This window comes from Salvelinus fontinalis, chromosome 6 (assembly GCF_029448725.1).
Source record: "Salvelinus fontinalis isolate EN_2023a chromosome 6, ASM2944872v1, whole genome shotgun sequence".
Lineage (NCBI taxonomy): Eukaryota > Metazoa > Chordata > Actinopteri > Salmoniformes > Salmonidae > Salvelinus > Salvelinus fontinalis.
The window spans coordinates 77484721-77628899 of NC_074670.1; the positions used below are offsets into that span (position 1 = coordinate 77484721).

At 42.0% G+C, this 144179-nt stretch overlaps 1 protein-coding gene across 5 annotated transcripts; it reads right to left on the reverse strand.

The window, feature by feature from the left end:
- Positions 1–2234: 2234 nt before the first annotated feature.
- LOC129858487 (glycine receptor subunit alphaZ1) lies at positions 2235–98640 on the reverse strand. 5 transcript variants are annotated; one of them, XM_055927750.1, is made up of 12 exons: positions 97652–98640; positions 87845–87868; positions 87077–87201; positions 76398–76424; positions 75782–75820; positions 49004–49071; positions 38360–38583; positions 34445–34527; positions 33715–33852; positions 26366–26580; positions 23179–23325; positions 2235–6843 (listed from the first exon to the last, which is right to left on the reverse strand). In XM_055927750.1, the coding sequence occupies exons 1-12, from the start codon at positions 97720–97722 to the stop codon at positions 6550–6552; spliced, it is 1455 nt and encodes a 484-aa protein (XP_055783725.1). In that variant the 5' UTR covers positions 97723–98640; the 3' UTR covers positions 2235–6549. The 5 variants fall into 5 exon arrangements, with proteins under 5 accessions (XP_055783725.1, XP_055783727.1, XP_055783726.1 ...); XM_055927752.1 differs by lacking the exon at positions 76398–76424; XM_055927751.1 differs by lacking the exon at positions 87845–87868 and having other exon boundaries at positions 97652–98639.
- Between the last annotated feature and the right edge of the window lie 45539 nt (positions 98641–144179).

Genomic DNA, 144179 nt, shown 5'->3' on the forward strand with positions numbered 1-144179 from the left:
GAATGCATACTGTCTGTGTTCAGAATGCATACTGTCTGTGTTCATATAGCATACTGTCTGTGTTCAGAATGCATACTGTCTGTGTTCAGAATGCATACTGTCTGTGTTCAGACTGCATACTGTCTGTGTTCAGACTGCATACTGTCTGTGTTCAGACTGCATACTGTCTGTGTTCAGACTGCATACTGTCTGTGTTCAGACTGCATACTGTCTGTGTTCAGACTGCATACTGTCTGTGTTCAGACTGCATACTGTCTGTGTTCAGACTGCATACTGTCTGTGTTCAGAATGCATACTGCCTGTGTTCAGAATGCATACTGTCTGTGTTCATATAGCATACTTTCTGTGTTCAGAATGCATACTGCCTGTGTTCAGAATGCATACTGTCTGTGTTCATATAGCATACTGTCTGTGTTCAGACTGCATACTGTCTGTGTTCAGAATGCATACTGTCTGTGTTCAGAATGCATACTGTCTGTGCTCAGAATGCATACTGTCTGTGTTCAGAATGCATACTGCCTGTGTTCAGAATGCATACTGTCTGTGTTCATATAGCATACTGTCTGTGTTCAGAATGAATAGGTCTCCCTCTCTCTTGGTTCCCTCTCTCTAGGTTTCCTCTTTAGGATCTCCCACTCTACGGTCTCCCTCTCTGGGGTCTCCCTCACTAGGTTCCCTCTCTCTAGGGTCTCCCTCACCAGGGTCTCCCTCTCTGGGGTCTCCCTCTCTAGTTTACCCTCTCTAGGGTCTCCCTCTCTGGGGTCTCCCTCTCTAGTTTCCCCTCTCAAGGGTTTCCCTCACTAGGGTCTCCCACTCTATGGTCTCCCTCTCTGGGGTCTCCCTCACTAGGTTCCCTCTCTCTAGGGTCTCCCTCACTAGGTTCCCTCTTTCTAGGTTCCCTCTCTAGGGTCTCCCTCTATAGGTTCTCCCACTCTACGGTCTCCCTCTCTGGGGCCTCCCTCTCTAGGTTCCCTCTCTCTAGGGTCTCTCTCTTTTGGGTCTCCCTCTCTAGGTTCCCTCTCTCTAGGGTCTCTCTCTTTCGGGTCTCCCTCTCTCTAGGGTCTCCCTCTCGAGGATCTCCCTCTCTAGGTTCCCTCTCTCTAGGTTCTCCCTCTCTATGGTCTCCCTCTATAAGTCAGAAAACACTATGTCTTACATTCCATACACATCTGTAGGTCTACAGTATATTGGGCTCCTTGACTGATGAATTCATTAATATATAAGCCTTCATTTCTCAGAACAAGAATAGACTGCCGAGTTTCAGAAGAAAATGATTTGTTTCTGGCCATTTTGAGCCTGTAATCAAACCCACAAATGCTGATGCTCCAGATACTGAACTAGTCTAAACAAGGCCAGTTCTATTGCTTATTTAATCAGAACAACAGTTTTCAGCTGTGCTAACATAATTGCAAAAGGTTTTTCTAATGATCAATTAACCTTTTATAATGATAAACTTGGATTAGCTAACACAACGTGCCATTGGAACACAGGAGTGATGGTTTCTGATAATGGGCCTCTGTCGCCTATGTAGATATTCCATAAAAACCGTAGTGTATATATATATATATAAATAAATAAAAATAGTGCTCTGTGCCTTTTTTACTCCTGTATGAGCGGACCAAAATTGTCGTTAGCAGTGCTGGGGGAAAAAATCTCTCAGCTTCTTGTCATTTTTGCTAGATATCTGGCCTTCCAGAATCACAACAGCACACGGACCTTTGCCGCATTGAAGCGTGTGCATAATTTTCGTGATGTTGTAAACTAATCCGTCTATACTTGTAAACAAAATATGTTTTTCGGTGGATTCTTGATGTTTGGTTTACTGTTTGAACAGTTGCTGAGATTACATTTGGTTATCAATGAAAAATAGGCCGCTTTGATGAATAGCCTATATAGCCTATAGATCAGATCAAGGAACAAAGTGACAACACTGCCCCACGGCTGCGGAAGGAACGCCGGAGGAGCCGCTCCTTTTGTGGCGAAAGACGACATTGAAACACTGCTACTGTACCTTCCATCTCCGTTGTGTGCGAATTTACCACTGAATCTTAGGAATATGACCTTACAAATGGTAATAATGACAATTTGTATTTAATTTTTAAAATGAGTACCATTTATGTAACATGTTTTTTAAAGTCAATTATAGCAAGCCTAATTCAATCATAAAGTGAAGAGAAAAATAATTGTCTCCTCAAGGGCTTTTTGCTAGTTAGCGATAGAATGAATACAACAACCTACGGACAGCATTTATTGTTTGACATTTTTTATACTTTTTATGATTATACACAGATCCTTGAGCTTTGTAACAGAAAGCAATAGTCCAACTCTTGACAATTCTTTCAAAAAAAGGTAAAGAGATTTTTGTTCAGAAAACCTTTAATTGTAATTAGAATTACTTATAATGACATATTTCAATAAATATTTAGTTATATACATTTACAGCAGAAATTGTACATTCCTTTTTTTTCTTCAAATTGCTAACATTTTTGTACAAGCCCAAAATATCTGCCATTGTAATTATATGCATGCAAAATATTCAGTGTTTTCACATTTGAATAAAAAAAAAAAGAGGATTTGCTGAACTTTTTTCCTTCTTCTGAAGTGCACTCTTGGATTATTATCATAACTGTAATTAGCAAATTAAGATGTGCACTTTGTGCCAATACACAATATTTAAGCAAGTAAAACTAAATTAAGGCCATTCCAACTTGTGCTAAAAATGAATAGAAATACATAAATAGAAACATTTCCATTTTTGTGTACAGTTCAGTTCATGACTGGTTATTTCTGTCCATCTCTATCACTGGGTGGTGAGTGCGTCACCACAACCAGGGCATCTGATATATTAAAAATACAATAAACAGAATCAAACAGCTGTTGTTATCAGCAATTACTAACAAATCATAACATGCTAGTTGAATTTCATACTTTTAAAATGTTCATATTGCACTGTCCTATATGCCAAATATTATATGAACGTCCTTCATTGTCAATAATATTTGACATTATGATAGGTCAGGTTGATATGAAGGGTAGGAAGTCCTATCTGTTCAATGGAGTTTTCCCCATCAGTAAACATTCCTACCACTTCCATACTTTGAACATTGATCTGCTGAGCAATTAAGTTAAACATACAATTCTTGTTCTAGAATGTGTCAGTGTTCTAGAATACGTTAGACCTTGTTGAAGTTGTCTAGTCAGAGCAGTAAGTGTCATTTCCATCTTGAATAACATAATAAACAAAGTAAGCCTTGTCCGAGCCCCTGCCCCTTGTCCCGTAGGGCAGGAGCCTATCAGGGTCAGGGTCAATTCCAGAAATTCAATTCCAATTCAATTCTTTCTGACTATTCATTTCTCATGTATTCAATTCGAATTCCAGGTCGATTCTGAATTGACTTAAAATTCAATTCAAATTGGAATTGACCCCAACCCTGGAGCCTATCTCCTGTTTCTGTAGCATGAGGCAGCTTGATGTACAAGTACACGCCCTGGACAGGTCGCTAGTAATAATGCACCTTAATAAGCAATTGGTTACAATAAATCCATATAGCATTTTCCCAAGTGCAGTGATCCTTCACATGGTCAGGGCACAGAGTTCAATCCATAACTATTGAATGGATGAGTGAATATCATGGTGATTGAGTGGAGGTATATGATATGACTAGTTCCTAGTTTGTTGCATATTCAACACTGGATAGCAGTTTATTTAATGGATATTTTTGGTTGAGGAAGTCAAAACCGAGGAAAGATTCATGGTCAAATTCTGTACTGAAATATTACAGCCAACAAATAAATATTGTATCTATCAACAAATCATTCAGCAATTTCAAAACATTGATTACTGTGCTGATATTTTAAATGGCCAATCTGTTTTAACCCCATTCTAACAATGAACTTTTATAAATGCATAGTGTTGGGTAAAGCATAACATTATAAATTAACATAAGTATGCCCCATGTAGAAAAGTTAATTTGCTGGGATAAAACAACACTACTACAAAAACATAGACCTTCAAATCAATTTACCCATGGACTGTGTCTGTTAGAAAACACACATATGTTTTGACAAATACTGCCTCAACTGGAAGGTAATATGAATTACTGGAAGATAATATGAATTGAAGAAATAGTTGACCGAAATGTAAAATATTGTTATAATCTCAAAGTCCATCAAGCCTCAAACATCAAACTACCTCAAACTATCATTAACACATTCGAAAATCTATGACCTGTTAAAGTAACGGATTACACTTTTCAAGAAAAAAAACAAAAAAAAAACAGGGATGAAGAAGCAGAAAAAGTTTCATATCAAAATATATAATATTGTTAATTGAATAGCATTATATTACCACAAAAAAAGAAATGGAAGCACGTTATCCACACACGGGGAAGTCAATGGAAAGAACTGAATCAATTTAAGTTACGACAACTAAACCTAAACAATATCCTGAACCAGTCCATAATATCTGTTGCCAAGGTGTTCTGGCATCTTTCCCCTTATGACATCATATTCAAAACCAAACCAGGAAGGCAATGATCATAGGTTAACAAAATACTTATTTGGTTTGGAATAAAAACCCAAGTAGAGGAAAATAACATTTGGCATTAAAGTTAAATGCAAAAACTCACTCGACAAGTTTTTATTTCAACTGTGTCCGAGTCTCCCATCCATGACGATGTGTCGCAGGCCATACTTCCTGTGCTAGCAGTAGTGTAGTCTTTATTTCTGGGGCTTGGTGACAGCACTTTTGGCTAGGTAAACAATGTACCAGAGGTGGGGCTACAGAGAGCAGAAAGTCTTAAATATGCAATATGAAAAGCCACTGTAGCTTGGCCCATTTGTAGTTGAATGTAAATGTGTGGAGAATGATGGGCCTAGGAGGAGGGTGAATAGTTTACATTATGCTTGGGGGTGTAGATATGAAGGCCCTGTGTATGTTTGTATGTATGTCCACCATTGGAAATATGAACACTGTGATCTGTGATGTCTTAAATTAAAAGACTTGATGACACACAAGTTCAAACAGATTCATGATAATGTTTTGTAAATGGTAAAGCTAATTAAAAAATAATTGCATATATTAATTATTGCATAGAAAAGCCTGGTGAGAAGTAATGGATTTCAGTATCTTAAATCAAGCCACTGACTAGTTGAATAAATGTATTAATCAATCAATTTCACAGTATACTGTAGTATTGTGAACTATAACATGTACTGCATTATACACCAATGAGAACATTGTGTTAATCATTGTTGTTAATGTATCAAACTATTTTCCATGATTTTGAGTGAATATCTTTTAGGCATATTTAGTAAAGGATGATAATAATGCATATGTTTTTTAGCTACATTATTAATGTGTGTAAATATATTAATGGTAATAATTGTTAAGGTACAGTAGGTGTTTTCTTGTATTAATCTTAACTCACTACATTTTTGTCCGTCGCCTGCTGGGTATCTTACCGTAACTGAGTAATACGCTATGAAAGGAACTAAACAAATGTTAACAGTAGAGCTTCAATTAAATGATCAGGAAGAATCAGGATTTTTTTTTTTTTTAAGAAGATTTTCCAGTGTAGATTCACTTTTAATGAATCATATTTTGATTTAAGAACCAAATCCTTATAAAAAGCACATGGATAAATGAATGAATGAATGCAATAATGAGGATATGTGAATGATGGCAAATGTCCCTTTAGAATTTAGAGTTCCCAAGAAGAGCTTGAGCTGATTACAGCAACATGATATATACTTGACACGTAAATTAAAAACGATATGCAATTGAGAAATAAAGTTAAGGACAGATAGAGGAACACGTTGACCACAGCGGTTAGAAACAATAGAATACTATTTTCACTCCCCCACTCATCAAGTTTCCTTCAAATAGTTGATAGCAGCATCAACCACATGAAATCTCAGTTTTTTGTTGAGGGCTCAGGGAGCGTTGATAAGTGCTTGCAAAACACATTGAAGCTAATTGAGATATATAGGACACACGATCCTTGCATCACTTTATTAACGGAAACACTAAATCGTCTTAGTATCCTTTTAAAATCCATCCCTCGTGTTCCATCCAGACATCTGCCTTTTCGAAGAAATAACAGTTTTTAAATATATGATAGATATATAGTATATTACAGTGCTGTATGTTTCCCCAACTTTCTTCTTCTTCTTTATAATGCAGTGTCTGTCTTCTTTGAGTTGCGAAAATAAAAGCAACACTTCTTAGAATAATTTTCTTTTTAAATTCTCAGTTATCATAAATTCCCAAGTTCTCGGATGTATCGGTAAAAGTCTTAACATTTACTTCTTTATCGTTTTGTAAATATATTGCCACATTCATATATCATGCATTTTACTGCATTGCTATTGCACTGGTCCGGATTATTCAGGTTGAAAAGAGGGGGGAAAATAAAATAAAATAACAAATATTGATAAGTTACCTTTGCCAAGGCGATAGCCACCAAAAGCAAGTGAGCAAGTGAAGAGCGAGGAGTATTGGTTTTGGGAGAAGGATGGTGTGGTATTGAACTCTCTCTCTTCCCTTGCTTACGTCATCCGGTGTACATCCGTGCTTCGGATGATCTTGTATACGAGCCAGTAGAAAATATTAAAAATGAGGAAGACTAGCGGGAAAGCCACGCGAGAGACCGTGTCGATCCTCTTGGCGCGGCCGATGAAGAGCTTGCGCATCTCTTCCACCGTTTTCTCCTGAGGGCCGGCAGTGGCGGTCGGGGCGTTGTTGTTGTTCCCTTTGATGGCCATGCCGTCTTTGGCCTGCAGGCAGGCAGGGCCCATGCCATAGGCGGTGAAGCTGAACCGGCCCTCACCGCCCTCATCCTCCTGTAACACAGCCGAATATTCATTCTGTTAGGAATCAAAAAACCCATTACACATTTGATATCCAGGCCTGCTCTCTCTCTGTATATCTCTTAAAGGCCCACACCTTAAGTCATAAAAACACATGTTGAAAATCATAGTGGGCCGTTAAGGAAAAGGCTCTTAACAGACTTAAATTATAGTGGGTCTTCAAGGAAAAGGCTCTTAACTGGCTTAAATCATAGTGGGTCTTCAAGGAAAAGGCTCTTAACAGACTTAAATTATAGTGGGTCTTCAAGGAAAAGGCTTAAATCTTAGTGGGTCTTCAAGGAAAAGGCTCTTAACTGGCTTAAATTATAGTGGGTCTTCAAGGAAAAGGCTCTTAACTGGTTTAAATCATAGTGGGTCTTCAAGGAAAAGGCTCTTAACTGGCTTAAATTATAGTGGGTCTTCAAGGAAAAGGCTCTTAATAACAGACTTAAATTATAGTGGGCCGTTAAGGAAAAGGCTCTTAACAGACTTATATTATAGTGGGCCGTTAAAGGAAAAGGCTCTTAACAGACTTAAATCATAGTGGGTCTTCAAGGAAAAGACTCTTAACAGACTTAAATCATAGTGGGCCTTTAAGGAAAAGGCTCTTAACAGATTTCGTGAATTGAAAACACATATAATGGCTGTCAAAATCACAGTGGGCCTTTAAGTATTGCAGAGACATATTAATTAACATATTGAGGCACATGTGGTTGAGCCTTAAATATCAAAGTCCCTCATGATCCAGATACTATCTCACTGACCATTGATATGCATTGTGATAAATATGGATTGCATGGGTCGACGATTCACATTTTAGCTATGACATCACTCAAGGTTATGATGCAAGGTTTGCACATGTTGTAAAGGACACGTTATCTCGATATCATACGTACGTAAATTGCATTTTCCTATTGACTGCAATTTCATTACAGGTAGCTGGCTAACACAATCCCTGCCCCCACAATACCTCATCACACACAAACAATCAGGGTCCCTTATCTGTCTTTGCTCGGTGTGAAAAATGTAAATGTCCTTCTGTCCTTGTCTAAAATACAAGCCTTAGTTTTCTTGGTTCCATTTGTAGACTCCATGTCCTCCTTCTGTCCTTGTCTAAAATACAAGCCTTAGTTTTCTTGGTTCCATTTGTAGACTCTATGTCCTCCTTCTGTCCTTGTCTAAAATACAAGCCTTAGTTTTCTAGGTTCCATTTGTAGACTCCATGTCCTCCTTCTGTCCTTGTCTAAAATACAAGCCTTAGTTTTCTTGGTTCCATTTGTAGACTCTATGTCCTCCTTCTGTCCTTGTCTAAAATACAAGCCTTAGTTTTCTAGGTTCCATTTGTAGACTCCATGTCCTCCTTCTGTCCTTGTCTTTATCCCTCCCCATTTATAACTGTTCATGTGTGTTGGGCTGAATGGATGAATACACACGCACGCACGCACGCGCACACACACACACACACACACACACACACACACACACACACACACACACACAAGGGTAGGCGGGTCTTCTCCTTTCTCCCCCATTTTGGATCGTCTCCTCCACTCCATTAACAGTGACTGAGATATCTAATGCTGGCTACGTTGCTCCACTGTTTTCCTGTAACAGTGACTGAGACATCTAATGCTGGCTGTGTTGCTCCACTGTTTTCCTGTAACAGTGACTGAGATATCTAATGCTGGCTACGTTGCTCCACTGTTTTCCTGTAACAGTGACTGAGACATCTAATGCTAGCTATGTTGCTCCACTGTTTTCCTGTAACAGTGACTGAGATATCTAATGCTAGCTACGTTGCTCCACTGTTTTCCTGTAACAGTGACTGAGACATCTAATGCTAGCTACGTTGCTCCACTGTTTTCCTGTAACAGTGACTGAGATATCTAATGCTAGCTACGTTGCTCCACTGTTTTCCTGTAACAGTGACTGAGACATCTAATGCTAGCTATGTTGCTCCACTATTGTCCTGTAACAGTGACTGAGATATCTAATGCTGGCTACGTTGCTCCACTGTTTTCCTGTAACAGTGACTGAGATATCTAAGGCTGGCTACGTTGCTCCACTGTTTTCCTGTAACAGTGACTGAGATATCTAATGCTAGCTACGTTGCTCCACTGTTTTCCTGTAACAGTGACTGAGACATCTAATGCTAGCTACGTTGCTCCACTGTTTTCCTGTAACAGTGACTGAGATATCTAATGCTAGCTACGTTGCTCCACTGTTTTCCTGTAACAGTGACTGAGACATCTAATGCTGGCTGTGTTGCTCCACTGTTTTCCTGTAACAGTGACTGAGATATCTAATGCTGGCTACGTTGCTCCACTATTGTCCTGTAACAGTGACTGAGACATCTAATGCTGGCTACGTTGCTCCACTGTTTTCCTGTAACAGTGACTGAGATATCTAATGCTGGCTACGTTGCTCCACTGTTTTCCTGTAACAGTGACTGAGATATCTAATGCTAGCTACGTTGCTCCACTGTTTTCCTGTAACAGTGACTGAGACATCTAATGCTGGCTACGTTGCTCCACTGTTTTCCTGTAACAGTGACTGAGATATCTAATGCTGGCTACGTTGCTCCACTATTGTCCTGTAACAGTGACTGAGACATCTAATGCTGGCTACGTTGCTCCACTATTGTCCTGTAACAGTGACTGAGACATCTAATGCTGGCTGTGTTGCTCCACTATTGTCCTGTAACAGTGACTGAGATATCTAATGCTGGCTGTGTTGCTCCACTATTGTCCTGTAACAGTGACTGAGATATCTAATGCTGGCTACGTTGCTCCACTGTTTTCCTGTAACAGTGACTGAGATATCTAATGCTGGCTACGTTGCTCCACTGTTTTCCTGTAACAGTGACTGAGATATCTAATGCTGGCTACGTTGCTCCACTGTTTTCCTGTAACAGTGACTGAGATATCTAATGCTAGCTACGTTGCTCCACTGTTTTCCTGTAACAGTGACTGAGATATCTAATGCTGGCTACGTTGCTCCACTGTTTTCCTGTAACAGTGACTGAGATATCTAATGCTGGCTGTGTTGTGCGTCAACCTTCCCTTGTCCTTCAGTGGCGCTGGCCCACCATTTGTAAGTATTCACTCCTCCTGCCGTATGATTAATGTGTTGGCTGGGGGACGTGACGTGGAGCAGTAAAGAGGGATGGCGGAGGATGGCGTCCCAAAATGGCATCCTATTCCCTACATAGTGCACTACTTTCGACTTAGGCCTATGGTCAAAAGTAGTGTACGATGTAGGGAATAGGATGCCATTTTAGCCCGCCCCAGCCCAGGCTGTCTGATTCATTACCCGGCCCCCTAATTCAACATTCCACCATTAAAGCAGTAAGCTGGGCAGAGACTCTTATTGTACAAAGGGGAGATAAATAGTGAGAGAGAGGAATGGTGCCCTTTGGGTTTGTGGTGGTGAGGGAAACAATGTATGGCTTGGAACAAAAGCAGTATCAGGCTCTCTCCTCCTCTCTCCTCCTCCCTCCTCCTCCTCCTCTCTCCTCCTCCCTCCTCCTCCTCCTCTCTCCTCCTCTCTCCTCCTCTCTCCTCTCTCCTCCTCCTCTCTCCTGCTCCCTCCTCCTCTCTCCTCCTCTCTCCTCCTCCCTCCTCCTCCCTCCCTCCCTCACTCATTCTCCTCCTTTTGCATTTGCAAGTCAGAGAGAGAATCCACAAACAAATCCAATTTTGATAAACTCCCATATCTACTGGGTGAAATACCACAGTGAGCCATCACAGCAGCAAGATATGTGACCTGTTGCCACAAGAAAAGGGCAACCAGTGAAGAACAAACACCATTGTATATACAACCAATATTTATGTTTATTTATTTTCCCTTTTGTACTATTGGCACATCGTTATAACACTATACATAACCATAATATGACATTTGAAATGTCTCTCTTCTTTTCCAACTTCTGTGAGTGTAATGTTTACTGTCAAATTTTCCTTGTTTATTCCACTTTTGTTTATTATCTATTTGACTTGCTATGGCAATGTAAACATATGTTTCCCATGCCAATAAAGCCCTTTGAATTGAGATTGAATTGAAAGAGAGGTGACCGGTTGGTTGGTTGTTTGGTGTCTAGTGAGACACAGAGAGAAGAACGTCTTGACTCCTCGATCCATCACATTGTTTCCTCATGATAGATGCCTGTATATCTCTTAGTGTGTGGTGATGTGATTAATGGCTGAGATTAAAGAGAACCGTAAAGCCAACTAGTTGGAGGCTCCATCTTATGTTCTTTCTAAACATTTGCCTTTGCGTGGGTCGCGGTGTCATGCAGCCTTGGAAAAAGGAAAATGCTGATTTGCACAAAGTCGTTTTGGGAAGTGTCACGACTGACTATCATCAACTTCTCCTCGAAGGAGTTGGTGTCTTGCCGTTCATTTTATGATTTCCCAAAGCAATTTAGCCCCAATGCCAATACACGACCCTTTCCCAGTCATTCCAATCGGATTCTCATTCCTTTTTTAATATCGTGCTATCATGCTTTTATATTGAGGATTGGTATATTCATTATTAAAGGATCAGGTAATCTGAGGAGAATGTTGAAGTAGTAGTACTGATAAGGGCTGGTTTCTCGGACGCAAAGTCAAATAAAACAAATACCTTGACTGACTTCTTTGAACATTATATTTTGCTTCACAGTTGAAACACAACTAAATTGTCTCTCTCATCGGTTCTCGCTTTAGAACAGCATAAATTCTGGATTTTAGACATTGTTAATATAAAACTGTTTAAAACTATATTTCACAGTTGCAACCAAATAGTGTCGCATAGTGTTCCCATCATCTCTACTACCAGTACTGCACTAGTTGTTACTTAAAAATGACATCAAACATGATTTTAGACTATGTTTATTGAAAACTGTTTAAAAAGCCACAGTGTCTCATATTATCGATCAGTTCTGCGTTGTCGAAACTGCCTGAATACATGACTTTAGGCCATGTTCATGTAAAACTGTTTAGAAATATAAGTCACAGTTGAAACACAACAAAATAGTCCCTTATCATCTCTCTCACTAGTGCTCTATGGGTTTTTGCTTCAGAATGGCAGAAATTCTGGATTTTAGACATTGTTAATGTAAAACTGTTTACAAATATTCTTCACAGTTGAAACACAAGTAAATTATAACATCTTTATACTACGTAATATATTTTGTACTGTGAAAATATTGTACAGAAGTTCAATAACTTGTCTTTGTTCTATGTATTATTTTTTGTATGTATTATCTTTTACTTCGCAAAGAAACAATGAGTTCACATAATTTATCTCCTTCATGTCCTGCAGACACTGGCTGAGAGTAGCTTCCTGTCGCTTGCCACTTATTTACCTAGCTAATCCAGTCTCTTATCAGGCCTAATGAGCTGATTATCCTGGATCAATCAGGAAGTCTGGTCCTAATAAGGCCCTGTCATCGTTAGCCAGTGGAACACTGTATCTGCAGGGGTCACATCATGTCCCCTAGTTATTAATATATCTCAGTTTGGACTGAAGGGGAAAAGGATAGCTGACAGAAAGGAGCTATCCACTTAGCTGAGACGTTTCTGGACGCTAATATTTTAGACTAGAGTTTAGTTTTTTGGGTTGTTTTTAGTGACTGCCTGGCGTGGAGGCATTGGCTGACTAGCATCACAAATGAGCCACAGACAAATGTCTTCCTTATTCGACCATGGGAAAAAAATGGAATTACAGTATGTAACAGAATGGAAGACATTTTGTGCACTAACAATTAGATATCTTACAAATACAATTTGTACCACTGAACAAAAATATAAACGCAACATGTAAAGTGTTGGTCCCATATGTCATGAGCGGAAAATAAAAGATCCCAGAAATGTTCCATACACACAAAAAGCTTATTTCTCTCAAATGTTGTGCACAAATTTGTTTACTTTCCTGTTAGTGAGCATTTCTCCTTCACCAAGATTATCCATTTACCTGACAGGTGTGGCATATCAAGAAGCTGATTAAACAGCATGATCATTACACAGGTGCACCTTCTGCAGGGGACAATAAAAGGCCCATCTAAAATGAGCAGTTTTGTCACACAACACAATGTCACAGATGTCTCAAGTTTTGAGGGAGCGTGCCATTAACATGCTGACTGCAAGAATGTCCACCAGAGTGTTAAATTCTCTACCATAAGCCGCCTCCAACATTGTTTTCTAGAATTTGGCATTTTGTCCAACTGGACTAAAACCCACAGACCACGTGTAACCACGCCAGCCCAGGACCACCACACCCGGCTTCTTCGGACAGCTGATAGAACTGAGGAGTATTTCTGTCTGTAATAAAGCCATTTTGTGGGGGAAAACTAATTCTGATTGGCTGGGCCTGGCTCCCAAGTGGGTGGGCCTGGCTCCCAAGTGGGTTGGCCTATGTCCTCCCAAGCCCCCCCCAGGGCTGCGCCCCCTGCCCAGTCATGTGGAATCCATAGATTAGGGCCTACTGAATTTATTTCAATTGACTGATTTCCTTTTATGAACTGTAACTCAGTAAAGTCTTTGAAATTGTTGCATGTTGTGTTGATATTTTTTTGTTCAGTGTATAAATGTTACGAATGTATTACGCTTAAGATCCTGGAGTGCATCTTTAATGCATGGGCTATATGGCTGTTGTTATTGTGGTTGGGTATAGGCTACAGACATGTCTCTATGGCTAATTAAATCATGTATTATTATGAATTCTGTAACTGCTATAATTCCATTGATATTCTTTATACAATCCTTAAAGGAGACACCATTGATATCTTGTATTCTGCAGTTGGGTCAAGTTTTAATCAAGTCAATATTTATTCATGTTTATTCGGTAAGGCCTTTCTTACAGTCTCGAGAGGAGCTTGTCAAATTACATGCAGTTTGCTATTATTTTATTCAATGCTGGTGGATAATATTGGTTGGCTGCAGTTGGGCAAGTGATTTCATTATTTAGTTTACTCCTAAGACCTTTCTCTCTTTCTTTCAGTCTCGAGAGGATCTTGTCGGGTACATGTGTGTGTGTGTGTGTGTGTGTGTGCGTGTGCGTGTGCGTGTGTGTGTGTGTCGAGGGAGTGGGTTGCTGCTGGAAAGTCAGTCTATACTTCAAGGCAACAGATGAATAGTCTGCCTGTTGCTATTGATCTGCCGTCTACAGTTACACCATCTGGCCAGGAGGGGGAGACCTCAATCTGTCACCTTCATATAGAGGTACGCACACATACATAAACATCCACCCACACACACACACACACACACACACACACACACACACACACACACACACACACACACACACACACACACACACACACACACACACACACACACACACACACACACACACACACACACACACACACACACACACACACACACAGAGGAAAGGCTGCAGCGTTCGTTTGTAGATTTCACCCTCATTGTCTTTCTAATCAGCGACCATCAGTTTTCAACCAGGTCAGGTAGCAGCTGATGGGCACTCTCTAGGTTATCAGTGACAATCATCGACCAATTAAACACCAACGGAGAAACAACAAGATTTCCACTGCAGCTGTTGAAGATTGGTCCTGGAGCTGCGTGTGTGTGTGCTATGTATCCCGATGCTCAGCCAGAACCAGAGAGAACCAGAGAGGTTGTTTAATTGTGTCAAGGGTAGAAGTGACAGGTTCCTCACTGCAGAGAGAGCAGAGGAGCAGTCCTCTGGGTTGACCTGGCTGAATGATAGCCTTTAGAAGGCTGACCTGGCTGAATGATAGCCTTTAGAAGGCTGACCTGGCTGAATGATAGCCTTTAGAAGGGTGACCTGGCTGAATGATAGCCTTTAGAAGGCTGACCTGGCTGAATGATAGCCTTTAGAAGGATGAACTGGCTGAATGATAGCCTTTAGAAGGATGAACTGGCTGAATGATAGCCTTTAGAAGGATGAACTGGCTGAATGATAGCCTTTAGATGGCTGACCTGGCTGAATGATAGCCTTTAGAAGGATGACCTGGCTGAATGATAGCCTTTAGAAGGATGAACTGGCTGAATGATAGCCTTTAGAAGGCTGACCTGGCTGAATGACATCCTTTAGAAGAGTGACCTGGCTGAATGATGCCTTTAGAAGGCTGACCTGGCTGAATGATAGCCTTTAGAAGGATGAACTGGCTGAATGATAGCCTTTAGATGGCTGACCTGGCTGAATGATAGCCTTTAGAAGGTTGAACTGGCTGAATGATAGCCTTTAGAAGGCTGACCTGGCTGAATGATAGCCTTTAGAAGGATGAACTGGCTGAATGATAGCCTTTAGAAGGCTGACCTGGCTGAATGATATCCTTTAGAAGAGTGACCTGGCTGAATGATAGCCTTTAGAAGGCTGACCTGGCTGAATGATAGCCTTTAGAAGGCTGACCTGGCTGAATGATAGCCTTTAGAAGGCTGACCTGGCTGAATGATAGCCTTTAGAAGGCTGAACACACACACTGAACTGGTAATGGTAAAGTCCTACAACATGTCTTTCTGTAGATCAGGATGGTGTCACACCCTGGCCTTAGTATTCTTTGTTTTCTTTATTATTTTAGTTAGGTCAGGGTGTGACATGGGGAATGTTTGTGTTTTGTTGGTTTTGGGTGTTTTTATGGTAAAGGGGTTGTTGGGTATAGTATATGGGTTTGTGTGGAGTACATGTGTCTAGTGTTGTCTATGTATGTTTAGTTGTCTAGGAGAGTCTATGGTTGCCTGAATGAGTTCCCAATTAGAGACAGCTGATTTCGGTTGTCTCTGATTGGGAGCCTTATTTAGGGTAGCCATAGGCTCTCATTGGTTGTGAGTAATTGTCTATGTCAGAACGTTTGTAGCCTGTGTGTGTAAGTGCACAACGTTATTTAGCTTCACGATCATTTGTTGTTTTGTTTGTTTGTAATAGTGTTTTTTCGTTTCATGTTCATCTTCGTTCGTTTAATTAAAAGAAGATGGCTTATTTTCCAAATGCTGCGTTTTGGTCCGTCAATCCTCCACACGATCGAGACAGAATTACTCACCATTATAGGACCAAGCGGCATGGAAAGCGGCAACAGGACCTACCTACACAGGATTCATGGACATGGGAGGAGATACTGGATGGTAAGGGGCCGTGGGCTCAACCGGGAGAATATCGCCTTCCTCGTGAAGAGCTGGAGGCAGCTAAAGCCGAGAGGAGGCGATATGAGGAGGCAGCACGGAGACAAGGCTGGAAACCCGTGAGTACAACCCAAAAATTTCTTGGGGGGGGCCTTAAAGGGAGTGTGGCGAAGTCAGGTAGGAAACCTGCGCCTACTCCCTGTACTTACCGTGGAGAGCGAGAGTACGGGCAGACACCGTGTTACGCAGTAGAGCGCACGGTGTCTCCTGTACACGTGCATAGCCCGGTTCGGTACATTTCAGCTCCACGTATCGGCCGGGCTAGACTGAGCGTTGAGCCGTATGTCATGAAGCCGGCCCAACGCATCTGGTCACCAGTGCGTCTCCTCGGGCCGGCGTACATGGCACCAGCCTTACGCATGGTGTCCCCGGTTCGCCTACATAGGCCGGTGCGGGTTATTCCACCTCCCCGCACTGGTCAGGCGACGGGGAGCATACAACCAGGTAAGGTTGGGCAGGCTCGGCGTTCAAGGGAGCCAGTACGCCTGCACGGTCCGGTATTTCCGGCGCCACCTCCCCGCCCCAACCCAGTACCACCAGTGCCTCCTCCACGCACTAGCTATATGGTGCGTGTCTCCAGCCCTTTACCACCAGTGTCTAAACCACGCACCAAGCCTCCTGTGTGTCCCCAGAGTCCTGTGCGTCCTGTTGCTGCTCCCCGCACTAGCCCTGAGATGCGTGTCCCCAGCCCGGTGCTACCAGTCCCGGCACCACGCACCAGGCCTACAGTGCGCCTCAGCCGGCAGGAGTCTGCCGTCTGCACAGCGATGACTGAACTGCCCGTCTGCCAAGCGCCATCTGAGCCATCCGTCTCCCCAGCGCCATCTGAGCCATCCGTCTCCCCAGCACCATCTGAGCCATCCGTCTGCAATGAGCCTGCAAAGCTGCCCGTCTGCCATGAGCCTGCAAAGCCGCCCGTCTGCCATGAGCCCACTGAGCCGTCCGCCAGACAGGAGCCGCTAGAGCCGTCCGCCAGACAGGAGCCGCTAGAGCCGTCCGCCAGACAGGAGCCGCTAGAGCCGTCCGCCAGACAGGAGCCGCTAGAGCCGTCCGCCAGACAGGAGCCGCTAGAGCCGTCCGCCAGACAGGAGCCGCTAGAGCCGTCCGCCAGACAGGAGCCGCTAGAGCCGTCCGCCAGACAGGAGCCGCTAGAGCCGTCCGCCAGACAGGAGCCGCTAGAGCCGTCCGCCAGACAGGAGCGCTAGAGCCGTCCGCCAGACAGGAGCCGCTAGAGCCGTCCGTCAGACAGGATCCGCCAGAGCCGCCAACCAGACAGGATCTGCCAGAGCCGCCAATCAGACAGGAGCAGCCAGATCAGTCAGCCAGCCATGAGCAGCCAGATCAGTCAGCCAGCCATGAGCAGCCAGATCCGTCAGCCAGCCATGAGCAGCCAGATCCGTCAGCCAGCCATGAGCAGCCAGATCCGTCAGCTAGCCATGAGCAGCCAGATCCGTCAGCTAGCCATGAGCAGCCAGATCCGTCAGCTAGCCATGAGCAGCCAGATCCGTCAGCTAGCCATGAGCAGCCAGATCCGTCAGCTAGCCATGAGCAGCCAGATCCGTCAGCTAGCCATGAGCAGCCAGATCCGTCAGTTAGCCATGAGCAGCCAGATCCGTCAGTTAGCCATGAGCAGCCAGATCCGTCAGCTAGCCATGAGCAGCCAGATCCGTCAGCTAGCCATGAGCAGCCAGATCCGTCAGCTAGCCATGAGCAGCCAGATCCGTCAGCTAGCCATGAGCAGCCAGATCCGTCAGCTAGCCATGAGCAGCCAGATCCGTCAGCTAGCCATGAGCAGCCAGATCCGTCAGCCAGCCATGAGCAGCCAGATCCGTCAGCCAGCCATGAGCAGCCAGATCCGTCAGCCAGCCATGAGCAGCCAGATCCGTCAGCCAGCCATGAGCAGCCAGATCCGTCAGCCAGCCATGAGCAGCCAGATCCGTCAGCCAGCCATGGGCCGTCCCTCAGTCCGGAGCTGCAGTCCCTCAGTCCGGAGCTGCCATTCCTCAGTCCGGAGCTGCCATTCCTCAGTCCGGAGCTGCCCCTTACCCTGGTGCTGCCCCTTACCCTGGTGCTGCCCCTGACCCTGATACTGCCCCTGACCCTGATACTGCCCCTGACCCTAGTACTGCCCCTGACCCTGGTACTGCCCCTTACCCTGGTACTGCCCCTTAGTCCGGAGCTGCCCCTTAGTCCGGAACTGCCCCTTAATGCAATGGGGTTAATGTGGAGGGGGGTCATTTGGAGGAAGCCTAGGAGGTGGTTGGGGACTGTGGTGACGTGGGGACCACGACCGGAGCCGGAGCCGCCACCGTGGATGGAAGCCCACCCAGACCCTCCCCTAGACTGTGTAATGGTGCGCCCGGAGTTCGCACCTTAAGGGGGGGGTTATGTCACACCCTGGCCTTAGTATTCTTTGTTTTCTTTATTATTTTAGTTAGGTCAGGGTGTGACATGGGGAATGTTTGTGTTTTGTTGGTTTTGGGTGTTTTTATGGTAAAGGGGTTGTTGGGTATAGTATATGGGTTTGTGTGGAGTACATGTGTCTAGTGTTGTCTATGTATGTTTAGTTGTCTAGGAGAGTCTATGGTTGCCTGAATGAGTTCCCAATTAGAGACAGCTGATTTCGGTTGTCTCTGATTGGGAGCCTTATTTAGGGTAGCCATAGGCTCTCATTGGTTGTGAGTAATTGTCTATGTCAGAACGTTTGTAGCCTGTGTGTGTAAGTGCACAACGTTATTTAGCTTCACGATCATTTGTTGTTTTGTTTGTTTGTAATAGTGTTTTTTCGTTTCATGTTCATCTTCGTTCGTTTAATTAAAAGAAGATGGCTTATTTTCCAAATGCTGCGTTTTGGTCCGTCAATCCTCCACATGATCGTGACAGATGGTAAAGTCATACAACATCAATCTAGTTATTTTACATAGCAGCTAGCCTGTCATCTGATAAAACTTCAAAAACTCTCAATATCATTCAGAGCTGTAAGTAAATGCAGGATATATCCTTTCATAATGGGCTTATAATCATCAACACTTGATAATATTATTAATTTCAATACTATAGGCCTAACACCGCTCAAACACGGATTTATACTCATTTTCACAGGATATTTGGTTAATAATTACATAAAAAAATGTTAAAATAATAACATAATATGATAATATAGTTAACTGCAATACTACACTATATAATAATACTAAATAGTAATTTGGCGGGTGCTTATATTTGTCCTATTTTATGATACTATTGTTAACGGCAATACTATATAGGCCTAACACCACTCAAACAAGTATTTGTCAGCATTTTCTATAAAACGCAGCAGAATAATGCTTGACTTGCATTTCACATACTAGACTACATGATGACATCACCAAACCGGAATCTCCAGAACTCATACCATGTAAAAGACTGGATGAAGATCTGAGTCATTCATGACAAACTCCAGGACTACCAGCTATCATCTCTTGTAGAGATGGGAGCACTAAACACTGTATGGTACTCAGCAGTATCTCTACTTGCACATCATCATCTGCACATCTATCACTCCAGTGTTTAATTGCTAAATTGTAATTATTTCACCACTATTGGCCTATTTATTGCCTTACCTCTCTAATATTACTTCATTTGCACACACTGTATATATATTTTTCTATTGTGTAATTGACTGTACATGTATTTATCCCATGTGTAACTCTGTGTTGTTGTTTTTGTAGCACTGCTTTGCTTTATCTTGGCCACGTCGCAGTTGTAAATGAGAACTTGTTCTCAACTAGCCTACCTGGTTAAATAAAGGTGAAATAAAAAAATCCTAATAAATAGCACACTACTATTGACCAGAGCCCTATGGCACCCTATTCCCTGTATAGTGCACTACTTTTGACCAGAGCCCTATGGCACCCTATTCCCTGTATAGTGCACTACTTTTGACCAGAGCCCTATGGCACCCTATTCCCTGTATAGTGCACTACTTTTGACCAGAGCCCTATGGTTGCCATTAGGGATGTGGCCAGCTTCTCGATTTACCTGAGAGAGACTAGTGCTCCAAGGAACAGTAGACTAATCTACCCTCACCTAGTACATACCCTCCTTTCAGGGATTATTGATTATAGCAATAGTATTGAGGATTTATTTAGAGTTTTTTTTATTCTCTCTCTGGATCCATATTCCCTTGGAAGTAGTCAGTGGCTGTAGCCTCCTGCCTGCCTGTCCGCCCGGTCAAGGCGCACGGAATGACAAGGAGTTTATGGAATGTTTATGTCTAACTCCTTGAAGGGTTTCTGTGTTTTCTCAACCCCCTCCTCCTCTTTCTCTTCCTCCTCCTCCCCTCCTCCCCTCTCTCCTCCTCCTCCCCTCCTCCTCCCCCTCCCCCTCCTCCCTCCTCCTCAGACCTATTCTATTAGCTTCAAGGCTGACAGGTTTACTTCTAAATAAATTACATGGTCTTGGATTTGATCAATTCATCTGGACAGATAAAATTGATTGATTAAACAGTAAAAAAAAAAATCTAACATCTGAATTCCTCCGCCTAGCTGCCCCTCAGAGAAATGAGATGAGTGATGCAGAGAAAGAGTCCCCTAGCTGGATCTGAGTTTTAGGATGAGGGAACAACACTCTCTGTGGTAGAAAGATACTACTAAATGAGTCATACTTTTATAGCTCTATTTGATATTCAGTCTTCAAGACATCAATAACACAAACACTATCAGACAAACAACAGCTACAGAGTTTGTTTGGATCTGACATCTTATTAAAAGCAAAAAAAACAGAGTGTAGCGATGAGGTTTTCAATTTCAATCTACTTGTTTTATAGCCTGATCCCAGATCTGTTTGTGCTGTCTTGCCAACTACTTTGGTCAATGTGCACTAAAAACTAGGTATGCCAATGACAACAGGAGTTGGCTACACAACAACAGATCTGGGATCAGGCTATAAAACAAGTTCCTGACTACTTGTTTAACTGACTTTAATACAAGGATAACAGGCACCGCCCATTGGGAATGTTGTATTGCAGTGGCCTTTAAACCCTACCGTTACAACCTGGTGTCCTCCTGGGCCTGTTAGACGATAGACCACGTTAAGGCATGTGGGAAAAAATTCCATTGTTGTGAATCTGATACACCCCCCTTGGCATTTTTCCTATTTTATTGCTTTACAACTTGGAATTAAAATGGATTTTTGGGGGAATTCTATCATTTGATTTACACAACATGCCTACCACTTTGAAGATGCAAAATATTTTTTACTGTGAAACAAACAAGAAATAAGACAAAAAACCCTGAAAACTTGAGTGTGCACAAATATTCACCCCCCAAAAGTCAATACTTTGTAGAGCAACCTTTGCAGCAATTACAGCTGCAAGTCTCTTGGGGTATGTCTCTATAAGCTTGGCACATCTAGCCACTGGGATTTTTGCCCATTCTTCAAGACAAAACTGCTCCAGCTCCTTCAAGTTGGATGGCTTCCGCTGGTGTACAGTAATCTTTAAGTCATACCACAGATTCTCAATTGGATTGAGGTCTGGGCTTTGACTAGGCCATTCCAAGACATTTCAATGTTTCCCCTTAAACCACTCGAGTGTTGCTTTAGCAGTGTGCTTAGCGTCATTGTCCTGCTGGAAGGTGCCAGTCTCAAATCCGTCCCAGTCTCAAATCTCTGGAAGACTGAAACAGGTTTCCCACAAGAATTTCCCTGTATTTAGCACCATCCATCATTCCTTAAATTCTGACCAGTTTCCCAGTCCCTGCCGATGAAAAACATCCCACAGCATGATGCTGCCACCACCATGCTTCACTGTGGGGATGGTATTCTCGGGGTAATGAGGGATGTTGGGTTTGCGCCAGACATAGCGTTTTCCTTAATGGCCAAAAAGCTCAATTTTAGTCTCATCTGACCAGAGTACCCTCTTCCATATGTTTGGGGAGTCTCCCACATGCCTTTTGGTGAACACCAAATGTGGTTGCTTATTTTTTTCTCTAAGCAATGGCTTTTTCTGGCCACTCTTCCGTAAAGCCCAGCTCTGTGGAATGTAAAGTGGTCCTATGGACAGCTCCTCCAATCTCTGCTGTGGAGCTTTGCAGCTCCTTCAGGGTTATCTTTGGTCTCTTTGTTGCCTCTCTGATTAATGCCCTCCTTGCCTGGTCTGTGAGTTTTGGTGGGCGGCCCTCTCTTGGCAGGTTTGTTGTGGTGCCATATTCTTTCAATTTTTTAATAATGGATTTAATGGTGCTCCGTGGGATGTTCAAAGTTTCTGATATTTTTTAGAACCCAACCCTGATCTGTACTTCTCCACAACTTTGTCCCTGACCTGTTTGGAGAGCTCCTTGATCTTCATGGTTCATGGTTCAACACTTGTTTGGTGTTGCCCTTTGCTTAGTGGTGTTTCAGACTCTGGGGCCTTTCAGAACAGGTGTATTTATACTGAGATCATGTGACAGATCATGTGACACTTAGATTGCACACAGGTGGACGTTATTTAACTAATTATGTGACGTCTGAAGGTAATTGGTTGCACCAGATCTTATTTAGGGACTTCATAGCAAAGGGGTGAATACATATGCACGTACCCCTTTTCCATTTAAAAAAAAAAGAAGACTTTTTTGAAACAAGTAATTTTTTCCCATTTCACTTCACCAATTTGGACTATTTTGTGTATGTCCATTACATGAAATCCAAATAAAAATCCATTTAAATTACAGGTTGTAATGCAACAAAATAGGAAAAACGCCAAGCGGGATGAATACTTTTGCAAGGCACTGTAGGGCATGTGGGAATAAATCTATTGTTGTGAATCTGATACACAGCTCATTCTTCTGTTTGGTCTGTGTCCATGGATGTGTCGCAAATGGCACGCTATATAGTGCACTACATTTGAGCCTATTCTCTATGGGCTCTGGTCAAAATTAGTGCACTATAAAGGGACTAGGGTGCCATTTGGGACAAACACTAATGACTTTAATCATTCTCAATACTCCCTCAGCATTAAATATGTACTGTTGTGTACTTGTAGAGAATATAAGAAAACAAAAAGTGTCATATTTAACTGAGGCTGGCTCTCTTGCTGGTTGGGGCAGTTCAGAGGAGGGGGTTGAGGTGATGGGAAGGGTTCCTGTGAAAAGTCTTAGTCTAATCTATGATTGGATAATAAACATTTGATCACAATAATTTTAAAAAGCAGTTTATTGACCTTCATGTGTCTCCTTCTCCTCCTGAAGCGCAGCAGTTCCTTGTGTTGCCGAGCGATGAAGTTCACAGCAGCGTACTCGAGCAGGGCCGAGAAGACAAACAGGAGGCACACGGCCATCCAGATGTCAATGGCTTTCACATACGACACCTGTGATTGGGCAGGAGGACACGATGGTAAGCAGGAGGAGGACAACAACAACTGATCTTGGAGTCAAAGATAATGTACAGTACCATGTCCATTGGGAAAGTATTCAGACCCCTAGGCGTTTTTCCACATTTTGTTACATTACAGCCTTATTCTAAAATGAATTAAATTGTTTCCCCCCTCATCAATCTACACACAATACTCCATAATGACAAAGCAAAAACCGGTTTGACAAATTTTTGCAAAACTGAAATATCACATTTACTTAAGTATTCAGACCCTTTACTTAATACTTTGTTGAAGCACCATTGGCAGCGATTACAGCCTTGAGTCTTCTTGGTCTACTGTATGACGCTACAAGTTTGTCACACCTGTATTTGGGGAGTTTCACCCATTCATCCCTGCAGATCCTCTCAAGCTCTGTCAGGTTGGATGGGGAGCATCGCTGCACAGCCATTTTCAGGTCTCTCAAGAAATGTTCAATCGGGTTCAAGTCTGGGCTCTGGCTGGGCCACTCAAGGACATCCAGAGACTTGTCCCGAAGCCACTCCTGCGTTGTCTTGGCTGTGTGCTTAGGGTCGTTGTCCTGTTGGAAGGTGAACCTTCGCCCCAGTCTGAAGTCCTGAGCGCTCTGGAGCAGGTTTTCATCAATAATCTCTCTGTACTTCTCTCTGTTCATCTTTCCCTCAATCCTGACTAGTCTGCCAGTCCCTGATGCTGAAAAACATCCCCACATCATGATGCTGCCACCACCATGCTTCACCATAGGGATGGTGACAGTTTTCCTCCAGAAGTGACACTTGGCATTCAGGCCAAACAGTTCAATCTTAGTTTCATCAGACCAGAGAATCTTGTTTCTCATTGTTTGAGAGTCCTTTAGGTGCCTTTTGGCAAACTCCAAGTGGGCTGTCATGTTCCTTTTACTGATGAGTGGCTTTCGTCTGGCCACTCTACCATAAAGACCTGATTGGTGGAGTGGTGGTTCCAAACTTCTTCCATTTAAGGATGATGGAGGCCACTGTGTTATCCGGGAACCTTCAATGCTGCAGACAGTTTTTGGTACCCTTCCCCAGATCTGTGCCTCAACACAATCCTGTCTCGGAGATCTATGGACAATCCTGTCTCAGAGATCTATGGACAATTCCTTTGACCTCATGGCTTGGTTTTTGCTCTGACATGCACTGTCAACTGTAAGACCTTATATAGACAGGTGTGTGCCTTTCCAATCAATTGAATTTACCACAGGTGGACTCCAATCAAGTTGTAGAAACTTCTCAAGAATGATCAATGGAAACAGGATGCACCCTGTGCTCAATTTCGAGTCTCATGGCAAAGGGTCTGAATTCTTATGTAAATGAGGAATTTCTGTGTTTCATTTTTAATACATTAGCAAAAATGTCTAAAAACCTGTTTTTGTTTTGTCATTATGGGGTATTGTGTGTTGACTGATGAGGACTTTAAAAAAATGAACTATTTTAGAATAAGGCTGTAAGCTGTAAGGAAAAAGTCAAGGGGTCTAACTACTTTCTAAAGACACTGTATCTGTATCTAATAATCCTATGATCCTTGATTCATTAATTTGATGTCTGCTACAAAGACAACATTTAACTTCAAACTCTAAGAACTGTCCAGTACACTGTAGTCTGTACGGTCAATTGGATTGGCAGGACTCTGCTCTGCCTGAGCAGTGACAGAGAGAGATTTTTGGAAACCACATCTTTGACCTGGAAATGGGGCTAAAGCCAGACTGGGTTGGCTTGTCAGTTCAGCTGAAGCTCACTGTATTTGACAAGTCAGTGACCAAGTGGCCCTGGAATGCAGTTTAGGTGGCATTACAGAATGCATGGTTCACAAGACATTGTTCAAATGATGAGGCACCAGCAGCCAGAGACAGACAGAGGCAGACTACTGTTTGACTGTTTCCTGGTGTCGTTGGATTGTGGGATTTCTAGTTTTCCACACTAGATCAGATATTTTGATGTGTTTTTTAGTTTTACAGTACTTGATCCATTAAAATTCTTCATTCTTCATCTCTTTGTATTGAAAGTAGAGCGCTACAACAGGGGGATAGAAAATAATGACAGCAAAAAGTAACTTTTCCATGGTGGCTAGATTTGTTGAGTAAAGACAGAGTAAAATGTGACTGAATGTTGTTGTCATTCAAAATGGCCCTCTATCTCCTCCTTCCCTCCCTGTCACCAATGCACCAAGTCAGTGAGGCGTGGAAGAGGGAGAGCAGTCTGTGCTGTGTGCACCTACGCTCAGCTGTGTTGTGTGATCATTATTGTGACAGCTGAACTGCATACAAATCATGGTTCACTTGTTCAGTTTTCCAGAGAACATGAATCACCTAAATGTCAACAAACAAAATGGGAGGATACTTTTCCAGGACATAATTATAAAATCATAGTCCCTCATGCAAAGTCCCTCTTTCTTTTTAATCTGAAAATCCCTTTTTTCTCATGTTGAGTTAGTTTGACCATCTAGGACAATAGAGAGTGTGTGGTTTGTAGTTCATCTAGGACAATAGACAGTGTGTGGTTTGTAGTTCATCTAGGACAATAGACAGTGTGTGGTTTGTAGTTCATCTAGGACAATAGACAGTGTGTGGTTTGTTGTTCATCTAGGACAATAGACAGTGTGGTTTGTTGTTCATCTAGAACAATCCTCACCTTGGGGAGGGAGGCTCAGGAACCGGAGTTCTGGGTTAGGGAGTTTGTCTCACCTTGGGGAGGGAGGCTCAGGAGCCGGAGCTCTGGGTTAGGGAGTTTGTCTCACCTTGGGGAGGGAGGCTCAGGAGCCGGAGCTCTGGGTTAGGGAGTTTGTCTCACCTTGGGGAGGGAGGCTCAGGAGCCGGAGCTCTGGGTTAGGGAGTTTGTCTCACCTTGGGGAGGGAGGCTCAGGAGCCGGAGCTCTGGGTTAGGGAGTTTGTCTCACCTTGGGGAGGGAGGCTCAGGAGCCGGAGCTCTGGGTTAGGGAGTTTGTCTCACCTTGGGGAGGGAGGCTCAGGAGCCGGAGCTCTGGGTTAGGGAGTTTGTCTCACCTTGGGGAGGGAGGCTCGGGAGCCGGAGGACTGGGTGGTCATAGTGAGCACGGTGGTAATGCCCAGTCCCACTCTGGCAGGTGCAGCGTCCATGTTGATCCAGAAGGACACCCAGGACAAAATGACAATCAAAAGGCTGGGGATGTACATCTGAATCAGGTAATAGCCCATCTGCCTCTCCAGATGGAAACGAGCCTCGATACAAGTGAACTTTCCTGCACAGACAGAGGATAAAGCAGGGGTTCAGTATTATACAGAGGACACAGACAGAGGATAAACCGGGCGTTCAGTATTATACAGAGGACACAGACAGAGGACAAAGCAGGGGTGCAGAATTATACAGAGGACACAGACAGAGGAGAAAGCAGGGGTGCAGTATTAAGGTGTGACACAAGATTAAAGATAGTTAAATAGGCAATACAGTCTATACTATGATATATTCTAATATTATTACTACAATACAGTCTATATAAAGTCGTGGCCAAAAGTTTTGAGAATGACACAAATATTAATTGCTGCCTCAGTTTGTATGATGGCAATTTGCATATACTCCAGAATGTTATGAAGAGTGATCAGATGAATTGCAATTAATTGCAAAGTCCCTCTTTGCCATGCAAATGAACTGAATCCCCAAAAAACATTTCCACTGCATTTCAGCCCTGCCACAAAAGGACCAGCTGACATCATGTCAGTGATTCTCTCGTTAACACAGGTGTGAGTGTTGACGAGGACAAGGCTGGAGATCACTCTGTCATGCTGATTGAGTTCGAATAACAGACTGGAAGCTTCAAAGGGAGGGTGGTGCTTGGAATCATTGTTCTTCCTCTGTCAAGCAAGGTTACCTGCAAGGAAACACGTGCCGTCATCATTGCTTTGCACAAAAAGGGCTTCACAGGCAAGGATATTGCTGCCAGTAAGACCTAAATCAACCATTTATCGGATCATCAAGAACTTCAAGGAGAGCGGTTCAATTGTTGTGAAGATGGCTTCAGGGCGCCCAAGAAAGTCCAGCAAGAGCCAGGACCGTTTCCTAAAGTTGATTCAGCTGCGGGATCGGGGCACCACCAGTACAGAGCTTGCTCAGGAATGGCAGCAGGCAGGTGTGAGTGCATCTGCACGCACAGTGAGGCGAAGACTTTTGGAGGATGGCCTCGTGTCAAGAAGGGCAGCAAAGAAGTGTCACGTTCTGACCTTAGTTCTTTTGTTATTTCTTTGTTTTAGTATGGTCAGGGCGTGAGTTGGGTGGGTTATCTATGTTCGTTTTTCTATGTTGTTTTTTTTCGTTTGGCCTGGTATGATTCTCAATCAGAGGCAGGTGTCGTTAGTTCTCTCTGATTGAGATTCATACTTAGGTAGCCTTTTTCCACCTGGGTTTCGTGGGTGGTTATTTTCCGTGTCAGCGTTTGTCCCACACGGAACTGTTTTGGTTTGTATTTTTCATATCGTTTATTGTTTTGTTTCTGTGTTCGTTTGTATCATTAAAATATATTATGGACACATACCCCGCTGCGCATTGGTCCGACATTTCTTACTCCTCGTCAGAGGAGGACGAAGAAAGCCGTTACAAGAAGCCACTTCTCTCCAGGAAAAACATCAGGGACAGACTGATATTCTGCAAAAGGTACAGAGATTGGACTGCTGAGGACTGGGGTAAAATAATTTTCTCTGATGAATCCCCTTTCCGATTGTTTGGGGCATCTGGAAAAAAGCTTGTCCGGAGAAGACAAGGTGAGCGCTACCATCAGTCCTGTGTCATGCCAACAGTAAAGCATCCTGAGATCATTCATGTGTGGGGTTGCTTCTCAGCCAAGGGAGTGGGCTCACTCACAATTTTGCCTAAGAACACATCCATGAATAAAGAATGGTACCAACACATCCTCCGAGAGCAACTTCTCCCAACCATTCAGGAACAGTTTGGTGACGAACAATGCCTTTTCCAGCATGATGGAGCACCTTGCCATAAGGCAAAAGTGATAACTAAGTGCCTCGGGGAACAAAACATCGATATTTTGGGTCCATGGCCAGGAAACTCCCCAGACCTTAATCACATTGAGAACTTGTGGTCAATCCTCAAGAGGCGGGTGGACAAACAAAACCCCACAAATTCTGACAAACTCCAAGCATTTATTATGCAAGAATGGGCTGCCATCAGTCAGGATGTGGCCCAGAAGTTAATTGACACTGAAGCAGCAAAATTTGTGGAAATGAATATTTGTGGCATTCTCAAAACTTTTGGCCGCGACTGTACTATGATATAATATATTATAATATTATTACTACAATACAGTCTATTTACTATGATATAATATAATATTATTACTACAATACAGTCTATATACTATGATATAATATAATATTATTACTACAATACAGTCTATATACTATGATTATAATATAATATTATTACTACAATACAGTCTATATACTATGATATAATATAATATATTATAATATTATTACCACAATACAGTCTATATACTATTACTACAATACAGTCTATATACTATGATATAATATAATATATTATAATATTATTACTACAATACAGTCTATATCCTATGATATAATATAATATTATTACTACAATACAGTCTATATACTATGATATAATATTATATATTATAATATTATTACTACAATACAGTCTATATACTATACTATGATATAATATTATATATTATAATATTATTACTACAATACAGTCTATATACTATGATATAATATAATATTATTACTACAATACAGTCTATATACTATGATATATTATACTATTATTACTACAATACAGTCTATATACTATGATATAATATATTATATTATTACTACAATACAGTCTATATACTATGATATAATATAATATATTATAATATTATTACTACAATACAGTCTATATACTATGAAATAATATAATATAATATTATTACTACAATACAGTCTATATACTATGATATAATATAATATTATTACTACAATACAGTCTATATACTATGATATAATAGTATATATTATAATATTATAACTACAATACAGTCTATATGCTATGATATAATATAATATATTATAATATTATTACTACAATACAGTCTATATATTTTGAACATCTTGGCATAGTTCTGTTATAATCTCCACCCGGCACAGCCAGAAGAGGACTGGCCACCCCTCATAGCCTGGTTCCTCTCTAGGTTTCTTCCTAGGTTTTGGCCTTTCTAGGGAGTTTTTCCTAGCCACCGTGCTTCTACACCTGCATTCTAGCTGTTTGGGGTTTTAGGCTGGGTCTCTGTACAGCACTTCGAGATATTAGCTGATGTACGAAGGGCTATATAAAATAAACTTGATTGATTGATATATACTATGATATATTATAATATTATTACTACAATACAGTCTATATACTATGATATAATATATTATAATATTATTACTACAATATCGTCTATATACTATGATATAATATATTATATTATTACTTCAATACAGTCTATATACTATGATATAATATATTATAATATTATTATCTAATATTTTACTGTTGTTGCTGCTGTGTTATCTACTGTTGTTGCTGCTGTGTTATCTACTGTTGTCATTAAAGATATACTGTGACACATCGTCTAATCTTTCTGTTCTGCATGTCTCAAGAACACAAAGAAGAAAGATAACTGCAGGCAAGGCAATGGCTATTCAAGCTCCTTTTCCACATGGCTGTGGATAGCCTCAGTGCTGAATTGCCTCCTAACTTAATTCTCCTCCTATTTCCCTGAAGTGTTGGAAGAGACTGAGGCAGAGGCCTGGAGAGAACATCAGTTTGACAGAGTGGCTGTAGGTAAAGTACCCTCTACATTCAAATGTAACACACCGCTAAAGCTGACAGGTGTTATGTTGGTTTACTCACAAACAGCATATAGTACACTACTTTTGACTGGGGCTCATAGGCAGTAGGGTGCCATTTTGGACATAACCCAGAACAGAAGCTAAAAGAGGGCATTATAAACTCATGAAAGGTATCCTCTTTCTTTTTCATGCTGACTGTGTGATGTAAGCACCAGGGGTGTCTTGTCTGTCAGAGTGGCTAGATGCTCAAGATTGCTGACCAGCCATTTAATCAGCTTAGATCCACGGAAGACAGCTGTCTTTGTGTTGAAGACTTTCAATTCAATTAGAGTTTAACGCTAGTGTATTGTTTTGGATGTGGAGAGAGAGAGAGACATAGAGGGAGGCTACAGCGTCATTGAAATTGATTTACAGCTGTGTTACACTTCAGGGCTTTTAAGTGATTAATAGATATGATACACTTCAGGGCTTTCAAGTGATTAATAGCTGTGTTACACTTCAGGGCTTTTAAGTGATTAATAGCTGTGTTACACTTCAGGGCTTTCAAGTGATTAATAGCTGTGTTACACTTCAGGGCTTTCAAGTGATTAATAGCTGTGATACACTTCAGGGCTTTCAAGTGATTAATAGCTGTGTTACACTTCAGGGCTTTCAAGTGATTAATAGCTGTGTTACACTTCAGGGCTTTCAAGTGATTAATAGCTGTGATACACTTCAGGGCTTTTAAGTGATTAATAGATGTGTTACACTTCGGGGCTTTCAAGTGATTAATAGCTGTGTTACACTTCAGGGCTTTCAAGTGATTAATAGCTGTGTTACACTTCAGGGCTTTCAAGTGATTAATAGCTGTGATACACTTCAGGGCTTTCAAGTGATTAATAGCTGTGATACACTTCAGGGCTTTCAAGTGATTAATAGCTGTGTTACACTTCAGGGCTTTCAAGTGATTAATAGCTGTGTTACACTTCAGGGCTTTAAAGTGATTAATAGCTGTGTTACACTTCAGGGCTTTAAAGTGATTAATAGCTGTGTTACACTTCAGGGCTTTCAAGTGATTAATAGCTGTGTTACACTTCAGGGCTTTTAAGTGATTAATAGCTGTGTTACACTTCGGGGCTTTCAAGTGATTAATAGCTGTGTTACACTTCAGGGCTTTAAAGTGATTAATAGCTGTGTTACACTTCAGGGCTTTCAAGTGATTTACAGCTGTGTTACACTTCAGGGCTTTTAAGTGATTAATAGCTGTGTTACACTTCAGGGCTTTCAAGTGATTTACAGCTGTGTTACACTTCAGGGCTTTTAAGTACACTCCACATTTTTCATCTGATAAGATATGATGGTTTCTCTATTATAGGGGGGTGTATGTGACAGAGAGAGAGACAGAGAGAGAGACAGAGAGACAAGGAGAGAGAGCGAGAGAGAGAGAGCGAGAGCGAGAGAGAGAGAGAGAGAGAGAGAGAGAGAGAGAGAGAGAGAGAGAGAGAGAGAGAGAGAGAGATTGATTGTCCTTGAAGAATCCATCCCCAAGAGGTCAAGGAGGGGAGAGGGGACGGAGACCGAGGGAAGACCTGAGGGTTTGTCACTGGTGTTTACCACCACAAAAAAAAGAAGATGAATTATGACGGGTATAGATAGAGAGAGGCATGCTCACTCCTTTCCTCTCCCTGGTCATAGGAGGTCCAGGTTTGTTCCAATATGCTCATTATGTAGCTCTGAACGTGCCAGGTTTTAACCTGCCTGCCCACTGTGTTCAGTGAGTGTGTGTGTTGTGTATGTGTATGTGTGTGGGAGGAGGGGATTTAGCATGCCATCTAGCATCTGTACTCAGCCATGTCAGGGCTGTCCATGTCTGAGAGAACAGGATTCTAGAGTTAGCAGACAGACACCATCCATCATCCGGCCTATCATTTCCAGTTGTCACCTTCTCCTGAGCGATGTTATGATATTTAAAACAATTCTGATTTTTATGGCACCACATATCATTTTGCTTGGGGGACATGGGATATGTTATAGAAATAGTCCAATGTTAGGTCAACAACACAACAAACAAAATGCTCTGAAAAAAACAAATATCAAATCAAATCATATCAAATCATATCACGTCATATTAAATCATATCAACATGATATCATATCAAATCATATCAATCATATCATATCACGTCATATTAAATCATATCAACATGATATCATATCAAATCATATCAATCATATCATATCACGTCATATTAAATCATACCAACATGATATCATATCATATCAAATTTATATAATAGCAAATCATATCAATCAAATCATATCAAATCAAATCATATAAAAATTATATCATATCAAATCATATCAAATCAAATCCATATCAAATCATATAAAATTATATCATATCAAATCATATAAAAATTATATCATATCATATCAAATCCTATCACATATCAAATCATATCAAAATTATATCATATCAAATCATATCAAAATTATATAATATCATATCAAATCATATCAAAATTATATAAAATCATATCATACCATATCATATTAAATCATATCAAATCATATGAAATCATAGCATATCATATAAAATCATATCATATAAAATCATATAATATCATATGAAATCATATCAAATAATATCAACATTATATCATATCAAATCATATTAAAACATCATATCAAATAATATTAAATCATATCATATCAAATCATATTAAAACATATCATATCAAATCATATCATATCAACTCATATTAAAACATATCATATCAAATCGTATTAAATCATATCATATTAAATCATAGATTCCATCTGGATTGGCCTTCAGTCTCTGTTTAGATTCCATCTGGATTGGCCTTCAGTCTCTGTTTAGATTCCATCTGGACTGGCCTTCAGTCTCTGTTTAGATTCCATCTGGACTGGCCTTCAGTCTCTGTTTAGATTCCATCTGGACTGGCCTTCAGTCTCTGTTTAGATTCCGTCTGGACTGTTCTTCAGTCTCTGTTTAGATTCCATCTAGACTGGTCTCCAATATCTGTTTAGATTCCATCTGGATTGGCCTTCAGTCTCTGTTTAGATTCCGTCTGGACTGTTCTTCAGTCTCTGTTTAGATTCCATCTAGACTGGTCTCCAATATCTGTTTAGATTCCATCTGGATTGGCCTTCAGTCTCTGTTTAGATTCCATCTGGACTGGCTTTCAGTCTCTGTTTATTTCTGTTGTATCTGGAGTGTAACAGTGTGAGACTGATGAGGTTGAGTGGCCAGATGGTTTTCAGTGAATAAAGGGGCCATTTTTGGACAAAGCTCTGATTGGTTTGGGTCCTTCCTCCCTTCTTTCTCCCACTGCGTGTTCCTGCATTACATGTCCTAACAACGCACCCTGTAATGTCTATGTTACGCTGTTCTCAGATAGTCAACAAAAGACCAACATAGAGAAAGAGAGTTTAGCTCAACATACAACCCTCCCCCCCAAAAAAATAAAAAAATAAATATGAGGTAGAGGTAGCCTGAGAGATGAAGAGAGACAAACCAACCTGTGTTGTAGTGCTTGGTACAGTATCGCAGGTCTTTCTCCTCTTTCAGTATAAACTGAGGTAACGTCAGCCCGTCTGCTACCTGCACAGCTCCCTTCTCATCCCACTCAAATATGAGATCATTCATCGTATAGCCGACTGGATGGGACAGTTTGAAATGAGATCATTATTACCACAGTATTATTACAGTCTTACTACCACAGTATCACAGTACATTCAAGCTGTTTGTAAGAGAGAAAACAAATCATTATTGACAATGTGGTATGATGAAGGTTTAAATGCCTTGATCAACCAACTCTACCGTAGCTCCACAGTGTTCATACAGAAGCAATACATGTTGTTTTCATTCTTCACACCTGAGAACAATAAGTCAAGAAAAAAGACAATGCCATCATTTCCAAAGAGAGGAGGTGGGGAGGGAGAAGCCAGTGTTGGCTGGTTAGAGCAGGTTGGAGCAGGCTGGTCCCCCCTAACTCCCTCCCTGTCCCTTCCCTGTATCTGCTCTCTGCTGCTGGAGGGGCCGTGTAAATCACTGGACCTTTCATCATACTGTCCTCCAGACCAGGGACACATCCATCTCACCAACACAAAATAAATACTTCCCCCTACCCTACCTGTGTGTGTGTGTGTGTGTGTGTGTGTGTGTGTGTGTGTGTGTGTGTGTGTGTGTGTGTGTGTGTGTGTGTGTGTGTGTGATAACTGTGTTCCTAAATGATAATGGAATACTCACAACTCTCCAGCTGCATGATACAGGTCTGCACGTCCATTGGGAAGTTCTTCAAGTCCATGGGACAGGCCAGGACCAGTGTTATTCTGGTCACATAGAATAGAACACAACAGAACAAAACAGAACAGAACAGCATAAAACAGGAAAGACCAGAACAGAACAGACTGGCCAGGATCAGCGTTATTTTGTTAACAAGTTTAAATAGAATAGAATGGAATATAATAGAATGGAATAGGATAGAATGGAATAAAATAGAATAGAATGGAAAATAATAGAACGAACTGGAATAGAATAGAATGGAATGGGATAGAATGGAATGGAATAGAGTGGAATAGAATAGAATGGAATAGGATAGAGTGGAATAGAATAAATTAAATATTATAGAATGGAATAGAATGTAATGGAATAGGATAGAATGGAATAGGATAGAGTGGAATAGAATAGAATGGAATAGGATAGAGTGGAATAGAATAGAATGGAATAGGATAGAGTGGAATAGAATGGAATGGAATAGGATAGAGTGGAATAGAATAGAATGGAATAGGATAGAGTAGAATAGAATAGAACGGAATAGAATATAATGGAATAGAATAAATGAAAAATTATAGAATGGAATAGAATGTAAAGGAATAGGATAGAATGGAATAGGATAGAGTGGAATAGAATAGAATATAATGGAATAGAATAAATGAAATATTATAGAATGGAATAGGATAGAGTGGAATAGAATAGAATATAATGGAATAGAAAAAATGAAAATATTATAGAATGGAATAGAATGTAATAGGATAGAGTGGAATAGAATAGAACGGAATAGAATATAATGGAATAGAATAAATGAAATCTTATAGAATGGAATAGAATGTAATGGAATAGGATAGAGTGGAATAGAATGGAATTTAGAACTTTCTAGAACACTTCAGGTCCATGGGACAGGCCAGGACCAGTGTTATTCTGGTCACATAGCATCCATCATTAAACTACGTCATAATGTTGGTAATACTTTACCGGCACTTATAACAACATGTTATATGCATGTGTACGCCTTTATAATGTCATATAATAAGGTTTATAGTATGTCTTCTTGTGCTATCGTAATAAACCACAAGCACAGCATTACAGGAGGAGCAGGGTAACATATTGTTCTAACTGCGGCTATATTTCCTGTCACGATGGCCTTTAATATAAAAGGTTACATTATACACCTCAGACATTCTTCCCCTCATGACAAACACCTTCCTGCTAGCCGTGCATGTGAACCTCATCCCCAAACAGACTGGTTGCATCTCCATGTTACTGTTCAAACCGCGAGTATAGAAAACAACTTTAAAAGAGGCATCCATTCATGCTTCAACCTAGACGGCTGCTGTTACTTTTATCTTGAAATAGGTAGGTGAGGAGCAGATCTATTGGTTGCATTGCATTCATAGTTTACTTATACCGCAGTGTGATATCATCACCGTTACACGACAAATGTTATTTATAAGGTTTATTTTTTCAATCAGAAAATACACTGAGGCAGGTTCTCTTTAGCGCGGGGTCAGGTGAGATCAAAGCGATCTAATGGGTTCATTTGATGGTGTCAAGGTAAGAAATGAGAAAGCCTCTTCTCACTGCCTTCCCATGGCTGTTTATAAGGATCCAATTCCCCTCTGCCTGTCCAAGGGTTGAATACTAGGCTTGATAACAGATCAAATACACTGCAAACATGCCCACATTTAAAGAAGATCACTTTAGTTGTTGTTTGGATGTTCATTTATGTTTTTTTTCTACCAAAAGCAATATAGAGACAAATCAGAGAGCATCTGTATGCCATAGATCTAGCACCGGATAGACATTCATCTGTCAGCCATAGGTCTAGCACCGGATAGACATTCATCTGTCAGCCATAGGTCTAGCACCGGATAGACATTCATCTGTCAGCCATAGGTCTAGCACCGGATAGACATTCATCTGTCAGCCATAGGTCTAGCACCAGATAGACATTCATCTGTCAGCCATAGGCTAGCACCAGATAGACATTCATCTGTCAGCCATAGGTCTAGCACCGGATAGACATTCATCTGTCAGCCATAGGTCTAGCACCGGATAGACATTCATCTGTCAGCCATAGGTCTAGCACCAGATAGACATTCATCTGTCAGCTATAGGCCTAGCACCATATAGACATTCATCTGTCAGCCATAGGTCTAGCACCGGATAGACATTCATCTGTCAGCCATAGGTCTAGCACCAGATAGACATTCATCTGTCAGCCATAGGTCTAGCACCGGATAGACATTCATCTGTCAGCCATAGGTCTAGCACCGGATAGACATTCATCTGTCAGCCATAGGTCTAGCACCAGATAGACATTCATCTGTCAGCTATAGGTCTAGCACCAGATAGACATTCATCTGTCAGCCATAGGTCTAGCACCGGATAGACATTCACCTGTCAGCCATAGATCTAGCACCAGATAGACATTCATCTGTCAGCCATAGGTCTAGCACCGGATAGACATTCATCTGTCAGCCATAGGTCTAGCACCGGATAGACATTCATCTGTCAGCCATAGGTCTAGCACCAGATAGACATTCATCTGTCAGCTATAGGCCTAGCACCATATAGACATTCATCTGTCAGCCATAGGTCTAGCACCGGATAGACATTCATCTGTCAGCCATAGGTCTAGCACCAGATAGACATTCATCTGTCAGCTATAGGCCTAGCACCATATAGACATTCATCTGTCAGCCATAGGTCTAGCACCGGATAGACATTCATCTGTCAGCCATAGGTCTAGCACCGGATAGACATTCATCTGTCAGCCATAGGTCTAGCACCGGATAGACATTCATCTGTCAGCCATAGGTCTAGCACCAGATAGACATTCATCTGTCAGCTATAGGTCTAGCACCAGATAGACATTCATCTGTCAGCTATAGGTCTAGCACCGGATAGACATTCATCTGTCAGCCATAGATCTAGCACCGGATAGACATTAATCTGTCAGCTATAGGTCTAGCAGCGGATAGACATTCATCTGTCAGCCATAGATCTAGCACGGGATAGACATTCATCTGTCAGCTATAGGCTAGCACCGGATAGACATTCACCTGTCAGCCATTGGTCTAGCACCGGATAGACATTCATCTGTCAGCCATAGATCTAGCACGGGATAGACATTCATCTGTCAGCTATAGGTCTAGCACCGGATAGACATTCATCTGTCAGCTATAGGTCTAGCACCGGATAGACATTCCTCTGTCAGCCATTGGTCTAGCACCGGATAGACATTCATCTGTCAGCCATAGGTCTAGCACCGGATAGACATTCATCAGTCAGCTATAGGCTAGCACCGGATAGACTTTAATCTGTCAGCCATAGATCTAGCACCGGATAGACATTCCTCTGTCAGCCATTGGTCTAGCACCGGATAGACATTCATCTGTCAGCCATAGATCTAGCACCGGATAGACATTCATCTGTCAGCCATAGGTCTAGCACCGGATAGACATTCATCTGTCAGCCATAGGTCTAGCACCGGATAGACATTCATCTGTCAGCCATAGGTCTAGCACTGGATAGACATTCACCTGTCAGCTATAGGTCTAGCAGCGGATAGACATTTATCTGTCAGCCATAGGTCTAGCACCGGATAGACATTCATCTGTCAGCCATAGGTCTAGCACCGGATAGACATTCACCTGTCAGCTATAGGTCTAGCACCGGATAGACATTCATCTGTCAGCTATAGGCCTATCACCGGATAGACATTCATCTGTCAGCCATAGGTCTAGCACCGGATAGACATTCATCTGTCAGCTATAGGTCTAGCACCGGATAGACATTCATCTGTCAGCCATAGGTCTAGCACCGGATAGACATTCTGAGAAACTAACAAGACGAATATAAAACAAGAAAAGAATAGCATACCGAATACTATACAATACGTTCCCATTTTTTGAAATCCTTAGTAGCTTGTTGTCAGTCGTAACCTCATGGAAATTGGCGCCCTTTTCATTGGCGAAGAACAAATCAGGTTTCCAGATAGAGTCCAACATAGATGGGTCCAGGTCAAGAGAATCGTCGGGGTATTCACTATAGGCCAGCCTGGGGTCGTTCCATTGCTGCCTCAGGAAGATATTCACTCTGTAGTCCTGGGGAGAGAACAGTTAAATGTTAATAAGTGCATCAGATTGTCAGAGAAAGGCCAAGCTATGTCAGTGCATTGCATAGCCAGGACTCAGAGGGAGGTTTGATTGATTGATTGATTGATTGGTTGATTGGTTGGTTGATTGGTTGATTGGTTGATTGGTTGGTTGATTGATTGGTTGATTGGTTGATTGATTGGTTGATTGGTTGGTTGATTGATTGGTTGATTGGTTGATTGGTTGGTTGATTGATTGGTTGGTTGGTTGATTGGTTTGTTTGTTTGATTGTTTAATATAATCATTAATTTCTAGGTTAAATGATTGCACAAGACATGGGGATCGGTTTCCAATTCTTTCGACCTTAAAAACCCTATGCATTTTTATTGAATAAAGCTTAGTTAAACTAAAGACTCTATAGACGTTATTGGGCTTTCCAGGTGTAGATTGTTTATGCAAATCACGCCTGTCTGAGTAGCAGTAGCACTATTAAGGCAGGAGATAAATAATGGTCCTGGTGGTTCATCATGTAAATGTCCTTTAGAAGACCCTTCAATAGAGCTGTGGCCTATAGGCACAACAGTCCACCGTAATTGTCAATTATTCTAGAGAACGAGCGTGCCGTTATATCATCCCATAATGACCATTAAGCTGTCTAGGCTGTAATGTAGCGAGGCATGATATATCAGTCGACGGAGGGGACAGCAGGTGACCTTTCCAATGGCAATCAGCCACAACATTAGAAGGACATTGTCGAGCAATTATCTCACTACACACAGATAGACCTGTTTCGTTATTAGGGGGAATTTAGTTTGAAAAAAAAAAAAAAAAAATTGGGAGAAAAAAAAGATCAACAAATGTAGAGTCCAGTCTGACTATGATTACAGAATGAGGTCTAGTCTGACTATGATTACAGAATGAGGTAGTCTGACTATGATTACAGAATGAGGTAGTCTGACTATGATTGCAGAATGAGGTCTAGTCTGACTATGATTACAGAATGAGGCAGTCTGACTATGATTGCAGAATAAGGTCTAGTCTGACTATGATTACAGAATGAGGTCCAGTCTGACTATGATTACAGAATGAGGTCTAGTCTGACTATAATTACAGAATGAGGTCTAGTCTGACTATGATTACAGAATGAGGTCTAGTGTGACTATGATTACAGAATGATGTCTAGTCTGACTATGATTACAGAATGAGGTCTAGTCTGACTATGATTACAGAGTGAGGTCTAGTCTGACTATGATTACAGAATGAGGTCTAGTCTGACTATGATTACAGAATGAGGTCTAGTCTGACTATGATTACAGAATGAGGTCTAGTCTGACTATGATTACAGAATGAGGTCTAGTCTGACTATGATTACAGAATGAGGTCTAGTCTGACTATGATTACAGAATGAGGTCTAGTCTGACTATGATTACAGAATCAGGTCTAGTCTGACTATGATTACAGAATCAGGTCTAGTCTAACTATGATTACAGAATGAGGTCTAGCCTGACTATGATTACAGAATAAGGTCTAGCCTGACTATGATTACAGAATGAGGTCTAGTCTGACTATGATTACAGAATAAGGTCTAGCCTGACTATGATTACAGAATGAGGTCTAGTCTGACTATGATTACAGAATGAGGTCTAGTCTGACTATGATTACAGAATGAGGTCTAGTCTGACTATGATTACAGAATTAGGTCTAATCTGACTATGATTACAGAGTGAGGTCTAGTCTGACTATGATTTCAGAATGAGGTCTAGTCTGACTATGATTTCAGAATGAGGTCTAGTCTGACTATGATTACAGAATCAGGTCTAGTCTGACTAATTTCAGAATGAGGTCTAGTCTAACTATGATTACAGAATGAGGTCTTCGTAGACCTTTTCATTATTTAAAATAGCAGTAATCTAGATTCTAAACACACAGGTGGAATATGAAAATATCCCCCCAACGAAGGATAAAATAAAAAAAAGTTAGAGCCGAGGCGGTTTTAAGTTTATCTTCCAGCACAGTTAGATAATATCTCACACATTATGACAACACATCTGCTGCTGTTCACTAGCAGAGAGAAGTGACTGAATCACTAATACATCTACACTCTTAGAAAAAAGGGTTCCAAAGGGCTTCTTCGGCTGTCCCCATAGCAGAAACCTTTTTGGTTCCAGGTAAAACCGTTTTGGTTTTAGGTTCCATGTTCTATCATGGAACCAACATGGGTTCTTAAAAGGGTTCTCCAATGGGGACAGCCAAATAACCTTTTTAGGTTCTAGATAGCGCCTTTTTTTCTAAAAGTGTAGAGACCATGAGCAACTACAGACACATGCAGCAACCATCCGACCAAGAATATATTTGCAGTCCAAATGGCACCCTATTCCCTATTTAGTGCACTACTTTTGACCAGGGCCATTTGGCATGAAGTCTATACCTATCATCTACCTCAGTAGTCTTGCAGACAGAGAGAGATGGCAGACTGGGAAACACTGCTAGTTTACCACAGGGGCATTCATTAGACCTTGGTTTGTTGCCAACATAGAAATATAACAGGAAATCCCCTGTTCAAGTCAATGTTTGGTGATGGGTGAAAGGGCGGCCATATTGAGTAATTCCCATTTCGATGGTTGTCTTACTACAATGACTGATTCGACTGTTTATTACTATCAACTCCTTACTATTACACATTATAAGTGAGATCAAGTAAGATATAAATACAATTGTAATATCAGACCAAATCTCACCGCGGTCACCAAATGTAAACGTATTTAATGTGTGTGATTGAAAAAAAGGATCCTTAACATAGTGTGACCAACTGGGTTCAAACAAGGGTCTCCTACACGTGAAAAGAGGATCAGGTCAGGAGCCAAGGCATTAGCTCCAGAGCCAACAACACCATAGTGCAGGTCTCAGTCTGGTTCTGACCCAACCTCTGCTACAACAGTCTGATTTTGAATCATGGAGTATACTGTTGGATTACAAAGCATAGAGTTGTCTCACACACTCATCCATCAGCATCAGCAGAAGCCATAGGTGAACTTTCTCAGACATGTTGAGTGTGATTTATCTCAGCAAACTGATTTACCACAACAGCAGAGCACCCAATCCTTAATGCGATTCAAGCCGAAGGCCAAATGCACCCTCTCCTAGTCCTGGCTGTGACATTTTTTAAAAGTTCAAGTTTTGGCTATGCAGTCTCATGATGACTCTGGTCTGCATGGGGCAACACCCAACCAACTCCACCAACACTCTGTAACAAACAGGACTTTGGGATTTATGATGCATGGGGCAACACCCAACCAACTCCACCAACACCCTGTAACAAACAGGACTTTGGGATTTATGATGCATGGGGCAACACCCAACCAATTCCACCAACACCCTGTAACAAACAGGACTTTGGGATTTATGCGTTTCACTCTCTCGCCTCTCGAAGAAGGAAAATGAAAGAGCAGCAGTCTAGGAATGAGTCCCAAAATGGCATCATATTGCCTACATAGTGCACTACTTTTGCCCAGTGCCTCTGAGCCCAGGTCAAAGAATAGGTTTTCCATTTGGGACACAAGTTAGGAGAGCTAATTAAATAGCCTCTGGCTTTTCCCCCTGGGAATCGTAACTTTAAAGCCGGGTAAACAATTAGACAGCGGTGGGTCACAGAGGACCTCAGGTTCCTATTGTGGACCAGGAGTCATGTGCGTCCCAAATGGTAACCTATTTCCTACATAGTGCACTACTTTTGACCAGAGCCCACTATGCAGGGAATAGGGTGCCATTTGCGACGCAGACTTAGTCGGATCATTACTGCATGAAACATTGTTCTCACCAGCCCTATAAGCACTAAAGATTGAATGATCTAATTCTCTTTAGTTTCACTTCCACCCATCCCTTATTCCATTTCTTTCTCAACTAGTTTGAACGTTTCAGTGTGAATGAGAGATAGATAGAGAGATAGATAGAGAGAGAGAGAGAGAGAGAGACAGAGAGAACGAGAGAGAACAAGAGAGAGACAGAGAGAGAGAGAAAGAAAATAGTATTTTTACAAAATTATCGTACGACAGACCACGTATTCACCCTGGACACCCTAATTTATAAACAAACAAATCAAATCAAAGGCAAAACTTTTGACTCAATTTGGCATGAGGGTCTGCTATACAAATTTATGGAAAGTGGTGTTGAGGGAAAAAAACTACAACATTATAAAATCCATGTACACAAACAACAAGTGTGTCGTTAAAATGGACAAAAAACACACATTTCGTTCCAACCCCGGGGGTGAGACCGGGGTTCAGCTTAAGCCCCACTCTCTTCAACATACACTGCTCAAAAAAATAAAGGGAACACTTAAACAACACAATGTAACTCCAAGTCAATCACACTTCTGTGAAATCAAACTGTCCACTTAGGAAGCAACACTGATTGGCAATAAATTTCACATGCTGTTGTGCAAATGGAATAGACAAAAAGTGGAAATTATAGGCAATTAGCAAGACACCCCCCAAAACAGGAGTGATTCTGCAGGTGGTGACCACAGACCACTTCTCAGTTCCTATGCTTCCTGGCTGATGTTTTGGTCACTTTTGAATGCTGGCGGTGCTCTCACTCTAGTGGTAGCATGAGACGGAGTCTACAACCCACACAAGTGGCTCAGGTAGTGCAGCTCATCCAGGATGGCACATCAATGCGAACTGTGGCAAAAAGGTTTGCTGCTGGAGGTCAGGGGACTCTTCTCCAGGTTCATAGCTCTGTAGGTGATGTCTTTGTTATGGAAGGATTGAGAATCGCTTCCTTTTAGGTGGTTGTAGAATTAGACAACTAGACCTGCTGGGTTGTTGCCCTCCTACGGCCTCCTCCACGTCTCCTGATGTACTGGCCTGTCTCCTGGTAGCGCCTCCATGCTCTGGACACTACGCTGACAGACACAGCAAACCTTTTTGCCACAGCTCGTATTGATGTGCCATCCTGGATTAACTGCACTACCTGAGCCACTTGTGTGGGTTGTAGGCTCCGTCTCATGCTACCACTAGAGTGAGAGCACCGCCAGCATTCAAAAGTGACCAAAACATCAGCCAGGAAGCATAGGAACTGAGAAGTGGTCTGTGGTCACCACCTGCAGAATCACTCCTTTTTTGGGGGTGTCTTGCTAATTGCCTATAATTTCCACCTTTTGTCTATTCCATTTGCACAACAGCATGTGAAATTTATTGTCAATCAGTGTTGCTTCCTAAGTGGACAGTTTAATTTCACAGAAGTGTGATTGACTTGGAGTTACATTGTGTTGTTTAAGTGTTCCCTTTATTTTTTTGAGCAGTGTATATCAACAAATTGGCGAGGGCACTAGAACAGTCTGCAGCAACCGACTTCACCGTACTAGAATCTGAAGTCAAATGTCTACTGTTTGTTGATGATCTAGTGCTTCTGTCCCCAACCAAGGAGGGCCTACAGCAGCACCTAGATCTTTCGCAGAGATTCTGTCAGACCTGGGCCCTGACAGTAAATTTCGGTAAGACAAAAATAATGGTGTTCCAAAAAAGGTCCAGTTGCCAGGCCCACAAACACAAATTCCATCGAGACACCGTTGCCCTAGAGCACACAAAAAACTATACATACCTCGGCCTAAACATCAACGCCACAGGTAACTTCCACAAGATGTGAACGAGCTGAGTGACAAGGCCAGAAGGGCCTTCTATGCCATCAAAAGGAACATAAATTTCGACATACCAATTAGGATCTGAATAAAAATACTTGAATCGGTTATGGAATCCATTGCCCTTTAGGGTTGTGAGTTCTGTGGTCCGCTCACCAACCAAAATTTCACAAAATGTGACAAACACCAAATTGAGACTCTGCATGCAGCATTCTGCAAAAATATCCTCAGTGTACAACATAAAACACCAATAATGCATGCAGAGAAGAATTAGGTCGATACCCGCTAATTATCAAAATCCAGAAAAAAGACGTTAAATTCTACAACCACCTAAAAGGAAGCGATTCTCAATCCTTCCATAACAAAGACATCACATACAGAGCTATGAACCTGGAGAAGAGCCCCCTAAGCAAGCTGGTGCTGGAGCTCTGTTCACAAACACAAACAGACCCCACAGAGCCCAAGGAAAGCAACACAATTAGACCCAACCAAATCATGAGAAAACTTGACAAATTGGAAATAATTTACAAAGAACTGTGCAAACTAGAACGCTATTTGGCCCTAAACAGAGAGCACACAGAATACCTGACCACTGTGACTGACCCAAATTTAAGGAAAGCTTTGACTATGTACAGACTCAGTGAGCATAGCCTTGCTATTGAGAAAGGCTGCCGTAGGCAGACCTGGCTCTCAAGAGAAGAATGACCTTGACTGACCTCCTAACCTCCTGCCAAATGTATGACCATATTAGAGACACATATTTCCCTCAGATTATCCACAAAGAACTCGAAAACAAACCCCATTTTGATCAACTACAACCGATATTTATGTTTTTTTTATTTTCCCTTATGTACTTTAACTATTTGCCCTTAAATTGAATTGAGAGGAGAGAGAGAGAGAGAGAGAGAGAGAGAGAGAGATAGAGGCAGAGAGAGAGAGAGAGAGAGAGAGAGAGAGAGAGAGGCAGAGAGAGAGAGAGAGAGAGAGAGAGAGAGACTAGGACTTGGAGGAAAGGCTTCCGGATCAATTCCACTGGTTGTGGAGTGTAGATGGAGAAAAAGAGTGGAAAATCATGAATTTGTTCTGCATGAGGAGGTTGTGCAGTCTGCAGCAGTTTTAGTTAAAGCTCTACTGATGCGTCTTGGCATGGAGACTTGAGACTAGGGCCATCCCCTCCCCTCCCCTCCCCTCCCCTCCCCTCCCCTCCCCTCCCCTCCCCTCCCCTCCCCTCCCATCCACGCCCATCCCTTCCCCTCCCATCCGCTACCAGCCCATCCCCTCCAATCCCAGCCCCTCCCCTCCCATCCCAGCCTCTCCCTTCCCTTCCCAGCCAATCCCCTCCCCTCTCATCCCAGCCCTTCCCCTCCCAGCCCATCCAAATCAATCGCAGCTTGGCATGGAGACTTGAGACTAGGGCCATCCCCTCCCCTCCCATCCCAGCAATTCCCCTCCCCTCCCCTACCAGCCCATCCCATCTCAAATCCTACCAACCCAACCCTCCAATTCCATTCCCATCCCAGCCCCTACCATCTCAAATCCTACCAACCCAACCCTCCAATTCCATTCCAGCCCCTCCCCTCCCATCCCCTCCAAACCAAGCCCGTCCCCGTCCATCCCCTCCCATCCCATCCCAGCCCCTCCCAGCCCATCCCATCCTATCTCAAATCCTACCAACCCAACCTTCCAATTCCATTCCAGCCCATCCACTCCCAGCCCCTCCCATCCCAGCCCCTCCCATCCCCTCCAAACCAAGCCCGTCCCCTCCCATCCCAGCCAATCCCCTCCCATCCCATCGCAGCGCCTCCCCTCCCATCCCAGCCAATCCCAGCCAAACCAAGCCCATCTCATCCCAGCCCCTCCCATCCCATCCCAGCTCCTCCCATCCCATCCCATCCCCTCCCTACCCAGCTCATCCCAGCCCCTCCCATCCCATCCAAGCCCATTCCATCCCAGCCCAGCCCCTCCAAGCCCAGTCCATCCAAGGCCATCCCACCCAAGGCTATCCCATCCCTTCCCATCCCAGCCCATTCCATCCCATCCCATCCCAGTCCATCCCAGCTCATCCCAATCCATCCCATCCGGTCCCAGCACATTCCATCCCAGCCCATCCCATCCCAGCCCCTCCAATCCCAGCCTATCCCAGTCCAGCCCCTCCAAGCCCAGCCCATCCAAGGCCATCCCATCCAAGGCCATCCCATCCAAGGCTATCCCATCCCTTCCCATCCCAGCCCTTCCCATCCCATTCCATCCCAGCCCCAGCCCATTCCATCCCATTCCATCCCAGCCACTTGCTTTATTTTCTCTCCCTGCTTTGTGCTCTCCAGTACCCTTAAATATGCTGTCATTATGGACGACAGTGAGGTAGGAAAGAGGTAGGAATGATCTGTCATCAGGACCTGTTTGAATTCCATACTATCTAACTGAGTGCCTCCAGATGAATAGAAAGCCAACCTATCATTTCTATGACACCCACAGTCCTTGACTGTATTTGACTTGTGTACAGACAGGGATTTCCAGCAGAGCACACATTGATCTGCTACCTGCTATCCCACTGGGCAAACACTGGTTGAATCAAAGTTGTTTCCATTTCAACGAGGTGACGTGGAACCAACGTGAAATAGACGTTGAATTGACATCTGTGCCCAGTGGGTTGTGTCTGTTTCTATGATCTGATACCTGCAATGCGTCTGTCTCCATGTTGGTCTACTGTCTTTCTGTCTCTATGTTGGTCTACTGTCTTTCTGTCTCTATGTTAGTCTACTGTCTTTCTGTCTCTATGTTAGTCTACTGTCTTTCTGTCTCTATGTTAGTCTACTGTCTTTCTGTCTCTATGTTAGTCTACTGTCTTTCTGTCTCTATGTTAGTCTACTGTCTTTCTGTCTCTATGTTAGTCTACTGTCTTTCTGTCTCCATGTCCTTCTGTCTCCATGTTGGTCTACTGTCTTTCTGTCTCTATGTTAGTCTCCATGTCCTTCTGTCGCTATGTTAGTCTACTGTCTTTCTGTCTCCATGTTAGTCTACTGTCCTTCTGTCTCCATGTTGGTCTAATGTCTTTCTGTCTCTATGTTAGTCTCCATGTCCTTCTGTCTCCATGTTAGTCTACTGTCTTTCTGTCTCCATGTTAGTCTACTGTCCTTCTGTCTCCATGTTGGTCTAATGTCTTTCTGTCTCCATGTTAGTCTCCATGTCCTTCTGTCTCCATGTTGGTCTACTGTCTTTCTGTCTCCATGTTAGTCTACTGTCTTTCTGTCTCCATGTTGGTCTACTGTCATTCTGTCTCCATGTTGGTCTACTGTCCTTCTGTCTCCATGTTAGTCTACTGTCCTTCTGTCTCCATGTTAGTCTACTGTCCTTCTGTCTCCATGCTAGTCTATTGTATTTCTGTCTCCATGTTGGTCTACTGTCTTTCTGTCTCCATGTTGGTATACTGTCCTTCTGTCTCCATGTTAGTCTATTGTATTTCTGTCTCCATGTTGGTCTACTGTCCTTCTGTCTCCATGTTAGTCTCCATGTCCTTCTGTTTCTATGTTAGTCTACTGTCCTTCTGTCTCCATGTTAGTCTACTGTCATTCTGTCTCCATGTTAGTCTATTGTATTTCTGTCTCCATGTTAGTCTACTGTCTTTCTGTCTCCATGTTAGTCTACTGTCCTTCTGTCTCCATGTCCTTCTGTTTCTATGTTAGTCTATTGTATTTCTGTCTCCATGTTAGTCTACTGTCTTTCTGTCTCCATGTTAGTCTACTGTCATTCTGTCTCCATGTTAGTCTATTGTATTTCTGTCTCCATGTTAGTCTACTGTCTTTCTGTCTCCATGTTAGTCTACTGTCCTTCTGTCTCCATGTTAGTCTATTGTATTTCTGTCTCCATGTTAGTCTCCATGTCCTTCTGTCTCCATGTCCTTCTGTCTCCATGTTAGTCTATTGTCTTTCTGTCTCCATGTTAGTCTCCATGTCCTTCTGTCTCCATGTCCTTCTGTCTCCATGTTAGTCTACTGTCCTCCTGTCTCCATGTTGGTCTACTGTCTTTCTGTCTCCATGTTGGTCTACTGTCTTTCTGTCTCCATGTTAGTCTACTGTCCTTCTGTCTCTATGTTAGTCTACTGTCATTCTGTCTCCATGTTGGTCTACTGTCTTTCTGTCTCCATGTTGGTCTACTGTCTTTCTGTCTCCATGTTGGTCTACTGTCATTCTGTCTCCATGTTGGTCTAATGTCTTTCTGTCTCCATGTTAGTCTCCATGTCCTTCTGTCTCCATGTTGGTCTAATGTCTTTCTGTCTCCATGTTGGTCTACTGTCCATCAAACAACATATATTTCACCTCTGTATCTTTTGCTAGAGATCGTAGACCTCTAGTTCTACTATATTGATAAATAATCAACAACTGATGATTTTATAATATAAACCACCTGATAAATTTGTACTCTTTCCAAAATGAGTTTGAATGACACCCCCTTGACAACACAAAGCTATCTGAACACTAGATATGAAACCCGTAGGAACTGAGATTTGAGTAGAGAGGAAGTTCAATGAGGCAGATAAATATTATTCTAAATATTTAGGTTGATGGGGCACGGCTTGTAATTCCAGAAGAAAATGTTGACACATCGCATATTAAGGACATCATTATTTAAATTCAATCACAATCTTAGAGGCATAGTTCTACAAGTCAAAATACTGTTGAAAATGAAAAAAAAAATCCTCACATTAACTTCAAAACATCAATCTCAACAGAAATCAATGTACTTTATGTTGAAGGGTTTTAACATTGGAAAGGTAAACACATTTGGACTTACCATTGTTGTTTCAGCGATGGACCCGAAACTGTTAATAAAAATGTTGCATGTTACGTTTACAGGGGGACCTGTAAAAGAATGAAAAATAAATAATATTATTTTCTTATTAAAGAACTGTGAAACAAAAATCCCTCCTTGCAGACTGAAAACACAGTCCTTCCTCCTTTATTACACTGAAAACACAGTCCTTCCTCCTTTATTACACTGAAAACACAGTCCTTCCTCCTTTATTACACTGAAAACACATTCCTTCCTCCTTTATTACACTGAAAACACAGTCCTTCCTCCTTTATTACACTGAAAACACAGTCCTTCCTCCTTTATTACACTGAAAACACAGTCCTTCCTCCTTTATTACACTGAAAACAGAGTCCTTCCTCCTTTATTACACTGAAAACGTAGTCCTTCCTCCTTTATTACATTGAAAACACAGTCCTTCCTCCTTTATTACACTGTAAACACAGACCTTCCTCCTTTATTACACTGAAAACACAGTCCTTCCTCCTTTATTACACTGAAAACACAGTCCTTCCTCCTTTATTACACTGAAAACACAGTCCTTCCTCCTTCCTCCTTCCTCCTTTATTACACTGAAAAAAGAGACACAAATGGATTGTTAAGTAGTATATTTGTGGAACACATTATATATGAATATAATAACGTGTGCTATTTAGCAGAAGTTTTTTTTATTTAAAGTGACTTACATTCTTTAAGTACGGGTGGTCCTGGGAATCTACCAACTGAGTTACAGAGGACCACAACGTAATATCCCATAAGCCTGTGTAAAACTGTACACAGAGATACTGTAATATCACGTTGTAAACACACAGCGCTCCATGTTGACTGAGAGATTATGAGAATGTCCCCCCCCCCCAAAAAAAACCGCTAAGATCCTCAGAGACACTCCAATGTTGTTTCCAGGCAACAGTGCCAAGGTTAGAACAAACACCACAGGGTTGAAGCGTGTCCGTTGAAGGTCGTATTACCTGCTTGTACAAACAAAAATGTGATTACCCAGTGCCCGGTGACAAGAGTTGACTTTCAATTGGCTCAGGGAGAAAGGACAGCAATGGGAACAAGTCTAGCCCCCATCCATCACCTCAGGAAATGACAGATATTGGCTTTGAACAGTAAATTATATTACGCACCAATTCCAAGAAAAACCACTCCTCATCACCGGTACCTTTACATAAAGCCGGAAAGCCAATCATTGTGGTCAATTAAAGGATTCTACTTATTGATGACATGTCAGGTTTATATCAAAAACTTTACAACATTTGAACTTACATCAAATGTGTGGGATACGAAGGTACAGTTATATATAGGGTACAGTCTAAGTGTACATAGTCTCATGTCACAGCAGGACTACATTCCCTCACGTCCTTTACATTTCAACACAAACAACCTCCGTGTTAAAGATTTCTAACTTTCTCTAATACAGATGCCTGGCAGCTACAATGAACTGAAGGCTCTGAATTATTTTGATGAGCAATTATTGTCCCTGTCACTGTCTCACAGCTGCTGCACTAAGGAAGTAGGGAGTACACACACACAGATGTGCACACACACACACAGATGTGCACACACACACAGATATACACACACACACACTTAGTTCTTCGTTAACCTATCAAATACAACCACAGGAAATAATCATTACATTTTACCCCGGAGCAAATATCTTGTTTTTGAGGTACATCATTTAATTAAATTAAAATCAATACAGTAATCACAGACTCACAAGGACAAAATAAGTAATCAAGAAAAAAATAACTCAGGACATCTTCCAAATAATTTCTACTTAAAGTCTATAAAGTCTACTTTCAAAGCATGAAATGCTTGTGACAAAACTAGGAGGAGGAAAGTGAAGGAGAAAAGAGGAGGGGGAAAGAGGAGGAGAAAAAAGGAGGAGAAAAGAGGAGGGGGAAAGAGGAGGGGGAAAGAGGAGGGGGAAAGAGGAGGGGAAAAGAGGAGGAGAAAAAAGGAGGATAAAAGAGGAGGGGGGAAGAGGAGGGGGAAAGAGGAGGAGAAAAAAGGAGGAGAAAAGAGGAGGGGGAAAGAAGAGGGGGAAAGAGGAGGGGGAAAGAGGAGGGGAAAAGAGGAGGGGGAAAGAGGAGAAAAGAGGAGGGAAGAGGAGAAAAGCGGAAGGAAAGAAATTGAGGAAAGAGGAGGAGGAAAGAGGAGGAGAAAAGAGGAGGAGGAAAGAGGAGGAAGTAGATGTAATCATTTGTATTTTCTTGACATTCCTTCCTTGCAGCATGTGACTGAAAGGGTTGGGAAATGTAATGTCCCCTCTCTCTCTCTCTCTCTCTCTCTCTCTCTCTCTGTCTGTCTCTCTCTCTCTCTCTCTGTCTCTCTCTCTCTCTCTCTCTCTCTGTCTCTCACTCTCTCTCTCTCTCTCTCTCGCTCTCTCTCTCTCTCTCTCTCTCTCTCTCTCTCTCTCTCTCTCTCTTTCTCCACAATGGGGAGAGAGGGATAAAGGACAGCTCACTAACTGTCAAGGCAGGGTGACTCATACTGTAGAGCACAATGATTTGCTTTACTATGTTTATTCATAATGGTCTGGGCACAGTGCATCGAGAGAGAGAGAGAGAGAGAGAGAGAGAGATCTGGTGCTTCTGTCACCAACCAAGGAGGGCCTACAGCAGCACCTAGATATTCTGCACAGTTTCTGTCAGACCTGGACACCTTTGCCCTAGAGCACACAAAAACCTATACATACCTCGGCCTAAACATCAGCGCCACAGGTAACTTCCACAAAGCTGTGATCGAGCTGAGAGACAAGGCAAGAAGGGCCTTCTATGCCATCAAAAGGAACATAAATTTCGACATACCAATTAGGATCTGGCTAAAAATACTTGAATCGGTTATGGAACCCATTGCCCTTATGGTTGTGAGGTCTGGGGTCCGCTCACCAACCAAGATTTCACAAAATGGGACAAACACCAAATTGATACTCCGCATGCAGAATTCTGCAAAAATATCCTCCGTGTACAACATAAAACACCAAATAATGCATGCAGAGCAGAATTAGGCCGATACCCACTAATTATCAAAATCCAGAAAAGAGCTGTTAAATTCTACAACTACCTAAAAGGAAGCGATTCCCAAACCTTCCATAACTAGGCCATCAACTACAGAGAGATGAACTTGGAGAAGAGTCCCCTAAGCAAGCTGGTGCTGGGGCTCTGTTCACAAACACAAACAGACCCAACAGAGCCCCAGGACAGCAACACAATTAAACCCAACCAAATCATGAGAAAAAAAAAAGATAATTAATTGACACATTGGAAATAATTTACAAAAAAACTGAGCAAACTAGAATGCTATTTGGCCCTAAACAGAGAAAGCTCTGAGGAAAGTTAAAGAAAGCTTTGACTATGTACAGACTCAGTGAGCATAGCCTTGTTATTGAGAAACGCCGCCGTAGGCAGACCTGGCTCTCAAGAGAAGACAGGCTATGTGCACACTGCCCACAAAATGAGATGGAAACTGAGCTGCACTTCCTAACCTCCTGGCAAATGTATGACCATATTAGAGATACATATTTCCCTCAGATTACATAGATATACAAAGAATTTGAAAACAAACCCAATTTTGATAAACTCCCATATTGTCACGTTCCTGACCTGTTTTCTCTTGTTTTTGTATGTGTTTAGTTGGTCAGGGCGTGAGTTGGGGTGGGCATTCTATGTTAGGTGTTTCTATGTTTAGGTTCATTGTCTATTAGCCTGATATGGTTCTCAATCAGGGACAGGTGTTTTACGTTTCCTCTGATTGAGAACCATATTAAGGTAGGTTGTTCACACTGTTTGTTTGTGGGTGGTTGTCTTCCGTGTCTGTGTCTGTGCACCACACGGGACTAATTCGTTTGTTTGTTCGTTTGTGTCGTCTGTACCTGTTCATGCGTTCTTCGTGTTTATGTAAGTTCGTTTGTTCAGGTCTGTTGACTTCGTTTATTATTTTGTAAATTGTCAAGTGTGTTTAGTTTTCGTCTTGTTTAATAAATATAATGTCGTATAACAACGCTGCTCTTCGGACGAAGAGGAGGAGGACAACCGTTACAGAACCACCCACCAAACAAGGATCAAGCAGCGTGAGAGGAACCAGCAACAGCGGCCAAAAAAACAGGACTCGTGGACTTGGGAGGAAATATTGGACAGAATGGGACCCTGGGCTCAACCAGGAGAATATCGCTGCCCCAAAGCTGAGCTGGAGGCAGCGAAAGCAGAGAGGCGGCGTTTTGAGGAGCTAGCTCGGAAGCAGGAGAAGGATCTGGGCTACACTACGTGGGAGGAGATTGACAGGTGGACGATCGACCCAGGGCGAGTGCCGGAGCCCGCCTGGGATTCTCTGGCGCAGTGCGAGGAGGGATACCTGCGAATGGAGGCAGCACGAAGACGCGGTAGGAAACCCGAAAGTAAACCCCAAAAATGTATTGGGGGGGGGATAAAAGGGAGAGTGGCGAAGTCAGGTAGGAGACCTGCGCCTACTCCTTGTACTTACCGTGGAGAGCGAGAGTACGGGCGGACACCGTGTTACGCAGTAGAGCGCATGGTGTCTCCTGTACGTGTGCATAGCCCGGTGCTACATACCAGCTCCTCGTATCGGCCGGGCCAGATTGAGCATTGAGTCAAGTGCCATGAAGCCGGCTCTACACATCTGGCCACCAGTGCGTCTCCTCGGGCCGGCTTACATGGCACCAGCCTTACGCATGGTGTCCGCGGTTCGCCTACATAGCCCGGTGCGGGTTTTTCCACCTCCCCGCACTGGTCGGGCGACGGGGAGCATACAACCAGGTAAGGTTGGGCAGGCTCAGTGCTCACGGGAGCCAGTACGCCTGCACGGTCCGGTATTTCCGGCGCCACCTCTCAGCCCAGTACCACCAGTGCCTACACCACGCACCAGGCTTCCAGTGCGTCTCCAGAGCCCTGTTCCTCCTCCACGCACTCTCCCTGTGGTGCGTGTCTCCAGCCCAGTGCCTCCAGTTCCGGCACCACGCACCAAGCCTCCTGTGCGTCTCCAGAGCCCTGTACGCACTGTTCCTTCTCCCCGTACTCGCCCTGATGTGCGTGCCCTCAGCCCAGGACCACCAGTGCCGGTACCACGCACCAGGCCTATAGTACGCCTTGAGAGTCCAGTGTGCCCTGTTGTTGTTCCCCGCACTAGCCTGAAGGTGCATGTCCTTAGCCCGGTACCTCCAGTTCCGGCACCACGCACCAGGCCTACAGTGCGTCTCAGCCGGCCAGAGTCTGCCGTCTGCCCAGCGGCGCTTGAACTGCCCGTTTGCCCAACGGCGCCTGAACTGTCCGTCTGCCAAGCGCCGCATGAACTGCCCGTCTGTACTGAGCCTTCAAAGCCGCCCGTCTGCCATGAGCCTTCAGAGCCGTCCACCAGACAGGATCAGCCAGAGCCTTCCGCCAGACAGGATCAGCCAGAGCCTTCCGCCAGACAGGATCAGCCAGAGCCTTCCGCCAGACAGGATCAGCCAGAGCCTTCCGCCAGACAGGACCAGCCAGGGCCGTCAGCGACCCATGACCAGCCAGAGCCGTCAGCGAGCCATGACCAGCCAGAGCCGTCAGCGAGCCATGACCAGCCAGAGCCGTCAGCGAGCCATGACCAGCCAGAGCCGTCAGCGAGCCATGACCAGCCAGAGCCGTCAGCGAGCCATGACCAGCCAGAGCCGTCAGCCCTCAGTCTGTAGCTGCCGTCCCTCAGTCCGGAGCTGCCGTCCCTCAGTCCGGAGCTGCCGTCCCTCAGTCCGGAGCTGCCGTCCCTCAGTCCGGAGCTGCCCCTTATCCCGGTGCTGCCCCTTATCCCGGTGATGCCCCTTAATTTAGGTGGGTTTATTTGGAGGGTGGTCATTGAGAGGGGGATACGGAAGCAGGGAGTGACTATGGTGGTGTGGGGACAGCGTCCGGAGCCGGAGCCGCCACCGTGGACAGATGCCCACCCAGACCCCCCCCCTAGACTTTTGGTGGTGCGTCCGGAGTTCGCACCTTGAGGGGGGGGGTTATGTCACGTTCCTGACCTGTTTTCTCTTGTTTTTGTATGTGTTTAGTTGGTCAGGGCGTGAGTTGGGGTGGGCATTCTATGTTAGGTGTTTCTATGTTTAGGTTCATTGTCTATTAGCCTGATATGGTTCTCAATCAGGGACAGGTGTTTTACGTTTCCTCTGATTGAGAACCATATTAAGGTAGGTTGTTCACACTGTTTGTTTGTGGGTGGTTGTCTTCCGTGTCTGTGTCTGTGCACCACACGGGACTAATTCGTTTGTTCGTTCGTTTGTGTCGTCTGTACCTGTTCATGCGTTCTTCGTGTTTATGTAAGTTCGTTTGTTCAGGTCTGTTGACTTCGTTTATTATTTTGTAAATTGTCAAGTGTGTTTAGTTTTCGTTGTGTTTAATAAATATAATGTCGTATAACAAAGCTGCGCTTTGGTCCAATCCCTACTCCTCCTCTTCGGACGAAGAGGAGGAGGACAACCGTTACACATATCTATTGGGTGAAATACCACAGTGTGTCATCACAGCAGCAAGATTTGTGACCTGTTGCCACAAGAAAAGGGCAACCAGTGAAGAACAAACACCATTGTAAATACAAACTATATTTATGTTTATTTATTTTCCCTTTTGTACTTTAACTATTTGCACATCATTACAACACTGTGTATATATGTAATATAACATTTGAAATGTCTTTATTCTTTTGCAACTTTTGTGAGTGTAATGTTTACTGTTCATTTGTATTGTTTATTTCCCTTTTGTTTATTATCTATTTGACTTGCTTTGGCAATGGAAACATGTGTTTCCCATGCCAATGAAGCCCTTAAATGTAATTTAATTGAAATTGAGAGAGAGAGGTAGGAAGTGGCTTTGTGTCTCTCTGCTTGCTGCTGAGGTTGTGGTGTACTGTCCTTCCAATCTCCACTTTCATAAATCAAAAAATAAAAACTCCACTTTCATTAATAAAAACAAGTGACAACAGCAATGAACCATAATGAAACTAACGCTTCGCTACATCCCACCTTACCTTGCTAAGAGATGACCATGGCCTTAGCTATCAAAACGCCACTCATTGATTTTTCTAAACTGGAAAAACGATACAAGAGTAACGAGAGCAGCAAGTCAAGTAATTTAAGCAGAACAATTCATTTTCGCTCTTGGAATTAAGATTGGACATATATGAAATAGATTTAGCGACCGGTGCATCATACATGCCATAGGGACCCATTCTAAACCACAATCCCAATATTACTCATCAGCACAGTTTTTACTAATGAGTGTTCAGTATTCTCCTCACACCTTCATTAACAGCTTAAGATAACTGCTAAGTAGGTAAAGCCTTGGCTTGTGCAAGCCAGAATGGCTCATATGAAAGCGGGATACCTAGTCAGTTGTACAACTGAATACATTCAACTGAAATGTGTCTTCTGCATTTAACCCAACCCCTCTGACTCAGAGAGGTGCGGGGGGGCTGCCATAATCAACATTCAAATCTTCGGCGCCCGGGGAACAGTGGGTTAACTGCCTTGCTCAGGGGCAGAACAACATATTTTTTACCTTGTCAGCTCAGGGATTTGATCCAGCAACATTTCAGTTACTGACCCAATGCTCTAACCACTAGGCTACCTGGATCCTATCTTCTGTTCCCGTATCGGGAGGTAGCTTGATGTACAAGTACACCCCCTGGACAGGACACTAGTCTATTGCCCCCAATCTATCTCCTTTATGCTGAGTGCCAGGGATTGACATATCGGGTCCCATTTTTATAGTCTTTGGTATGATTTGGCCAGGGATCAAATGCCCAACTTTCCAATCTCAGGGCAGACACTCTAACCACAAAGCCAGTGAGTTGATTACTCCTCGTGGGCCATAACATGGGTGTAATGAAGTTCTGTCTGTAAATCAAGCAGCAATGCGGTTTTTCACTGCTCTGCAGTGGTTTAGTATAGCAGTAACCCATGGACGATGGTGGTGACATCCCTGTGTATATACAGCATCCGTCCTTTGGGGGTTGTAAAACACAGGTACCATGGGGAAGACCAATCCACCATCAAACTCCTCTCTGCTTTACTTAACAGTTTCAATTCCACATCCAATTTGAGACACAGATAGTTTCAACTAAAGAGAGAGAGAGAAAAAAAGGAGAGTGATGGTAGTGACAGCAGTTTAATGATGGTGGTAGTAGCAGTAATGCTTATGGTAGTTGTAGTAGTGATGATGGTAGTAGTAGTAGTAATGATGGTGGTAGTTGTAGTAATGATGATGGTAGTTGTAGTAGTGATGATGGTAGTTGTAGTAATGATGATGGTAGTTGTAGTAATGATGATGGTAGTTGTAGATATGATGATGGTAGTAGTAGTAATGATGATGGTAGTAGTAGTAATGATGATGGTAGTTGTAGTAATGATGATGGTAGTTGTAGTAATGATGATGGTAGTAGTAGTAATGATGATGGTAGTTGTAGTAATGATGATGGTAGTAGTAGTAGTGATGATGGTAGTTGTAGTAATGATGATGGTAGTTGTAGATATGATGATGGTAGTAGTAGTAATGATGATGGTAGTAGTAATGATGATGGTAGTAGTAGTAGTGATGATGGTAGTAGTAGTAATGATGATGGTAGTAGTAGTAATGATGATGGTAGTTGTAGTAATGATGATGGTAGTTGTAGTAATGATGATGGTAGTAGTAGTAATGATGATGGTAGTAGTAGTAGTAATGATGATGGTAGTTGTAGTAGTGATGATGGTAGTTGTAGTAATGATGATGGTAGTAGTAGTAGTAATGATGATGGTAGTAGTAGTAGTGATGATGGTAGTTGTAGTAATGATGATGGTAGTTGTAGATATGATGATGGTAGTAGTAGTAATGATGATGGTAGTAGTAGTAATGATGATGGTATTTGTAGATATGATGGTAGTAGTAATGATGATGGTAGTAGTAGTACTGATGATGGTAGTAGTAGTACTGATGATGGTAGTAGTAGTAGTAATGATGATGGTAGTTGTAGTAGTGATGATGGTGGTAGTAGTAATGATGATGGTAGTTGTAGATATGATGATGGTAGTAGTAGTACTGATGATGGTAGTAGTAGTAATGATGATGGTAGTAGTAGTAATGATGATGGTAGTAGTAGTAATGATGATGGTAGTAGTAGTAATGATGATGGTATTTGTAGATATGATGGTAGTAGTAATGATGATGGTAGTAGTAGTACTGATGATGGTAGTAGTAGTAATGATGATGGTAGTAGTAGTAATGATGATGGTAGTAGTAGTAATGATGATGGTAGTAGTAGTAATGATGATGGTAGTAGTAGTAATGATGATGGTATTTGTAGATATGATGGTAGTAGTAATGATGATGGTAGTAGTAGTACTGATGATGGTAGTTGTAGTAATGATGGTAGTAGTAGTAATGATGATGGTAGTAGTAGTACTGATGATGGTAGTTGTAGTAATGGTGATGGTAGTAGTAGTAATGGTGATGGTAGTAGTAGTAGTACTGGTGATGGTAGTAGTAGTACCGATGATGGTAGTAGTAGTAATAATGGTAGTAGTAGTAATGATGATGGTAGTAGTAGTGATGATGGTAGTAGTAGTAATGATGATGGTAGTAGTAGTAATGATGATGGTAGTAGTAATGATGATGGTAGTAGTACTGATGATGGTAGTAGTACAGATGATGGTAGTAGTAGTAATGATGATGGTAGTAGTAATGATGATGGTAGTAGTACTGATGATGGTAGTAGTACAGATGATGGTGGTAGTAGTAATGATTATGGTAGTTGTAGTAATGATGATGGTAGTTGTAGTAATGATGATGATAGTAGTAGTGATGATGGTGGTAGTAGTAATGATGATGGTAGTTGTAGTAATGATAATGGTAATTGTAGTAATGATGATGGTAGTAGTAATGATGATGGTAGTAGTACTGATGATGGTAGTAGTACAGATGATGGTAGTAGTAGTAGTGATGATGATGGTAGTAATACTGATGATGGTAGTAGTAGTAATGATGACGGTAGTTGTAGTAATGATGATGGTAGTTGTAGTATTGATGATGGTAGTAGTAGTAATGATGATGGTAGTTGTAGTAGTGATGATGGTAGTAGTACTGATGATGGTAGTAGTAGTAATGATGATGGTAGTTGTAGTAATGATGATGGTAGTAATACTGATGATGGTGGTAGTTGCAGTAATGATTATGGTAGTTGTAGTAATGATGATGGTAGTAGTAATGATGATGGTAGTAGTAGTGATGATGGTAGTAGTAGTAATGATGATGGTAGTAGTAGTAATGATGATGGTAGTAGTAATGATGATGGTAGTTGTAGTAGTGATGATGGTAGTTATAGTAATGATGATGGTAGTAGTAGTAATGATGGTAGGTGTAGTAGTAATGATGGTACTTGTAGTACTGATGATGGTTGTAGTACTGATGATGGTAGTAGTAATGATGATGGTAGTTGTACTGATGATGGTAGTAGTAGTATGATGATGGTAGTAGTAGTAGTAATGATGATGGTAGTTGTAGTACTGATGATGGTTGTAGTACTGATGATGGTAGTAGTACTGATGATGGTAGTAGTAATGATGATGGTAGTTGTACTGATGATGGTAGTAGTAGTATGATGATGGTAGTAGTAGTAGTAATGATGATGGTAGTTGTAGTACTGATGATGGTAGTAGTAGTAATGATGATGGTAGTAGTAGTAATGATGATGGTAGTAGTAATGATGATGGTAGTAGTAGTAATGATGATGGTAGTAGTAATGATGATGGTAGTAGTTGCAGTAATGATTATGGTAGTTGTAGTAATGATGATGGTAGTAGTAATGATGATGGTAGTAGTAGTGATGATGGTAGTAGTAGTAATGATGATGGTAGTAGTAGTAATGATGATGGTAGTAGTAATGATGATGGTAGTAGTACTGATGATGGTAGTAGTAATGATGATGGTAGTACTAGTACTGATGCTGGTAGTAGTAATGATGCTGGTAGTAGTACTGATGATGGTAGTAGTACAGATGATGGTGGTAGTAGTAATGATGATGGTAGTTGTAGTAATGATGGTAGTAGTAGTAATGGTGATGGTAGTAGTAGTACCGATGATGGTAGTAATACTGATGATGGTAGTAGTAGTAATGATGATGGTAGTAGTAGTACTGATGATGGTAGTTGTAGTAATGGTGATGGTAGTAGTAGTACTGATGATGGTAGTTGTAGTAATGGTGATGGTAGTAGTAGTAGTACTGGTGATGGTAGTAGTAGTACCGATGATGGTAGTAGTAGTAATGATGATGGTAGTAGTACTGATGATGGTAGTAGTACAGCTGATGGTAGTAATACTGATGATGGTAGTAGTAGTAATGATGATGGTAGTAGTAGTACTGATGATGGTAGTTGTAGTAATGGTGATGGTAGTAGTAGTAATGGTGATGGTAGTAGTAGTAGTACTGGTGATGGTAGTAGTAGTAATGATGATGGTAGTAGTAGTAATGATGATGGTAGTAGTAATGATGATGGAAGTAGTACTGATGATGGTAGTAGTACAGATGATGGTAGTAGTAGTAATGATGATGGTAGTAGTAATGATGATGGTAGTAGTACTGATGATGGTAGTAGTACAGATGATGGTGGTAGTAGTAATGATGATGGTAGTTGTTGTAGTGATGATGGTAGTAGTAGTAGTAATGATGATGATAGTAGTAGTGATGATGGTGGTAGTAGTAATGATGATGGTAGTTGTAGTAATGATAATGGTAATTGTAGTAATGATTATGGTAGTAGTAATGATGATGGTAGTAGTACTGATGATGGTAGTAGTACAGATGATGGTAGTAGTAGTAATGATGATGTAGTAATACTGATGATGGTAGTAGTAGTAATGATGATGGTAGTTGTAGTAATGATGATGGTAGTTGTAGTATTGATGATGGTAGTAGTAGTAATGATGATGGTAGTTGTAGTAATGATGATGGTAGTAGTAGTAATGATGGTAGGTGTAGTAGTAATGATGGTAGTTGTAGTACTGATGATGGTTGTAGTAATGATGATGGTAGGTGTAGTAGTAATGATGGTAGTTGTAGTACTGATGATGGTAGTAGTAATGATGATGGTAGTTGTAGTACTGATGGTAGTAGTAATGATGATGGTAGTTGTAGTAATGATGATGGTAGTAGTAATGATGATGGTAGTTGTAGTACTGATGATGGTAGTAGTAGTAATGATGATGGTAGTTGTACTGATGATGGTAGTAGTAATGATGATGGTGGTAGTAGTAATGATGATGGTAGTTGTACTGATGATGGTAGTAGTAGTATGATGATGGTAGTAGTAGTAGTAATGAGGATGGTAGTTGTAGTACTGATGATGGTAGTAGTAGTAATGATGATGGTAGTAGTAGTAATGATGATGGTAGTAATACTGATGATGGTAGTAGTAGTAGTAATGATGATGGTAGTTGTAGTAATGATGATGGTAGTTGTAGTAGTGATGATGGTAGTTGTAGTAATGATGATGGTAGTTGTAGTAGTGATGATGGTAGTAGTAATACTGATGATGGTAGTAGTAGTAGTAATGATGATGGTAGTTGTAGTAATGATGATGGTAGTAGTAGTAATGATGATGGTAGTAATACTGATGATGGTAGTAGTAGTAGTAATGATGATGGTAGTTGTAGTAATGATGATGGTAGTAGTAGTAATGATGATGGTAGTAGTAGTAATGATGATGGTAGTAGTAGTAATGATGATGGTAGTTGTAGTAATGATGATGGTAGTTGTAGTAATGATGATGGTAGTTGTAGTAATGATGATGGTAGTAGTAGTAATGATGATGGTAGTTGTAGTAATGATGATGGTAGTAGTAGTAATGATGATGGTAGTTGTAGTAGTGATGATGGTAGTAGTAGTAATGATGATGGTAGTAGTAGTAATGATGATGGTAGTTGTAGTAATGATGATGGTAGTTGTAGTAATGATGATGGTAGTTGTAGTCATGATGATGGTAGTAGTAGTAATGATGATGGTAGTAATACTGATGATGGTAGTAGTAGTAATGATGATGGTAGTTGTAGTAATGATGATAGTAGTTGTAGTAGTGATGATGGTAGTAGTAGTAATGATGATGGTAGTACTAGTACTGATGCTGGTAGTTGTAGTAATGATGATGGCAGTAGTAGTACCGATGATGGTAGTAGTAGTACTGATGATGGTAGTTGTAGTAAGGATGATAGTAGTTGTAGTAGTGATGATGGTAGTAGTAGTAGTAATGATGATGGTAGTTGTAGTACTGATGATGGTAGTAGTAGTAATGATGATGGTAGTAGTAGTAATGATGATGGTAGTAATACTGATGATGGTAGTAGTAGTAATGATGATGGTAGTTGTAGTAATGATGATGGTAGTTGTAGTACTGATGATGGTAGTAGTAGTAATGATGATGGTAGTTGTAGTAATGATGATGGTAGTTGTAGTAATGATGCTGGTAGTAGTAGTAATGATGGTAGTAGTAGTAATGATGATGGTAGTAGTAGTAATGATGATGGTAGTTGTAGTAATGATGATGGTAGTAGTAGTACTGATGCTGGTAGTAATACTGATGATGGTAGTTGTAGTAGTGATGATGGTAGTAGTAGTAATGATGATGGTAGTAGTAGTAGTAATGATGATGGTAGTAGTAGTAATGATGATGGTAGTTGTAGTAGTGATGATGGTAGTTGTAGTAGTGATGATGGTAGTTGTAGTAATGATGCTGGTAGTAGTAGTAATGATGCTGGTAGTTGTAGTAATGATGATGGTAGTAGTAGTAATGATGATGGTAGTAGTAGTAATGATGATGGTAGTAATACTGATGATGGTAGCAGTAGTAGTATGATGATGGTAGTTGTAGTAATGATGATGGTAGTTGTAGTAATGATGCTGGTAGTTGTAGTAATGATGATGGTAGTAGTAGTAATGATGATGGTAGTAGTAGTAATGATGATGGTAGTAATACTGATGATGGTAGCAGTAGTAGTATGATGATGGTAGTTGTAGTAATGATGATGGTAGTTGTAGTAATGATGATGGTAGTAGTAGTAGTAATGATGATGGTAGTTGTAGTACTGATGATGGTAGTAGTAGTAATGATGATGGTAGTAGTAGTAATGATGATGGTAGTAATACTGATGATGGTAGTAGTAGTAATGATGATGGTAGTTGTAGTAATGATGATGGTAGTTGTAGTAGTGATGATGGTAGTTGTAGTAATGATGATGGTAGTTGTAGTACTGATGATGGTAGTAGTAGTAATGATGATGGTAGTAGTAGTAATGATGATGGTAGTTGTAGTACTGATGATGGTAGTAGTAGTAATGATGATGGTAGTTGTAGTAATGATGATGGTAGTAATACTGATGATGGTAGTAGTAGTAATGATGATGGTAGTTGTTGTAATGATGATGGTAGTTGTAGTATTGATGATGGTAGTAATACTGATGATGGTAGTAGTAGTAATGATGATGGTAGTTGTAGTAATGATGATGGTAGTTGTAGTAGTGATGATGGTAGTTGTAGTAATGATGATGGTAGTAGTAGTAATGATGATGGTAGTTGTTGTAATGATGATGGTAGTAGTAGTAATGATGATGGTAGTAATACTGATGATGGTAGTAGTAGTAATGATGATGGTAGTTGTAGTAATGATGATGGTAGTTGTAGTAGTGATGATGGTAGTTGTAGTAATGATGATGGTAGTAGTAGTAATGATGATGGTAGTTGTTGTAATGATGATGGTAGTTGTAGTAATGATGATGGTAGTTGTAGTAGTGATGATGGTAGTTGTAGTAATGATGATGGTAGTTGTAGTACTGATGATGGTAGTTGTAGTAATGATGATGGTAGTAGTAGTAATGATGATGGTAGTTGTAGTACTCATGATGGTAGTTGTAGTAATGATGATGGTAGTTGTAGTACTGATGATGGTAGTAGTAGTAATGATGATGGTAGTAGTAGTAATGATGATGGTAGTTGTAGTACTGATGATGGTAGTAGTAGTAATGATGATGGTAGTAGTAGTAATGATGATGGTAGTTGTAGTACTGATGATGGTAGTAGTAGTAATGATGATGGTAGTTGTAGTAATGATGATGGTAGTAATACTGATGATGGTAGTAGTAGTACTGCTGATGGTAGTAGTAGTACCGATTATGGTGGTAGTAGTAATGATGATGGTACTAGTAGTACTGATGATGGTAGTAGTAGTAATTATGATGGTAGTAGTAGTACTGATGATGGTAGTAGTAGTACCGATGATGGTAGTAGTAGTAATGATGATGGTAGTAGTAGTACCGATGATGGTAGTAGTAGTAATGATGATGGTAGTTATAGTAATGATGATGATAGTACTAGTATCGATGATGGTAGTAGGAGTACTGATGATGGTAGTAGTAGTACCGATGATGGTAGTAGTAGTGCCGATGATGATAGTAGTAGTACCGATGATGGTAGTAGTAGTAATGATGATGGTAGTAGTAGTACCGATAGTGGTAGTAGTAGTAATGATGATGGTAGTAGTAGTAATGATGATGGTAGTTGTAGTAATGATGATGGTATTTGTAGTACTGCTGATGGTAGTAGTAGTAATGATGATGGTAGTAGTAGTACTGATGATGGTAGTAGTAGTACCGATGATGGTAGTAGTAGTGCCGATGATGATAGTAGTAGTACCGATGATGGTAGTAGTAGTACTGATGATGGTAGTAGTAGTAATGATGATGGTAGTTGTAGTAATGATGGTAGTAGTAGTAATGATGATGGTAGTAGTAGTACCGATGATGGTAGTAGTAGTAATAATGATGGTAATAGTAGTAATGATGATGGTAGTAGTAGTACTGATGATGGTAGTAGTAGTACCGATGATGGTAGTAGTAGTAATGATGATGGTAGTAGTAGTACCGATAATGGTAGTAGTAGTACCGATGATGGTAGTAGTAGTGCCGATGATGATAGTAGTAGTACCGATGATGGTAGTAGTAGTACTGATGATGGTAGTAGTAGTAATGATGATGGTAGTTGTAGTAATGATGGTAGTAGTAGTAATGATGATGGTAGTAGTAGTACCGATGATGGTAGTTGTAGTAATGATGATGGTAGTTGTAGTAATGATGGTAGTAGTAGTACCGATGATGGTAGTAGTAGTACCGATGATGGTAGTTGTTGTAATGATGATGGTAGTAGTAGTAGTAATGATGATGGTAGTAGTAGTACTGACGGTAGTAGTACTGATGACGGTAGTTGTAGTAATGATGATGGTAGTTGTAGTAATGATGATGGTAGTAGTAGTAATGATGATGGTAGTTGTAGTAATGATGATGGTAGTTGTAGTAATGATGATGTAGTAGTAGTAGTGATGGTAGTAGTAGTAGTAATGATGATGGTAGTTGTAGTACTGATGATGGTAGTTGTAGTAGTAATGATGGTAGTTGTAGTAATGATGATGGTAGTTGTAGTAGTGATGATGGTAGTAGTAGTACTGATGATGGTAGTTGTAGTAATGATGATGGTAGTTGTAGTAGTAATGATGGTAGTTGTAGTACTGATGGTGGTAGTAGTAATGATGATGGTAGTTGTAGTAATGATGATGGTAGTAGTAGTAATGATGATGGTAGTTGTAGTACTGATGATGGTAGTAGTAGTACCGATGATGGTAGTTGTAGTAATGATGATGGTAGTAGTACTGATGATGGTAGTAGTAGTAATGATGATGGTAGTTGTAGTAGTACTGATGATGGTAGTAGTAGTAATGATGATGGTAGTAGTAGTACTGACGATGGTAGTTGTAGTAATGATGATGGTAGTAGTAGTAATGATGATGGTAGTTGTAGTAATGATGATGGTAGTTGTAGTAATGATGATGGTAGTAGTAGTAATGATGATGGTAGTAGTAGTAATGATGATGGTAGTAGTAATGATGATGGTAGTAGTAGTAATGATGATGGTAGTAGTAATGATGATGGTAGTAGTAGTAGTAATGATGATGGTAGTTGTAGTAATGATGATGGTAGTAGTAGTAATGATGATGGTAGTTGTAGTACTGATGATGGTAGTTGTAGTAATGATGATGGTAGTAGTAGTAATGATGATGGTAGTAGTAGTAATGATGATGGTAGTTGTAGTAATGATGATGGTAGTTGTAGTAATGATGATGGTAGTTGTAGTAATGATGATGGTAGTAGTAGTACTGATGATGGTAGTAGTAGTACCGATGATGGTAGTTGTAGTAATGATGATGGTAGTAGTAGTAATGATGATGGTAGTTGTAGTAATGATGATGATATTTGTAGTACTGATGTAAAGTTGAAGATGACAGTTAGTTAGTTCTAAGTGTCCATGTTTAGTCTTTTATATTTATTATATTTCCACTATTGACTGTTACCATTTTGTTGTTCATTTTTTCTTTGTTTTTCTTATTATTTACTACCATTTCATATTATTATTCTTTATAATTTTATTACAATGTATTCTGTATACGTTGTTGCTTTGGCAATATTGACACAATGTTTGTTCATGCCAATAAAGCATCTTGAACTTGAATTTGAGAGAAACAGAGAGAGAGAGAGAGAGAGAGAGAGAGAGAGAGAGAGAGAGAGAGAGAGAGAGAGAGAGAGAGAGAGAGAGAGAGAGAGAGAGAGAGAGAGAGAGAGAGAGAGAGAGAGAGAGAGAGAGAGAGAGAGAGAGAGAGAGAGAGAGAGAGAGAGAGAGAGAGAGAGAGCGAGTGAGAGAACGTAAGTGTGCCTCAAACATTTTTTTATATGAATAAAAAACAAACATTATAATGGACCACTTCACAATCGAGCTGCCATCAGCAGAAATACAATGGCTTTCAGGCATTAAATATTTATCTAGCTTTAAGCCTGGTACCTATAGAGTGTTGGCCAAGCGGTTTTAGGTTTTATTGAGCTAATATATATTCCACACATGCTCAACTCATTTTATACCTACAAGCTGGAGAGAGAGAGAGAGGTTCTAGCGTTATTGTCTAAGCTGTTTTTTCATTATGTGCAGACACCACAGCTGATAGAGGCAGAGGGACATTGTCAAAGCGTCAGGAATAACAATAGAGATGTATTAGAGATGGGTAAACTGACATCAAATACCTGAATCAACATGGAAGAATAAATACTGGTGGTAAACCCACAAGATGTTGAAGTAGTGTAGTTGTTTTGCTTAATTTGATTTGTGATATATACTGTATACATACTGTATATATATACTGTATACTGTAAACATACTGTATACATACTGTATATATACTATATATATATGACAACAGTCTTCATCCATCCCCTGTGCATAATAAACAGTCTTTGGAAGAACAATAAAGTCTTGTTGATAGGCTTCATGAGAAATGAACAACAGCAATCTGCAGCAAAGATAATATGTCAGTCACATTTTAATTGGACTGTGCAACATGACAAATGGTTGTTCCGTCTCACAAACCTCACCCATACATTCTCCTACCATGCATCACATTCACTGCTTTAACAGCGTGCACTTACAAGGATAAACTTTTCTTAGCTAGCTGGATGGAGGCCCTGAAGCTGCATATAGTGGGCAGCTAGCTAGCTGGATGGAGGCTCTGAAGCTGCATACAGTGGGCAGCTAGCTAGCTGGATGGAGGCTCTGAAGCTGCATACAGTGGGCAGCTAGCTAGCTGGATGGAGGCCTTGAAGCTGCATACAGTGGGCAGCTAGCTAGCTGGATGGAGGCCCTGAAGCTACATATAGTGGACAGCTAGCTAGCTGGATGGAGGCCTTGAAGCTGCATACAGTGGGCAGCTAGCTAGCTGGATGGAGGCCCTGAAGCTGAATATAGTGGGCAGCTAGCTAGCTGGATGGAGGCCCTGAAGCTGCATATAGTAGGCCGCTAGCTAACTATATGGAGGCCCTAAAGCTGCATATGGTGGGCAGCTAGCTAGCTAGATGGAGGCCCTGAAGCTGCATATAGTAGGCCGCTAGCTAACTATATGGAGGCCCTAAAGCTGCATATGGTGGGCAGCTAGCTAGCTAGATGGAGAACCTGAAACTGCATATAGTGGGCAGTTAGCTAGCTGGATAGAGGCCCTGAAGCTACATATAGTGGACAGCTAGCTAGCTGGATGGAGGCCTTGAAGCTGCATACAGTGGGCAGCTAGCTAGCTGGATGGAGGCCCTGAAGCTACATATAGTGGACAGCTAGCTAGCTGGATGGAGGCCTTGAAGCTGCATACAGTGGGCAGCTAGCTAGCTGGATGGAGGCCCTGAAGCTACATATAGTGGACAGCTAGCTAGCTGGATGAGGGCCTTGAAGCTGCATACAGTGGGCAGCTAGCTAGCTGGATGGAGGCTCTGAAGCTGCATACAGTGGGCAGCTAGCTAGCTGGATGGAGGCCCTGAAGCTACATATAGTGGACAGCTAGCTAGCTGGATGGAGGCCTTGAAGCTGCATACAGTGGGCAGCTAGCTAGCTGGATGGAGGCCCTGAAGCTGAATATAGTGGGCAGCTAGCTAGCTGGATGGAGGCCCTGAAGCTGCATACAATAGGCCGCTAGCTAACTATATGGAGGCCCTAAAGCTGCATATGGTGGGCAGCTAGCTAGCTAGATGGAGGTCCTGAAGCTGCATATAGTAGGCCGCTAGCTAACTATATGGAGGCCCTAAAGCTGCATATGGTGGGCAGCTAGCTAGCTAGATGGAGAACCTGAAACTGCATATAGTGGGCAGCTAGCTAGCTGGATGGAGGCCCTAAAGCAGCATATAGTGGGCAGCTAGCTAGCTGGATGGAGGCCCTGAAGCTGCATATAGTGGACAGCTAGCTAGCTGGATGGAGGCCCTGAAGCAGCATATAGTGGGCAGCTAACTAGCTGGATGGAGGCCCTGAAGCTGCATATAGTGGACAGCTAGCTAGCTGGATGGAGGCCCTGAAGCAGCATATAGTGGGCAGCTAGCTAGCTGGAAGGAGGCCCTGAAGCTGAATATAGTGGGCAGCTAGCTAGCTGGATGGAGGCCCTGAAGCTGCATATAGTGGACAGCTAGCTGGATGGAGGCCCTGAAGCAGCATATAGTGGGCAGCTAGCTAGCTGGAAGGAGGCCCTGAAGCTGAATATAGTGGGCAGCTAGCTAGCTGGATGGAGGCCCTGAAGCTGCATATAGTGGACAGCTAGCTAGCTAGATGGAGGCCCTGAAGCTGCATATAGTGGACAGCTAGCTAGCTAGATGGAGGCCCTGAAGCTGCATATAGTGGGCAGCTAGCTAGCTAGATGGAGACCCTGAAGCTGCATATAGTGGGCAGCTAACTAGCTGGATGGAGGCCCTGAAGCTACATATAGTAGGCCGCTAGCTAACTATATGGAGGCCCTAAAGCTGCATATAGTGGGCAGCTAGCTAGCTGGATGGAGGCCCTGAAGCTGCATATAGTGGGCAGCTAGCTAGCTGGGTGGAGGCCCTGAAGCTGCATATAGTGGGCAACTAGCTAGTTGGATGGAGGCCCTGAAGCTGCATATAGTGGGCAGCTAGCTAGCTGGATGGTTGGAGGCCCTGAAGCTAAATATAGTGGGCAGCTAGCTAGCTGGGTGGAGGCCCTGAAGCTGCATATAGTGGACAACTAGCTAGTTGGATGGAGGCCCTGAAGCTGCATATAGTGGACAACTAGCTAGTTGGATGGAGGCCCTGAAGCTGCATATAGTGGACAGCTAGCTAGCTGGACGGAGGCCCTGAAGCTGCATATAGTGGGCAGCTAGCTAGCTGGATGGAGGCCCTGAAGCTACATATAGTGGACAGCTAGCTAGCTGGATGGAGGCCCTGAAGCTGCATATAGTGGGCAGCTAGCTAGCTGGACGGAGGCCCTGAAGCTGCATATAGTGGGCAGCTAGCTAGCTGGATGGAGGCCCTGAAGCTGCATATAGTGGACAGCTAGCTAGCTAGCTAGATGGAGGCCCTGAAGCTGCATATAGTGGGCAGCTAACTAGCTGGATGGAGGCCCTGAAGCTGCATATAGTAGGCCGCTAGCTAACTATATGGAGGCCCTAAAGCTGCATATGGTGGGCAGCTAGCTAGCTGGGTGTAGGCCCTGAAGCAGCATATAGTGGGCAGCTAGCTAGCTGGGTGGAGGCCGTGAAGCTGCATATAGTGGGCAGCTAGCTAGCTGGATGGAGGCCCTGAAGCTGCATATAGTGGGCAGCTAGTTAGCTGGATGGAGGCCCTGAAGCTGCATATAGTGGGCAGCTAGTTAGCTGGACGGAGGGCCTGAAGCAGCATATAAAATGGCATCCTATTCCAATAGAACACAACTTTTGACGAGAGCCCTATGCAGACCCTGGTCAAAAGCAGTACACTATACAGGGAATTGGAAGCCATTTGGGAGTCCCCCTGAAAGCTCTTGATGGCTAGCACTGATGGCCAGTACAGACAGATAAGAGCCTAGATACTCAGAGTTTGCTATGTCACATGGCTATAAGTAATGACAGGTGACTAAATTACCAGAGCCTTTTCCTGGGCCCTGGGTTAGCTGGGCCAGATGGGAGGACATGACAGCCTTGGAGCAGTGTGACTCCTTAAAGGACATTAATCAATAGCCAGGCCGTGGCTCAGGATACCGAACGCAGAACAGTTGACTAGGGTATTATTCCAGTGGATTACAGAGAGAGCCAGCGAGAGAGAGAGAGAGAGAAAGAGAGAGAGAGAGAGAGAGAGAGAGAGAGAGAGAGAGAGAGAGAGAGAGAGAGGGTTTCATCCCAAATGGCACCCTATTCCATATATAGTGCACTACTTTTCACCAGGGCCCTTAGGGCTCTGGTCAAAAGTAGTGCACTATATAGGGAATAGGGTGCCATTTGAGGCGTAGACCAAGAGCGAGGTGTACTGCATGGAGCTGGTAGAGAGTGTGACGGAAGGCATAAAATGGATCAGTAAATGATTTTAGCAGACGTCGTGATGTTCGCTCTTTGCTTAGTGTTTTAATCATCTTGAGAGTGAAAACAAGAGCGAGGGGGAGGTTAGGGGTACCATGATACTGAGCACCGCTGTATCAGTCATCGGCTGAAGCAATCAACTGAGTACGGGCACGCACTCTGTTGAGAGGGCAAATCAAATGAAGCTGTGGTCATTCCAGCTGATATTGGGACTAGTGGACTGGTGATATTGAACTGGTTCTAACGGTTTTTAATACAGGTGATGTCACATACTAACCAGACAGGGATCGGTGCACTCTATGCCACAGTATTAATCTACTTCAGTTTAATATTAAACAGCAGTAATGAACTGTGGGCTGTAACTACCAAACCTGGGTTCAAATACTATTTCAAATATCTCAATTACTTTTACATACATATTCAGATATATTTTATTTTAATATTTGCATGTATTTTGGAAATACACTGGGAAAGTATTTGAAAATTCTCAAATACACTGACCGAAATACACGTCCATGCATTTAACCCAGGTATTTGAAAATAGTATTTGAAATAAGTATTTGAAAATACTCTCAAATACAATTTGGTAGGACTATTTGGTTTTTACAAATAAGCATTCAAATACTCAAATAAAAGTACTTGCTTGGGCTGTCTATTTTAAAATACTCAAATAAACCGAAAAAAGTACTTGAAAATACCAGATACTCCAATACACGTTTCATTAACTATACATCAAATAACATGTGAATCAGTTTTGTATAAATCTCACTTAAATATACTGGCCACAAACTGCCATTAAGTGTTCTCAATATTTTTACTTCATTTTCTAATTCCATGTGTTTAACCTAATAGGCATAATCTAGCAGAGTATCTGTCTACTAATAGGATCTACAATTGACGTGAATGTTTCTGTTGAAATAGATTTCCTCTCCTTTCCCTCCAGCCTCTCACGCCTTCTAAACTGATCATGTGATATGGTGAAACAGGGCCTTCTAAACTGATCATGTGATATGGTGAAACAGGGCCTTCTAAACTGATCATGTGATATGGTGAAACAGGGCCTTCTAAACTGATCATGTGATATGGTGAAACAGGGCCTTCTAAACTGATCATGTGATATGGTGAAACAGGGCCTTCTAAACTGATCATGTGATATGGTGAAACAGGGCCTTCTAAACTGATCATGTGATATGGTGAAACAGGGCCTTCTAAACTGATCATGTGATATGGTGAAACAGGGCCTTCTAAACTGACCATGTGATATGGTGAAACAGGGCCTTCTAAACTGATCATGTGATATGGTGAAACAGGGCCTTCTAAACTGATCCTGTGATATGGTGAAACAGGGCCTTCTAAACTGATCATGTGATATGGTGAAACAGGGCCTTCTAAACTGATCATGTGATATGGTGAAACAGGGCCTTCTAAACTGATCATGTGATATGGTGAAACAGGGTCTTCTAAACTGATCATGTGATATGGTGAAACAGGGCCTTCTAAACTGATCATGTGATATGGTGAAACAGGGCCTTCTAAACTGATCATGTGATATGGTGAAACAGGGTCTTCTAAACTGATCATGTGATATGGTGAAACAGGGCCTTCTAAACTGATCATGTGATATGGTGAAACAGGGCCTTCTAAACTGATCATGTGATATGGTGAAACAGGGCCTTCTAAACTGATCATATGATATGGTGAAACAGGGCAGCTCAGCTTGACTCTGTAAATTACAAGTAAGGTGATTGCACTTTGTTTAGGTTCAGTAAACACTCGAGCAGGTTTGGTTTGAACTAATATAAAAAAAGCTTGTCCGTCGCTATCGTGAAAATAGAAAATATGGTTCAAGTTTGTACACAGTATATCAAATCCATATTGATACTGAACATAAATACTCTATAAACGCAACATGTAAAGTGTTGGTCCCATGTTTCATGAGGTGATATAAAGATCCCAGAAATTTCCAAGCTTATTTCTCTTAAATTTTGTGCACAAATTTGATAACATCCCTGTCAGTAAGTGTTTCTCCTTTGCCAAGATAATAAATTCACCTGACAGGTGTGTCATATCAGGAAGCTGATTAAACTGCATGATCATTAGAAGGCCCTGTCAGGAATCTAAAAAGATTTGGCATGGGTCCTCAGATCCTCAAAAGGTTCTACAGCTGCAACATTGAGAGCATCCTGACTGGTTGCATCACTGCCTGGTATGGCAATTGCTCGGCCTCCGACTGCAAGGCACTACAGAGGTTAGTGCGTACGGCCCAGTACATCACTGGGGCTAAGCTGCCTGCCATCCAGCACCTCTACACCAGGCGGTGCCAGAGGAAGGCCCTAAAAATTGTCAAAGACCCCACCCACCCCAGTCATAGACTGTTCTCTCTGCTACCGCATGGCAAGCGGTACCGGAGACCCAAGTCTATGACCAAAAGGCTTCTCAACAGCTTTTACCCCCAAGCCATAAAACTCCTGAACAGGTAATGAAATGGCTACCTGGACTATTTGCATTGTGTGCCCCCCCACCCCACCCCTCTTTAACGCTGCTGCTACTCTCTGTTTATCATATATGCATAGTCACTTTAACTGTACATTCATGTACATACTACCTCAATTAGCCCGACCAACCGGTGCCCCCGCACATTGGCTACCCGGGCTATCTGCATTGTGTCCTGCCACCCAGCACCCGCCAACCCCTCTTTTATTCTACTGCTACTCTCTTTTCATCATATATGCATAGTCACTTTAACCATATCTACATGTACATACTACCTCAATCAGCCTGACTAACCGGTGTCTGTATGTAGCCTTGCTACCGTATATAGCCTCGCTACTGTTATTTTTCACAGTTGTTTTTATTTCTTTACTTACCTAATGTTCACCTAATACCTTTTTAACTTAGAAATTGCACTGTTGGTTAGAGCCTGTAAGTAAGCATTTCACTGTATTTGGCGGACGTGACAAATAAACTTTGATTTGATTTGATTACACAGGTACACCTTGTCCTGGGACAATAAAAGGCCACTCTAAAATGTGCAGTTTTGTCACACAACACAGTGCCACAGATGTTTGAAGGAGTGTGCAATTGGCATGCTGATGGCAGAAATGTCTACCTGAGCTTATGCCAGAGAATCTAATGTTAATTTCTCTACCATAAGCCTCCTCCAATGTCGTTTTAGAGAATTTGGCAGTACGTCCAACCGGTCTCACAACCACAGACCACATGTAATCACGCCAGCCCAGGACCTCCACATCCGTCTGAGACCAGCCACGGACAGCTGATGAAACTGAAGAGTATTTCTGTCTGTAATAAAACTATTTTTCTGGGAAAAACTCATTCTGATTGGCTGAGCCTGGCTCATCTGCGGGTGGGCCTGGCTCCCAAGTGGGTGGGCCTATGCCCTCCCAGACCCACCCATGGCTTCGCCCCTGCCCAGTCACGTGAAATCCAAAGATTAGGGCCAAATTGATTTATTTAAATTGACTGATTTCCTTATAAATATGAACTCGATGAAATTGTTGCACGTTGCGTGTATATTTCTGTTCAGTATAGTTATGGATAAAATCATGTTTTCTTGGTTGGTGTATATGGAGTCAATCAGTAGTATTGAATTGAATTGGGAGACATCAATTCAATAATCACACTCTATTAAATCCATAGCTAGCTTCTTGGTTGGTGTGTATAGCAGGAGAGGAGATCAGTTGAACTGCAAGTCGTCCTCTGTGTTAAGCAGCTTTAAATCCTGGACTATCTGTTGACTATAGTAGAATCACACACACACACACACATACACACACACACACACACACACACACACACGCACGCACGCACGCACGCACGCACGCACGCACGCACGCACGCACGCACACACACACACACACACACATTTTGTTGATCAAAGTCATTCAGCTTCAAGGAATGCTGTCCATATTGCATATTAAAAAGAATGAATAATGGAGACATCCCTTTTACAATTTCCCATATTCATACAATCATCTCATTTGGCAAGTTGCACAAGCAAATATGATTATGTTTAAAAACAGAATAATTTAAATACAGTTAATGTTGTTAAATATATAGAGGGATTAATTTCAATTAAAACAAATAAATGAATGCATTCCATGCTTGTTGCTTTTCAACCTCAGCAAGAATCTCTCTAATTAATTCTAATTACAATACAGACACACCGTTTCAGCCAAAAGGCAGACAGGCTACTAATAGTCCCTGTCATGTATAGCAGGTCATCTCCTGTTAGGAGGAAAACAGGTCAGGTAGCCATTGAGGTCTTTTAGGCTGTAAATGAATGGAGTGATCTGTAGCACCAGCTATCCCTCATAATCATCACAATAGGATCATATCTCCACATCAGAATATTATACACATGTATCATAAAACTTTAACAAGCAAAGCTTACCATCCGGGAAACCATTTTTTTTTTACCGAGAAATAACTTTTTCCTGGGCAACTTTCAAATTTGTATTCACACTTTACCGTCCAGAACAACAATTAGTAAAAAGACAGAAGAGACCACGTCAACAAAAATTGCAAACAAAAAGGCTTGAAATATTGTACTAATGTTTTGAGATAATTTCTTAATTGCCAGCTGTTCGACAATAATCTCTTAGGAAAAAATCTGAAGACATACTATCAGCAGACTGATACACCTCACAGCATTATGCATTAACAATAAATACATGTATCCCCTTTAAGATGACACCTTAAATGTGCTTGGTTTTCTTTTTTTCTCTCTCTTTTTTTCTTGCTTTAAAAGTGGAGATTGCCTGTGTGGCGTTGAGAGAGAGTGACTTGCATACTTTATTCTGTGATGAATAAAAATAAAGTACCTTTCTTGTGAGAAGCTTCTGTTTTGGGGCCTTGTGGGTCTAATAAAAAAAAACAAAGATCATGATTAAAACACGACATACTCTAACAGCAAGTACTCACATTGTTTTTCTCAAAGCGGAAAACAACAATTAAAAACACATCTAGTATCACAACTTGCCAACACTTCAGAACTTATACAGGTAAGTGTGCGGCAGGGAAAGGAAGGAAAAATTGTGGTGGCCAAAATACTGAAGGCAATAGCAGGAAGGAGGGATGCACGAGTTTGTGTTGGAGAACGTCATAGCGGGTCGGGCAGGAGAGGAGGCGATGCAGAGATGAGAGGAGGGGTAGAGGAGGGTTGCAAGGCATAGTTCTTCACGGTAGGCAGAAGGTGAGGTTAGCAAAATGCACTAAGATGAAAAACATCAGACAAGGGAAAGATGCATAGACTACATGTTAAACTGGCCTTGCTTAGATCTGCTTGCATCATTTGGCTTTAAATGCTTAAATGCTTAAATTTTCTTATCAAGCAACTAGTAAGTGTTTCAAACAAATTGTCTAATAAATGGGATATAAAAAAAAATTGGAATTTTTTTTATTTAGATTTTATTAATCTAAAAAAGTATATTTTTTTACCTCTTCCACTCGGGGGGACCCCTGCAACTGAGCAGCAAAATTGGTGCAACACAAGAGAACAGGTACAGGAAGTGCACTTAGTGAACGAAGAGATATAAAACACAAAGGCTCACACACAGACGTGAGCAATTCATTGTTTTACACTACCTGGGCCTTTTCCAGTTATTCTGGAAAATTACCTTTTTTATAAATTGCCATGACTGAAGTTGGCCATGCATAATTTCAAACCTGGTTGGCTTTCACCAATCCAGCACAACAAACCAGCTTATTACAATTCAAGATAGAAGAATTAGTCCCCATATTGCACTTATTTGGTAAGTGTGTAAAATAAACAAGGCATGCAAAAGATAACACCTGATACCTGATAATAACCTTAATATTTCAACCTGTTCAATCTCACCTTTTACATCCAAAGGCTGTTAATGATAAGGTACTGTACATAACACATACATTAACACAAACATACATTTCAATAATTATTTCAGCCATAATTCAGATCCTAATCAGTTCAACAGAAAGTTTGCTCCTTCCCAGATGACATCTGCTGCTCATTTGACATACTGCAGGTTATCTCCTGTCGACACAGAGGAATTATTATTCCAAGGTGCATAGTAAATGTATTTTCTCAACAAAGATTGTGTGTTGATAGGTTTTCTCTTTGTGCTCCGGAGGCGCATTGAATTTGTAAACCAGGCGGCATGCAGCCTGCCTCCTTTCCTCTACCTGGCAAGTGTCATTGATGAGAGATGGCGACTACACAGAGCTCAAGTCTTTGTGGGGATATTTTAATCTATCAACGTCAGGAGAAAAGGAAATCGTTCTTTTAAGACAGATGGAAAGTATTCTGCATGACCATGAACTGTTGTAGACAGGTGATTCAAACTCTATAATCTGTCTGGATCCAGTGAGGATTATTTTTCTTCCTCTTGTTTTTACACTCTGCACGCAAGGCAATCCCTATTGTGTCAACCTAAGCTTGGGTTTATCCTCTGTGCCAAGGATCTATTTGAGATCTGAAAACCTGATCCAAACATTAAACCACCACTTCTTTTCTTTCTTCAATCTCATAACGGCTAATTACTAGCAGTGTGTAAAATCTATTCTCCATGCTTTACAGAGAGGTACAGGCTTTGTTCAACATTAAAACAAAATAGTGAATAATCAGCTATAAGAAAGCATATTTGAGTTTTAGAATGAATCCATCTGGGCCTGGTAGCATCTCAGTCACGCACCAGTTCACAAAAGGACAAATCTCGAAAGGCGACAGTTAAATACGTCTTGCAAGGAAAATAAAAACATTTGCTTGGGGGGTCTTGAATTATCTCGTCAGACTAAACAATTATATGGCAACTTTAATGTCACACTCAAGTGGGATCACCGTTTTCCCACTTCCCAGTATCAGAAATGAAATGACCCAAATGACAGGAAGTGACAGTAGCCTTCATGACACCATCTCCTCTCCTCCTCACAGTAGTATTAGAGAAGCTTCAGTGACCAGACGGAAAGATGCAGCATCCCATTCAACCATTCAACCATTCTCACATTCATTAAATTAAAAAGTGTTCATGTTTGACATCATGCTGAATAACAATATCAAGGGCAAACGCCGACCAATAGGGGTTTAATATTATCTTTGATATTATTTGATATTATTTCATTAAAATGAATAGAATAAAGCTACTGTTTATTTCTTTTGAAAGGTGTTTCTCATTTGTTTACATGTACAGTAGACTCATACTAAGAACAGATTTTTACAAAGTACTACAGTAGTGGATGGTTGGATACTAGAACTATCTGTCCTATCCTATCCTGTCCTGCTGTCCTGCTATACTATCCTGTCCTATCCTGTATCCTGTCCTGTCCTATCCTGACCTATCCTATCCTGTCCTATCCTGACCTATCCTATCCTGTCCTATCCTATCTTGACCTATCCTGTCCTATCCTATCCTGTCCTATCCTGACCTATCCTGTCCTATCCTGTCCTATCCTGACCTGTCCTGTCCTGACCTATCCTGTCCTGTCCTATCCTATCCTGTCCTGTCCTATCCTGACCTATCCTGTCCTGTCCTGTCCTATCCTGACCTATCCTGTCCTGTCCTATCCTATCCTGACCTATCCTGTCCTATCCTATCCTGACCTATCCTGTCCTATCCTGTCCTATCCTGTCCTATCCTATCATGTCCTATCCTGACCTATCCTGTATCCTGTCCTGTTCTATCCTGACCTATCCTGTCCTGTCCTGTCCTATCCTATCCTGACCTGTCCAATCCTATCCTATCCTGTCCTGTCCTATCCTATCCTGACCTATCCTATCCTGTCCTATCCTATCCTGTCCTATCCTGTCCTATCCTATCCTGTTCTATCCTGTCCTATCCTATCCTGACCTATCCTGTCCTGTCCTATCCTGACCTATCCTGTCCTGTCCTATCCTGACCTATCCTGTCCTGTCCTATCCTATCCAGACCTATCCTGTCCTGTCCTATCCTATACTGACCTATCCTGTCCTGTCCTATCCTATACTGACCTATCCTGTCCTGTCCTATCCTATCCTGACCTATCCTGTCCTGTCCTATCCTATCCTGACCTATCCTGTCCTGTCCTATCCTGTCCTATCCTGTCCAGTCCTATTCTGCCCTGCTGTCCTATCCTGTTCTGCTGACCTATCCTGTCCTGTCCTATCCTGTCCTATCCTGTTCTGCTGTCCTATCCTATCCTATCCTGACCTATCCTGTTCTGCTGTCCTATCCTATCCTGTCCTGTCCTATCCTGTTCTGCTGTCCTATCCAATCCTGACCTATCCTGTCCTGTCCTATCCGATCCTGTCCTATCCTATCCTGACCTATCCTGTCCTGTCCTATCCTGTCCTATCCTATCCTGTCCTATCCTATCCTGACCTGTCCTGTCCTTTCCTATCCTGTCCTATCCTATCCTGTCCTGTCCTGTCCTATCCTATCCTGTCCTATCCTATCCTGACCTATCCTGTCCTATCCTATCCTGTCCTATCCTATCCTGACCTGGCCTGTCCTGTCCTATCCTATCCTGTCCTATCCTATCCTGACCTATCCTGTCCTGTCCTATCCTGTCCTATCCTATCCTATCCTGACCTATCCTGTCCTGTCCTATCCTGTCCTATCCTGTCCAGTCCTATTCTGCCCTGCTGTCCTATCCTGTCCTGCTGTCCTATCCTGTCCTATACTATCATGTCCTGTCTTATCCTGTCATATCCTGCTGTCCAGTCCTATCTTGTCCTGTCCTATCCTGTCCTGCCCTCTAACAGTGGGCTGACTGCTACATTATCCATTACATTTTCTGCTGTGTCCTTGCAATTCTGCCTCCTTAGACTTTGAAACATGATCAATACTTTTGTCATAACTCAGGGGAGAGTCACCCCTGCAATGATATTAAACGTCTACTCCCAGGGCAACATAGCAGTTCAGTGCAAATGTTTAGATCCTAGAGAATCCAATACCAAGGCAAGCATCCAGAGTAACTCCTTTGACTATTCTCGGGACCTAAAATGTCTTCTCATTCACCAAACATAGTGAATTAACTCAAATAATTCAATTGACATAGATTGTTTTAAGAAGAAGGCAGACAAAAGTTTCAATGTCAGTACGTAATGAAGTTAACGGTTGGTGTGTGTGTTATATCTGGGAATATAACTCTGGTTGGGGATTGTTCTTTAATGAACCCACACAGTACAATAAAGAACTCTTGTCCATTCCTTTAATGTTCCTGAAGTAGTCAGCAGATCAGTCCGGGTGGTTCCCTGTTGCGATGCGTATATGAACACAGCAGCATCTGAAGACTGCCCCCTCCCCCCTCTCTCATTAGGGTATTCCATTAATCCTATTAGCTACCCATTAAACAAGTGCTGATAACACCAAATGAACGTCAAGCTCCACCAGCTAATAATATTTCATCTCCCCAGTCAGGTAGGTTGAAACAAAAAGAGAATGAAAAGAAGAAGAGTTTGAACAGAGAGAGAGAGAGAGAGAGAGAGAGAGAGAGAGAGAGAGAGAGAGAGAGCGAGAGAGACTCTGTGCGTAGGGAAAAGAAGCCAGAAGCCAGAAACAGTAAATATACGGCAGCAAGGACTGTATATTTACATATGTTTACTTGTCTCGCAAAAATTCAGAAGCAAAGTGACACAGCTAGTTCATTGTGAAAGCGTTTGGTTACACTGATCATCACTGTGATGTGACATGGCAGGCTTTAAAAAGGAAGCTGCTTGGGAGAAAGAAGAGAGAGCAGAGAGGACTAAGTGACTGACTGTCCGACTGACTGACTGTCTGACTGTCTGTCTGACTAGCTGATTGGCTGACTGGCTGACTGACTGATTGTCTGAATGACTGACTGCCTGTCTGATTGTCTGACTGTTTGAATGGACTGGTTGACTGACAGGCGAACTGGCTGACTGACTGTCTGAATAGATTGACTGTCTGACTGACTGGCTGTCTGTCTGACTGTCTGATAGGCTGACTGTATGACTGGCTGACTGACTGTCTGATTGACTGTCTGACTGACTGTCTGTCTGACTGTCTGAATGGACTGACTGACTGAATGACTGACTGTCTGATTGGCTGTCTGTCTGACTGGCTGCCTGGCTGTCTGATTGGCTGACTGTATGACTGACTGTCTGACTAACTGTCTGATTGGCTGTCTGACTGTCTGACTGTCTGACTGTCTGATTGACTGACTGTCTGAATGGACTGACTGACTGTCTGAATAGACTGACTGACTGGCTGACTGACTGATTGGTTGACTGGCTGTCTGATTGTCTGACTGTATGACTGGCTGACTGACTGTCTGACTGGCTGACTGTCTGAATAGACTAAATGGCTGACTGTCTGATTGGCTGGCTGTTTGACTGGATGACTGACTGTATGACTGTCTGACTGATTGACTGTCTGAATAGACTGACTGGCTGACTGTATGACTGGCTGACTGACTGACTGGCTGACTGTATGACTGGCTGACTGACTGACTGGCTGACTGTATGACTGGCTGACTGACTGACTGTCTGAATAAACTGACTTACTGGCTGACTTACTGTCTGACTGTATGACTGGCTGTATGACTGGCTGATTGGCTGGCTATCTGACTGGCTGGCTGACTGTCTGAATGTCTGACTCTATGACTGATTGACTGTCTGATTGACTTACTGTCTGAATGGACTGACTGACTGTCTGTCTGACAGAAAGAGCAGCAACAACTCAGGGTGGGGTGATGACTGACTGACTGACAGGGTGGGGTGGTGATGTGTATTTTGGTGGAATCTGCACAGCCTCATGGTTGTCGGCCAAGCTGCTCCTCACTGTGACTGATGAGGAGGGACAAGGTTGAAGAGGAGACTGGAGTTACAGCTGTACCCCCCACCACTGTTCATCACTGCAGGACAGGCAGAGTGGGGCCCTAGATTACACCGGCCTCACCCTACCTATAGCTCTATGCTTGTCTCACAAATGGCACCCTTTTCCCTATATAGTGCACTACTTTAGACCAGGGGAGAGGTGGTGTGTGGAGGGGTGTTGGGAAGGGGAGAGGTGGTGTGTGTGTGTGGGGGGGGGGGGGGGGGGGGGGGGGGTTGGGAAGGGGAGAGGTGAGGTGGTGGGGGGGGGTGTTGTGAAGGGGAGAGTAGCTGTGTGGGGGGGCGGGTTGGGAAGGGGAGAGGTGGTGTGTGGGGGGGTGTTGGGAAGGGGAGAGGTGGTGTTCAGGGGGGCGGGTTGGGAAGGGGAGAAGTGGTGTGTTGGGGGGTTGGGAAGGGGAGAGTAGGTGTGTTGGGGGGGTTGGGAAGGGGAGAGTAGGTGTGTTAGGGGGGTAGGGAAGGGGAGAGTAGGTGTGTTGGTGGGGGGGGGGGGGGGGGGGAGTAGGTGTATGGGGAGGGTGTTGAGAAGACTACCTTAACCTTCTTAGCCGTTGTTGGAGATTGAACGTTAAAGTGTAATGAATTAAATATAAAAAATAAACTCGCAGACCATACATGGGTGGTCCCAAATGTGTCAGAAGGATATTTCCTATTTTCCATTCCAATAGAGATCCTGCTAAATCAATTAGAAGGCTTCCCCACAGTGAGTCCCAGTCATGATCAGCATAATTTCCTCTCATGCCAGCACATTCATAGCTTCAGGCAATTCTCTGCTCTTTCTCTCCCTGTTTTCACTCTTGCTGTGCCACCACATTAGCAGAGGTGGTGGTAGATTGAGGAGGTGTGCTCCGCTGTTAGACCTACAGAGAATGCCTTCTAACGTTCTAATGTTCTAAAGAAAGCCTTCTAGCATTCTAACATTCTAATGTTCTAAAGAATGCCTTCTAACATTCTGATGTTCTAAAGAATGGCTTCTAACGTTCTAATGTTCTAAAGAAAGCCTTCTAGCATTCTAACGTTCTAATGTTCTAAAGAATGCCTTCTAACATTCTGATGTTCTAAAGAATGGCTTCTAACGTTCTAACATTCTAATGTTCTAAAGAATGCCTTCTAACGTTCTAACATTCTAATGTTCTAAAGAATGGCTTCTAACGTTCTAACATTCTAATGTTATAAAGAATGCCTTCTAACGTTCTAACATTCTAAAGTTCAAAACAATGCCTTCTAACGTTCTAATGTTCTAAAGAATGCCTTCTAACGGTCTGATGTTCTAAAGAATGCCTTCTAACATTCTACCGTTCTAATGTTCTAAAGAAGGCCAGCTAACGGTCTGATGTTCTAAAGAATGCTTTCTAATGTTATAATGTTCTAAAGAATGGCTTCTAACGTTCTAATGTTCTAAAGAATGGCTTCTAACGTTCTAATGTTCTAAAGAATGCCTTCTAACATTCTACCGTTCTAATGTTCTAAAGAATGCCTTCTAACGTTCTAACATTCTAATGTTCTAAATAATGCCTTCTAACGTTCTAACATTCTAATGTTATAAAGAATGCCTTCTAATGTTCTAACATTCTAACGTTCTAAAGAATGGCTTCTAACGTTCTAACATTCTAATGTTCTAAAGAATGGCTTCTAATGTTCTAACATTCTAAAGAAGGCCTTCTAATGTTCTAACGTTCTAAAGAAAGCCTTCTAACATTCTAACGTTCTAATGTTCTAAATAATTCCTTCTAACGTTCTAACACTAATGTTCTGAAGAATGACTTCTAACGTTCTAATGTTCTAAAGAATGCCTTCTAACGTTCTAACATTCTAATGTTCTAAAGAAGGCTTTCTAACGTTCTAACATTCTAATGTTATAAAGAATGCCTTCTAACATTCTAACATTCTAATGTTATAAAGAATGCCTTCTAAAGTTCTAACATTCTAACGTTCTAAAGAATGGCTTCTAACGTTCTAATGTTCTAAAGAATGGCTTCTAACGTTCTAATGTTCTAATGTTATAAAGAATGGCTTCTAACGTTCTAACATTCTAATGTTCTAAAGAATGCCTTCTAACGTTCTAACATTCTAATGTTATAAAGAATGCCTTCTAACGTTCTAACATTCTAACGTTCTAAAGAATGGCTTCTAACGTTCTAATGTTCTAATGTTCTAAAGAATGGCTTCTAACGTTCTAATGTTATAAAGAATGGCTTCTAACGTTCTAACATTCTAATGTTCTAAATATTGCCTTCTAACGTTCTAACATTCTAATGTTATAAAGAATGCCTTCTAACGTTCTAACATTCTAACGTTCTAAAGAATGGCTTCTAACGTTCTAACATTCTAATGTTCTAAAGAATGGCTTCTAACGTTCTAACATTCTAAAGAAGGCCTTCTAATGTTCTAACGTTCTAAAGAAAGCCTTCTAACATTCTAACGTTCTAATGTTCTAAATAATTCCTTCTAACGTTCTAACACTAATGTTCTGAAGAATGACTTCTAACGTTCTAATGTTCTAAAGAATGCCTTCTAACGTTCTAACATTCTAATGTTCTAAAGAAGGCTTTCTAACGTTCTAACATTCTAATGTTATAAAGAATGCCTTCTAACATTCTAACATTCTAATGTTATAAAGAATGCCTTCTAACGTTCTAACATTCTAACGTTCTAAAGAATGGCTTCTAACATTCTAATGTTCTAAAGAATGGCTTCTAACGTTCTAATGTTCTAATGTTATAAAGAATGGCTTCTAACGTTCTAACATTCTAATGTTCTAAAGAATGCCTTCTAACGTTCTAACATTCTAATGTTCTAAAGAATGGCTTCTAACGTTCTAACATTCTAACGTTCTAAAGAATGGCTTCTAACGTTCTAACATTCTAATGTTCTAAAGAATGGCTTCTAACGTTCTAACATTCTAAAGAAGGCCTTCTAATGTTCTAACGTTCTAAAGAAAGCCTTCTAACGTTCTAACGTTCTAATGTTCTAAATAATTCCTTCTAACGTTCTAACACTAATGTTCTAAAGAATGCCTTCTAACGTTCTAACATTCTAATGTTCTAAAGAAGGCTTTTTAACGTTCTAACATTCTAATGTGCTAAAGAATGCCTCTGCAGTTCTACAATTCTATAAACAATATTTTTGCCATTCTAATTCTAGAAAGAACATAGCAGTTCAAACGTTCCATTGTGTTTACTGAATAGCTTCTAAACAACCCCCATCATTCTCGCAGCTCTGACTGAAGATGTTTCTTAGTCTTTGAACAGACGTTCATTATGAAGAAATGACCTGCCAGCCTGTTTATTTCATGAATGGGATTCATGTGTTTGGCTGGCAGGGATGGGAGAAGGACTGCTTGAATGAGTGAGTCTACCACTCACACTACAATACAGTGTTGACCTGACAGCCATGACTAACCTCTGAATCTAGCTCACATTGTTCCATCCCATGACAATAGGCCTTTCGCCACACACTAGTCATATGATTAACATGATACATTACGTAAAGTAATGTATTTTTCCTTAATATGCAAAGACATTTTACATTAGAATACTGTTAGCTTTCATTGGAGTTTTTAGCGAATATCTGACCCTATTTACACTCACCAGCATGAAAACTGCTATTGTGCTTCTTGTATTAAAGCACTTGACAAGCCCACTGAGGCTGAGCTGATTCTGCAGTGAGCACTTTCTCTGGCCAGTGTACTACAACGGTGATGTAGTAGGTTTAGCTGAAAGCAGAACTCTACAGGTCAGGCAAGCCAGTGCCTCCTATAATCCGTCACAATGTCATCAATGTTATCATTGTGAATTGAGACGTCGGCTCAAAAAATAACATTCAATACATTCATACAAAGCCTCTGTACATAAAACAGTTTATACAGCAAAGAAAAGCGTTTTTGTTTTTTGTTGTTGCAGCGAACATCGTGAGCATAGTGAAGAGACGTTATGTAGTCTAACTGTATGAGTCGATGTGGTTTTGCAACTCTAGCAGGCTGAATAATTCATGCTTAGTCACAGCAAACACTCCTGGATTCAGTACTGCATATACTGAGATGTCATACTCATGGAAATCACATGTAATATACCTGTAAAAGGCACAGCATTTCATGGGCCAAAACATCACGTTACCTGTTACACAGAGTAGTAGTCACATTGCAGTTAGTTAACGTGTATCAAAGCATGTATCTTAGATAGATAATCCCAATCAAATTCTTTCAATTGTCTTCAGAAACGATGCTCATCTCAGTGTATGCTATGGAAATGGGTTGTTTGTGAGAGTGGTTTCTCATGCAGACCATTGGATTCATATTTTTGTCTTATTATTATGTTATTCATTCCGTAATTGTGATGGTAATATTAAAATATATATTTTTATATATATATATATATATATATATATATATATGTTTTGTATACCATAAAGCATGTAAATTATACCACCTCAGATAAGGATGTACAGAAAATAATTGTGCTATTAATACGAGAGCAAAAAATATTGTAAAATAGAGGAACTCTCATCAAAATTATGTTCTTTCAAACAATTTTGGGATGAATACGTTTGGAGGGTTGCCACAACAGTGCTCTACCATTGAAAATGATGAAGAGTGCTTTCAAACACTCCAACGTAACGGTGCTCTACCCTTGAAAATTATGAAGGGTTCTTTCAAACACTCCAACATAACGGTGCTCTACCATTGAACATCACAGCTTGGACTGAGTTATCATAACGTGGCTGTATTGCTGACCATAGTTCAATAAGGAAACCTCTGACATGTATCTTCATGGGTGCTTCCATATAGGGAAACGGCACTTTTAACGTTACAGGAAACATGTTCAGCAACACACTACCTACAGTATACCACCAAACAGACATTCAGGACATTGAGACGGTTGTGACGTTTTTACAGGAATGTAGCCAGCTTTCCACAATAAAATAATAACATGACTCCATTTCAATGTAGCCACATCCTGTAAATATATGGAGGATTTGTGAACATCGTAACAGCCTAATTCAATATTTTAAGGTTTAAAGGGTGTTAAGTGTTTATTAAGGTGTAAAACGTGTTAAAAAAGTGTTATGTTTAATGTGTGAAAATTACCTCACTCGGATAATGTATTCAAAGATCCAACTCATTTAAATCAGAATTATTTGCTAAAGCCCAAATCAATAGTAAAATAAAGATATCATATATATTGATATTATATACATTTCATAGTTTAACTACACTGTCCTCTCTTTACTGTCCTGGCTGGAATCAGTTTTTTCTGCTTGTGCTTGGCTACATTCCTGTTCAATCCCACTGTGTCTTGGCGGCTGCTCCTACCTTTAAAATTAGGTCTGATTCTTGCATCGTAACCCGAAACTTTGCCCATGAGTTTGTCCAAGAACTCCGAGGGAGGCATTGGGGAGGCAGCTTTTCGAGCCGCGGCTTCTTTAGAGGCTGCCAAGCTAGAGACAGAAGAGAGAAAATAAAAGGAGGGAGAGAGAGAGAGAGAGAGAGAGAGAGACAGAGATGGGTGCACAACTGAGATTTGAATGGTGAGTTGTTGTCATACATAGCAGCATTCTGAGAGTAATCCAATCCAACAAGTATTTTCTGTTGAGGGACGCTACCATTACTGATTCCCTTCACTTGTCCATTTGCTATATACTGTGAATCAATATGAAGTCAACTACTTTACTTGCATTCCAAATAAATATATAGCAGTTTGATTAGCTCCATGAGCAAAGTATGAACTTTGAGGGGAAATTTTAGGAAGTATCCACTTCATGAGTTATATGCTCAGAGGATAATCAATAATATTGATTATCCATGAAGTTGTTGTTATTTGACTCCTTCACACCGTAGCCTACAACACAGAACAGCTTATCCAATAAACAGTATGTGTATTGGATATGTTCTACATATCTTATCTACATTAATTTTTCTATTTTCTTTTTTTAAATCCATCAACAAAATAGTATTAACATTCCATACACAGAATAAAAGCAAGGTTTACATAACTACAAATATCTGTAACCTCACAATCCATTTCCTGTGATGACAGAATAAGAAAATAATCAAAGTTTTTCGAAAATACCAAAAACATACCAACTTATAGCTCCAAAAAGAAAGCTGAAAACAGAAAATAGGTTAATTACTTCCCAATTGTTTGGTGCAGGGAGAATTTGCATATCCAGAATGAACCTCTTATGGATAATTAGGATGACAGATGATGACCAGGGTGGCTTTCCCTTTAATGTTTCATGCATGCAGTCTTCTGAAACTGAGATGAAATAGATGAGCTGAAATAGATGAGATGAGGAGAAAGAAAAGAACAAACATGTTACAGTAACCACCGCCGCAAAATACAACTGACATCACATGTCATCATGTGATAATAACACCAAGGACAAGCCTTTTTTGTTGACAACTGTGATCATTACCCCAACAACAAAGGGCATATTTAGTCATGTCAGCTCAAAAGGTATTCCTACACATATTCACCAACTGCGCCCCCATCGGTCGGCTAAAAAAACTATTCACCAACTGCCCCATCAGTCGACTAACATATTAACCAACTGCCCCATCAGTCGACTAACATATTAACCAACTGCCCCATCAGTAGACTAACATATTAACCAACTGCCCCATCAGTAGACCAACATATTAACCAACTGCCCCCATCAGTAGTCTAACATATTAACCAACTGCCCCATCAGTAGACTAACATATGAACCAACTGCCCCCATCAGTAGACTAACATATTAACCAACTGCCCCCATCAGTAGACTAACATATGAACCAACTGAACCCATCAGTAGACTAACATATTAACCAACTGCCCCCCATCAGTAGACTAACATATGAACCAACTGCCCCCATCAGTAGACTAACATATTAACCAACTGCCCCCCATCAGTAGACTAACATATTAACGAACTGCCCCTCATCAGTAGACTAACATATTAACCAACTGCCCCCATCAGTAGACTAACATATTAACCAACTGCCCCCATCAGTAGACTGACATATTAACCAACTGCCCCATCAGTAGACTAACATATTAACCAACTGCCCCCCATCAGTAGACTAACATATTAACCAACTGCCCCCATCAGTAGACTAACATATTAACCAACTGCCCCCATCAGTAGATTAACATATTAACCAACTGCCCCCATCAGTAGTCTAACATATTAACCAACTGCCCCCCATCAGTAGACTAACATATGAACCAACTGCCCCCATCAGTAGACTAACATATGAACCAACTGCCCCCATCAGTAGACCAACATATTAACCAACTGCCCCCATCAGTAGACTAACATATGAACCAACTGAACCCATCAGTAGACTAACATATTAACCAACTGCCCCCATCAGTAGACTAACATATGAACCAACTGCCCCCATCAGTAGACCAACATATTAACCAACTGCCCCCATCAGTAGACTAACATATGAACCAACTGAACCCATCAGTAGACTAACATATTAACCAACTGCCCCCATCAGTAGACTAACATATTAACCAACTGCCCCATCAGTAGACTAACATATTAACCAACTGCCCCCATCAGTAGACTAACATATTAACCAACTGCCCCCATCAGTAGACTAACATATTAACCAACTGCCCCACATCAGTAGACTAACATATGAACCAACTGCCCCCATCAGTAGACTAACATATGAACCAACTGCCCCCATCAGTAGACCAACATATTAACCAACTGCCCCATCAGTAGACTAACATATGAACCAACTGCCCCCATCAGTAGACTAACATATTAACCAACTGCCCCCCATCAGTAGACTAACATATTAACCAACTGCCCCCATCATTAGTCTAACATATTAACCAACTGCCCCATAAGTAGACTAACATATGAACCAACTGCCTCCATCAGTAGTCTAACATACTAACCAACTGCCCCCCATCAGTAGACTAACATATTAACCAACTGCCCCCCATCAGTAGACTAACATATTAACCAACTGCCCCCCATCAGTAGACTAACATATTAACCAACTGCCCCCATCAGTAGACTAACATATTAACCAACTGCCCCCCATCAGTAGACTAACATATTAACCAACTGCCCCCCATCAGTAGACTAACATATTAACCAACTGCCCCCCATCAGTAAACTAACATATTAACCAACTACCCCCCATCAGTAGACTAACATATTAACCAACTGCCCCCATCAGTAGACCAACATATTAACCAACTGCCCCATCAGTAGACTAACATATTAACCAACTGCCCCCCATCAGTAGACTAACATATTAACCAACTGCCCCATCAGTAGACTAACATATTAACCAACTGCCCCCATCAGTAGACTAACATATTAACCAACTGCCCCATCAGTAGACTAACATATTAACCAACTGCCCCATCAGTAGACTAACATATTAACCAACTGCCCCCCATCAGTAGACTAACATATTAACCAACTGCCCCATCAGTAGACTAACATATTAACCAACTGCCCCCATCAGTAGACTAACATATTAACCAACTGCCCCATCAGTAGACTAACATATTAACCAACTGCCCCCCATCAGTAGACTAACATATTAACCAACTGCCCCCCATCAGTAGACTAACATATTAACCAACTGCCCCCATCAGTAGACTAAGATATTAACCAACTGCCCCCATCAGTAGACCAACATATTAACCAACTGCCCCAACAGTAGACTAACATATTAACCAACTGCCCCAACAGTAGACTAACATATTAACCAACTGCCCCCATCAGTAGACTAACATATTAACCAACTGCCCCATCAGTAGACTAACATATTAACCAACTGCCCCCATCAGTAGACTAACATATTAACCAACTGCCCCCCATCAGTAGACTAACATATTAACCAACTGCCCTCCATTAGTAGACTAACATATTAACCAACTGCCCCCATCAGTAGACCAACATATTAACCAACTGCCCTCCATTAGTAGACTAACATATTAACCAACTGCCCCCCATCAGTAGACTAACATATTAACCAACTGCCCCCCATCAGTAGACTAACATATTAACCAACTGCCCCATCAGTAGACTAACATATTAACCAACTGCCCTCCATTAGTAGACTAACATATTAACCAACTGCCCCCCATCAGTAGACTAACATATTAACCAACTGCCCTCCATTAGTAGACTAACATATTAACCAACTGCCCCCCATCAGTAGACTAACATATTAACCAACTGCCCCCATCAGTAGACTAACATATTAACCAACTGCCCCATCAGTAGACTAACATATTAACCAACTGCCCCCATCAGTAGACTAACATATGAACCAACTGCCCCCCATCAGTAGACTAACATATTAACCAACTGCCCCATCAGTAGACTAACATATGAACCAACTGCCCCCCATCAGTAGACTAATAAACATATTAGAAAACTACCCCCATCAGAAGAGGATGGACACAGAACACTGAAGTACTGTAAACGAGGAAGTTCGCAGTCTCCCATGCCTCTCCATACTGCTACCAGTCTGTGTGTGGGTGGGCCACCATAACTGCCAGGTCACTGGCCAGGCTGTGCTGCTGCTACTGTCACATGGGCAGTCACCAACTACCCCAGAGGCTGCTGCTTGTGTCAGCCAAGCACTACTCTCTAAATACTGGCTTTACACATCAGGCTTCATAGAAATGGCATGTGAACCCTATATAGTACAATGGCACCCCATAGGGCACTACTTCTGACCAGTAGTGTACTATACTGTATAAGTGGGGAATACTCTGCCATTTTGGATGTATTCCTAGATTTTCAATATTTCCTCGCTATCGTTTAAGCTTTTGTTTGTGTTTTTGCTGCTGTGTCATTTTTGGAAATTTGGCATTTGAAAGGCACATACAGTATGTTGTCCTAATCAATGCCAAAGTAGTTGATTCTATACTCACACTGATGACTGGACAGTGTTGATAACTGTTAACACTATCAGTGTTGCAGCTGTAATTTTCAACAATAGGTGGCGATTGTGACGGCCAAAAGCAGCCCTGGCGGGTTAACTGATACCCTGAAACCCTGGTGGTCCAACTGATACCCTGAAACCCTGGTGGTCCAACTGATACCCTGAAGCCCTGGTGGTCCAACTGATACCCTGAAGCCCTGGTGGTCCAACTGATACCCTGAAGCCCTGGTGGTCCAACTGATACCCTGAAGCCCTGGTGGTCCAACTGATACCCTGAAACCCTGGTGGTCCAACTGATACCCTGAAACCCTGGTGGTCCAACTGATACCCTGAAGCCCTGGTGGTCCAACTGATACCCTGAAGCCCTGGTGTCCAACTGATACCCTGAAGCCCTGGTGGTCCAACTGATACCCTGAAGCCTTGGTGGTCCAACTGATACCCTGAAGCCCTGGTGGTCCAACTGATACCCTGAAACCCTGGTGGTCCAACTGATACCCTAAAACCCTGGTGGTCAAATTGATACCCTGAAGCCTTGGTGGTCCAACTGATACCCTGAAGCCTTGGTGGTCCAAATTATACCCAGAAGCCTTGGTGGCTCAACTTATAACCTGAAGCTATCTGCAGACCAAACAGTTTCTGTCAAGTCTGCCAAATCACTGTCTCTCTTCCATCAATGCTGGCATTATGGTTTATTGATGGAACATTCCTAAGAGTTACACTTCTATACTAACGATCTATATCAATCCATACCAAGACAGACAAGTCTAGAATGTATAGCCAAGAATTCTTAGAATCTTAGAATTCTAAAACTGTTAGAATTCTAGAACTGTTAGAATTCTAGAATGTTTTGAGTGGAATTTGCTTTGAGCAGATAATGCAGTGTATCAAGGATTATTCTAATACCAGTTAATTACCACACAACACGGTGGAATCCTATCATAAGAACCTAAACACAATAGTCGGCTGTGACCATGAGGTTAGTACTAGGGATCAAGTGCTGCAAATAAACTGTTGTTAGGACTCACGCAATACAGACAATACCATACTCTAACGCCGTGAAAAAAGCGTTTCAATTTAGTATTGAACAAACACCCTCGAACTGACGACACAATCAGTTTAGTCATAGAGAGATTAGACAGTGTCCTCTACAGAGATAATTGACTTAGACAGCTAGCATGGCCCATGCTGTGGGCCACGCAGGAATCTGTTTGACAGTGTGAAATTAGGGGACCGGCACACTCCTTCTCCTTACATTATGGGGGGGGGGGTTGGTATAATAGGAATGTGTAGCATCGCTATCACACCAAATCACAACATCTATGGAGGTTAATCCCACACAAAACCACAGGAATTTGCACCAAGAAAATCTTGGACCAACACACTCTTTCTCCTTACATCATAGAGGCCCTTCGGTTAAGAAACATAATATATGAACCGAGGATAGACCACTTACCCACTAAATCACATAATCAATAGGCCTCAGGTCAATCCCACTCAAAACCACAGGAATCAGGATTCTACACCCATGGGGGTATCAACAAGACCATCTATGATTTCCTTCCTTCTGTCTGGGCTTCTCCCGTCCCGAGTGACTTGTTCCTGGGTTTTGCATGATCAAAGTTTAGATTTACTTGAATTATTTCTGATCAATGCTTGCTTGGCCAGGCCACGGCCAACTGTGGAGAGGCCTGGTCCGCGTGGCCGGTGCTGAGGCAGCTGTAAAAACAGCTGACTCCCAGCGACAGAGAGAATAATATGCAAACAACCCCAGTCTGCATACTTTAATGTGGAACACCAATCATTAGCCTTAACTTTACCTCCTTATGTTCTTAATAAAGCCTCTAAAGACTACAATCCTAATTGATCTTATCCTTGCATTTTTTTGTAACACTCTGAGAAATCAAAGCCCTACCAAAGCCTTCATCCCCTCCCAGTCCCTGGCACAGATAGGAGGGATGGGCCGTTCTGTTCTCCTGTACAAACTGTTAACGTAATGTCTGTTAATAAGCCAACATCATCATCATTTAAAAAAAAAAATACATTACACAAAACGAATGACAAATGTGGGCAGCATAAGGCATTTGTCTTTAGGTGTGTTATTGTGTTGAGCTGAAGAAAAAAAAAGATCAAGAAGTGAAACGTGACATGAATTCATGCTCCGTACAATGTTAGCATGCAGTACAGTACAGTACAGCATGCTGTATAGAACAACATATTGGACATGCATTGGAACTGGTGTTCTGTGTGGATATTAGAACATAGTCTGTGTTTGAAAGGTTTTAGTGAATTCAGAGCTATGAATTCCTCCATTTATTTATCCATGACTGAGTAGAAAGAGAGGCAAGACCATTGATAATAAGCTATGTCATTTATAGTGCTATCTGTTTTTGTCTATGTTGATCAATAATGTATTACCACACATCAAGCTTTAGAAATTAACCTGGCTAAAATTGATGATTGTAAGTGATCGTAGAGAACGCCAGTCAATTGTTCTTCATTAGAGGCTTCAATATTTATAACTAAATATATCCACCTTTCTCACCTTGTTCTGACAATACATTTTTATTTTTTTATTTAACCTTTATTTAACTAGGCAAATCAGTTAAGAACAAATTCTTATTTACAATGACGGCCTACCCCGGCCAAACACGGACGACGCTGGGCCAATTGTGCGCCACCTTATGGGACTCCCAATCACAGCCAGTTGTGATACAGCCTGGAATTAAACCAGGGTCTGTAGTGACGCCTCTAGCACTGAGATGCAGTGCTTAGACCGCCAAGCCACTCGGGAGGCCCAGATAAAACATACATAAACACACCATAAATATATAAAGCCCATCTGACCTGAAAACAAGTGACTGCCATCACAATCACCATGAACATGACGTGGCTTGCTGAACAGCATGGTGTGTGTAAATACAGCAGAATTTCTTGAAGACATGGGGTTAAACATCTGTGATGAAATGAGGTTTTAAAGGACTAATTCTATAGGTGATTGGAGACAACTGGTGCTTTGGTGTCTGTGCATGCAACCGGTGTTACTGCTTTCTGCTGTTCGAGGACAACTCAAGGTTATGTTTCATGAGTAGGGTCGCAAAGCTACCAGTAGTTTACCAAAGTTACAGGAATCTTCAGCAGTGTAATTGAAAATAAGAGTTTGTTCTTAAACTGACTTGCCTAGTCATTTTTTTTAATGGTTCAACAGAAAACAGACTAATTAATTTTAAAAAGCATCTAATCAACAATGGCATTATTTTCAATTAACTCTGCAACTTTTCCTACTATTGACTTTTATCACAACTGCTACGAGTTTGACGCCAAAACATTGACAACATATACATACTGACATAGTCAAATAAATCAAAGTGTGTTAAACAAATATATACAGGATGTTTCATGCTGAGACCACCATATTAAACAACAACAGTGTTCACTAATCCCACACAAAAAAAATTGTTTATATTTAGTAGGATCATGTTTTACAGCTTTGTCACTCTATTTTTATTTGAAAATCCTGTTATTTAATTATTTAAACACATTTTTTTTTCATGTGATAAGGCCAGAGATAATTACAGAGACCTGTGAAAATATGAAGTAGCCAAAAGGGCCACAATATGTATTGTGCTAGATTACATCAAATCCTTGAAAGAAAACAAAATGTTGGTATTTTACTGGTAAACTGTGAAAGTTTCCAGTAAAATACCCACCCTTTGCAACCCTATTCGTGAGCCTATAGACCACGTGATACTGGAGGGAATACATTAAATAATCCCCAAGTCAATTATAGATTAGCTTTACATTTCCCAGTTCACAATAGAAAGCAATGTTACGAATACACAAATCCATAGGTGTCAATTCATTTTTTTTGTTGCCTAAATAGATGATTCCATATTTCCAGTATTGCTGTGGAAAAACGTGCATGTGTTTGGTTGATTTAACTATTCAACTGAGAGTAATAAGTCCCTAACATTCATGTGTCATGGTGTCAGAGTGACAAAGATGGCCATAAAATACAAGATAATAAAAAATGCAAAAAAACCACACCTTCTACACTGTTGAGACTAGCATATTTCTGCACAATTGTGAGGTATTAATTGTAGTGTAAGGCCTTTAACGTAATTTATATCAGTGAATATTTATTCACGAGAGACTATGTGTGGACACATTTGCTGCGTACCTATTCTCCAGTGATGGTCTGGGATTCTTGTTAGTGGATTTGGGCCACATGTTCACTTTCCACACATTGGTGTGCTACGTTGCAGAAAGCAATGTATACCCTGTTTAATATGGGCTCTACAGTGTATATCCTGTTTAATATGGATTGTGCAGTGAATATCCTGTTTAATATGGGCTATACAGTATATATCCTGTTTAATAAACAGTGCATAGTGTATAATATACTGTGTTATAGAATGTGTTTTGAATGCTTGAAATGCTCAATTTCCTCTCACTGTTTTCATGGTTGGTGACAAACTGGTAGGGAATACCCTGTCATTCATTTTGATTTAACGAGCACCAGTATTCCCAGATGCTTTGCAAATTAACATAGACTGACATAGGCTATAATTAGATAATGAAATGTTTTCACTTGCAGTGTCAAATGCATACTTTATCTGATGGTCATTCATTAAACAAGCATGCAACCTTCCACATGGGCCAAAAACGAACACTAACAGAAAGGAATGTGAAAATAGGAATACGAAAATAGATGTTTGTATATACAGTCATGTATATAATGTGCATTCATCAGGCTGTTTTGACATTGACAAAGTAATCAATTCTTGGTAATAGGTCTGCATTTGAAATGAGGTCTGGGGGTCTAGGTTGAGACTGGGAAAGAGATATCAATTAAGCAGAACTGCAGAGTTCAGCAGTGGGAGCTGAGGCTGCAATATCCTGATTTTACTTCATTAGCTAAACACGCTGGCCAGAATGCTAAATAAACACTGTCTGTCTGCAAGGAATGTACATGGAATCCAATGGACTATAGAATACAATATAGAATGTAAAGTAGTCTAAAAAAGAACTCTGATGATTCATTTGATTCTAGGATGTAGGATGTAATGTTGATTAGGCATGCAATGCATAACAAAGACAAATAGCCATGTTTGGGCCAATGGGAGAGAAGCTGTTCTCTGAACAGAATACCTGCCTCCCCTCCAATGTGAACATTAGAGAGATCCTTGTTCACATTTACAGAGAATAATACACTTTATGTAAGAGGATCACGAGCTTGATAGTAGTCGATAAATTCATACAAAGACATTCATGTCAAGACTAGAATATTCCAACTGGTCAGGATGGGTATACTGTGTGGTTACTGGGAGAAAACAAAACAGTCATCATCCAGCATATTTACAAGATATATTCTGTGAAATATCCAAGTCTTTAAATAACATGATTTTTTTTCCATTTCATTCACAATAGTTGAATAGAGAAAACTACTAGTCTAAGACTTTTACATATAGTGCGCTGGCCCCATGAGAGAAATGAAGACAGACACAAGACATTTCTCTTCTCAGTGAGTAGGTGATGGATAGGCCTACACACCAACAACAACACCACTTCCCTGATATGTGTGTGAGAGCGTGTTCTCAGTTCCTTTACTCTGACTTGCCTGTTGATAACATATGCCTCATCAGAGAATACGTCGTTTAGCGTTTGATGACCACTAGTGTTCGCTATTAGCTCTCGCTGTCTCTCTCACACATATCTTAATTCAATGTAGTGTGTGACTTAATTAAATTCACTCACAATAGAGGAATGATTAGGCCTACATAAATATAAAATACAGCCAACGCAACTTTTGACAATCGTGTGATTAAACCTAATCAATTGGCTGCGTTGATTTATTTCCATTCAGACTTTTGTCAATACATGTTAATCTATGTTAGGACATATTCTGACTGCAGCCCACACGAGAACAATAAAATGGTATTTAACACATTAAAGTCAATAAATAATGTTCCTTACCTGAAAAATACTATTGTTTCCCACAAATAGATCCCGAGAGCGTTTATTCGGTACATTTTTGCCGGTCTCATTCGGGCTACCTACAGCTCCAGGAGCACCAATAGTAGAATTCCAATTTCTTTAATGATTTCGGACCTCCAAGGTGAGCAATTCTTCTGTTGTTTTTTTTTTCAGATTCCAGAGTCACAAGAAAACCACAAGATGTTCATAACCGCCCAGGCCATGAAACCCTCTTCCGTTATTGATTCGGATAACCCAAATAATGAGTACTTTTTCAGGACAACGGACAGCGGCAAACGCGGTTTGTGGAATTTCACTCAGCCCAGGTTATTGTTGCTTTGAGGGTACAGCACGTTAGGCTACGATATCACAGATATTTCCGACGTTTATTCTATGCGATCCATTTGGATTTTGTTACAAGGGGAATTTGTCAATTTCAACATGCCTCCTTCAGTGATAAATGTGGCAATGCATGTGCTCTGGGTCTTAATGAATGTCTCAATTTTAGAAGATGTTTAACTACGTGGTTGTATACCCCTTACGTCTAGATCAGTAGCGGAATTGCACAGTTGTTACACGAAATATATACATACGTAGACAGTGTTTTTTTCTTAACGCTTTCTCTTATATGCATCCCAAAAACAGAGGTGTTGCTTTCAAGCCACACGTAGTTGTAGTTACCCCGGCCGTGCTGACTGATGTTTTTCTGCAGGTACTCGCCGTGTCTCGGTAGTTGACTCCCAGGGGTGAGATGTAACTGCTGCAGAGAGCTACTTCCATTGTCCGATCAAGTTCGGGACTCACAACTCAGTTTCGTCTTCTTGCATTTAGATTCCTCGTAATAATGTCAAATTGAGTGCAATCGGGATGCGATTAGCCCCTTCTTCCATTGCCTCCTAAAGCTCAGCGCTCTCACGTCAGACCACCACTGTATTTCTTGCTGCAGTCATTTACTAAACTCAAAAAAGCACCTCACCTTTGAACACACGCCCACATGACGTTGCCATTGGTCGGCATGTTGCTCAAACTTGTTAGGCTACGGCTCCGATTGGAGAGAGGTGTTGTCATCTGGAGAGTTTTAATGTCCCGCGCATTGGTATGGAAATAGAGAATAGGCCATTAATATGTCTAATGTTAGGTTATCATATTTCTATGTACTTTTTGGTGTAGTCGACTGTTTGCACAACCCCAGTGTCTACAGTGGTTGACATGTTAAAATGATCATTGGACCGACTAGGCAATTATTATGTAATTGTATTTATTTTCCTTTGGAGGGGGGGGGGGGGGGGGGGGGCATGAAGTATTTTCCTTTTTATTTCACTGTTCATGTAGGTTACTTTTGATAAGTGAGCGTTGCAAGGGCGGCAAAAAAAGATAAGATGCAGAAAGAAAGTATCTTGTTCCTTATTATCCGCTTGTTTTTTCTGTTAAATCTTTTTGGTATAATCAATATTGTTTTGCATCCATGCAGACGTCTAAAGTGAGGCTCTGTCCCTTTCTTTTTTCTGCAGTAGCGGTATTTCATCTGCACCGCTGTTCACATTGTCCATTGAAACGTGATTCCGTTTCTAATGCCTGCAGCTCTCTTTCCGAACGCAGTCACCAAAAGATCACGTGACACGCGGACGGGATAGAACGAATGGAATACGCACGACTAGAATACGGTTGGATATATGGTGCCTTCAAGTATTCCAAAGGATTCCGTCTTGTCCTATTGAGGAGACAGATAGTGTTTGAATCGTTTATCGCAATAGAGATGTAAGATTATAGCAAACGTGAGTCAAGGATTTATTTAATTTAATACTCTTCAGTCGACCACTTGGATGATATAAGTGAAATAAATGCTGTGCTGTGAGTTTGAAAATCCAGTATTTCCTAAATACAGTATGACATGACATAATGAATGTGTTGTATCATTTCTGAGTGCACTAGTTATCATTACCCAAGAAGTTATCTAACAGAATAAATACGTAAAGAAAATGACTGAGCTTAAAAATCATTTTTTCTTGCTCTGAAAGAATAGAAGACAGTTGGCCATAGTTTCCCATAACACTGACATTGAATAAGCTAATTGTGTTTATTCAAATCATGCTCTTAGACCAGGGGTTCTCACACTTTTTTGGGTCCCTGGACTCCTTTTGTGATAGACCATTCATCAGAAACCCCTCATAATCAGAACACACCATGAGTGAGATTCAAAACAATACAGCACACAATGAGTTTTACTGTGACTTCAGCACAACCAAATCTCTGGCCCAGGGAAAAATATATTTTAAAAGGCCCGCCTCTTGGCATCGAAGATTTAAAAAAATAATTTTCAAGCAAATATCCTGTAATTTGACACATTTTGTCATGGGGCAGAGAGATTTGTTGTTGTTGCAGTTTTAAAACTAATATCCTGCAATACTAAACATTATGCAACGAGGCAGGGAGAACACTATAGTTTTAAAGCTTAAATTACGTATATATATATATATATATATATATACATTTTGGAGAATACAAGAAGCATTGAGTTGAAGAATCATTGGTGCCGTATTGTGCACATCCCTGTAAGCCTCCCAGGCCCATGTTGCCCAGTGTTAAGGAATTATATATTCATAATATTATGGTCGTTCCACCAATTCGGGGCCTTTTGAGAATTGTAACTTTTACATTTCACCAAATTTTAACATTCTGTCATAAAAGGGCACATAGTAAGTGCCAAATAAAGTAACAGAGGTTGACCATAAATAACAGGGCTGAAGAAATCTTCTTGAATAAGCCATGAATCCCCTTGTGACAGGGGGAACGGAAGCTTGTTGTGTGCAACAGGGAGTGGTAATTGAATGCAAGCTTCACAAAAAAATAGGAAATGATTAAAACATTTCTAGCCTATCTATCTCTGGGTAACAGGGTTGACTTGTTATGCTCAACCCGCTCAGTTTTCCACCACAAAATACCAGAAAATGGCCAAAAAGAGTAGAACCAGCTTTTACTCTGTCACACCCTGATCTGTTTCACCTGTCCTCGTTATTGTCTCCACCCCCTCCAGGTGTTGCTTGTTTTCCCCAGTGTATTTATCCTTGTGTTTCCTGTCTCTCTGTACCAATGTATTTATCCTTGTGTTTCCTGTCTCTCTGTACCAGTGTATTTATCCTTGTTTTTCCTCTCTCTCTGTACCAGTGTATTTATCCCTGTGTTTCCTGTCTCTCTGTACCAGTGTATTTATCCTTGTGTTTCCTGTCTCTCTGTGCCAGTGTATTTATCCTTGTGTTTCCTCTCTCTCTGTACCAGACTATTTATCCCTGTGTTTCCTGTCTCTCTGTACCAGTGTATTTATCCCTGTGTTTCCTGTCTCTCTGTACCAGTTTATTTATCCTTGTGTTTCCTCTCTCTCTGTACCAGTGTATTTATCCCTGTGTTTCCTGTCTCTCTGTACCAGTGTATTTATCCCTGTGTTTCCTGTCTCTCTGTACCAGTGTATTTATCCCTGTGTTTCCTGTCTCTCTGTACCAGTGTGTTTATCCTTGTGTTTCCTGTCTCTCTGTGCCAGTGTATTTATCCCTGTGTTTCCTGTCTCTCTGTACCAGTGTGTTTATCCTTGTGTTTCCTGTCTCTCTGTGCCAGTGTATTTATCCTTGTGTTTCCTCTCTCTCTGTACCAGTGTGTTTATCCTTGTGTTTCCTGTCTCTCTGTGCCAGTGTATTTATCCTTGTGTTTCCTGTCTCTCTGTGCCAGTGTATTTTTTTTTTAATAATTTTTTTTATTTCACCTTTATTTAACCAGGTAGGCTAGTTGAGAACAAGTTCTCATTTGCAACTGCGACCTGGCCAAGATAAAGCATAGCAGTGTGAACATACAACAACACAGAGTTACACATGGAGTAAACAATAAACAAGTCAATAACATGGTAGAAAAAAGAGAATCTATATACAATGTGTGCAAAAGGCATGAGGTAGGCAATAAATCGAATAATTACAATTTAGCAGATTAACACTGGAGTGGTAAATCATCAGATGATCATGTGCAAGAAGAGATACTGGTGTGCAAAAGAGCAGAAAAGTAAATAAATAAAAGCAGTATGGGGGTGAGGTAGGTAAATTGGGTGGGTAGTTTACAGATGGACTATGTACAGCTGCAGCGATCGGTTAGCTGCTCGGATAGCAGATTTTTAAAGTTGTTGAGGGAGATAAAAGTCTCCAACTTCAGAGATTTTTGCAATTCGTTCCAGTCGCAGGCAGCAGAGAACTGGAAGGAAAGGCGTCCAAATGAGGTTTTGGCTTTAGGGATGATCAGTGAGATACACCTGCTGGAGCGCGTGCTACGGGTGGGTGTAGCCATCGTGACCAGTGAACTGAGATAAGGCGGCACTTTACCTAGCATAGCCTTGTAGATGACCTGGAGCCAGTGGGTCTGACGACGAACATGTAGCGAGGGCCAGCCGACTAGGGCATACAGATCGCAGTGGTGGGTCGTATAAGGTGCTTTAGTAACAAAACGGATGGCACTGTGATAGACTGCATCCAGTTTGCTGAGTAGAGTATTGGAAGCTATTTTGTAGATGACATCGCCGAAGTCGAGGATCGGTAGGATAGTCAGTTTTACTAGGGTAAGTTTGGCGGCGTGTGTGAAGGAGGCTTTGTTCCGGAATAGAAAGCCGACTCTAGATTTGATTTTGGATTGGAGATGTTTGATATGAGTCTGGAAGGAGAGTTTGCAGTCTAGCCAGACACCTAGGTACTTATAGATGTCCACATATTCTAGGTCGGAACCGTCCAGGGTGGTGATGCTAGTCGGGCGTGCGGGTGCAGGCAGCGAACGGTTGAAAAGCATGCATTTGGTTTTACTAGCGTTTAAGAGCAGTTGGAGGCCACGGAAGGAGTGTTGTATGGCATTGAAGCTCGTTTGGAGGTTAGATAGCACAGTGTCCAGGGAAGGGCCGGAAGTATACAGAATGGTGTCGTCTGCGTAGAGGTGGATCAGGGAATCGCCCGCAGCAAGAGCAACATCATTGATGTATACAGAGAAAAGAGTCGGCCCGAGAATTGAACCCTGTGGTACCCCCATAGAGACTGCCAGAGGACCGGACAACATGCCCTCCGATTTGACACACTGAACTCTGTCTGCAAAGTAGTTGGTGAACCAGGCAAGGCAGTCATTAGAAAAACCGAGGCTATTGAGTCTGCCGATAAGAATATGGTGATTGACAGAGTCGAAAGCCTTGGCCAGGTCGATGAAGACGGCTGCACAGTAATGTCTTTTATCGATGGCGGTTATGATATCGTTTAGTACCTTGAGCGTGGCTGAGGTGCACCCGTGACCGGCTCGGAAACCGGATTGCACAGCGGAGAAGGTACGGTGGGATTCGAGATGGTCAGTGATCTGTTTGTTGACTTGGCTTTCGAAGACCTTAGCTAGGCAGGGCAGGATGGATATAGGTCTGTAACAGTTTGGGTCCAGGGTGTCTCCCCCTTTGAAGAGGGGGATGACAGCGGCAGCTTTCCAATCCTTGGGGATCTCAGATGACACGAAGGAGAGGTTGAACAGGCTGGTAATAGGGGGTGCGACAATGGCGGCGGACAGTTTCAGAAATAGGGGGTCCAGATTGTCAAGCCCAGCTGATTTGTATGGGTCCAGGTTTTCCAGCTCTTTCAGAACATCTGCTATCTGGATATGGGTAAAGGAGAAGCTGGGGAGGCTTGGGCGAGTAGCAGCGGGGGGGGCGGGGCTGTTGGCCAAGGTTGGAGTCGCCAGGTGGAAGGCATGGCCAGCCATTGAGAAATGTTTGTTGAAGTTTTCGATTATCACGGACTTATCAGTGGTGACCGTGTTATCTAGCCTCAGTGCAGTGGGCAGCTGGGAGGAGGTGCTCTTGTTTTCCATGGACTTTACAGTATCCCAGAACTTTTTGGAGTTAGAGCTACAGGATGCAAATTTCTGCTTGAAAAAGCTGGCCTTTGCTTTCCTGACTGACTGCATGTATTGGTTCCTGACTTCCCTGAACAGTTGCATATCGCGGGGGCTCTTCGATGCTATTGCAGTTCGCCACAGGATGTTTTTGTGCTGGTCGAGGGCAGTCAGGTCTGGAGTGAACCAAGGGCTATATCTGTTCTTGGTTCTGCATTTTTTGAACGGAGCATGCTTGTCTAATATGGTGAGGAAGTAATTTTTAAAGAATGACCAGGCATCCTCAACTGACGGGATGAGGTCAACATCCTTCCAGGGTACCCGGGCCAGGTCGATTAGAAAGGCCTGCTCGCAGAAGTGTTTTAGGGAGCGTTTGACAGTGATGAGGGGTGGTCGTTTGACCGTGGACCCGTGGCGGATACAGGCAATGAGGCAGTGATCGCTGAGATCTTGATCGAAGACAGCGGAGGTGTATTTGGAGGGCAAGTTGGTCAGGATAATGTCTATTAGGGTGCCCATGTTTACGGATTTAGGGTTGTACCTGGTGGGTTCCTTGATGATTTGTGTGAGATTGAGGGCATCAAGCTTAGATTGTAGGACTGCCGGGGTGTTAAGCATATCCCAGTTTAGGTCACCTAACAGAACAAACTCTGAAGCTAGATGGGGAGCGATCAATTCACAGATGGTGTCCAGGGCACAGCTGGGAGCTGAGGGGGGTCGGTAGCAGGCGGCAACAGTGAGAGACTTATTTCTGGAGAGATTAATTTTTAAAATTAGAAGTTCGAACTGTTTGGGCATAGACTTGGAAAGTATGACAGAACTTTGCAGGCTATCTCTGCAGTAGATTGCAACTCCTCCCCCTTTGGCAGTTCTATCTTGACGGAAAGTGTTATAGTTGGGTATGGAAATCTCAGAGTTTTTGGTGGCCTTCCTAAGCCAGGATTCAGACACGGCAAGGACATCAGGGTTGGCAGAGTGTGCTAAAGCGGTGAGTAAGGCAAACTTAGGGAGGAGGCTTCTGATGTTGACATGCATGAGGCCAAGGCTTTTTCGATCACAGAAGTCAACAAATGAGGGTGACTGGGGACATGCAGGGCCTGGGTTTACCTCCACATCACCCGAGGAACAGAGGAGTAGTAGGATGAGGGTGCGGCTAAAGGCTATCAAAACTGGTCGCCTAGAGCGTTGGGGACAAGGAATAAAAGGAGCAGATTTATGGGCGTGGTAGAATAGATTCTGGGCATAATGTGCAGACCAGGGTATGGTGGGGCACGGGTACAGCGGAGGCAAGCCCAGGCACTGGGTGATGATAAGAGAGGTTGTATCTCTGGACATGCTGGTCTCAATGGGTGAGGTCACCGCATGTGTGGGGGGTGGGACAAAGGAGGTATCAGAGGTACGGAGAGTGGAACTACGGGGTCCATTGCAAACCAAAACAATGATAACTAGCCTGAACAACAGTATGCAAGGCATATTGATATTTGAGAGAGACATACAATAAGGCATAAAGTGATTGCAGGTCATGATTGGGAGAGCTAGCTAAAACAACAGGTGAGATAACAGCAGCTAGTCAGCTAACACAGCAACAGAAGGTAAAAATGGCGACGACTAGGCTGAGAGGGTCGGATTAACTACACACAGATCCTGAGTTAAGGCACAGAGCCGACAGATATAACACAAATAAACAGAATGGAGTACCATGAATTAATGGACAGTCAAGCAGGCATCAGCTATGTAGCCAAGTGATCATAGTGTCCAGGGGGCAGCCGTAGATGGAGCAGTGAGGCCTCCACTAAGCTAGCACGCGTTTAAAGTTAGTAGCCCGGCGGGTGGTCTGCTCAGACGGAGGGGGTCTGCTCAGACGCAGGCCGGTTGAGGGCACCGGTTGAGGGCACGTCTGCAGACCAGACGTGGTCGTGTCGACAGAGAATCCAAGCCGGATAGCGATGGCGAAAGAGAGGTTGTGAATTGTAGAATTGTGTTTGCTAACTGGTGCTAGCTTCCTGGCTGCGCTAGCTGCAAGATAAGCTAGCAGTTAGCAGACCGGGGCAGGCAAGTTAGCCTTTGGGGGACGTCGCGATGGGGGGGGGAAGTCTGTTTTTGCCTCTTCGTGCGGTGACGTCGATAGACCAGTCGTGGAATTAGCAGGGTTCCAGGTAGCTCTAGGTAGCTAACAGGCCTAGTAGGTTAGCAGGATGGGCCTTCAGCGGGCGTCACGCCTGAGGGGCCTGTTGGAGTCCTCGGGCAGATTATGTCGGTATTCCAGTCGTAGAGGATCGGCGGGGTTCCGTGCTCCGTACCGGCAGTAAAGGGGTCCGGATATTGTAGCCCAGGAGTGGGCTTCAGTGGTAGCACAGGAGCCCTAGCCGGGCTAGCTTCAGGCTAGTTGGTGCTTGCTCCGGGATGTAAACGCTAGCCAGGAGTGGTCACCCGGGATTGTGGTTAGCTAGTTGCGAAGATCCAGATGAAAATGTTCAGAGTTTGCGGTAGGAATCCGGGGATATGGAGAGAAATAGGTCCGTTATGCTCTGGTTTTAGTCACGTTGTTCGAACTAGCGAGAGCTTTCCGAGCTAAAGGTTAGCTGATGACCGCTAGCAATGGTTTGCTAACTGATAGCTGGTAGGCAGTTAGCTGGCTATCTTCAGTAGATGGATTCCAGATCAGAAGTAAATAGAAATACTTTAGAAAAAAGCAGATCCACGCCACATTGGGTGAGGCGGGTTGCAGGAGAGTATTTAGAAGTTGAGGTTTAAGAAAGTATTTTTAAAAGATATGCGAAGAAAAAGATGTAAAAAGATATATACAAGGGACACGGGACACGACAGGACAAAGACGTCTACACTGCTACGCCAGCTTGGAGTTTGTGTTTATCCTTGTGTTTCCTGTCTCTCTGTGCCAGTGTATTTATCCTTGTGTTTCCTGTCTCTCTGTGCCAGTTCGTCTTGTATGTTTCCAAGTCAGCCAGCGGTTTTCCCGGTCTGCTTTTGCATTCTCCTTTTCTAGTCCTCCCGGTTTTGACCCTTGCCGGTTTCTGGACTCTGTACCCGCCTGCCTGACCCTTGACCCTTGCCTGTTTCTGGACTCTGTACCCGCCTGCCTGACCATTCTGCCTGCCCTGACCTCCAGCCTGCCTGACCACTCTGTACCACCTGGACTCTGATCTGGTTTTGATCTTTTTGCTTGTCCACGACATTCTCTTGCCTACCCCTTTGGATTAATAAACATTGTAAGACTCCAACCATCTGCCTCCTGTGTCTGCATGTGGGTCTCGCCTTGTGCCTTGATATACTCTATGATTTGACTATTAGATATTCAATGTTTCTTAAAAAAATATATTTACAAAGGAACGTTTCACCATATCAGAGTTCAATTTATGTAACAGGGTTGACCTTAAAAGGAAGGACAGACATACCTTAATCACTAATCAAATGAAACAAATAATCATCTTTAGAAATGACTTTGTCAAAGTAACAAAATAACTAGGGCTTTACGATGGTGAAAACTTGTAGAAATGTTTGGATTAAGTGGGTTAAAATCTTCGTAGAAGTGACACAGGGTTGATGGAGGGATGTCAAATTACATTTTATTTGTCACATGCTCCAAATACAACAGGTGTAGGTAGACCTTACAGTGAAATGCTTACTTACAAGCCCTTAACCAACAATTCAGTTCAAGAAAGAGTTAAGAAAATATTTACTAAATAACGTAAAAATAGTAAATAAAAAGTAACACAATGAAAATAACAAGGCTATATACAGGGGGTACCGAGTCAATGTGCGGGGGTACAGGTTAGTCAAGTTATTTTGTTCATGTAGGTAGTACTGAGTCAATGTGCGGGGGTACAGGTTAGTCAAGTTATTTTGTTCATGTAGGTAGTACTGAGTCAATGTGCGGGGGTACAGGTTAGTCAAGTTATTTTGTTCATGTAGGTAGTACTGAGTCAATGTGCGGGGGTACAGGTTAGTCAAGTTATTTTGTTCATGTAGGTAGGGGTAAAGTGACTATGTATAGATAATAAACAGGGAGTAGCAGCAGTGTAAAAACAAAGGGAGGGGCGTGTCAATGTAAATAGTCCAGGTCGACATTTTATTAATTGTTCAGCAGTCTTATGGCTTGGGGGTAGAAGCTGTTGTGGGTAGGAGCCTTTTGGTCCTAGACTTGCCGCTCTGGTACCGCTTGCCATGCGGCTATTCAGATTTTTTCTTATTTATTGAGTTCTCCATGTTCTCTATATTAATATATTTATAACAGGCTTTTAAAAACCAATATTGGTGCACTAGAATATCAAAGGGCACTTTGAAAAGTAGTACTGAGTCAATGTGCGGGGGTACAGGTTAGTCAAGTTATTTTGTTCATGTAGGTAGTACTGAGTCAATGTGCGGGGGTACAGGTTAGTCAAGTTATTTTGTTCATGTAGGTAGTACTGAGTCAATGTGCGGGGGTACAGGTTAGTCAAGTTATTTTGTTCATGTAGGTAGGGGTAAAGTGACTATGTATAGATAATAAACAGGGAGTAGCAGCAGTGTAAAAACAAAGGGAGGGGCGTGTCAATGTAAATAGTCCAGGTCGACATTTTATTAATTGTTCAGCAGTCTTATGGCTTGGGGGTAGAAGCTGTTGTGGGTAGGAGCCTTTTGGTCCTAGACTTGCCGCTCTGGTACCGCTTGCCATGCGGCTATTCAGATTTTTTCTTATTTATTGAGTTCTCCATGTTCTCTATATTAATATATTTATAACAGGCTTTTAAAAACCAATATTGGTGCACTAGAATATCAAAGGGCACTTTGAAAAGGCAGTCCTTTCTTGGCCAAAGTGTGTTTAATCTATTATGTTTTAGTGAGTGTACAAAACATTAAGAACACCTTCCTAATACCCCCCCCCCCCCCCCCCCCCCGCTCCTGTCCCCCTTTTTTCTGGATGTCTTTTGGCTGGTGGACCATTCTTGATACACACGGGAAACTGTTGAGCGTGAAAATCCAACAGCGTTCCAGTTCTTGACATAAACCGGCTTGCCTGGCACCTACTACCATGCCCCCGTTCAAAGGCACTTAAATAATTTGTCTTGGCAATTCACCCTCTGAATGGCACACATACACATTGTCACACCCTGATCTGTTTCACCTGTCTCTGTGATTGTCTCCACCCCCCTCCAGGTGTCACCCATCTTCCCCATTATCCCCTGTGTATTTATACCTGTGTTCTCTGTTGGTCTCTTGCCAGTTTGTCTTGTTTGTTTGAGTCAACCAGCGTTTTGTGTCTCACCTCCTGCTTTTTCTAGTCTCTCTTTTCTTGCCCTCCCGGTTTTGACCCTTGCCTGTCCTGACTCTGAGCCCACCTGAATGACCACTCTGCCTGCCCCTGACCCTGAGCCTGCCTGCCAACCTGTACCTTTGCCCCCCTATGGATTACCGATCTCTGCCTGTCCCTGTCCCTGAGCCTGCCTGCCGACCTGTACCTTTGCCCCCCTCTGGATTACCGACCTCTGCCTGTCCCTGTCCCTGAGCCTGCCTGCCGACCTGTACCGTTGCCCCACCTCTGGTTTACTGACCCCTGCCTGTCTTGACCTGTCTATTGCCTGCCCCTGTTGGAACATTAAACTATTGTTTATTTGATGGGGTCTGCATCTGGGTCTTCCCTTTCATTCCTGATACACAATCCATGTCTCAATTGTCTCAATGCTTAAGAATCCTTCTTTAACCTGTCTCCTCCCCTTCATCTACACTGATTGAAGTGGATTTAACAGTGGATTTAACATCAATGAAGCATAGCTTTCACCTGGATTCACCTGGTCAGCCTACGTCATGGAAAGAGCTCAAGCCTACCACCCTATAGAATAGAAAATATAATCAATCATGCATTATATGTACCCAGATATTTACCCCCCTATAGAATAGAGAATATAATTAATCAGGCATTATATGTACCCAGATATTTACCCCCCTATAGAATAGAGAATATAATTAATCATGCATTATATGTACCCAGATATTTACCCCCCTATAGAATAGAAAATATAATTAATCATAGATTATTTTAAGTATACCGACATTTACCAATTTATAGAATAAAACATATAACTCATCATACATTCTATGTACCCAGACATTTACCACCTCATAGAATAGAACATGTAATTCATCATAAATTCTATGTACCCAGACATTTACCACCTTTATAGAATAAAACATATAACTCATCATACATTCTATGTACCCAGACATTTACCATTCAGTCTTCCTCCTCCTATTCATCTCTTGTTGATCCTCAGCTTCTTCCCTTAATAAGGCAGTCCCAAATGGCAATGTAACGATCTTCTTCATCTGTGGAACAGGAAAGATCGGACCAAAACGCAGCGTGGTAAGTGTTCATTTTAATATAATAAATAAACTGAACACTGAAACAACAAAAAACAACAAAGAGAGTGAACGAAAGCGAAACAGTCCTGTCTGGTGTAGACACAAAACAGAAAACAACTACCCACAAACACCAGGTGGAAAAAAGGCTACCTAAGTATGGTTCTCAATCAGAGACAACGATAGACAGCTGCCTCTGATTGGGAACCATACCAGGCCAAACACATAGAAAAGGACAACATAGAACAAAACATAGAATGCCCACCCCAACTCACGCCCTGACCAAACCAAAATAGAGACATAAAAAAGTAACTAAGGTCAGAATGTGACAGGCAAACTATTCCATATATAGTGCACTACTCTGGTCACTATATACTGTAGGGAATAGAGTGTAATTTGGGATAGACACAGTCTAGTTATACAGAGAATGCTGTGATTAGTTATTGCTATATAGCCTTCTTATAAAGGCTATGTAGCAATAACACAAACATTATCATTCATAACATTTTTTAAATGTTAACAGCTAATCTATTTATCTTTTGAAATTAACAACAGACCAGGTCATGCAAGACTATTGTCTGTGAGAGAGGGAGACACAGGATGCTATCTGAAATTGATCCGTCACGCTTTATGGGCACGCCTGTGTCTGGGAGGAAGGGTACCTCTGGGATAAGGAACACATTGGATACCCCTTTCTGTAGCTTGATGATTACACACACACACACACACACACACGCACGCACGCACGCACGCACACACACACACACACACACACACACACACACACACACACACACACACACACACACACACACACACACACACACACACACACACACACACACACACACACACACACACACACACACACACACACACACACACACACACACACACACACACATACACACACTGGGCTATTACAAATCTCAATTCTGTTTAATACTCTACTTAAATAGGACCTCTCAGAAGTTAATACAGTTGAGTCCTGTACTTATTAACCCATAAAATATGTCATGATATCATGAATAAAGGTGATTGGATCTGTCATCAAAGTCATTATTTTAATGTTCTGACTCTGTTTTATTGTGTGCATTAGATGTCAAAGCGTAGGTGGATGGAACAACAAAAAACATCCTTGTTCTCCCGCCAGGACAGAAGTTCTGATGAAAAAGGACATATCCACTGGTTCATGTTTACAGGTGGACCACAAAGCACTTCTCCCACTTCTCATTAAAGCATGTTTGGCATCATCACATTGTAAATGCCCTCATATAAAAAAAAAAAAAATGTATTCCCTTTCTGCAACCAACCTTAACCTTGAGTTATGGCACAGCTGCCTCTGGCAATCACATTAAAAGCCACATTTCTTCACATTCGCACAAGTGACCACATTTGGCAATCTCCCTAATTTAACCAGACTGATAAATTGTAGGGCTGCAGCCTGGTCTCTACAGCCATAGAGGAGAGGTCTCTGTGTCCCTGCATCAGCAGCCATTGTCCTTGGGGACATACTATTATAGGTATTAGCTCTGCGTTTGGTAAAACATCACTGGTCACAATGTCAAATACATTTTAACCTGGGAGTCCATTACTTTCTATTGTAGAAGTGTAGTCAAGGCTTTCTTTACTACAGGTACCAAGGTGTGAGAGTCCTTTAAATACATATTGAGCTCCTACTACATTGAAATATATTACCATATTAAAATGTATTATTATGAACCATCAATACCATCAATATCATCAATAACCCCAAGGTCAAGGTTACCTGTTTTCAGCAATGGGCCCCAAAGAGTTCCCATTGTCCGTTACTGAGCTCGGTTGTACTTTGTACTGTAAGTGTCAGAAGAATATCACAGTGGTAGAAGGCGAGTAAACAGGCAACGTATTCTCTGTAGTGCTTTGGGAAAAGGTCCTTTCATTTCATTAATCAAAACCTCCATACGGCTCCAAGATTAAAATCAATGACTCAATCTATTCAGCAGGAGAAAAATGAACTTGTCACTCGACATAATTGTGTGCTCATGGAAGAAGAGAGAGAGCCTGTATGTTGAGTTATTGAGAGGTCTACCAGCAAGGAGAGAGAGGCTGTATGTTGAGTTATTGAGAGGTCTACCAGGAAGGAGAGAGAGGCTGTATGTTGAGTTATTGAGAGGTCTACCAGCAAGGAGAGAGAGCCTGTATGTTGAGTTATTGAGAGGTCTACCAGGAAGGAGAGAGAGGCTGTACGTTGAGTTATTGAGAGGTCTACCAGGAAGGAGAGAGAGGCTGTATGTTGAGTTATTGAGAGGTCTACCAGGAAGGAGAGAGAGCCTGTATGTTGAGTTATTGAGAGGTCTACCAGCAAGGAGAGAGAGGCTGTATGTTGAGTTATTGAGAGGTCTACCAGGAAGGAGAGAGAGCCTGTATGTTGAGTTATTGAGAGGTCTACCAGGAAGGAGAGAGAGCCTGTATGTTGAGTTATTGAGAGGTCGACCAGGAAGGAGAGAGAGCTTGTATGTTGAGTTATTGAGAGGTCTACCAGGAAGGAGAGAGAGCCTGTATGTTGAGTTATTGAGAGGTCTACCAGCAAGAAGAGAGAGCCTGTATGTTGAGTTATTGAGAGGTCTACCAGGAAGGAGAGAGAGCCTGTATGTTGAGTTATTGAGAGGTCTACCAGCAAGGAGAGAGAGCCTGTATGTTGAGTTATTGAGAGGTCTACCAGGAAGGAGAGAGAGCCTGTATGTTGAGTTATTGAGAGGTCTACCAGGAAGGAGAGAGAGCCTGTATGTTGAGTTATTGAGAGGTCTACCAGCAAGAAGAGAGAGCCTGTATGTTGAGTTATTGAGAGGTCTACCAGGAAGGAGAGAGAGCCTGTATGTTGAGTTATTGAGAGGTCAGCAGGAAATCATGATCAATGATCAACATACATGGGCTCATGGTGTATACCAGCAACAGTGTGTGAAAACCTTGTGAAGACAAAGGGTATATAACAAAGTATTGAGATAAACTTTTGTTATTGACCAAATACTTATTTTCCACCATAATTTGCAAATAAATAAATGAAAAATCCTACAATGTGATTTTCTGGATTTTTTTTCTCATTTTGTTTGTCATAGTTGAAGTGTACCTATGATGAAAATTACAGGCCTCTCTCATCTTTTTAAGTGGGAGAACTTGCACAATTGGTGTCTGACTAAATACTTTTTTGCCCCACTGTACATACTACCTCAATTGGGCCGACCAACCAGTGCTCCCGCACATTGGCTAACCGGGCTATCTGCATTGTGTCCCACCCACCACCCACCACCCACCACCCACCACCCACCACCCACCAACCCCCCTCTTTTACGCTACTGTTACTCTGTTTATCATATATGCATAGTCACTTTAACCATATCTACATGTACATACTACCTCAATCAGCCTGACTAACCGGTGTCTGTATGTAGACTCGCTACTTTTATAGCCTCGCTACTTTTATAGCCTGTCTTTTTACTGTTGTTTTATTTATTTATTTACCTACCTATTGTTCACCTAATACCTTTTTTTTGCACTATTGGTTAGAGCCTGTAGGTAAGCATTTCACTGGAAGGTCTACTACACCTGTTGTATTCAGCATTTCGCTGTAAGGTCTACTACACCTGTTGTATTCAGCATTTCACTGTAAGGTCTACTACACCTGTTGTACTCAGCATTTCACTGTAAGGTCTACTACACCTGTTGTATTCAGCATTTCACTGTAAGGTCTACTACACCTGTTGTATTCAGCATTTCACTGAGGTCTACTACACCTGTTGTATTCAGCATTTCACTGTAAGGTCTACTAAACCTGTTGTATTCAGCATTTCACTGTAAGGTCTACTACACCTGTTGTATTCAGCATTTCACTGTAAGGTCTACTACACCTGTTGTATTCAGCATTTCACTGTAAGGTCTACTACACCTGTTGTATTCAGCATTTCACTGTAAGGTCTACCTACAACTGTTGTATTCAGCATTTCACTGTAGGGTCTATCTACACCTGTTGTATTCAGCATTTCACTGTAAGGTCTACTACACCTGTTGTATTCAGCATTTCACTGTAAGGTCTACCTACACCTGTTGTATTCAGCATTTCACTGCAAGGTCTACCTACACCTGTTGTATTCAGCATTTCACTGTAAGGTCTACCTACACCTGTTGTATTCAGCATTTCACTGTAAGGTCTACCTACACCTGTTGTATTCAGCATTTCACTGTAAGGTCTATTAGACCTGTTGTATTCAGCATTTCACTGTAAGGTCTACCTACACCTGTTGTATTCAGCATTTCACTGTAAGGTCTACCTACACCTGTTGTATTCAGCATTTCACTGTAAGGTCTACCTACACCTGTTGTATTCAGCGCACGTGACAAATAAACTTTGATTTGATTTGATTTGACATATTCCAGAGTTTGAAGAGACATCCAGACACATAAATTACAGTTAGGTTACCACACCATACATTACAGTTAGGTTACCACACCATAAATTAGAGTCAGGTTACCACACCATAAATTACAGTTAGGTTACCACACCATAAATTACAGTTAGGTTACCACACCATACATTACAGTTAGGTTACCACACCATACATTACAGTTAGGTTACCACACCATAAATTAGAGTCAGGTTACCACACCATAAATTACAGATAGGTTACCACACCATAAATTACAGTTAGGTTACCACACCATAAATTACAGTTAGGTTACCACACCATACATTACAGTTAGGTTACCACACCATAAATTACAGTTAGGTTACCACACCATAAATTACAGTTAGGTTACCACACCATAAATTACATTTAGGTTACCACACCATACATTACAGTTAGGTTACCACACCATACATTACAGTTAGGTTACCACACCATAAATTAGAGTCAGGTTACCACACCATAAATCACAGTTAGGTTACCACACCCTAAATTACAGTTAGGTTACCACACCATACATTACAGTTAGGTTACCACACCATACATTACAGTTAGGTTACCACACCATAAATTAGAGTCAGGTTACCACACCATAAATTACAGTTAGGTTACCACACCATACATTACAGTTAGGTTACCACACCATAAATTAGTCAGGTTACCACACCATAAATTACAGTTAGGTTACCACACCATAAATTACAGTTAGGTTACCACACCATAAATTACAGTTAGGTTACCATACCATAAATTACAGTTAGGTTACCACACCATAAATTACAGTTAGGTTACCACACCATAAATTACAGTTAGGTTACCACACCATAAATTACAGTTAGGTTACCACACCATAAATTACAGTTAGGTTACCACACCATAAATTACAGTTAGGTTACCACACCATAAATTACAGTTAGGTTACCACACCATAAATTACAGTTAGGTTACCACACCATAAATTACAGATAGGTTACCACACCATAAATTAGAGTTTAAGTTACCACACCATAAATTACAGTTAGGTTACCACACCATAAATTACAGTTAGGTTACCACACCATAAATTACAGATAGGTTACCACACCATAAATTACAGTTAGGTTACCACACCATAAATTACAGTTAGGTTACCACACCATAAATTACAGTTAGGTTACCACACCATAAATTAGAGTTTAAGTTACCACACCATGAATTACAGTTAGGTTACCACACCATAAATTAGAGTTTAAGTTACCACACCATAAATTACAGTTAGGTTACCACACCATAAATTAGAGTTTAAGTTACCACACCATAAATTACAGTTAGGTTACCACACCATAAATTAGAGTTTAAGTTACCACACCATAAATTACAGACAGGTTACCACACCATAAATTACAGATAGGTTACCACACCATAAATTACAGATAGGTTACCACACCATAAATTACAGTTAGGTTACCACACCATAAATTACAGTTAGGTTACCACACCATAAATTACAGATAGGTTACCACACCATAAATTACAGATAGGTTACCACACCATAAATTACAGTTAGGTTACCACACCATAAATTACAGTTAGGTTACCACACCATAAATTACAGATAGGTTACCACACCATAAATTACAGTTAGGTTACCACACCATAAATTACAGTTAGGTTACCACACCATAAATTACAGTTAGGTTACCACACCATAAATTACAGATAGGTTACCACACCATAAATTACAGTTAGGTTACCACACCATAAATTACAGTTAGGTTACCACACCATAAATTACAGATAGGTTACCACACCATAAATTACAGATAGGTTACCACACCATAAATTACAGATAGGTTACCACACCATAAATTACAGTTAGGTTACCACACCATAAATTACAGTTTAAGTTACCACACCATAAATTACAGTTAGGTTACCACACCATAAATTACAGTTAGGTTACCACACCATAAATTACAGATAGGTTACCACACCATAAATTACAGATAGGTTACCACACCATAAATTACAGTTAGGTTACCACACCATAAATTACAGATAGGTTACCACACCATAAATTACAGATAGGTTACCACACCATAAATTACAGTTAGGTTACCACACCATAAATTACAGATAGGTTACCACACCATAAATTACAGTTAGGTTACCACACCATACATTACAGATAGGTTACCACACCATAAATTACAGTTAGGTTACCACACCATAAATTACAGTTAGGTTACCACACCATAAATTACAGTTAGGTTACCACACCATAAATTACAGATAGGTTACCACACCATAAATTACAGTTAGGTTACCACACCATACATTACAGATAGGTTACCACACCATAAATTACAGTTAGGTTACCACACCATAAATTACAGATAGGTTACCACACCATAAATTACAGATAGGTTACCACACCATAAATTACAGTTAGGTTACCACACCATAAATTACAGTTAGGTTACCACACCATAAATTACAGTTAGGTTACCACACCATAAATTACAGTTAGGTTACCACACCATAAATTACAGTTAGGTTACCACACCATAAATTACAGTTAGGTTACCACACCATAAATTACAGTTAGGTTACCACACCATAAATTACAGTTAGGTTACCACACCATACATTACAGATAGGTTACCACACCATAAATTACAGATAGGTTACCACACCATAAATTACAGTTAGGTTACCACACCATACATTACAGTTAGGTTACCACACCATAAATTACAGATAGGTTACCACACCATAAATTACAGTTAGGTTACCACACCATATGGCTGAGATTTATAAAAACACTGGAATTCTTCAGCTCCTCTCCATCCAACTACAGAGACAGGCCTGGCTCGTTATTCCCCTGTGCTGAACTAATACCTCTCTGCCCTAAGCCAGGCGATGCCCTCTACAGTGAACTACAGCACAGAGACTGTATCATGAATAATACATGAGATACAGCAGTCTGCTTGTATTGTTGGTCAGAGAAAGATACCTCTACATTTCCCTTAGGTGTTAAAATAAAAATGTAAAAAATGCATTCTGGGGATTATAGTGGAAGTTGGAAGTTTAGAGGTATCACAACAACACATCTTAATGTATTATTGGTGTTTTGTAATTGTGCATGGGGGGGGGGGGGGGGGGGGGTTGCTTTTGTTGCTTTCACCCATGTCTAAGAAATGTCATAGTTTTCCTTCATGTTGTCATATCGGCTGCATGTTTTTTTCTTCTGTTTACCGGATCAGGGTTGTGCCCTATTGTAATGCTATGATAAGAATATGTCTTCTTACCTTGTGTAGCCAGACTGTACTATGATCCACAGCACTTTGATATAATAGTATATTTATTATGAGTTCTATGTGGTCTAGGAGTCACCTAGGCTCCTTCCTGTCATCTTGTCAAATTCAAGACAAAACCTCAAGGGGTTTAGAATGGTATAGACCCCCCTGCAAGGCTCACTGGTAGCTCACATGTACAATTTAGGCACAGCACTTCTTACATACTGTAGCTCTATCTGTTTCTGTCCATGGGTTGGGATCAGTGGAGGGGATTCTCATTCACTGACTGTAGGTCACACTGGAGGAGATTCTCAGTCACTGGTTATAGGTCACAGTGGAGGGGATTCTCAGTCACTGGTTATAGGTCACAGTGGAGGGGATTCTCAGTCACTGGTTATAGGTCACAGTGGAGGGGATTCTCATTCACTGACTGTAGGTCACAGTGGAGGGGATTCTCAGTCACTGGTTATAGGTCACAGTGGAGGGGATTCTCAGTCACTGGTTATAGGTCACACTGGAGGGGATTCTCAGTCACTGGTTATAGGTCACAGTGAATGGAGATTCTCAGTCGTTGATTATAGGTCACAGTGAATGGAGATTCTCAGTCACTGATTATAGGTCACAGTGAATGGGGATTCTAAGTCACTGATTATAGGTCACAGTTAATGGGGATTCTAAGTCACTGATTATAGGTCACAGTGAATGGGGATTCTAAGTCACTGATTATAGGTCACAGTGAAGGCTCCATCTCATCCTGTGAGCTACAGTATTGATTTGACTCTGATTGCTGATATCAGAGGAAGCTTGACCTGTGAATTAACATCATGGATCAGAATATGTAGCCCTGCTGAACCCTGTTGACATAAGGAATAGCAAGCTATGTAGCCCTGCTGAACCCTGTTGACATAAGGAATAACAAGCTATGTAGCCCTGCTGATATAAGGAATAGCAAGCTATGTAGCCCTGCTGAACCCTGTTGACATAAGGAATAACAAGCTATGTAGCCCTGCGGAACCCTGTTGACATAAGGAATAACAAGCTATGTAACCCTGCTGAACCCTGTTGACATAAGGAATAACAAGCTATGTAGCCCTGCTGAACCCTGTTGACATAAGGAATAACAAGCTATGTAGCCCTGCTGAACCCTGTTGACATAAGGAATAACAAGCTATGTAGCCCTGCTGAACCCTGTTGACATAAGGAATAACAAGCTATGTAGCCCTGCTGACATAAGGAATAACAAGCTATGTAGCCCTGCTGAACCCTATTGACATAAGGAATAACAAGCTATGTAGCCCTGCTGAACCCTGTTGACATAAGGAATAACAAAGTATGTAGCCCTGCTGATATAAGGAATAACAAGCTATGTAGCCCTGCTGAACCCTGTTGACATAAGGAATAACAAGCTATGTAGCCCTGCTGAACCCTGTTGATATAAGGAATAGCAAGCTATGTAGCCCTGCTGGCATAAGAAATAACAAGCTATGTAGCCCTGCTGAATCCTGTTGACATAAGGATTAACAAGCTATGTAGCCCTGCTGACATAAGGAATAGCAAGCTATGTAGCCCTGCTGAACCCTGTTTATATAAGGAATAACAAGCTATGTAGCCCTGCTGGACCCTGTTGACATAAGGAATAACAAGCTATGTAGCCCTGCTGACATAAGGAATAGCAAGCTATGTAGCCCTGCTGAACCCTGTTGACATAAGGAATAACAAGCTATGTAGCCCTGCTGAACCCTGTTGATATAAGGAATAGCAAGCTATGTTGCCCTGTTGACATAAGGAATAGCAAGCTATGTAGCCCTGCTGAACCCTGTTGACATAAGGAATAACAAGCTATGTAGCCCTGCTGAACCCTTTTGACATAAGGAATAACAAGCTATGTAGCCCTGCTGAACCCTGTTGATATAAGGAATAGCAAGCTATGTAGCCCTGCTGGCATAAGGAATAACAAGGTATGTAGCCCTGCTGGCATAAGTAATAACAAGGTATGTAGCCCTGCTGGCATAAGTAATAACAAGGTATGTAGCCCAGCAGACATAAGGAATAACAAGGTATGTAGCCCAGCTGACATAAGGAGTAACAAGGTATGTAGCCCAGCTGACATAAGGAATAACAAGGTATGTAGCCCAGCTGACATAAGGAATAACAAGGTATTTGTGGTATCGCGGCCTCTATCTATTAGTCTGAGAAACAACATCCTGTACATTAAACTCCATTGGATTTCAACCTTGAATGGAAATGAGGTGTGGCTACGTGTATTAGTGGTTAAATACTGTATTACATAATGGTAATACTGAGCTACATGTACAATACTACTGAGCTAACACACAGTGGAGGTTAGTGAATCCTTTTACTCATTTTACTTTGAGGTTTTGTTGAAGCACCATCCAGAACTTATCTTTCAATTCATCACAGTACATATTGCTCTCTTTGTCAGTGTTTTAACAGAGGCGTCCACTAACAAACTAGTTAACCACTGCACAGTAACACAGTGAATTGGCCTCCCATTGCACAGAGGTCTGAACTCACTGAAATGGCTACCAACTACATTTTCAATCACCTAATGGTCTGTAGCTTTTTCCCCACTATGCCACTATGTACCTGTGAAATGGAATACAGCTGCCATAAGGCTGCCCATAGTAGTTATGGTGAACAGGAATCTATCAGCCATAAGGCTGCCCATAGTAGTTATGGTGAACAGGAACCTATCAGCCATAAGGCTGCCCATAGTAGTTATGGTGAACGGGAATCTATCAGCCATAAGGCTGCCCATAGTAGTTATGGTGAACAGGAATCTATCAGCCATAAGGCTGCCCATAGTAGTTATGGTGAATAGGAATCTATCAGCCATAAGGCTGCCCATAGTAATTATGGTGAACAGGAATCTATCAACCATAAGGCTGCCCATAGTAGTTATGGTGAATATGAATCTATCAGCCATAAGGCTACCCATAGTAGTTATGGTGAACAGGAATCTATCAGCCACAAGGCTGCCCATAGTAGTTATGGTGAACAGGAATCTATCAACCATAAGGCTGCCCATAGTAGTTATGGTGAATAGGAATCTATCAGCCATAAGGCTACCCATAGTAGTTATGGTGAACAGGAATCTATCAGCCATAAGGGTGCCCATAGTAGTTATGGTGAACAGGAATCTATCAGCCATAAGGCTGCCCATAGTAGTTATGGTGAACAGGAATCTATCAGCCATAAGGCTGCCCATAGTAGTTATGGTGAATAGGAATCTATCAGCCATAAGGCTGCCCATAGTAGTTATGGTGAACAGGAATCTATCAGCCATAAGGCTGCCCATAGTAGTTATGGTGAACAGGAATCTATCAACCATAAGGCTGCCCATAGTAGTTATGGTGAATAGGAATCTATCATCCATAAGGCTGCCCATAGTAGTTATGGTGAACAGGAATCTATCAGCCATAAGGCTGCCCATAGTAGTTATGGTGAACAGGAATCTATCAGCCATAAGGCTGCCCATAGTAGTTATGGTGAATAGGAATCTATCAGCCATAAGGCTGCCCATAGTAGTTATGGTGAACAGGAATCTATCAGCCATCAGGCTGCCCATAGTAGTTATGGTGAATAGGAATCTATCAGCCATAAGGCTGCCCATAGTAGTTATGGTGAACAGGAATCTATCAGCCATAAGGCTGCCCATAGTAGTTATGGTGAACAGGAACCTATCAACCATAAGGCTGCCCATAGTAGTTATGGTGAATAGGAATCTATCAGCCAAAAGGCTGCCCATAGTAGTTATGGTGAATAGGAATCTATCAGCCATAAGGCTGCCCATAGTAGTTATGGTGAACATGAATCTATCAGCCATAAGGCTACCCATAGTAGTTATGGTGAACAGGAATCTATCAGCCATAAGGCTGCCCATAGTAGTTATGGTGAACAGGAACCTATCAACCATAAGGCTGCCCATAGTAGTTATGGTGAATAGGAATCTATCAGCCAAAAGGCTGCCCATAGTAGTTATGGTGAATAGGAATCTATCAGCCATAAGGCTGCCCATAGTAGTTATGGTGAACAGGAACCTATCAGCCATAAGGCTACCCATAGTAGTTATGGTGAACAGGAACCTATCAGCCATAAGGCTGCCCATAGTTGTCACGATCGTCTTAAGGATAATGAGTGGACCAAGGCGCAGCGTGAGAGAAATACCTTCCTTTTATTAGACGAAGACGTAACACGAAACAAAACACTCTTACAAAACTAACAAAACAATAAACGACCGTGAAGCTAATAAACGAAAGTGCACACACAAGCTACTAACGTTCAACATAGACAATTACCCACGAAAGCCTACTGTCTATGGCTGCCTTAAATATGGCTCCCAATCAGAGACAATGAATGACAGCTGTCTCTGATTGTGAACCATTCAGGCAACCATAGACTTGCCTAGACAACTATACCATACCCAACCCCATACACTCAACAAAACCCCCTATACAATACAAACACCCTAAACTAGACAAAACACACAAACATCCCATGTCACACCCTGACCTAACTAAACTAATAAAGAAAATCAATATAACAGAGGCCAGGGTGTGACAATAGTAGTTATGGTGAATAGGAATACTGTCAGAGGTTTTCAATCTACAGGTCACGCTTTAGGAAGATTTTTGCATTGGTTTCAACAGAGCACCTCACTTCCTACCTCATTAAAAAATTTCAGCATTGGTCAATGAACAATGACTATGGTGTGAGTGATGTCTATCCAGCCGCTATCAGGTTCCCTATAGCAGTACCAGTGAATAGGAATCCTGTCATTAACTCTCTGTCAGGGTGATAATTGGTGAGGTCAGCTGCAGTTGACATGTGCTTGTCCTGCTAAATGCTATCAAACAGATCTGAACAGCCCAGAGGTAGGAGAGGAGAGGAGCGGAGAGGAGAGGAGAGGAGAGGAGAGGAGAGGAGAAGGAGAGGAGAGGAGCGGAGAGGAGAGGAGAGGAGAGGAGAGGAGAGGAGAAGGAGAGGAGAGGAAAGGAGAGGAGAGGAGAGGAGAGGGGAGGAGAGGAGAGGAGAGGAAAGGAGAGGAGAGGAGAGGAGCGGAGAGGAGAGGAGAGTAGAGGAGAGGAGCGGAGCGGAGCGGAGAGGAGAGGAGAGGAGAGGAGAGGAGAGGAGAGGAGAGGAGAGGAGAGGAGCTCCTAGTGAGCTGACCAGGAACCTGCCTGCCTGGCCACTGTAAAATAGCACGCTTGCTGAAACAGTAACTGCCTCATCCACACTTCCAATCTACCGGACTGTACAGTTTATCTCTATCTAGATACTTATGATTCAGACATGTACTGTAGTTGATACATACTGCTACGTCACAGTTCATGTAAGACATTCTCATTTACTGTTGTAGCCACACGAGTTGGAGGAAGATGTGACATATATAGTATAGTATGTGGTTACACACTGGATGTGTGTTATGTCACATACATGTAGAAATATGAAACCCGAGACTCGGCCTTATGGGATATTGGGCATGTTAGAGACGTTATGACGGCAACGTTGAATGGTTATTTTCCTCTTTGCTCCTCTGTCTATATTGTTCTAAGGTCGCCTCAGCCCATCTGGATTCCCCTGCGGGCAGAACTAACAGATGTAGCAAGCAGGAAGTCTATCTCAACCAGAGAAAAGCTGCGTTCTGCACGTTCTACTCTGAAAATCAGACAGCTACTTGATGAGTCATCAAGCAAACAGAAGCTTTTGTCGGGAATTATTTTAGCATAATATATGTAAATATTTGTCCCTGATAAATACTAATTTCCCCTTGCAGAACAATGTGCTGAGATTAATTGAACATGGTTTTGCAAATCCTTTCTGAATGATGTTATCTTGGTTCTAGCCCATGCAGCAAGGCAATATATCTTAATCTAGTTCAATGATTTTCCCACAATCCTTTGCGTTATAGGGAAATTAATAAGTCATGCATGAAATGATCATTCGACCATAAACAGTGGAATCCATATGTTGCCTAAAGGCCTATAGGTCTGTATCGTTGTGGGGGATCCACCAAAATGTCTCCACATAATACCGTAGGGGTACTTGTATCTGTACAGTAGACATTTGTCAGTTTGTATTATCGTGCACTGTAAAAAAAAAATCTAGTTATTTTAACTAAATATTATTAAAGACATGCTCCGGTACTTTTGCGACTAAGAAAGTATTTTTTTAAACCTCCCGCTTTGAGCTGGATGTGTGTTGTTCATACATACATCAACTATGAGCAAAATTGCTGTCTTACCTCAGTAAGCCAGGAAATCCTAGTTGGAAAGTGAATGTTTTCTTGAAGCTATGCCGCTCCATTTTCCCTACATCCCCCCCCCCCCACGTGGGTCAGACACCTAGCAATTTGAGTTCCAGCCAATAAGCTTCAGCTCCTCACATTTGAGTGACAGCCAGCGAGAGGCCTGCCCAGTGTTATCCAATGAGGTGGACGCAGCAGAGAGAGAGGGAAGGGAAAGGGGGAAAACCTAGTCAGTTGTACAACTGAATACATTCAACCGAAATGTGTCTTCTGCGTTTAACCCAACCCCTCTAAATCAGAGAGGTGCGAGGGACTGCCTTAATCGACACCCACATCATCCGCACCGGGAGCAGTTGTTGTTGGGGTTTAACGGCTTTGCTCAAGGGCAGAACAGCAGATTTTTCCACCTTGCCGGCTCTGGGATTCGAACCAACAACTTTTTGGTTACTGGCCCAATGGTCTTATCACATGCGTGACGTAGTACGCATTTTCCAGGGGACCACTTTTTGGCTCGTGAGTGCTACTTTCCAGAACTACTGGCTAAAAGGCACACAAAAGTACAGGATAATCTCTTTAATTAACTGGTTCCACAGCCTTTTTTTTTGTTTACTCAACTTCTCAGTCAAATTGTTACTTTTAGTTGCCCCAAACTTGAAAAAAACTTATGCAAAAATTCAGTCAATTTAAAAATGATGTGTTTGCTAAAATTGTCTCATATGTTCATTCAACTACAAATGATTTTTTGGGAACCAGTTACACACACTGCACATAACATACAACGTTTTCAATTTACATGTTTGACACACGATTACATTGCGCATGTTCATTTACAAGTAATTAACATTCAACATGTCCTCATCTGGGATTAGAACTCACAATTTCTTGGTTTAAAGCATTCCAATGTTCCTGTTACACCTCCACGTTTCTATTCCTGTTACACCTCCACGTCTCTGTTCCTGTTACACCTCCACGTCTCTGTTCCTGTTACACCTCCACATCTCTGTTCCTGTTACACCTCCACGTCTCTGTTCCTGTTACACCTCCACGTCTCTGTTCCTGCTACACCTCCACGTCTCTGTTCCTGTTACACCTCCACGTCTCTGCTCCTGTTACACCTCCACGTCTCTGTTCCTGCTACACCTCCACGTCTCTGTTCCTGTTACACCTCCACGTCTCTGTTCCTGTTACACCTCCACGTCTCTGTTCCTGCTACACCTCCACGTCTCTGTTCCTGTTACACCTCCACGTCTCTGTTCCTGTTACACCTCCACGTCTCTGTTCCTGTTACACCTCCACGTCTCTGTTCCTGCTACACCTCCACGTCTCTGTTCCTGTTACACCTCCACATCTCTGTTCCTGTTACACCTCCACGTCTCTGTTCCTGCTCACCTCCACGTCTCTGTTCCTGTTACACCTCCACGTCTCTGTTCCTGTTACACCTCCACGTCTCTGTTCCTGTTACACCTCCACGTCTCTGTTCCTGTTACACCTCCACGTCTCTGTTCCTGCTACACCTCCACGTCTCTGTTCCTGTTACACCTCCACGTCTCTGTTCCTGTTACACCTCCACGTCTCTGTTCCTGTTACACCTCCACGTCTCTGTTCCTGTTACACCTCCACGTCTCTGTTCCTGCTACACCTCCACGTCTCTGTTCCTGCTACACCTCCACGTCTCTGTTCCTGTTACACCTCCACGTCTCTGTTCCTGTTACACCTCCACGTCTCTGTTCCTGCTACACCTCCACGTCTCTGTTCCTGCTACACCTCCACGTCTCTGTTCCTGCTACACCTCCACGTCTCTGTTCCTGCTACACCTCCACGTCTCTGTTCCTGTTACACCTCCACGTCTCTGTTCCTGTTACACCTCCACGTCTCTGTTCCTGTTACACCTCCACATCTCTGTTCCTGCTACATCTCCACATCTCTGTTCCTGCTACACCTCCACGTCTCTGTTCCTGTTACACCTCCACGTCTCTGTTCCTGTTACACCTCCACGTCTCTGTTCCTGTTACACCTCCACGTCTCTGTTCCTGTTACAGCTCCACGTCTCTGTTCCTGTTACAGCTCCACGTCTCTGTTCCTGTTACACCTCCACGTCTCTGTTCCTGTTACACCTCCACGTCTCTGTTCCTGTTACACCTCCACGTCTCTGTTCCTGCTACACCTCCACGTCTCTGTTCCTGCTACACCTCCACGTCTCTGTTCCTGTTACACCTCCACGTCTCTGTTCCTGTTACAGCTCCACGTCTCTGTTCCTGTTACAGCTCCACGTCTCTGTTCCTGTTACAGCTCCACGTCTCTGTTCCTGTTACAGCTCCACGTCTCTGTTCCTGTTACACCTCCACATCTCTGTTCCTGCTACACCTCCACGTCTCTGTTCCTGTTACACCTCCACGTCTCTGTTCCTGTTACACCTCCACGTCTCTGTTCCTGTTACACCTCCACGTCTCTGTTCCTGCTACACCTCCACGTCTCTGTTCCTGCTACACCTCCACGTCTCTGTTCCTGTTACACCTCCACGTCTCTGTTCCTGTTACACCTCCACGTCTCTGTTCCTGTTACACCTCCACGTCTCTGTTCCTGCTACACCTCCACGTCTCTGTTCCTGTTACACCTCACCTGTATTGCTACAATTTGCTCTTCAAGGTAAATCTCAGTTCTGCTAACAGTACACTCATTCAAAACATGTATTTCTGATTGATTAAGGAGTAACAGTAAAACAGAGTAACATGCTTTACCAACATTAGACAATTATGCAGTTTGTTTGTATTTGCATGAAATAAATCAATGAAATCACTCATGAGAGAAACTGATAATTGTCACATTGACATGGTGGTGTAGCAGGAAGACTGGGAGGCCATCCTCCAAGAGATTGTGAGTTCAAATCCCAGTTGAGGACATGTTGAATAATAATTACAGTAATAATGAACATGCGCAATCTAATCATGTGTCTCACATATCTAAATTGAAAACATTGTATGTTTAAAACCAGTTGCGCCAGATGTTCTTTTCTTCTCTCCGGCCCACAATTCCATCAGAACCCGGGCGGTGATGTCATAGTGGCAGGTTGGGAGGGAGGGGAAGGCTATCTGCTAATTTCAGTGAGTGCTTTGTTCTGCGTTTCTTTAGTGATCTGTGTGCCTCGGGCTGCCTCACCGTTCTTGACATTCACATCAATAGCAGTTTGAGGATGATGTCTTCCCTGCAGCACCAACATCACATCTCAAACCACCATGCACCATCCCTCCCTGATTGATTAGAAATTCTACTACTATTTGTGATGAAGCGAGGGTTACGAATAGTGAAAGGTCAGAGATGTAGAAATCTTGGCAGATACAAAAGTGTAAGTAGTATCAGTAGGCTAAGATACAGTAGCTACATCTGCTGTAAGATTCTGTCTACATTATCATTTAAATCCCTTTATTAAGACATCCTTTCACCACATCTTCCACTTGTCATGACATAAGCACATATTAGTTTACAACCCTTGGCACATGTAGACCGCTACTGTATACTGATCTTCCTACAGGCTTCATAGAGGGTTCCCATAGTTTAACCACATAACATGTCTGGTCTTAAAGAAATGTAGACATTTACAGGTGTTTAATCAACATACATCTCAATGTTTTAAATATTAAATACAAAGGAGGAATAAGATAACAGTAATTGCATGTACGTATTGTTTAGTGTCTGCTCTCTATTCTACTTCCTCTACAAGTATTGTTTAGTGTCTGCTCTCTATTCTACTTCCTCTACAAGTATTGTTTAGTGTCTGCTCTCTATTCTACTTCCTCTACAAGTATTGGCAAAACAGCTTAAGGGGCAAAGGATTGGATTTCCTGGTTTATTTCCTTTTGGGATTGACTTCAGTTGTGAGCCTCCCCTCACCCTGTCTTAGATCGTGGTGCAGAGTGATAAATTACACTCCGAGATTAAAGCAATTTACTGTACGCAACGGAACAGCTTCGTCGCTGCAGACCCGCGTCTTATCAATATCAGGGACTTTGCTGTGAATTATACTTTGATCACGGCAGCCGTCTTTGTTCCCATTAGGCGCCAAGCCAAGTCTAGACTGGTGGAAAATTGTACAAGCAACTGTCTGTGTGAAAGATTGCAAACGTCAAATAGATGTTACCCCGTGAGAGAGGCAGTGTTAACAAGGGCCGGATCTGCCGCACTTAAATTACATTCACTGCTGTAGTAGAAGGAACCCAAGAGAGGAGCGACAAAGTGAACTCGAAAAGCTCCAATAATAAACTCAGCAAAAAAAGAAACGTCCTCTCACTGCCAACTACGTTTATTTTCAGCAAACTTAACATGTGTAAATATTTGTATGAACATAACAAGATTCAATAACTGAGACATAAACTGAACAAGTTCCACAGACATATGACTACAATAAATGGAATAATGTGTCCCTGAACAAAGGGGGGGGGGGGGGGGGTCAAAATCAAAAGTAACAGTCAGTATCATTAGGTACTGCATCTCCTCCTCATGGACTGCACCAGATTTTCCAGTTCTTGCTGTGAAATGTTTCCCCACTCTTCCACCAAGGCACCTGGGGGGAATGGCCTTAGCCCTCACCCTCCGATCCAACAGGTCCCAGACGTGCTTAATTGGATTGAGATCCGGGCTCTTCGTTGGCCATGGCAGAACACTGACATTGCTGTCTTGCAGGAAATCACGCACAGAATGAGCAGCATGGCTGGTGGCATTGTGATGCTGGAGGGTCATGTCAGGATGAGCCTGCAGGAAGGGTACCACATGAGGGAGGAGGATGTCTTCCCTGTAACGCACAGCGTGGAGATTGCCTGCAATGGCAACAAGCTCAGTACGATGATGCTGTGACACACCGCCCCAGACCATGACGGACCCTCCACCTCCAAATCGATTCCACTCCAGAGTACAGGCCTCGGTGTAACGCTCATTCCTTCGACGATGAACGCGAATCTGACCATCACCCCTAGGGAGACAAAACCGCGACTCGTCAGTGAAGAGCACTTTTTGCAAGTCCAGTGATGGTGGGTGTGTGCCCATAGGCGACGTTGTTGCCGGTGATGTCTGGTGAGGACCTGCCTTACAACAGGCCTACAAGCCCCCAGTCGAGCCTCTCTCAGCCTATTGCGGACAGTCTGAGCGCTGATGGAGGGATTGTGCGTTCCTGGTGTAACTCGGGCCGTTGTTGTTGCCATCCTGTACCTGTACCGCAGGTGTGATGTTCGGATGTACCGATCCTGTGTGGGTGTTGTTACACGTGGTCTGCCACTGCGAGGACGATCAGCTGTCCGTCCTGTCTCCCTGTAGCGCTGTCTTAGGCGTCTCACAGTACGGACATTGCAATTTATTGCCCTGGACACATCTGCAGTCCTCATGCCTCCTTGCAGCATGCCTAAGGCACGTTCACGCAGATGAGCAGGGACCCCTAGAAGTTTTCATAACTTTGACCTTAATTGCCTACCCGTCTGTAAGCTGTTAGTGTCTTAACGACCGTTCCACAGGTGCATGTTCATTAATTGTTTATGGTTCATCGAACAAGCATGGGAAACAGTGTTTAAACCCTTTATAATGAAGATCTGTGAAGTTATTTGGATTTTTACAAATTATCTTTGAAAGACAGGGTCCTGAAAAAGGGAAGTTTCTTTTTTCCTGAGTTTAAATAACACACTACACCATATGTAAATTGAAAAATATGCAAACTTGTTAATCAAATCAGTCCCACTCAGCCACGTCTGTTTGAACAAATATGTTTAAGTGGATCGTTAAAAGGGGGATATTATCCTTCCAAAACAACTGGGGCTAGTCTATGGGTCCTGGTCAAAAGTAGTGCACTACCCCATGGGTCCTGGTCAAAAGTAGTGCACTATAAAGGGAATAGGGTTCCATTTGAGATGCAGAACGGGTCTGTATCCATTGGGTAGCTACAATACGTAACAATAGTCTCTCAGTGGCCTAGTTAATATATTTATAAGATGCTTAACATGGAATGACTGGTCAAGCATAACATTGTGGTCTAGAGTAACCTCCATCAAATGGCATATGTTTTGTTATTCCGATTCTACGATTCTTCTGGTCACGAGAGGACTGAGCACTTAAAGTTGTACCGTTGTTATGTCATAACTATTGCAACAGTAGTGACCGATAATAATGGGTTGCGTGCTGTGCACAGTAATATTCGTCAGAAACTCAGTTCTAATGGTTCCTTTTAACCTGAAATGATATTTTTTGGGGGGAATACTGTGGTGGTGTGCCACTGTGCTGCTGTTCTGTAGGAAATGTTATTGCTTTTCATTTAAGTGTGGCTTTGCAGAAAGGAAAGATAGACTGAGCCCCAAGGTGGTGATACTGTATTAGGGCATAGTGTTGAGTCCTCTGGAATGACACTGTGTCTGTGTACTAAATGGTACCATATTGCCTTTGTAATGCACTACTTTAGACCAGGGTCCACGGGGATAGGGTCCACGGGGTTAGGGCCCAGAGGGTTAGGGTCCATAAGGTTAGTGTCCATGGGTCCATGGGGTTAGGGTCCATAGGGTTAGGGTCCATAGGGTTAGGGTCCATAGGGTTAGGGCCCAGAGGGTTAGGGTCCATAGGGTTAGGGTCCATAGGGTTAGGGCCCATGGGGTTAGGTTCCATACGGTTAGGGTTATTATACCTCCTATAGGTGATAGTGTTATTGTACCTCCTATAGGTGATAGTGTTATTGTACCTCCTATAGGTGAGTATAGTGGTGAGTATAGTATAGGTGAGTATAGTGTTATTATTCCTCCTATAGGTGATAGTGTTATTATACCTCCTATAGGTGATAGTGTTATTATACCTCCTATAGGTGATTGTGTTATTATTCCTCCTATAGGTGATTGTGTTATTATTCCTCCTACAGGTGATAGTGTTATTATTCCTCCTATAGGTGATAGTGTTATTATTCCTCCTATGGGTGATAGTGTTATTATACCTCCTATAGGTGATAGTGTTATTATTCCTCCTATAGGTGATAGTGTTATTATACCTCCTATAGGTGATAGTGTTATTATTCCTCCTATGGGTGATAGTGTTATTATTCCTCCTATAGGTGATAGTGTTATTATTCCTCCTATAGGTGATAGTGTTATTATTCCTCCTATAGGTGATAGTGTTATTATTCCTCCTATGGGTGATAGTGTTATTATTCCTCCTATAGGTGATAGTGTTACTATACCTCCTATAGGTGATAGTGTTATTATTCCTCCTATGGGTGATAGTGTTATTATTCCTCCTATAGGTGATAGTGTTATTATTCCTCCTATAGGTGATAGTGTTATTATACCTCCTATAGGTTATAGTGTTATTATACCTCCTATAGGTGACAGTGTTATTGTACCTCCTATAGGTGATAGTGTTATTATACCTCCTATAGGTGATAGTGTTACTAAACCTCTGTGTTATTATACCTCCTATAGGTGATAGTGTTATTATACCTCCTATATGTGATAGTGTTATTATGCCTCTGTGTTATTATACCTCCTGTAGGTGATAGTGTTATTATGCCTCTGTGTTATTATACCTCCTATAGGTGATAGTGTTATTATACCTCCTATGGGTGATAGTGTTATTATTCCTCCTATAGGTTATAGTGTTATTATACCTCCTATAGGTGATAGTGTTATTATACCTCCTATAGGTGATAGTGTTATTATACCTCCTATAGGTGATAGTGTTATTATACCTGAATGGTCAGACTAGACCTTGTGCATTTCAGGTAAAATAACGACCCAATGTTTATATCCCAGGACAAATTATCTAGCAACAGCGAGCTAGTTAGCTAAATTGACATATGTTTAATGCTTTTCGACCTGTCCCCAAATTAATATAGTTGGTTCAGAGTTTATTTTGATATTTTAACCTGTGTGTCCTGATCACGTCTGGTGTGGGTGGATAAAATCAACATGCACGCGAGCAGTCTAGTCAGCATGTAAGGTGTAAAGCTCTCGAGTTTCCTGCTGGGGTGCAAGGAGAGTCACAGGTCTGCTGAAACCATTGTGAACAGCGTGCCGTTTTTAAGGAATTATTAAATTAATGTTAACTATTTGGTTGTGGTATAATCACCTCTTCATGAGCATAGTCAGACCTACACATCTCTGATTATTCCACATTTAGCTCTATCATTAGAGTTATACAGCATGTAACGGCACGCTTTATGATCAATAAACATCAGTTGATCATGTCATTTCCGACACGTGAGGGTAGCCTCACAATATCTCTCAATATTGGCCACCATTAATTGGATATTTGAGTGGTATACAATTAAAGTGAACTGTACCTGACAAGAATGAGTGGTTTAGATTCATGTCCCATCTTTTGTGGGTTATGCCTGTCAAGCAGCAGACGTGCCCATTTTCCATAGTACAATAAGCTGATAATATTTACGTTGCAAGCTACCGGTAGAAACTTTATACAGTTGGCTAAATATATAGTGGTTAGTAGACCTAATGTACTTTTTTTCTCCAAACAATGTAGGCCTAACTAGCGAAGTTAGCTAAAAGAATCCCATTTTCAACATTATTTTTAAGAGTGTTTAATTACGATTGCTGCTGACAGACGTGATATAGACTACATTGATTGAAGGACCATGTCAAATTGGCTGGATAACTAATAACAGTTCACGTCAATATGGCTAGCTAACTAATAACAGTTCACGTCAATATGGCTAGCTAACTAATAACAGTTCACGTCAATATGGCTAGCTAACAAATAACAGTTCACGTCAATATGGCTAGTTAACAAGCTAACTTTCAGGGGATGAACTAGATGGCTCATTCCAAACATTATTTGATTTGCTTGCCATCTATAAAGGAGATGTTGACAATAGTCTGACTGACAACTTTACCAGGACAAGGACTTTCCGATGTCAAGCTCTTTCCAAAAGCCTAATCTCTAATGAAGCAAGCTAAATGATGTTGTTTGCTTAGCTAGCTACCTGCCAAATTGATAGGTGTCAGGATTTCAAAAGTGGTGAGTGAAGGAGTCAGGCGCAGAGAGCAGGTGTAACAGTATAACTTTAAACCGTCCCCTCGCCCCGACACGGGCGCGAACCAGGGACCCTCTGCACACATCAACAACAGTCACCCACGAAGCGTCGTTACCCATCTGATTGAAACGCTAGTAGCGCGTACCCGCTAACTAGCTAGCCATTTCACATCCGTTACACAGGGTAGTTCAAAAAGGACGTGGATTTAATATTCCAAAATACCAGAGAGACGGTCACGCCACACACACAAGGGCGCGTAAAGTCCCAGTCCAAACAAACAGGACTAAACTGAATAGGAACAGACACCACAAGAATAAACGAAACACCACAAACAGAATAACAAGCCCGCACAAAAGTCCGCGGGCCAACTGGGTTCAAATAACCCACAATAAACCTAAACACAAAACAGGTGAAACAAATCAGACACAACTAAATGAAAACAGAAAAGGGGATCGGTGGCAGCTAGTAGGCCGGAGACGACGACCGCCGAGCGCCGCCCGAACGGGAAGAGGCACCATCTTCGGCGGGATTCGTGACAATAGGTACCTTCAAGAATCAGAAATTACACGATCATTGATGTTTACTGATCATAAAAAGCCTTAATTTACTTGCTGTATAACTCTGATGATAGAGCTAAATGTGTTTAAATGTTTTGCGTGGAATAATCGGAAATGTGTAGTTCTGACAGGTGATGATATTTAAACCAAACAGTTATAAGATATATTTAACAATCACTTGACAAATGGCAAGTAGGCAATGCTTTTAGTGGAGCACCTTGCACCCCCAGCAGCCAAATTGAACATATTGTGATGTTTTAATGAAAACGACCTCGTCACCAAGCTCAGGAGCCTGGGACTGAACACCTCCCTCTGCAACTGAATCCTGGACTTCCTGACGGGCCGGCCTCAGCTGACGAGAGTAGGCAACAACACCACCGTAGTGGAGGGTCAATAGCTTCAAGTTCCTTGGTGTCCACATCACATGGTCCTCTCACACCAGAACAGTCGTGAAGAAGGCATGGCAATGCCTTGTCTCCCTCAAGAGGCTGAAATGGTTTAGTATGGCCCCTCAGATCCTTAGGAACTTTTTAAAGCTGGCCTATTGAGAGCATCCTGACTGGTTGTATCACCGTCCGGTATTGCAACTGCACCGCCGTCGACCGGAATGCCCTACAGAGGGTGGTGCGGACGGCCCAGCGCATCATTGGGGGCGAGTGCTCAGCCGTCCAGGACGTACGTACCAGGCAGTGTCTGAGAAAAGCCCCAAAATTTGCCAAAGACTCCAGTCACCAGAGACATGAGGCGCGTTACCAGACTCTGAGCAGTATTTGCTGTGTACAATAGTCTTACACTAGTCTAAATATGGCTGTATATCCACTAATAGTCTAACAGTAGTCTAGATATGGCTGTATATTCACTAATAGTCCTACACTAGTCTAGATAGATACAGCTGTATATTCACTAATATATACAGCTGTACAGCTGTATATTCAATGCCCCTGAACACGGCAGTTAACTCACTGTTCCAAGGCCATCATTGTAAATACGAATTTGTTCTTAACTGACTTGCCTAGTTAAATAAAGGTTAAATAGAAAATGTAATGAAAAATAGTCCTACACTAGTCTAAATATGGCTGTATATCCACTAACCATACACACCAGTGGACAATTTGATTATTTATTCCCCTGGGCCCAGCCTATGTATCACATATTCAGTAGTTGTACAGTAGTTTACAGTATCGATAGGAACTCTGATACTGCCACTGTATGAATGTAGACCCAGAGAGTAGTAATACTGTAGAGGTCATGTCCTAATGTAACTGACAATATGCCTGAAGTAACAGGCTAATTCAGTCTCTCTGTGAGCTGCCTCCCTCACACGCATACACACAAACTCATGCACACACGCACGCAAACACACACACACACACAACCCCCCCAACCCCACCCCACACACACACACAAACACACAAACACATGCACAAACTCATGTACATACGCATGCATGCACACGCAAACACACACACACACACACACACACACACACACACACACACACACACACACACACACACACACACACACACACACACACACACACACACACACACACACACACACACACACACACACACACACACACACACACACACACACACACAAAATGCCTCTCTCTTCTCTCTCTCTCTCAGTCAGGGAGGGACACTTCCATTTGAGGGATGGTGCTGTGCCTCTATAATGTACACCCACAGCCACTCGGTACTGAGCTAAGACCGTTCGCAGACATTTGTAATTTGTCTCAATATATATGAGACATTTATTGACAGGCCCAGCGGTAGCCGTGACATCTCTCATCGTTCCATACAGTCTAATAGATTCAGGTTCATATGCAGCGGAATGTACGCCTGGCTTTTCGAATATATATTTTTTTGGACAGCAGTATTCTTGAAAGAATTAATTTGAACATTCTAGCATTCCGGTGGAATAGAACCCCAAAGAAGTTGACAAGCTCTCACATTGACTCTCTGAATGTGTCTTTCCCCCAATGAAAACCTTCCTTTTACATTTCATTAGCTTCATGAATTACAATTGTAATAGAATTCCTCTTTTCACATCTATCAGATCTCTGTTTGGGGATTGGGCTCTCAACTGGATTGGTCATGCTAGATTACTAACCCATGCATATTTAGCCAGCACACACATCAATAATTTAATCCAGCATGCCAATGTGGAATTGTTTACAAAATGTGATTTCTTATGCATTTGATTGCTCTCTTCAAAGCCTGAGTCAACTATCAACACAAAGACCATGTATTATCATTTGTACAAAGTGTGTACCACACACGTTTTCATTGGGGGAAGACACATTCAGAGCTATTAGGTTAGAGGTTGGCTTCAGTGATCATGAATCAGCTTGGCGATAGACTTCCATGATTTTATTTCCATATCGTATTAACCTCTTAGCCTGGTCCCATATTGGTACTAACCTCTTAGCCTGGTCCCAAATCAGTACTAACCTCATAGCCTGGTCCCATATCAGTATTACAGTTTTTTTTGATTGCTTAAGCACGATTTTCAAAACAGGGCCCGTGTTTTCAAAACACTACACACAATTAGCACAACCACACACCCAATTAGCAAAACACTACAGATCCTTTGCAAAATTAAACACTCTTGTAAAAACTATACACTTCTTTTTAAAAACCACACTTTGTTACCATATGAAACACACACGTTTCACATTACTATACTCTGTTTGCACGAGTTACACTCTGCTGTGATAAACCTAAAACACTTGTATCACTTCTACTTCCCTATGATTAGAGTAGGCTACTATCAACAAAGTACAAATATAATGTAAATTCACCAAACACTACACAAGACCAATGTTGCAGACTGAAGAAACTAATTTATTTCTCAATTCGCCCAAAATGTTGACATGGAGATTCATAATACTGTAACCAAACGTCACTTTACGTATTGTAAGTTCAAAAAAAAAATAAAAATAAATAGACATTGTCTCTTCGCCTAGCTGGATCTGGCCAGAGAATTTCTTCAACATCGCAGGCAATGTTGTCCTTAGCAAGACACCTTGGAAAGAAACATCTTGAATGACGAATCCATCCTTGCATTGCTGCTACCTCCATCTGGTCACAGGGCTCCTCCATGGCTTGGATGAGGGGTACCTCAGCCTGGAGACTGAGATCATATACCTTCCACCGCCATGCCGAGAAAAACTCTTCTATAGGGTTGAGGAATGGAGAGTGGTGGTGGAAGATATAGGACGGTGAAATGTGGATGTTGCTGAAACCAGTTCTGAACCAGAGCAGAGCGGTGGAAAGACACATTGTCCCAGACAACAATGTATTGCATATGATCGATTTGATTTGCTGCTGTTATGTTGTGCAATTGATCCAAGAATGTAAGTATGAGTGCTGTGTTGTAAGGGCCCATATGGGCATGGCGGTGGAGGACCCCATTCTGTGTAATGGCTGCACAGAGTGTTATATTACCCCCAAGTTGCCCTGGGACATTGACTATAGCCCTGTGGCCAATGATGTTTCTTCCCCTCCTTCGTGTTCTCGTCAGGTTGAACCCAGCCTCATCTACGTAAATGAACTCATGCTGGATCTCCTCTCCATCCATTCGTAAAACTCTCTGAAAAACAGTGTCAGGCAAAATTGTGTAGTTCAGTGTAGATCTAGTCATAGGCGGAAATCCCAGGGGGGACGGGGGGGACAAGACCCCCCCATCTTGGGAAAAATATGATTTGTCCCCCCCAATATATCACTGTAAACATAACTATGTAATTTCAATAATATTAATAATACGCAATGAAAGCACTTGTGCTGATTATAGACACTTAATAGCGCATTTAAATTTCAAAAGATTGCGATCCCCCCCGCCCTTTGCCTCACAATGGTTTGATCCACTGCCAGTTCTTTAGCTGGCAAGGTAATAGAGAGTTCGTATCTACTGTCCGAAAGGCACATGTACGTAACTGACGTGTGGTTAATCCAGTCAATCCATAGCAGGTCCATAGCAATGTTATTTATTTATTTTTATGTTGGCAGGGTTCACACACTAGTTGAATTTGCAGAGCTAGCGCGCAAACTAAAGCAAACATTAACTATCAAGCTAGCTAGTACCTATTCCATTTATGTGGCGTCGTCAAAGATGGAATCTTTGCTATCGTCAGTTTATTCCAAGATCAGCATGCAGCTGTAGTGCTTCGACGTCCCTGTGATAAGGTTAGCAATAAACTGAAGTCCAAACTGAACAGAACAGAACTACACTCTCTTCTACCATTGTCTTAAATATATATAATGGTCTCGTTGCAAAAGATAAATTGTCGATAGTGAACTTTTTTTATTTTATTTTATTTCACCTTTATTTAACCAGGTAGCAAAGATTATAGCAAACACACAGAAACGGAATTGGTGCTCGCTAGCTTTACAAATTCAGCTATTGTTGGAAGCCAGCCAATATGAAACAAACTATTTAAATTACAAAAGGTTGCAGCATGTGTTGTGTAAATGTGTGTGTGTGCAGCTAGGCCAGCCAGCCAGCCAGGTAGAAAAATGGCAGAAAAAAGTAAGAAGACGGACATCAGAGTATTTGTCAGTACACCAAAACGCATAGTAAGAACTCTAGTATCCTAATATCTCAACGACTAGTTGATAAAATGTTCATAAGAAAGAAGTGAAATGCGAATGGAAATGTTTCACAATGATGTCATTAGGCAGAGCAGGCAACAGATGGCACACAGACAGCAGAGTTGGGGACAGATATGCAGGGACAGACTGGCAGACAGGGAGTCTCAGGTAAGTTTGTTGAGTCTTTGTTTGGCAACATTATGAAAGGTTCTCAATTTTTTTGACTTGTAAAATAGGGACATAATTGGAAAATGCCATGGATACCCCCACTCTCAACTTAAACTGGTGACTAAACTAAGATTTGTTTACGGCAATGGTATTGCTGTTGTGATTAATTGTGTAGTTTTGGGTACCGGTAGTTAGGAGTACGGCAAACACCTTATTTATTTTCTAGGAGACAGACTGAGTCAGTTAGGGTGGTGAAAGGGAAAGAGCCAGGGAGAGAGACTTCAGAGGACAGTGTCACAGCCACGGCAGGACCAAGTGTCACCCTTGTTGCCAGCAGCACCAGTATAGGGGACAGTGGCACAGCATTGTCCAGTTACCACAGTGATGGCACAAAACCATATCAGCCACACCCACAATTTATAGAACCGCAAACTCTTGCCAACAGAGTGTTGACGTTTCAAGAGAGATGGTTTCGCGATTTCCCCTGGCTACATTATAATCCATCAATAAAAGGAGTGTTGTGTTTTCACTGTAGCCAAGGGTTTTCAAGCCAGCCATCTTTTGGCCAAAGAGCTGATGCTGCCTTCATTAGTGCAGGATTTAGGAACTGGAGAAAAGGCATTGAAAAATTCACAGCACATCAAAATTGCCAAACCCACCGCTACTTTGTAATTGTAACAGCACACCAGCTAAATCCAATCAGTGTCCAGTTATGTCCAGCGTGTGGGGTAAACAGCTGGATGACGCAAGGCATTGCTTGATGAAAATTGTTAGTTCGGTGCGGCATGTAGTAAGACAGGGACAAGCCTTTAGAGGCCACACGGATGACATTGGGAATTTATACCAGATTTTGAAACTTAGGGCAGAAGAGGATGATCCCATTTTACTGAAGTGGTTAACAGAGCGTACCACAATGTACACAGGCCCCAAAGCACAGAATGAAATTCTGAACATCATGGCCAATAGTCATTCGAGGCATTGCAGCTGAGATTAGGTCTCTTCCGATTGTACAATTTTCATTAATTGTTGATGGTACTCAAGATGTCTCTGGTGCTGAACAGGAGAGTGTCTGCCTGCATTATGTTGACCATGACCATGTCCCTCACAAGGAGTTTATTGGGCTATACAGGGTGTCGGAGACAACAGGCGAGGGCATTGCGAAAGTGCCAACTGATGTGTTGTTGAGGAAACCCGCAAACATTTGCTCGGTTCTTTTGTTCAGTAGTGTGTATAGCAGTGGTTCTCAACCTTTTTGGGGTACTGGAACCCCTGCATATTTTGAGGCAAGGCAGGCAAGGTTTTGAGCAGTCCTCAGGGACCTCCACCCCCTCTATATTATATGTAAACTTACTGGAAACCTTGTGGTACTGACTACATTCATTACACTTTTTTATTTCACGGACCCCTTGCAATTAGTCCATGGACCCCTGTTTGAGAACCCATGGTGTAATTGATAGTTGTTCTTTTGTTTAGTAGTTTTTAGTACACTTACAAATGATTTATTTCATGTTATTTTATTTAAAATTGCATACTTTGTGCAACATACTTGTCCATAGCTGCTGTTTGAAGAGTTGAGACACTGACTGAAGGATATTTTGGTTGATTTATTTGGGTTTTTCATTGAAGTAGTTATTTTGCTTTTAGAACTGTACTTATTTTAAGCTTTTTGTTCTTGCAAAGATATTGTAGACTCAGGCCAGGTGGACATATTTAATGACTATATAAATGTATCAGAAAAAGTCAAATTAAAAGGTCAATTCAATACGGAGACCAACTTTGTGATGATTCTCAATGGAGATTCTTTTAGATGTGATCACACCATGTTCATTGTATTTATGAAAACTACACCCATACAGTGTACAGTACCATTGTCACCTACTGACCTTTCTTGATATTGCTGGTTGTAAGTACGAATACCTGCATACATACTGGACTGGTAAGGAGCACTGCTATAACTATTATTAGTAGTAGAATTATAATGATTTAAACATTTGAACAAGTTGGGAAAACCCTTCAGTTAACTACTGTACCTAACAATTATCCAGTTGTAGGAATTATGGATCCTCAATATACATTTAACAACGTATGCTATGTGTTACAGCACTACTTTTGGTGTCCCCCTCAGGAATTGCTCTTGAGAAAATTTAATGTAATTGTCCCCTCCAAGGTTGATCTCAGATTTTCGCCCCTGGATCTAGTATACATATTACAGTACAGTAAAAGATTATGAGACAGTATGCAAGATCACACTGCTAAAGTGAATACATACCTCTGCATAATCATGCCGCGGTCGTTTCACCCTTTCGGAATTGCGCTCGAAAGGCACTCGATAAATTTGCTTCATTTGAATATGTTTTTTTTTTAGGATGTGTGCCAGTGTTGATGTTGAGACCTGATGGATATCGTTGAAAATGGCGTGGTTATTGACAATGTTAGCTTGGAGCTGCTTGAGTGTTATAGCATTGTTGGCCAAAACCATGTTTACTATCTCCCTCTCTTGCTGTTCTGTAAACATAGGAGGCCTTCCCCCTTGTCGTCCCTGACCCTCAATCCTATGTAGGAAAAAAAACAGTATACAGTAGTACAGTAATTTCACAGGAAAAGGTAACAGAAGTGCTGATAGTGCATAGAATACAGTACTGTAAGCAGTTACTGAAACCATGCAGATGTTTTTGATATGATGATATTTTTACAATACCTATTTTCCAGTCTAAATGTTCTCATCACACTCGCCACTGTATATCGGCTTAGATTTGGCTGTACTCGCAGTCCAGCCTCCCTCAGCGTCAGGCCGTGGTTGACAATGTGGTCAACCAGTGTTGCGCGGATCTCATTTGTCAGATTCGGTCCTCTTTGAGCACCTTCTTGTCTTCCTCTTCCTACCCTTCCTCTTCCTCCTCCTCCTCGTCCTCATTCTCCTCCTCGTCCTCCTCGTCCTCCTCGTTGTTCTCCTCGTCCTCCTCTTTGTCCTCCTCCTCGTCCTCCTCATCTTACTCTTTCTCTGACTCTTTCCATTGTGCTTGAAGACCGATGAACTCACCTGCTGCTTTTTATAGTGCTTATACACCTGATTGGTGTGTCCACAATTAAGCAAACGAGTGTTTGCACACCTGATGACTGTGTTGAACCAATTGGTTGGACGGTGAGGTAATTTGACAGTCAGTGCTTTGGTTTTGCAAGGACGTGACTTCATGATAGATTTTTGTGTGTAATGTATGTTAAGTGTGTTTAGTGTTTTGCAAATCACTGTGTGTAGAGTGTTGCAACAAGTGTGAGGTTGACAATGTGCTTATAGTTGTGCAAATATGGGCTGATGTTTTGCTTCTTGAGTGTAAAGTTTTGCTAATAGTGTACTACTTTTAATTTTAGTGTGTAAGCAATCCAAAAAAACTGTAACCTCTTAGCCTGGTCCCAGATCAGTATTAAACTCATAGCCTGGTCCCAGATCAGTACTAACCTCATAGCCTGGTTCCAGATCAGTATTAACCTCTTAGCCTAGTCCCAGATCAGTACTAACCTCATAGCCTGGTCCCAGATCAGTATTAACCTCTTAGCCTGGTTCCAGATCAGTATTAAACTCATAGCCTGGTCCCAGATCAGTACTAACCTCATAGCCTGGTTCCAGATCAGTATTAACCTCTTAGCCTAGTCCCAGATCAGTACTAACCTCATAGCCTGGTTCCAGATCAGTATTAACCTCTTAGCCTGGTTCCAGATCAGTATTAACCTCTTAGCCTGGTTCCAGATCAGTACTAACCTCATAGCCTGGTTCCAGATCAGTATTAACCTCTTAGCCTAGTCCCAGATCAGTATTAACCTCGTAGCCTGGTCCCAGATCAGTACTAACCTCCTAGCCTAGTCCCAGATCAGTATTAACCTCATAGCCTGGTCCCAGATCAGTATTAACCTCTTAGCCTGGTTTCAGATCAGTATTAACCTCTTAGCCTAGTCCCAGATCAGTACTAACCTCTTAGCCTAGTCCCATATCAGTACTAACCTCATAGCCTGGTCCCAGATCAGTACTAACCTCATTGCCTGGTCCCGGATCAGTATTAACCTCATAGCCTGGTCCCGGATCAGTATTAACCTCATAGCCTGGTCCCAGATCAGTACTAACCTCCTAGCCTGGTCCCAGATCAGTATTAACCTCATAGCCTGGTCCCGGATTTAGTGTTTGGTTTATGTGTTGGGATCAGTCGTTATGAATTGTCTTTGTGATACTCTAGGCTTTCACTAATTCTCTTCACTATCAAACTTAACCTCCAGTAAGTCACAGAGTTCTGCAGTGAAACAGTGAGAGTCACAGGTTGTACACAGATGAAGGCCCAGTTAACTGAAGGTTAACCACTCCTGTGTTCAGAGGCCCTTACGTCACGCCTCCCAACAGACCCACACAACAAATTGGAAAGTGGACAAAATGTTGCTCCACTTTCGACTCTTTTTTTTAGGTTCAGGATACAGACAGGGATGCCTGCTTATCTTAGTGTTTTACATGTTAGCATACTAGATAACTAGGTTCCCATTTCTACGTTTTAGCATACTAGATAACTAGGTTCCCATTTCTGCGTTTTAGCATACTAGATAACTAGGTTCCCATTTCTACGTTTTAGCATGTTAGATAACTAGGTTCCCATTTCTACGTTTTAGCATACTAGATAACTAGGTTCCCATTTCTGCGTTTTAGCATATTAGATAACTAGGTTCCCATTTCTACAGTTTAGCATGTTAGATAACTAGGTTCCCATTTCTACGTTTTAGCATATTAGATAACTAGGTTCCCATTTCTACGTTTTAGCATACTAGATAACTAGGTTACAATTTCTGCGTTTTAGCATATTAGATAACTAGGTTCCCATTTCTACGTTTTAGCATGTTAGATAACTAGGTTCCCATTTCTACGTTTTAGCATATTAGATAACTAGGTTCCCATTTCTACGTTTTAGCATGTTAGATAACTAGGTTCCCATTTCTGCGTTTTAGCATGTTAGATAACTAGGTTCCCATTTCTACGTTTTAGCATACTAGATAACTAGGTTCCCATTTCTACGTTTTAGCATACTAGATAACTAGGTTCCCATTTCTACGTTTTAGCATATTAGATAACTAGGTTCCCATTTCTACGTTTTAGCATACTAGATAACTAGGTTCCCATTTCTACATTTTAGCATACTAGATAACTAGGTTCCCATTTCTACATTTTAGCATATTAGATAACTAGGTTCCCATTTCTACGTTTTAGCATGTTAGATAACTAGGTTCCCATTTCTACGTTTTAGCATATTAGATAACTAGGTTCCCATTTCTGCGTTTTAGCATGTTAGATAACTAGGTTCCCATTTCTACGTTTTAGCATATTAGATAACTAGGTTCCCATTTCTACGTTTTAGCATACTAGATAACTAGGTTCCCATTTCTACGTTTTAGCATACTAGATAACTAGGTTCCCATTTCTGCGTTTTAACATATTAGATAACTAGGTTCCCATTTCTACGTTTTAGCATACTAGATAACTAGGTTCCCATTTCTGCGTTTTAGCATATTAGATAACTAGGTTCCCATTTCTACGTTTTAGCATACTAGATAACTAGATTCCCATTTCTACGTTTTAGCATACTAGATAACTAGGTTCCCATTTCTGCGTTTTAGCATATTAGATAACTAGGTTCCCATTTCTACGTTTTATCATACTAGATAACTAGGTTCCCATTCCTACGTTTTAGCATACTAGATAACTAGGTTCCCATTTCTGCGTTTTAGCATATTAGATAACTAGGTTCCCATTTCTACGTTTTAGCATACTAGATAACTAGGTTCCCATTTCTGCGTTTTAGCATATTAGATAACTAGGTTCCCATTTCTACGTTTTAGCATACTAGATAACTAGGTTCCCATTTCTACGTTTTATCATACTAGATAACTAGGTTCCCATTTCTGCGTTTTAGCATATTAGATAACTAGGTTCCCATTTCT

Coding starts and splice junctions, on each gene's coding strand:
- LOC129858487 (XM_055927750.1), bottom strand. CDS start 97,722: ATGAGACCGGCAAAAATGTACCGAATAAACGCTCTCGGGATCTATTTG. Junction 34,528..38,359: donor AACGTATTGTATAGTATTCG/GTATGCTATTCT, acceptor CTATGTGACCAG/AATAACACTGGTCCTGGCCT. Junction 33,853..34,444: donor TATCATGCAGCTGGAGAGTT/GTGAGTATTCCA, acceptor TGTCCCATCCAG/TCGGCTATACGATGAATGAT.